Source organism: Cataglyphis hispanica, chromosome 11 (genome assembly GCF_021464435.1).
Source record: "Cataglyphis hispanica isolate Lineage 1 chromosome 11, ULB_Chis1_1.0, whole genome shotgun sequence".
Classification (NCBI taxonomy): domain Eukaryota; kingdom Metazoa; phylum Arthropoda; class Insecta; order Hymenoptera; family Formicidae; genus Cataglyphis; species Cataglyphis hispanica.
In genome coordinates this window covers 1,182,461-1,326,639 of record NC_065964.1, presented here as the reverse complement: position 1 = coordinate 1,326,639, position 144,179 = coordinate 1,182,461, and the positions used below count along the sequence as shown (strand labels likewise).

Genomic DNA, 144,179 nt, shown 5'->3' with positions numbered 1-144,179 from the left:
TTTGGGAGTCGACCGCGACGCGATCGCCGAATTTTTTAGATGTGAACGCTCAGAGATGAGCGAGAAGCGATGTGTAACGCGAATCCATAGATTCGCTGGAAGAGTTTGAAATGAATACTGTAGCGATGTGTAATTAATGATTATTTTATTTGTTAATAATAGGAGCGAGTGATGGCACGAGCTTCGCGAATTCGATCGAATATCCTAATAATGTTCTTTTTTTGATCTGCCTTTTTACGCGATGCGGAAATCTTGAAGAATTTTTTGTTAAAAATCCTCGCGAGAGCGGAAATCTTGCACGCGGCCGTCAGATAGATTTTGACGCGAGGCAGAGGACATTCGCGATGCAGAAAACGAGCGTTGCCTCTCGAACTTCACGAGTTATTATCACAAATCACAATTATAATGTGAATAATAATACGTAAGAATTGCGGAGTTTCTCACAATAAAATTTTACACTCGTTCGCACGCGAGAATGTCGATGGCGCCTACGGCACGAGCGCATTAACTTTTCGAGATTGAAAAAATTCGAAAGAATGCGTATAGAACACGAGCGAGATTGCGAACAGCAGTGCAAAAATGATACGTGAAAGGATCGACAAGCTCAGTTCATCGTCAAGAACCGATTGACTAACGACCGCGAAGACTCGCGATCAGCCGATTTCAACAAAGGGAGTTTTTCAGCACCGAATATGGAATCCAGGTGTTTGTCATACTTTTTTATTAGAGATCACGCGATTACATGGAAGCGGATGACTGCGACGCTGTTTGCCTTCGCTCGTGTTTCGATTTTGAGGATGATAGCTCGAATTTATCGGCGACGTTCGCCATTGAAATAATCGGTTAAATTTAATCTTTTGAATCGTTAAATTTTGAACATACTGCCCGCCTTGGTACAATAGTTCCGAAATAATTGATACAACAATTGCATTGAACGACAAGAGCGCATGCCATAATTAATATCATAATCGAGAATAACGACACAATATGGTTTGATCTACTGCCGCCCTCCTTGACGGAATGACGTTCGCATCTTAACAATTTTAATCTTAATTCTACTGAATTATAGGAAAATTAAACGCAACGCATTGAATGTGCCTAATTGCTCGTCGCCTTACTTTTGACCGATAATGCGCACAGTTTGACAATTGGTCTTTTAAATTCAGAGGTGATCGTTTTTACAGTGACGAAGCCCGTACGAAGCCATCGGACCCGGAATGACATTGCGGCCAGGTTCCCATTTGCAGGAAGGAAGGGTCGGATTTCGCAGGAGGACGAGTTGCCCGGTCTCGATTTGCGGCTTTACTTTTCGCCATTTTGCTCATTGTTGCAACGTATTGACATAATCGTTACTCCATAATTTCCATCATTCGGAGACGTGTCGAACGATTTGCCACCTTGAAAGACGATTTTCATTGAGATCGAGTAATGATTTACAGTAAGCGCGAATCCGATTGTGAAATGACCGGGAGTAAGACACTCGTAGAGTGTCGGAGAGAAGCGCAATCGGCCGAGAATTCAGACAGGCTTTTATTCTTTATTCACAGCAGAGTAGTGAAATCTTCAAATGTTAGCGTGTGATTGCCGAGAACGCGGCGCAAATGATTTTTGACGCTTCGAACCTCCGCCTCCCATAATCCGTCGAAATGTGGAACAGATGAGGGTTTGAAATTCCACGTAACATTATCGGAAGCTGTTGTATTTAGAAAATTCAGATCTTGTAAGGCTGACCGATAAGCGATTGATAATTCTCGGTCAGTTCCGACGAATGTTGTCCCGTTATCCGAGTACATAGATTGCGATAGGCCGCGACAAATGCAAAAGCGAGAATATGCGTTTAAGAAAGCTGCCGTGGAATAATCTACCACTAACTCTAAATGTATAGCTTTTGTCGCTAAGCAAATAAAGAGCGCGATGTACACCTTACACGATGTAATGCCTCACCCCTGCGGAGGCGTGAATTTGCACGGGTTCCGCGTAATCGAGACGGTAATGAGAAAAACAGCGAGTGCCCGCCGACACTCGTTGTTCGGGAAGATCCTCCATGATTTGTGAGAGAATAGCGGCTTGCTCGCGAACGCACGTAGCATATTTGTGAATAACAGATTTTGCAAGATTACGCACGCGAATTATCCAGAAATCACGGCGCAGAATATTTAGCGTGAGTTGCGGTCCGGCATGTAACGCTCTTAAATGAGCGTGATGCACGATCAATGTGACGAGAAGATGATAGGATAGAAGAATCGGATGTCGAACCGGTATTGGTAACGGAGTTTTGTTAAGTTGTCCACCCATGCGCAAAATTCCGTCCCGATCAAGGAACGGTCGAAGAGAGAGAATTGAGCTTCTCGTTGAGAGGCTCTGATTTTTCGATAGTGCGTTTATTTCCGAGGGAAATAATGTAGTTTATATAAATTATCTTAATCGAAAAGATTTTCGCGAAATTGCAATCTGATGCAGAGAGAGCAGCATTTTTTGATGCTAGAAAATGAGACGACACGGACAAAAACGAACAATGAACATGTGTCACGATGTGAGCGATTACGACAAATATTTATGAATTTGATTATATACGCGGTGACGCGAATCAATTTTGGCCACGATGAATATTTCGAAGTGAGATCCCACATAACGGATGCTTAAGAGCATTGAAGCGAACTGTCCTTTTCTTCGAGAGGAGCTTCCTTGGGAAGACATGCATTGATACATGGCTATTAATTAGAATCGAAGGGTAGCCACCCATGGAAGGCCATGCCACCATAATTCGCGATCGATGAGTTCATCACCATATATTTCGCGTGAAGCGCAATCCGCGGGGTTATTCTCCGTTGAAGCATTGCTCCGTTGCCGCCATTTGACGTCCAAAAGACGAATCTGAATGTCGTTAACGTGGTTGGTGATAAAAGAGATTCTCCAATCGAGAAGGAGATTAACATACCCAGACGAGCACGATCATAGAATCCGTCTAGCAATAGCACGGTATATCCTTATAACCGTTCGATCCGCGAACGAACTCGACAAGTCGAGCGAGTAATAATGCTGCGGATAATTCGAGCCGTGGTACGCTTAGCGATTTTAACGGCGCGACCTGTGATTTATCGACGAGCAAAGTTGTCGTAATTTTACCGGCCGACAAAATGATTTTGATATAAACGCATGCGGCATACGCATGTATAGACGCGTCCGCAAATCCGTGTATTTCGGCGTGATTTATATCCGATCCGATACCGATCCAGCGCGTTATTTGCGAATTACTGAGATGCGAGAGCCGCGATTAGATTTTTTTCCATTTTGAGATGTGTGGCTCAGAAATAACATTATCCCACTCTAATTTCATTCGCTAGAGTTGCTCAATAAAGATTTTCGCTGTAATCATAACCGTAGTGACCCACCCGAGTGGATCGTAGAATTTTGCTATCGCAGACAAGATCGTATCCGGAATGCTATTCACCAGTGACACACGAAATTCGAAAATTTCGTTTGCCGGATTCCACCAAATTCGAGAATTTTGATCTGTTCGTCTTCAGCGAAAGGTTTTTTCGTTGCTAAACCGTGATCTGCTTTGTCGATATCTTCGAAGAGACAAGGCGAATTGTTTGCCCATTTTCGTAATATGAATATCCGCCACGTTTTAATATAGAATTTAATTGATCGCGCACTGTTAGAAGTGATGTGTGAATATTATGCACTTTTGGGCGTGTGATGTGTGTCCGCCATTTCAAGCTATCTATACGTGTGTTAATTTTTCACACATAAATACGTGTTTGATTCTACTGGCGTGTATTATTTTTCACACGGTTAGAAGTGTATAACTTAGGTATGTATGTAACTTTTAATGCAGCTATAAATGCGTGAAAAAAGAATCACAGCTATGCTGTAGGAGTGGGAGAGGCTGTAATTGAAAAAGTAACAATCATATCAGTTTAATAACATGTACTTGACAATTTTCAGTACAAAATATAGATATATGGGCTATAGGAATAAAGAGAACATTGAAATATATGAAGTAAATAAAATAAATAAAATAAAAAACTTAACTTTAAAATAAAATAAAGATTTTTGGCATACAACAAAGTGTGGGATATCATTATAAACAAATAGGAAATGTTTAAGTAAAATAAATGTCCCCTATATTATCTTTGACTTGCACACAATAAAATGTATAATATTAAAATAAAAAAACATTATTTCTAAATAAAATTACATCAAAATTATCTAACAGAAGTAAAAAAGATTAAATCTCAGGTATTTCGAGAAAATACATCGGCGTCAAAATATAGAAAATCATTAAAAGTATATCAGATATTGCTGAAGAAAAATTTAGCACTTGTAACGGGCCGCTTCACGAGTGGTTTCGCGTGCGCGGATAGCGCAATCGGGATCAAGGTTCGTGAAGGGTTGAAACACAATTACGAGACGTTGGGTAAAATGTACGTCGTTTTATTTGCCACTCAATGGCAATGGTCAACTGTTACAATAATACGAGTCGATACAATAATATTCGCAATGTTGTGACGCCGGTCTAGACAGTGTTTTTGCGCGTCTCGTTAAAGAGCCCGGCTCGAGACGCACGGCGCGTGCGGTGAGACGGGCACGTGCTTGCCGATGCGTGCCTGTAGGCGCGAGGTGTGCGCGGTGCGTGTTGACAACGTATGTTAATGGCGCCAAGTTCTATGCGAGAGTATTCTCGATATCTCGCGGTGTGATAGCGTTACAGGTATGCGCGGTAAGGCGCGTACAATATGTAGCCGGGTGGTCGGCGCGAACTGCAGAGTAGCGACCTACAATTGATGTAAGCGTCGGTATCGGTGACGCGGCGCGTGTTCCCAGAAAAGGTTCGTGAGATGCGTCGTTGCGTGGAATTCGGACGGTCAGGTGTACGAATTGTAAGGCTCGAGAATACTCGAAGAGAGCGAACTCGTCCACTTTCGGTCCTTTACGGAGGTTTGGTGATAGGATTCGTCTCTGGAGCAGATAGTCAAGAAGTCTCGACGGAGGCTGCGAACACGTCAACCTCCGGTTTACTGTCTTTCGACGGTTTCGGAACGGTTTCTGGATGTGTCTCGGGCGTACAGCTCGAGCGAATTCAGTTGCCGGTCTGGTTTGGTCTGGTATAGATCTGTGATCTGTCGGGCTTTTTGTACCCTTTCGATTACGGAGCGGTTGCGACACCGCGCCATTTACGTCCCCCTCGGGATGGAGGAAACGACGCAGGGCCTCCGGCGTGGAGCGTTCGGCGTTCGCTGGCAACGCTCGGCGTCGTTCGGCTGTTTGCGACAGACACCGTTGGTGTTTGTTGTTATATTAAAAATAGGGCGCTAAGCGCCTCTGCCCCTGCCCGGCTGGTGTTCGCCGGGCGGCAGACTTCCGACGGGCGACGTGTCGGGAACAATGGAGGATGCATCGTTACACACTTGTTTTAAATTAAGTTTTTTAAGAAATGTGCAAAATTTAGTTGAAAGAGTCTTAGGTTTAGGAACACCCATAACTTCAAAATCAATTAAATGCAAAAAATTAATGTACGATTTAGGATACATGATATCACACACATAGTACATGCCCATGAGACAACGAATACATGACGTAACGGTTAGATCGTCCACAGCCATCTCCACTTCTTTGTCCGCAACAATGAATGCCTGAGATAGTCTGCAGCCATCTAAGAAAATGACCAGGCGAGGAGATTCATTTTCCTCAGTTTTGAAGACATCAGATGACTCGTAAATATGAAACAGAGATACAGCAATGTCGCCACATATCTAAGATCAGAGATTGAACTTGAATTTTATTTAATGTACAACGTATACAGAAATTTTACATACCTTACATGTAGTGATAGCTTTGCATGAGCTACAGGCCTTGTTAGGAGTCAATGCATTTTCAGCTTTCATTAACAAGGAAACTTTGTCTGATTCAGTAGTTGCATTCTCCATCTTGAAAAGTTTACTGAGTTTCTCCAGCAGAATATCAAGATTTTGGATAGCACTGCTTTTCCAGACTCCAAGTAAATCAAAATCGTTCAGTAGCTGTGAACATAATAAAACACAAAATTTAAATCTTAAGAAGACATCCTACTCTTTATTGAACTGTTCGACATGTACTGAGTCGTTATATATCCTGTTTTCACATACCAACTCAGAAGTCTTCAAGTAAGGAAACTGATCCAAAATAGTAAAACATCGAGTATTAAATGCCTTATTTACAATCCAATCTCTGCGTAGTTTTGTTGTTTTTGACATCAACATTTTCATGTGTTGCAGATTTGTTGTACAGGGTTTAATTTCTTTTAATTTTGACATAAGTTTCCAAGTCTGTTTTATCATTTCTGACCATATCTGAGTCAGACGAACTATAAACATTACATCTGTTATATTAATAAAATATATATATCTCTGTTGTCAAAGAATATTCTAAATTAAAATAAAATACATTATATCTGATTGATAAAGTGTCAGATGAAGAAGATAAAGCACACATCTGTACAGATGTTCTTTGAATTTTTCTTGCAGTATTAAATTTATCTAACGAGATTCTGTTTCGAATACAATTACTCAGCATTGTTTTGAATGATCCCTAAAAAAATTGTAAACATTATTTTAAAAAATTTTAAAAATTATTTTAAATTAATCTATGAGAAACTTAAATTCACATATACTTGTAAATCAAAATTTCAATATTTTTACAATTTAAAAATAAATAGTTTATTACTTACATAATATGTCACAGAATTTACGTCTTTTAAAATAGGATATTCTGAGCACATGGCCATACTTAATTTAGTATAGTCATTTGAAGTGGGTTTGCCATTGGTCAAACTCAGCAGATGAGTGGCACATATGCGTGCCAACTCATTGATGTGATTCAAAAGATTGCTGCATGATTTTAAATTTTCCGGTAGTACTGGGAGTGGTAATGCAATTGATGAATGTTTCTAGTTACAAAAAATTTAAGTCAATCTTTAAACAATTACTAATCAGATATAACACATATAGCAAAACGTTAATCTCAATCATAGTAATTACTTTGGTAATCTCAGAAAGCTTTGCTTTCGACGTTTCTGCAGTCACTTCTGGAAACTGTATAGTAGCAATATCTGCTTTGCTATTGCTTTCATTTACAGCTATTGTCGAAGGGTTATTAATATTTTTAGTAGCTTCACTGACATCAGAATAATCATCACCGATATCAGAATCCAGGATCCTCTCCTTTGACGCTTCAAACAAGTCAATAACCGGTAGGTGAAGGAATGCGACCGGGGTGAAAACAATAGTCACTATTGACTTATCTTCAATTATATCATCTTCTTCAATGTCGATAGATTGTGAACACAATTCTAGATCGATATGTTAAAAAACCAAGGTGCTGTTTTCCATTCTATTTTGTAAATCTTTGTCGTTTTTACTAGCGTTAAATAACGCAAACTAGATACATCGGATTTTCCTGATTGTGCTTCGAAAATCTTTTTCCTTCTACCGGCAAATTCACAAAAAATCACCTTTTTCATCTTTTTAATGACACAATATTTAATATAATAATTATTTGATCGAGATTCACAACGTATATACTGGCTTACTACTGCAGCAACTAACAAGTTAGAACATGTTTGGCGGGACTGCTGGACGTAGAACTAGCCCGCGCGCATGCGCGGCGGCGCGAGCATGCAACAGTTGGCGCGAGCAGCCATTCAATAGCGTATATATTTTTTCGAAATAAGTGGTATTGTTAACGCCTTTATAAAAAACATACAGGAAATGTTTGCAGGAAATTGGATAAAAGTTTTTATCAATAAAATAATACGAATTATAAATGCTATTAATATTTATTAAATGCGTCTGCAACTATTTAATATAAAAAAACTAAAATGCTTATATGAATCGCCAGAAGCGCCATGTTGTATATACAAGTCTGACAATAGTCACATGTTCAGCACGTTATGGGAATAACCGAATTGTAGGAAAAATCGGATGATATAAATGATCGAACGGAGTCCGAAAATCACCGTGAATTTAAACAACATTAATAATGAAAAAATCGCATTGGATATTCCTGAACCTCATCAAGATAAAAGGAATGATGAATCGGATGATATAAATGATCGGACGGAGTCCGATAGAGTCTTGTATAATTAAAACCCGGAAATTCTAAATTTATCCAAATAATAAATTGCGTTTTTTGATATTGTGATAAACAATAATATTATTTCGGCAGATCACTTTATTTAAATAAAATTTGGCCGAAGAATTATGCATATATAATATATTATAACTGTAACTGTTATACTACACCTAAAAAGATAGTCACTATTAGTGAGCACTATATATTGTTAATTCTTTCATATTTATCGATAATTCATGGATCTCACAAATTGTTCTATGTGTTATTTGCAAATTCCTGAATACGAGGTTACATCGCACGTGGCTCGCAATCACAAATTTGATCCCAATTTCATCGTTTATTGTAATCAACCAGGTTGTGGTGCCAGTTACAAGAAATGGTCTTCTTTTCAAAAGCATATTAAAAGAGTACATCAAGTGAATTTAAACAACATTAATAATGAAAAAATCGCATTGGATATTCCTGAACCTCATCAAGATAAAAGGAATGATGAATTAGGTAAAAATAATTAACTTTGCACTTTTTTTTAAGGGAATTCTAATTCGTAAAAAAAATCCATTTGTTTTACGGGTAATTTTTATCACAAATTTTTATATATATTGCATTGGCATAAGATTAAAAATTTTTATACAAAATTAAAATATATGCAGTAATATGTGACTTTAAGATGGATTTCATACGGATGAGACTGACAAAAATTAAAGAAATATAGATTTTTATTATTATTGTTTTACAATTTTTTAACCCAACATGTAACAATCGTTACATTGGACTAAACAGTAAAACAGTTTTTATTTTTTTATCGTTTCTGACATAAAATCTATTAACAAACACATATAAATGCATATATTTTAATTCTGTAAGAGAATTTTTAAATTATAAATGGAATATGTTCAAAAATTTGTAATAAAAATTATTGGTATTCTAGATGGTTTTAGAATTTTTTTAAATGTTGCTACTTCTTTTTATACACTTACAAAATCTCTATAAAACTAATTTATATTTTAATCATCTTACGTTATCATATATGTTGATTCAGATGATAACCCACTTATTTCAAGACAAGATTTACTTCAGTGGCATGCCTCTATGTTTGTGGTCAATCTTAAAGAATCATGTAGTATTTATCAAACTACAGTAGAAAAAGTTATTGCAGGTGCACAACAATTGATTAAAGAAATTATGAAAGTGAACTTGGAATCTTTTTACTGCAAGATGTTGCATGTATAAGAAATCTCTCACTGTATTTGGAGAATCCTACTTATTATTATTTTTTTTTTACTTTCTAGGCAATGATTTTAGATTCGATCAATGAAGAAACAAGAACTGTTTCCCGTGCTGACATATTACAAGTATTTGCCAACTGTAATGAGTTGGATCTGTTTCACGAAGTTAGCAGTGCTACAAGAATAAAATCATTTCTTGATAAATGTGGTATGGTGAGGCCAGAGAAGAGAGAAATTGGTTCATCAAAAATTTGGAAGGGAACTAAAACTTTTAAATCGTAAAGACTATGTATATATAGTTCCTTTTCTGAAAAATTTAGAATTTTATCTAAATAATGATGATGTCCTCTCATGCGTGGATAATCCAAAGCTTCATGATGGAACCATAAGGACTGTATTGGATGGTTCCTATTACCATTCCCATGAAGTATTCAAGCGTGACAAGAAAGCACTTTCTATTATTGTGTATTATGATGATGTGGAGTTTGCCAACCCATTGGGTGCTAAAACCAGAAAACTTTCAATGTTTTATTGGACACTAGGGAATATTTACCCAGAGTTAAGATCATCTCTCAGATCAATAAATCTGCTTGCAATTACTTCACATGCAAATTTAAAAAAACATGGTGCAGAAAAGGTGTTGAGTGATTTCTTGAGTAGTTTAGCACTGCTTGGAAGTGAGGAGGGCATCTCATTGAAATTAAAAGGTGTACAGAGAAAATTTACGGATTTACTCAATTTTGTCGCTGGAGATACTCCTGCATCTACATCTACTATCTTGGTGGGTTTAAAGAAGGAGTTGCTAATGCGTATAGACTATGTCGCACTTGTCTTGCAGATAAATCAGGTATCCAAGAAAGATTTTTTGAGGAACTTTTTGTAATGAGAAATATAAAAACTCATATTCAACATTGTGAGGATGTGAGTTCCCCTGGATTAACAAAACAAGCCAGAAATTTTTGGTCTGCATTTCATGGAGTTAACTTCAAAAGTGCATGTATGAATCTTGACAATACTAATGTCACTAAAATTTTTCCTCACGATTTTATGCACATTATGTTTGAAGGCGGAACTCTAGCAGTGAAAATTAAAAATTTTCTCACATACTGCATTGTTGAAAAAAAATATTCACTCTGCAAAACTTGAATGCCAGTATTGCTAATTTTGACTTTGGTCATCTTGTTAAAGACAAACCTTCATCAATTGAGCCATCTCACTTAGTAAATGGTTTGAAGCAAGGAGCAGCACAGATGTTGGCACTGGGAAATTTTTTACCTTTTTTAATTGGATAGTGGCTTACAGATGATGACAGAGATCATCTGTCAAATTATATTATTTTACTTCAAATAATTAATTTAGCTATGTCTTTCGAACTTGAGATCGAGGATGCATTTTTATTGAAAAGAATGATTGAGAATGATGAGAGTGTACTTTACCAATTTTACTGTACTTTACCCTAATGAAAACAAAACTCCTAAGATGCATTACCTCGTGTACCTCTATAGTCAAATTCTCTTGTTTGGACCAATTCGTCAACAATCATGTTTTCGTTTTGAAGGTGTCCATGCATATTTCAAATAATTGATATTCAAATTGAAAAATTATATTAATGTTCCTTATACTTTAGCTTCGCGATGCCAAGCTCAAATGGCATCACAATTAGCTTTTATACTAGGTACAGTCTCAAGAAAATTTTTGTATAGTGGAGATGTTATTAGGAGTGGAAAGAAAATGTATCTTAAAGATCATGATATGTGTGACGTTCTCACAGAACAATTGAAGGAAATAGAAAGAGATTCTATTATTATGCTTGCTCAGTTTTTGTGCATTCATGGTACTATGTATAGAAAGCACTCTATAATTCTTTTACAGATTGAAGAGGATGACTTTTCAAAATTTGGCCAGATTACGCAAATTGTAATCTATGCAAACAAAAAAATTTTATTGTATGCAGAACTAGAAACTTTGTCTTTTGAGAAAAATTTGAATGCCTACAAGGTACAAATAACGAGACCGACAGTGAATGGTGCTGTGAATCTTTCAAATATAATTTTTCCGCATTCCCTGTCACAGTATAAATATCAATCAGAATATTATGTTATCTTATTTAATTCAAGCAGATCAGAGTTTGGAGTATAAATAATGTATTAACTAATGTATCAATGTATTAATGTATTAATGTAATTTACTTAAAAGCTAATTGTTTGTTTTATGTAATATGCTTTTTCAAATTTTAGATATATAATTGATGTTAATTTTTTATTTTAATAAATATTAATAAATATTATTAAAATGTGATCTTTTAGAAAATTCCAACTTCCTGAAATATTCATTTTCATAGCATACAGCAATACATCAATTTTTAATTATATATATATATATATATATATATATATATTAAAAATTAAAATCTATATTAAAATTAAAAAATTTTCTATAAATATATATATGTATATATATATATATATATATATATATATATATATATATTTATAGAAAATTTTTAGATAGGACATATTAATTAATATGATGCAAATAATAGTCTATATAATTATAATAATAACTTATATATTAGATGCATAGTTGATTAGATGTGTGACTGATCAGTGTGTAACTAATAAGTGTTAGATGTATTCAGTATGTGACTTTTTTTTATGTGTTATATTAATATGTTTAAAAACATTACACATGTATGAATAATACGGTGCTATTCCATGCACTGCTATATGTTTAACTAAATTCACATCTTAAAATGAGTGCTTCTCACACATTTCTTATAGCACATTCACACGCATACTTTGATTTGCAAATGCGTAATGTTTGAAAAATTACACATGATATTTGAAAAATCAAGCATCATACATGTGTGGCGTATTAATGTTTACACATGTGTGACAGGTCTACTTCTAACAGTGCGTGCTTGCCGAATTCGAGTCGTATCGTCAGCTCTGAAAAGTAGGTCGTAGACATAAATATTATCGCTCAGAATAGGAACTGCTAACGGAAAATGTTGACCTTCATCGATGACTAATTGTTTCAACACCCGAAGGGCTAGAAACGGAGCACACGACATTCCATACGTAACTGTTAATAGTTTGTAACAAGCCGCTTCACGAGCGGTTTCGCATGCGCGGATAGCGCAATCGGGATCAAAGTTCGTGAAGGGTTGAAACACAATTACGAGACGTTGGGCAAAATGTACGTCGTTTTATTTGCCATTCGATGGCAATGGTTAGCTGTTACAATGATACGAGTCGATACAATAATATTCGCAATGTTGTGACGCCGGTCTAGACAGTGTTTTTGCGCGTCTCGTTAAAGAGCCCGGCTCGAGGCGCGGGGCGCGTGCGGTGAAACGGGCGCGTGCTTGCCGGTGCGTGCCTGTAGGCGCGAGGTGTGCGCGGTAAGGCGGGCGCGTGTTGACAACGTATGTTAATGGGCGCCAAGTTCTATGCGAGAGTATTCTCGATATCTCGCGGTGTGATAGCGTTACAGGTATGCGCGGTAAGGCGCGTACAATATGTAGCCGGGTGGTCGGCGCGAACTGCAGAGTAGCGACCTGCAGTTGATGTAAGCGTCGGTATCGGTGACGCGGCGCGTGTTCCCAGAAAAAGTTCGTGGGATGTGTCATTACGCGGAGTTCGGACGGTCAGGTGTACGGATCGTAAGGCTCGAGAATACTCGAGGAGAGCGGCGAACTCGTCCACTCTCGGTCCTTTACGGAGGTTTGGTGACAGGATTCGTCTCTGGAGCAGATAGTCGAGAAGTCTCGACGGAGACTGCGAACACGTCAACCTCCGGTTTATTGTCTTTCGACGGTTTCGGAACGGTTTTTGGATGTGTCTCGGGCGTACAGCTCGAGCGGATTCAGTTGCAGGTCTGGTCTGGTCTGATACAGATCTGTCGGGCTTTTTATACCCTTTCGGTTACAGAGCGATTGCGACACCCGCGCCGTTTACGTTCCCCTTGGGGTGGGGGAAACGACGCGGTGCCTCCGGTGTGGAGCGTTCGGCGTTCGCCGGGAACGCTCAGCGCCGCTCAGCGATCGGCTTTGCGTTGGTGTTTGTTGTTATTAAAAATAGGGCGCTAAGCGCCTCTGCCCCTGCCCGGCTGGTGTTCGCCGGGCGGCAGACTTCCGACGGGCGACGTGTCGGGAACGATGGGGGATGCATCGTTACAAGTTGATAATCGATGAACGATGATTTCCATAAAATTTGTTGATAATTTATGTCACGCGGATCGATACGAATCTGGCGATATATTTTCGCGATATCTGATGAATAGACATATCTATATCTATGCCATTGTAGGATAATGGACATGAGATCGATTTGTAATTTCGGCCCGGCGTTTAAATGATCATTTAGAAATGTGCCATTCGACGTAACGCTTGATGCATTAAAAACAACGCGAAGACGCGTGATAGAGCTACTTTCCCGTATGACTCCATGATGCGGGAGATAAACATGTTGATTGAATTTTGAGCTATCAGCGCGAGCCGCATAAGCCCCAGCCGTTGATAATCGGATAAGAATTCGCGATCTTCTTTTGCGAATTCCGGTTTGTCGTGAAATCTGCGGTAGTACTCTGCGGAGTAATGAATTTAACATTTTTTCCGCACGAAATCTTGAATTTCCGATGTCAATCGGAGGGCTCTTCTTGAACGGTAGCCGCACGACATATCGTCCGTCAGAGTCGCGAGAATGAGTTGAGCGAAAATGCTCTTCACACTGCTTTTCGTGCGGTGTGAGATGAGTTTGTCGTGGGAGTTCTTCGATCTCCCAAAAGCGACGAAGTTCCTCTTCAAGAGCCAACAATGAACTATGATGAATCGAAACGCGAGTGAGAGCGCAGTTTCCGGAAAGAATTATCGGCGAAGAATCATTAGTCGTTGATGACGTTATTGACGAATTATCCATCCGAGGATAGAATTCTGAGCGATGGGTTGTCTTCCCTTGCGAACATCGTCGAAAATTATGTCGTTATAGAAATCTGCTCCGATGATGAGATTGATAGGATTGAGACTCGTTGGATCCGCGTCTACTCGCGGCTAATCAGAGAGATAAGAAAATGACGAGAGATCTACGTTTTGTCTCGGAGTGTAAGAAGTTAACGATTTCATAATGAGTCCGGTGGTCAAAAACGACGGAGCGTGAGAGTCGCGAGGCGATATGAGAATATGCGTCGCGTTAAAAGGTCCTCGCGTGAATTCTGTCAATGGCGGAAACGGAGATTGGCATGCAAATATGTTTGGCGCGCAAGATTTGCGCTAAATTTTCAGAAATGAATGTGATTCAGAAATGAATATTTCAGCCCTGATCGAAAAGGGCTCAAACGACAATGTTATGACCGGACGGGCTGCGCACCGTGACCCTGATTGCCGCTAATAAGACGGGTAATCGCTTTCTCGTTGAACCGATCAAACGAATTGACTTCCGAAGTCGATTCGGAAGTTTGAGGCGCCGAGCAATTAGGCGGTGTATTTTTCGATGCACTTGAGCTGGAATCCGAGTCAACGAGTAGCATCGAATGATGTTTCTTGTGGCAAACGACATGAGTATTTGCTTTTGCATTCTTGTGCTGAATGCTTCAAACTTAAACAATTAAAACAACATTTCACTTGCTTCATGATATCTCGATGTTGACTCACATTTTTGCTCATGAACGGATGTTGTAGGATATACATTTATAAAATGTCGAGCTGGACATAATGAGCACTGAGATTGTGCGCTAGTGGATGCGGTGGCTGCGTTAATTCGCGAGTGACTGGTTTTACACCGTTTTTAGAAGCTGACGCGAGAGAACGCGTGGGAACATTACAAAATACCATTGTAAATAAAAATTATGTATATTTATTATAAATAAAAATTTAATGTAAATAAAATTTATATTTTTTTGTTAAGTACATTTGTTTGTACATTTATATTTAGACGTAGAATATTTTTAATATTATATGTATAAAATATCTTTAATTTTATTGTAAATATTTTTAAAATACATTATTTTTATGTATCCAAGAGTTGTGTGTTGTATCACAACCATTTCACATAAATTTCGTCGTCCTTTTTGTATATCACCCTTTCCACGAGATGTACGTCGGGATTAGCAACGCGATGTAACTCGTAAAATCCTCTGGCGACGGGATTTACGTGTGAATCTTTGAGAATATAAGTCACTGATTTAGTTTTCTGTACTTTGACAATCTTAAACACTTCGGTGATTCAATTTGGCGTTTAACCTTTGTCAAAGATGGTCTTGAATTTACTCACGCGTACTGAATTTTCTACTTTAAATCTTGCCGGAGCCGCAATCTTTACATTGTTATATACCGTATTTAAAAGTTTATTGGCGATCGCAGGAATTACATCGATAGACCTCATATTAATAGTGCGACGTTTTCGCGCATTGTACTCTCCTCATGTACTTATTGTACGAGCTGATAACGCAGCGATCCACTTGTAATTTCTATTAAGCGTAAACATTTTCCATATAGTGTTCTTTATTGTTCAGTTTAATCGTTCCACGACTGAGGCTTTCATAACAGAATACGTCGAATAATGATTAATATTATGTTTCTTCATAAATTTTTGCACATTTGTATTGTAAAATTCTTTTCCTCTGTCGGTTTGAAAATTTTTAGGGCCTCTTCCATCATCTCGAATTATTTTTGCGATCGTTTCCGACATTTCGTTTTCACTCTTATTTTTGAGCGGTACAGTCCACGCACATATTCTCAACACATCGATAATTGTGAGTATATAATTGTAGCCTTTGTTGAATCGTGCATATGGACGCATCTCGACCACATCCACCTGCCATAGATCGTCGTATCCATAGATCAGCGCACTATGACACGTCTTCATGGAAAATTTTTTTCTGCAGAAGCATGCAATTCTTCCACGAGTAGCTGTTTTTCAGATGTCTTCCGTAATGTATTTAATCAAAGCATAATTTATAATAATAATAATTCCACTACGTATAGTTATTTATGTATTTTTCGTTTCCTGCGTTGAATCACATGTAATCTGCGCGAGTGCAGTATACCTAAGCATTTTATCTATCATTACTCGTTGCGTCTGCACATTCGTTATTATTATTTTCTCAAATTCTTCTTGGCGATCTTCCAAAAATTTAATATTTATTTCCACGTATTGTTTGTTTGCGATTAGTATCATCTTCCGGTTGCGCTACGTGTCGTATCTTGCGCGACCTTGCGTCAAAGCCGGAGGCTATCTGACACAGAACATTATCGCGTACGTAATTTCTTAATAATGCATTCCATTGATAATATGAATTGCGTTGTTTAATTTATAGTATGACCAGCTTCGCAAAGTTCTTCGATAATTGACAATATTTCGCCGATGTGAAGTTAGCACCACATATTCAGAAATCGAAAGTTTTATAGAGAGTTCTATTTGCACTCCAAATAGTTCTATAGTTCCTGATAGGTTTTAGAAATAGTTCCGGCGAAAAACCTAAAAAAAATTGCATTTTAAAAATATGAGGTGCCAATTTTCCGTAGCACCACAAAATGCGAAAAATGCCATTTAAATCGTCGTATCTTATAGTTCTCGAAGAGTTCTACTGTTCCTGATAGGTTTTAGTAATAGTTCCGGCCTCTAAATATTTTTAAACAATTTTTGAATCTCAGAGCTGGCACCTCATCTTCCGCTAAAAGTGACCAGAACCTTGACGCTAAAAGTGACCTTTTTCATCTTTGGTTTCACAGATCCGGACATTAATACTCGATAGAACTTTTCGGGGTGCAAACGGAACTCTCCCCAGAACGCCAAAATTTCGAAAAAAATTTTACCCCCTCAGGACTTAGAAATTTTCTAAAAACTAGCACCACATCTTCTATAGAACTATGACGTGCTGGCTATTTTTGCGGTATTTTTAACAAGTCTCGACAGTTCTCGCATAGTTCCAACAGTTCTGATAGGTTTTAGTAATAGGCCTCTAAATATTTTTAAACAATTTTTGAATCAATTTTGATCAGTACACACTTCATATATGTAAAGTAGGTGCTGGAATTTTTAAAATTTTTTTTGTTTATTTTTATATATTTTTTTTATTTTTTACTTATTTTATTGAAATACGGAGGCAAAATTTATTTAATTTAAGTAATGTAAATAATTATCTTGATGCGTTATGTATTATTTGTATTGTTGTACATATTTATATGCTCACGCTCGCGCATGTTTTGTATCTGCGTGCGTGCGTGGGTGCGTGCGTGTGTGTGTGTGTGTGTGTGTGTGTGTGTGGTTTTTATTTTTATACTATCAGTAGATAGGATAGGCCGATTCTAACTCAGTTTGTTTTAAACGCGGTAAGAGTGAGAGTGACAGCCATATAAAAAAAGGGAGATAGAAAGATATCTCAGCAGGGAAGCGTCGGCACGGGGGAAAGCAGGGGGAGTAGGTAGGGTGAGACGGGTATGGGAGTGCGCGGGGTGGAGCGCGCTGGTAGGTTTGCCGCGCGGCTTCCCCTCGACCCGCACCTCCCTCGGAGGATCTGGGTTAGAACTCTCGTATTATTGGAGCTGAGAGGACGCGCGCGTGGAGGACGAGGTCGCGGTTTCGGTATCGGCGCGGCATAGTGCGCACGATCTATTAGAGGAAATGTTGTTTCCGGCGAGCGAGGAGCGCGCGATGTATTAATAGATGTCGCGGCGTCCGACGAGTTTTAAAGAACGGAGATAACGGTTCGTTTCGCGATTAGAGGAGCCGCGGAATTCGAGAGGAAATATTTTTTCCGGCGAGCGAAGAGCGTTCGGGGACTGAGATAGGGTATCCGACGCTGTTAACCGAGACGCGCTTCTTTTCGTCGTTATAAAGGGACGTCGCGATTCGTAGGTAATAGTTCGAGAGTATTTTTCCGGAATGTTGCGATGAAGCGCGTATGTAGTTATCTAGATTTTTACACGAGGGACGCGATAAAACGAGTTAGCGCTCTGACTAGATTAGCCGGAAGAGTGGTCAATTCTTGAATTAAGAGCGTCAAGAATATACGGGTATTAGAGATACCGATCTGTTTGAAGGAGGAATTGCGTAAGAGTTATATAGAGGATCGTTTGTATTACGCGCAGGAGATCGATTTCGAAGAGAAACTCGCGCGAGAGGCGAGCGACGCGCGATTCGACAAACCGTTTGCGGACGTCGGAGCGGATCGCTACGTGCTTTATCGCAACTGGAAGCCGCGTTGCGGCGTTCCGAATTTCGCGCGGGAGACGAATCACGTCGTGCATTGCTTTTATCGATTTGGTCGTTTACTCGATAACGGAAAGTATATTGACGACTTGGATAAATATTGCGCGGATTGCGCGAATCGACCGAGTTTTATCAGAGGCGCGTCTACGCACGTGACGAAAGTGGAGATTACCGAATTGGTACTGGGATGCGATCTTATCGACGATATCTTCGACGTATCGTGTCACTGGTGCAGCGGCTGCGAGACAAGAGCCTTGTTTTACATCGAAGAGTATAAGCGAGATACGTCGTATATTTTTAGACGGGATTTGCGTTCATTGAACGACGAATAACGAATCGAGGAATGAAGAAAGCGCGGTTCTTTTCGTCGTTGTAAGGGAATGTCGCGATTTCGAGGTATTAGTTGGAGAGTATTTTTTCCGAAGTGTTGCGATGAAGCGCGTACCTAGCGCTTTGACTAGATTAGCCGGAAGAGTCGTTAATACTCGACTTAAGAGTATCGAGGATATACGAACGTTGAGGATACCGATCTGTTTGAAAGAGGAACTGCGTAAGAGTTATATAGAGGATCGTTTGTATTGCGCGGAGAAGATCGATTTCGAGGATGAACTCGCGCGAGAGGCGAGCCGCGCGCGATTCGACGAACCGTTCGAGTATGTCGGGGCGGATCGCTATCTGCTTTATCGAAACTGGAAGCGGCGTTACGGCGTTCCGAAATTCGCGCGAGAGACGAATCACGTCGTGCATTGCTATTATCGATTCGGTTGTTTGTTCGACAACGGAAGATACGTCGAGGAGGAGGAGAGATATTGCGAGGATTGCGCGGGCCGTCCGAGCTACGTCAGAAGCGTATCGACGCACGTGAGCGAGGTAGCGATCAGCGAGGTGGTGCGGTCAAGCTGTCTTATCGACGAGATCTTCGACGTGTCGAGTCACTGGTGCAGCGGTTGCGATACGAGAGCCTTGTTTTACATCGAGGAGTACGACGAGGAGGATACGTGGTTTATTAACAAAAAGATTTTGCGCGCATTGAACGACGAATAACGAATCTAGAGATAACGGATCTAGAGATAACGGAGGAGCGCGAGATATTTTTAGAGACGAAATACGTATCGAGCGCTTTAACGAGACTAGCTGAAAGAGTGGTCGATGTTCGAATTAATAGTATCGAGGGTATATGGATGTTGAGAATACGCAATTTATTAATAAAAAGTTTTATGTATTGAGGAATGGAAGAAAAGGATATTCTCGATAGCGCGCGAAGCGTCGCAACGAGTATCTCGTGTGGTCGCGACGGTGCGATGAGCGTCTCAAGTCTCTGAGAGCGAGATGTCGAGAGGGACGTCGAGGAAGATCCACCGGGACGATCAATTCCCTGATCGTTCGAATCGTTCGATTGACGGGCGCGAGGGACGATCTGCGTCGGCGTTTCGAGCATTCGGGAGGCGGCGGCGAGAGACGCGAGGGATTCTCGTGGTCCGAGATCGAGACGGCTTTCGCTAGGCGCGTTTTAACCGGCGCCGTTGTTAATCTCGATTACATCGAACCCTCGCGGTTTCTCGAGGACGCCGGAGATACGGTGCTCGATCGAGTGCGCGACGTTATGGGCAGATGCGGCAGCGTCAAGGTCAATACCGCGTTCAATGGCGAGTTTGTCTTGGGCGACAAGGTCGCCGTTAAGACTGTCGCTACGAAGAATCGTCCGCTTCTACCCACGTCCGATTTACGAGAGTGGTACGAGAGTCACGTGATCGACGCGATTCTAGCTTCGCTGGAGGAGTTTCAGGAGCGCGATAGCGGATGGGCGCTGTCGCGAATACTGAATTTGACGGTGAACGTGAACAGATATAATCCTATGCGCGCGGGATGTTACGTCGAGATACCGCGAAAGATTAAACTGAAAAAAGCAGTAATTAATCTGAGATCTGTGGACGACGCGTGTTTCGCGTGGTCAGTGGTCGCCGCTCTGTACCCGGTCGAGAGGAACGCGGAGAGAAGTTCGCGGTACCCTCATTATACCACTGTGTTGAATCTGGAGGATGTCGAGTTTCCTATGAGTTTAAACGGAATTGCTAAGTTCGAGCGACTCAACGATATATCCAGTGTGTATATATCAACGTGTATACCGTTCGGGATAAGAGGGATAAGGGAGGAGACGTCGTTCCTCTGCGTCTCGCCGTTAGCAAGAGGGAGAGACACGTCAATCTGTTGTATCTTAGCGATACGACGCGACGAGATAACGCGACGCACTTCGCGTGGATCAAGAATCTGTCTCGTCTCGTTGGCTCCCAATTGAGCGCCCGAGGACACAAGGCGCATATATGCGATCGGTGAGTACTAGCTAGAAAAATTTGTTAATTCATTAATAATACGCTCTGTGTAATAATTAACATCGTTTCGTAGATGCATGCACTAGTTTCGAACGAGTGATAAGTTGTCGGCTCACAGCGAGGACTGCGAGAGAATGAACGAGTGCGCTATCGTTCTACCGACCGAGGAGGACAAGTCGTTAAATTTTAGCAATTACGAGAGAAAGGAGCGAGTTCCGTTCGTAGTGTACGCCGACTTAGAATGCGCGCTGGAGAGGGAAAAGGAGAGGAGAACGCCGAACACGTCGATCGTTCAGCGTCATAAGGCTCACAGCATGGGATATTACGCGCGGTGCGCGTTCGACGACGCTAAATATATGTACAGGGCGTATCGCGGCGAGAGTTGCGTATCGTGATTTGTTCGGGAATTGCGAGATTTAGCTTTTCGCGCGAGGGATATTCTGAACACGGTCGCGCCTATGGCGCCTCTCACGGCGGACGAGCGGGAGAGATTTCGCGACGCGACGAGCTGTCACGTGTGCGAGAGACCGTTCGAGTCGAAGGACGCTCGCAATCACTGTCATCTGACCGGGCGGTACAGAGGTCCGGCGCATTCTAGTTGCAATTTAAATTATAAGGAGACTTACGTCATTTCTGTATTCTTTCACAATTTATCGGGCTACGACGCGTATTTTATCGTTAGAGACGTAGCTAATGCTTTTCCCGGGAGCGTAGAGCTGTTACCTCTAACGAAGGAATCGTACGTTTCTTTTACGAAGAGCGTCGACGAAGCATCGGACGAGGGGGAAGACGCGTGAAACTGCGTTTCGTGGATTCTTTAAGTTTCTAAACGCGAGTCTCGAAAAATTGGCGTCTTATCTCGACAAAAACGAGTTAAAGATCGCGCGGTCGGAATTTCCCGATCTCGACGACGCCGATTTCGAACTTATCGCGAGAAAAGGCGTATTTCCGTACGAGTACGTCGACGATATCGATAAGTTGCGCGAGACTCGTCTGCCGCCGCGCGAGCCGTTCTACAGTTCGCTGACCGGCGATACCGTGTCCGATAGCGATTACGAGCGCGCGACGGAAATCTGGGAGCGAGTTCGTATCGAGATGCTAGGCGAATATAGCGATTTGTATTTAAAATCCAATGTTCTTTTATTAGCCGATGTCTTTGAAAATTTTCGCGACGCGTGTGTGAGAAGTTACGATTTGGATCCCGCACATTATTACACGTTACCCGGATACACGTGGGACGCTATGTTAAGGTACACGGGCGTTCGATTCGAGCTATTAACCGATATCGATATGGTGATGTTCGTGGAACGCGGAGTACGCGGCGGACTGAGTCAATGTTCCAATAGATACGCGCGAGCTAATAACAAATACGTACAATCGTATAATCCTTCGAAACCGTCGTCGTATCTTATGTACTTCGACGTGAATAATTTGTACGGATGGGCGATGTGTCAGTCGCTACCTTACGAGGATTTTCGATGGGTCGAGGACGTTACGAGTATCGATTTAATGTCCGTGATGCCAGATTCGCCTATCGGTTATATTGCAGAAGTCGACCTTGCGTATCCGCCCGGCCTTCACGACTCTCACGCCGACCTTCCATTTTACCCGATGCGCGATAAGCCGCCCGGAAAACGGCGGGACAAACTCCTCGCCACGCTGCGCGATAAGCGTCGTTACGTGACGCATTATCGCAACTTGCAACAATGCGTTAGACACGGATTACGCGTTACGAGGATACATAGAATATTATGATTCGCGCAGTCCCCGTGGTTACGCAGATACATCGAGCTGAACACGCGATTGCGCATTAAACGAGTTCGAGAAAAATCTGTACAAATTGATGAATAACCGTGTTCGGTAAAACTATGGAAAACGTGCGTAATCACTCGGACGTTCGACTAGTGACTCGATAGGACGGGCGATTCGGTGCGGAAACGATGATCGCTAAGCCTAATTTTCACAATAGGAGCGTTTTCGCGGAGGATCTAGTGGCCGTGGAATTGCGCAAACTCGAGATTAAATTTCGCAAGCCGATCTACGTAGGCATGTGTATTCTCTATATATCGAAGATTCGTTTGTACGAATTTCATTACGAATATATGTTACCGTTGTATCGAGACAAGTGTGGAATAATGTACACCGACACGGATAGTCTTATTTACCGTGTCGAGTGCGAGGATATTTACGAGGATATAAAGCGCGATATCGATAGATTCGATACGAGCGACTACACGGTGGACAATGCGTACGGTATACCTCTCGTTAATAAGAAAGTGCCGGGTTTAATGAAGGACGAAAACAATGGCTCGATTATGACGAAATTCATTAGACTTAGAGCGAAAATGTACGCGCTACGAGTAGACGGTAGGGGCAAGACGAAAAAGGTTAAAGGCGTGAAGAGGGCCGTCGTCGCTAGAACGATAACCTTCGACGATTACGCGCGCTGTCTGCGACGAGATATCGAGATGACGCGCGAACAGTCGTGTTTAAGATCCAAAATACATGAGGTGTACACGGTATTAGAATCGAGGATCGCGCTTAGTCCGTATGACGATAAGCGGTACATTATACCAGGAACGACGAATACTCTACCGTGGGGGTATTACGAAATACCGCTGTAATAATTTTTAGTCGATAAAATTTTATTAGATTATATTGTAAAAGTTTATAAAATAGTTTATAAAATATAAAATAGTTTATAAAATGCAATTTGTAAAATATAATTTATTCTATTAATAAATAAAATACAATTTATTTTATTAATACATCTTTAAAATAAATATATTTTTTTATCGTAACACGGCTGTTTTATTTATCCAGGAATTATGAGTCTCGTCCATTCCCAACCATTTCACGTAAACCTCGTCGCCCTTTCGGCGTAGCACCTTCTCCACGAGATAAACGTCGGGATCGGAGACGCGCAGCAACTCGTGTTCGTAGAATCCTCCGGCGATCGGCTCGTTGCGCGAATCCTTCAATAGATACGTTACGGGATTAGTCCGTTGCACTTTGGTTATTCGAAATATTTCGGTGGTCCAATTGAGCATGAAACCTTTCTCGAAGATCGTCTTAAATTTGTTGACGCGTACCGGATCGTCCAGTTTAAATTTCGCGGGAGCGGCTATCTTTATATTGCTGTATACCGTGTTTAAAAGTTTATCGGCGATCGCGGGGGTCACGTCGACGGGTCTCGCGCCGATAATGCGATGCTTTCGCGCGTTGTACTCTTTCACGAGGCGAGGTAGCGCGTCGATCCACTTGTACGTTCCGTTTAACGTGAAATACTTCCACATGGAGTTCTTAAGCATGCGATTGAATCTCTCGACGATCGACGCTTTCATCACCGAGTACGTCGAGTAATGATTCACCCCGCGCTTCTCCGCGAACTTTCGCACCTCGGCGTTGTAGAATTCTTTTCCTTTGTCGGTCTGCAGATTTTTCGGACACCGTTTACATTCTCGCGTTATCTTAGATAACGCTCGGGCGACCTCGCCGGCGCTCTTGCTTTTGAGCGGTACGGTCCACGCGTGCTTGCTCAACGCGTCGATAACGGTGAGTATGTAGTCGTGGCCTTTGTTGAGTCTCGCGTAAGGGCGCATCTCGACCACATCCGCCTGCCACAGGTCGTCGTACCCGCGCACCGCGACGCGGGAAGTTTCTTTTCGCGGGCGCGTGCAACTCCTCCACTAGTCTTCGTTTTTCGGCGCTCATCCTATCCTTATCGAAGTAACATCTTTTCTCACTTTTCAGTCGTTCTCCTCTCGTGTTTCGAGACGTTATCGAGCTCGCCTTATCGGAGGATCAGCTCGCGATTTTCTCCGAATCCTTTATACGTTCGTTCAACTCGTTCGATTTTTTCGCTAATCGCGACATCGATTCTTCCAACTTCTGTATCCTCTCTACGGAATGAGCCACGATCTGCGATCTCTCGTTCAGTTTCTGTAACGTTTTGTTAAGGGGATCCTTAAGTGACTGGCGAACTCCGATGGGTTAGCGCCCTCATTTAAACGTAACTAAAATTGCCGATAATACCGGCATTTGTAGTTCCGCTATTATCGATAGTATTCAATTAATTTAAACATGCATAATAGAAGATGCAATTTTTGCATTGTGTTCCATATATTCAAATGAGAATATTACAATATGTTTTTACTGCTTTATTTATCGTCTCGCATATGTATCCAAACATATCTAAATGTGTGATATTAAAATATATATGCGTGTCTTTATTGCATTGAACACAATTTGAATATTGCTTACATAATAACGTGTACTCTTCTATATATTTTTTAAGAGAAATACCATTTGGACATTTGTGTCCACATTTTTATATATACACGTTTATGTATACATATATATAATATATTATACACGTATATATAATATTTTATATATGTATAAAATATATATATATATATATATAGAATTGATATATATATATGTAAATGTTTATGTATTTGTAGTATAAATTTGCAAACATTTACAATACATTATATATTTATCTCAATCGCGATAAAATAATGAATTTACAATATTTTGAATATTGAATAATCGAATATTTTGAATATTGTAAATAAAGAGTAGGCCCATCCATCGCCTATTCTTGTGAGACACAACCATATATTCTTTTTGTCTCTGCAATAAAGATAATCCTCGCATTGAGATTTTCTCTTAATATTTTTTTGCATATCATAAGCTTTATGAATACGATAATAAATATTTATCATCGTTTTTATCATTTATTTTACACACATGCAAATTGCATCTTGTGTGAAATAATCAGCACACGAATTGATCGCCTCTGGCATATATTTTACACACATGCAAATTGCATCTTGTGTGAAATAACCAGCACACGAATTGATCGCCTCTGGCATATATTTTACACACATGCAAATTGCATCTTGTGTGAAATAACCAGCACACGAATTGATCGCCTCTGGCATTTATTATTTAATCAAAGCGCACATGCAAAACGCATTTGATATGAAAAAACAACCAGCTCACGAATTGATCGCCTCTGGCATTTATTTTTACACACATGCAAATTGCATCTTGTGTGAAAATAACCAGCACACGAATTGATCGCCTCTGGCATTTATTATTTAATCAAAGCGCACATGCAAAACGCATTTGATATGAAAAAACAACCAGCTCACGAATTGATCGCCTCTGGCATATATTTTACACACATGCAAATTGCATCTTTTGTGAAATAACCAGCACACGAATTGATCGCCTCTGGCATTTATTTTACACACATGCAAATTGCATCTTGTGTGAAATAACCAGCACACGAATTGATCGCCTCTGGCATTTATTATTTAATCAAAGCGCACATGCAAAACGCATTTGATATGAAAAAACAACCAGCTCACGAATTGATCGCCTCTGGCTAATTAACTACTGTACCTGTAACTAGTATTTTAAAATACTAATATAATAAAAGAGGCAAGCTTTTCTCATTATATTTGCGTCTCATTGCGTTCCCGCACATCATATATTAAAAATAGTACACAAAAAAAAAAATTTCAACGTGTAATAACGTGCTATAATAATACGCGATAATCTCTTGTTACGCGTATGAACAAGACACGCGACAAACTGAGACTGAGCCTGCCACGCACTGATACGATCGCGTGCGTCTGTCCGCATGTATGTGTGTGCGTACAGCTGACTTACTGCCTGATACATACATACTTACATACTAATTGCTATAGATATCGCGTAATGATGAAAATGAAAACTAATCTTTATAAATGTTTATCTTTATAAATTAATATTCTATGACCGAAACATTTATAATATAAAAACATTTTATATTATTAAATTAATTTCATAAAAACAAAAATATTATTTCTATTTTACGAAAAAAATTATATAAAATTAATTATTTATATGTATATTATGGATTATTCTGTATAATTAATAATAACTGTATTATCTTTGTATATTACACATATGTTATATAAGGTGTTCCCAAATTCAAATTTTGCAAAGGAATAATTCTGGAAATATTAAATAATAATAAAAATTGTTATCAATTTTTTAGCAGTATTTTCTAAAATTTAATAGCTTTTATTTTATAACTTACGATTTATATGATCGCCTTTGATTCATGCATCTAATAATTGATAATCGAGCATTTAAAGTTTCACTTATTCTATATGATAATTAACTGATAAACTATGAAGCTTTAATATCAATCTTGTTACTAATAAAATACTGATAAAATATAAATATATATAAAAATGATAATATATATATATATATATATATATATATATATATATATACTTTTATTTTTATATAAAGTTCCCAACTTATTATTATCAACTTTTAATATCAACATGCCAAAATTATTTTGTTACCTATAATATGCTGATAACGTGTGTGTATTTATATATATATTTGTGAATTTATATATAAAGATGGAAACATACGTATATGTATTTATTATCAGATAATAACTATAAGATCAATTCAATATTAAATTGATTAATTAATTATTATATTTATATTTTACATGTTGATATTAAACAATAACAAGTTGATAATAAAACTTGGGAACTTTATATAAAAATGAAAGTATATATATATTTTATTTTTATAGCTTATTAGTAACAAGATTGATATTAAAGTTTGATAATTTATCAATTAATTATTGTATGTAGAGTAAGTGAAACTTTAAATGCTCGGTTATCAATTATTAGACGCACGAATTACAGGCGATCATAAAATTGTAAGTTGTAAAGTAAAAACTACATTTAAGAAAATACTGCTAAAAGAAATTGAAAAGAATTTTTATTATTTAATAATTTAATAATTTAATAATTCCAGAATTATTGCATTACAAAATTTAAATTTCGAAATTTTGAGGGATACCTTGTATACAATATATAATGTCTAATATACAAAGATAATACAGTTATTATTAATTATACAGAATAATCTATATTAATATACATATAAATAGTTAATTTTATATAATTTTTTCGTAAAATAGAAATAATGTTTTTATGTATAAAATCAATTTAGCAATTATTTTATATTAAAGAAAACAAAATTGCAAAAGAATACCTCTGCGCATATTAGCGCGGGTACATATCCGGATGATGCGGCATCGGAGTTCTTTTTTATCTACAAAATATAAACATTTAAAAAACTTAAACTTGCATTTTATCAATATGAATATAAATATAATGGATTAATGACATTCTTGCGATAAAAATAATACTAAATACGATATAAATCGTATAATTTTTAATGAAATACGTAATCATAATTGATTAAAAATAATCCGATTTATGTCATGTTTGATATCATTTTAATCACAAGAATCTCATTAATCCATTATATTTATATTCGTACTGATAAAATGCAAAATGCAAGTTTTATTCTATAAAAGATTTATATTTTGTAGATAAGGAAAGATCCCGATGCTAAAAAGTCGACAAAAGAGAGAGCAAGAAAGAATGAAGGAGCAAGCGAGCTGACAAATTTAAAGAGTTCCGAAGTCTCGCTCACCAGGCCCTTTATCTGTAATCTTTGACGTATATATGTCACCTTACTAGAAAATAAAAATTCTATATATTGCATTTTATATATCTGAAAATAATTGTAATGGATTAATTACATTTTGGCGATTAAAATGACACTAAATATGATATAAATCGGATTATTTTTAATAAAATTGTAATTATAATTTTATTTACATAATTGATTAAAAATTATGCGACTTATATCGTGTTTAGTATTATTTTAATCGGTAAAATATCATTAATTCATTGTGATTATTTTCGAATCAATAAGTGCGAAAAACAAAAATTTTACAGTAATGATATATAACGCGAGAGATTATAGATAAAGCGACCTTTGCGAACGAGACTCCGAAACTGTTTCATGTTAGTTATCTCGCTTGCTCCTTTCTTTGCTTCTCTCTCTCTCTCTCTCTCTTTCTCGATATTGTTAACCATGTGGCAACAGCGCACGTGCTTGAAATCGGCTCGAATATCATTATTTGGCTTGAGACCATCTACCGTGCGCATCATCCGGATACATACATTTTATATTTATATTTATATTTAGTTATCACACGTGCAAACACACACACACACACACATACACACACACACACACACACAAAAACACGCACGCACACGCTCAAGCACATGCACACACATATAATGAAATAGAAATAAATTAGTTTTTTTTTAAATATCTATTTTAATTATATATTTAATTTTTCTTAATTCCTTATTTTCATCCTAACATTCTTATCCTTATTTTATACTATTGTCACCAAAATTATATATCACTTTTCGATTATTTGTTTATATGTTAGTCATACTGCTTTCTCTCTCTCTCTCTCTCTCTCTCTCTCTCTCTCTCTCTCTTTTTGTTCTCTTTCTCTTTCTCTCTCTTTCTCTCTTTTTTTCTCTGCTTATTCTTTCTTGTATTCATTGCCATTATTATATTCTTTTATTTGTTTTATTTTTATTGTTTGTATTTTTGTTTTCCTACATAATAATAAATTAATTTATTCATCTTTATTTTATAGAGCATAAATGAAACATTGTATATTTGTATAAATAAAAGTATTATACATGTGTGTGTTTTTGTATAAACATTTGTTGTATTTAACTTACGATATAAATCATATAATTTTTAATATATTTTGCAAAAGAATAATTCTGGAAATATTAAATAATAAAAATTTTTATCAATTTTTTAGCAGTATTTTCTAAAATTTAATAGCTTTTACTTTATAACTTACGATTTATATGATCGCCTGTGATTCGTGCATCTAATAATTGATAATAAAATAAAAAACTATAATAACTATATATAACAACTATAATAATAACTATAACTATAATAATAACTATAATAATAATTATAATAATAACTAAATAACTATAACTTAACTATAATAAAATAAAAAAGAAAATAACTTGTATTGTATATCTCATTTATGTTGTATAAAATAAAAATACATAAATTTATTTATTTATTTACGTGTAGAAAAATAATAAAATAGAAGAATAAATGTTGAACAAATATAAAAATATAATAATGGGAATGAAAGAATAATAAATGAACAAAAGAAGAGAGAGAGAGAGAGAGAGAGAGAGAGAGAGAGAGAGAGAGAGAGAGAGAGAGAAGCGTAAGTGAACGTATAAGTGAATATGCGAGAAGCATAAAACGATACGTAGTACATAGTGAGCGAGCGATTAGAAAGAGACAGAGTATGATTGAAAAAGAAAGATAAAGAAACTGCAGTAATGTTAGTATATACATACTCTGCAAACATGTATTTTGCTCTACACACATGAAAGAGACGAAGATAGTACGAATATGTCTGTCTTTGTCATATAAGATTGCAGCTCTGTCTATCGCGACATCACGCAACTAATCTACTGCTCTGTTTTACTCTTGAGCCTCGATCTCGCACACACACATATGCACGAAAATTTTAGATTGCATTATCTTTTTTACAAAGCTTCTAAACTCATTTCTCTAAGTTCACTGATACTCTTTGATGAAATGCCAAGTCGGATTGTTATTGATTAGGCACGTGCAGATTACAAATTTTTTGTATTAAATAAATGTTGACGGCAGAAGCCGATAACTAAACTGTAATTTTGTAATTTTTTTTCACTTTTTATATGAAATCATATCTACCCGAGTACGTTATTATATATACTTTAATTATGGAAAAGGATTTATCGATATTTATAATAAACAAAAAGATTATGCACTTTAACTTAATATTCGCGTTTTGATCGGTAAAACAGACCTTAAGGATCCCCTTAAGTTCTACGTTTTTCTTAGAGATACTCGATTCGATCCTCGAAATGACTCTCCACGCGGCGTCTATTCGTTTGTCAAGAAGGTTTTCGGCCGTAGCTATTTTCGAGAAATTTTGCGAGATTCGCTTGTTAAAATTTTCGCTCTGCTTATTCAGAGAGTCGGCGTTTGTCTTGATCTTCGAAACGGAGCTCTCCGCGACGTCTAATCGTTTGCTTAAAACGCTTTCGAGCTGAGCTAATCTCGTGAACAACAGCACGACGCTTTGTCCCGCTTCGTCCGCGTCCTTTCTCAATCGCGACGCGATCTTCTCGGCGTTCTCGCGGTGCTCGATCTCGTCCTTTCTAGCGGCGCGTAACGCGAGGTCGACGTAACTTTTGCTCGTCGCGTCGGTGTCCTCTTTCGGCGAGGCTAAGCGTCTTATCTTGCGCTCTTTAGCGTCGTACTCGTCGGCCGAACTCGCGCACAACGCGTTATCGCGCACGTAACTTCGCAGAGATTCGATAGCGGGGCGTAGTCTTCCGACGTCATCGTCGTGTTCTCTTAGAGATATGCCGAATTTGTTGACGGACATCGCGCATGTCTCGCGCGCGACTGCGACGATCGGCGACGCGACCGATCGATTTATAGGATCGCGCCCGCTTCGCGAAGCTCCTTGATTAAATCTCGTTGTCGTGAGCGTTGTTTCCGACTCGACGCGAAGCGTCTAGCAATCGCAGACGATCCACTAACTCGTTCGGATCGTCCCAATGCACGTATTCGACTCTATTTCCCGCGACTCGCATAGTCGACGGCGCGCGGCCCGCGCCCACCTTCGCGCCGGCGTACTGCAGAAGCGGAGCGATGACGTGCTTGTACTTGTACCCCTTATTTCCTAAAATGGGATTGCTAGCTTTTTTGTCGCGTCTGTGAGCGTTCGTCATTAGTAGTATATTCCTGTACGTTAATTTATCATTCTCGGTGTAAACGAGATCACAATGACAAATCCGCGCACACCATACATGAGTTCGCGCCAAACGTTCCGCCCGGATATAAAGTGTCGGAGATCCCTGCGCGAATCATTTACCTCCCGATCATCGCGCGGATCGTTACCGATATAACCGTGTGCGTCGTCGACCAGGACGGAAAGTCGATCGATTTTCGAGGGGAGGAGATAACGATTTGTCTGCACGTTCGACGAAGAAGATAGAGAGAGACGCGCGATGCTCGTCGTGAACGAGTCGAACGCGAGAAACGTCGTCGCCGTAGCGTCGCCCCTAGACGCAAAGAGAAGCAAGGAGAAGAGAGGCGGAAGATTAACCGTCGCTAACGCAACCTTTCTACGCTCCTTGGGTTTCGTCGTCCCGAGAGCGACTCTGTAGAATCGAAATGAGCGACATCTTGAGCATCGCCGGAGAACCGATCTTCGATGATCGCATCGTCAAGATCGAGACTCACACGTACAATCCTTACGCCAATACCACGTTTGGATATAGCGACGAGATACGAATTCCCATACAACAACAGGATTTGTACACATTACCGTGCGAAAGTTTCCTCTACGTCGAGGGTAGACTCGAGTCGAAGGGATCGTCGGATGCGGAGGGGGAGAGTTCGGCGAGACTAGTGAACAATTGCGTCGCGTTTATGTTCGAGGAGATTTGCTACGATGGAGTGGAGATCGATCGAAACAGAAACGTCGGAATAACGAGCACGATCAAAAATTACGCGTTGCTGACGGTCGAGAAAAGCAGGATATTGCAGAATGCTGGATGGGACTTCGCGGCGAAGAGTCGTTTGGTCGACGATTTTAACTTCTGCGTACCTCTTAGTGTGTTGCTAGGTTTCTGCGAAGATTACAAGCGCGTCGTGATTAACGCGCGACACGAACTCATCTTAATACAAGCGCGCAACGATCACAATTGTCTCGTATCGCTCGAATCGCACAAACCTAAGATTCTTCTACTAAAGATACAATGGCGAATGCCTCATGTAGTGTTAAACGATATTAATAAATTAGCGCTATTGCGTACATTAGATAGCGGAAGATACCTGAGCGTCGCTTTTCGCTCGTGGGATCTCTACGAGTTTCCGCTTTTGCAGAGCACGACCAAACACTCATGGGCGGTCAAAGTGGCGACGCAGCTCGAGAAACCGCGATACGTTATCTTCGCGCTGCAATCCGGAAGAAAGAACGTTCTGCCTCAGGATTCCTCTATATTCGACGATTGCAAACTGACGTCAAACTGTATCTTAATTCGGATTTTTATCCCTACGACGATATGAATCTGAATTTCGAGAAGAGTAAAATCGTCGTGCTATACGACATGTATTCGAAGTTTCAAAAAACGTACTACGGATGCGATAAAGACGAGGCGTTCTTTAATCTAGTCAAATTTAAAACGTTCGGTCCGATAGTAGTCCGATTGTTCTTGGCAGAACAAATCGATCAAGAGCGCCACCGTAGACGTTCGTATAAAGTTCGATTGCAAAGAAAACGTTCCCTCTAATACCACAGCCTACTGTCTTATCATTCACGATCGTGTGGTCGAATATAATCCGCTCACCAACGTCGTGCGCAGAATCGTGTAGAATAATCTAGTTATAGCTATAAATAAAAAATATAGAGGGAGAACGAAACGCTTAAAAAGAGGAAATCTAAAGAAGCGAACATTTTAACCTCGACTCGCGACGACGATGGACTCGCCGATCTTCGCCGACTTTCAAGGTTTTATCGTCGGCGAAAAATTCGTCGCAAAGGAGATAGCCGTGCTAAGAAACGGCACGGAATTAACGCACCACATTTTCCGCGCGCCGATGTCGTGGGACTTGTTAACGAAGGCGGAGAAGACGCGAGCTTGTTGGTTGACTGCCAATCACCATCAACTAAAGTGGAACGACGGACACGTCGATTACGGATCGGCGAGGAGACTCGTTCGAGACGCTATCTGCCGCGAGACTAGTCCCGATTTCGCGACTCGTATATATGTTAAGGGGCACGACAAGAAAAAGTGGCTCGCCGAGATTCTGGGAAACATCGCCGAGGATCGCGACGTCACCGTGGAGACCATCGACGCCGATTACAAGGATATCAGTCGACTGGAAACTCTGGACGTTTCGCGGGCTCTTCGCTGCGGATATCACGCGAAGAATTGCGCGTTGGAGAATGTGTGTAAATTGCGCGATTGGTGGTTGAAGCGACGCGATGATTTGAGCAATGTGTAATATATAATTATTAATATAATCATTTATACAATCATTTGTATTATTAGCCACATTTATATCGTATTATAAATCGCATTATAAATCGTACTATAAACTATATAATATATCGTATTATAAACTACATTTTATATATTGCGTTATATCGTATTATAAATCGTATTATAAACCACATTTTATATATTGCGTTATATCGTATTATAAACCACATTTTATATATTGCGTTACATCGTATTATAAATCGTATTATAAACTACATTTTATATATCGCGTCAAAATGTATTCGTTATATTTAAATATACGTATTAATGACATAATAACGATAATTTCCGTATCTCTTCTCCATTCTCACGTCGCTTCGCTCGAACGACTCGTCGCGAGACGGTTTTCCCGACGAAGAGAAGCGTGTACTTTATATCCTAAATATTTTACATCCTAAATATTTTATATATTAAATATCTTATATTCTTCGCGCATCGCGCGATAAAAATATATTCGTAAGAGGTACGATTTATTCGCGCCGTCGAGCGAACGAAGTCCCCTCGCTCTTATCGTGATCGCAACCTCGCGATAGGAGCGAGGCGCGAGAAAGGGACGGAGCGGATACTTTAAACGTGCCGTGTACTCTAAATACTTTAAACACTTCGCGAACGAATCCTCCTCGTTTATCGCGACCGCGATAACGGCGAGACCGATTAAGGAAGGATAGTCGTGGGAAGAGAAGAGGAGAGAGAATCGACGAGCTTTTAAACAAAGAACGATTTTACTTAACCGCGATAACGGCGAGACCGATTAAGAAAGGATAGCCGTGGGGAAAAAAGAGGAGAGAGAGAATCGACGAGTCTTTAAACAGCGAACGATTTTATTTAAAATATAAGCGTATAAAATATAAGCGTAAAGAATATATAGATGTACAAATTTTAAACAGCGAACGATTTTATTTAACTGCGATAACGGCGAGATCGATTAAGGAAGGATAGCCGTGGGGAAAGAAGAGGACAGAAAATCGACGAGTCTTTAAACAGCGAACGATTTTATTTAAAATATAAGCGTATAGAATATATAGATGTACAAAATATATAGATGCGCAAAATATATAGATGTACAAAATATACGAGCGTACGAATTACACTGCTCTACGCGTTCTCGTCGCCGCTTGACGATCCGGTCCTCTCGTCCCGCGATCGTTTCGACGGAGATCCGGTTCCCTCGTCCCGCGATCGTTTCGGCGCGGGTCCGTCGTCTTCGTGGCCGTGATCGCGGCAATCGTGCAGCGCCGTGCGAACCCTCGTGGCTTGCCCGGTTATCGTTCTCATCTTTTCGACGAGTTCGAAGAGCGCCTCTCGCGCGCTCTTCATACAGTCCTCTATCCTGTTTCTAAAAAATAATTAGAAATAATTAGAAATAAAAGATACGCGTTTTCGCGCGTCGAACACTCACATCGTCCTCGAGATCTCGTCGCTTCACTCTATTCGAAACTCGATCCGAAAGGAGTCGGGACTCTCCTTCAATATACCCTCCGCCTCCTCCTTTAGATCGGTCGCCACATCTTGCAAAACGCACGCCTTAAGAGCTATTAAATCGCCGTTAATCGTGACGTACTCGCACGATTTAATCATACGATTTACGAGATCCATCGTTTCGAGATCGATCATGACGTCGTGAGTATCGCGCTACCTCGCGAATCGAGACGCTTTGACGCTCTCAAAGGCAACCGCGCATCTTATAAGGAACGCGCGGATATCGCGGTACGACTCAAACCGCATCTTCTTTTTCTTATTAAGATAACGACATTAAAAATAAAACAGCGCGAAGATAAAGGGACAAAGAAGACTCGAGGATCCTCTAAAGATCCGTCGAATCGTCGCAGGAGGAAGTTTTAAAAGCGAACGATAAAAAAGATCGCACTCGATATAATTTTCAATTTTATTTATTTCGGATTCGATATACATCTCACTCGCATCGCGAAACGCGCTCGCTCGACGAGCGCGAGGATCCGCCTCTCTGAAAATCGAAAGACGATCGTTATTAGCGAATTAATCTTCGCGCGTATAAAATATAAGCGCGACTCGCGCGATACTCACGACGTCACTCCTCCTCGCCGCTCCTCGGCGATTCGCGGACCACTCCGTTCGCGCGTTCCGCTCGAGTCACCGCGATCCTCGTCTTTCTCATGAAGTCGGAGAACGTCGCCTTCGCGGATCTGAAGGACTCGTCGATCTCGGCGATCTCCCTCACCGCTTCCGCGTCGAGCGGTCCCCTCGCTCGCTTCTCCTCCAGCGAACGATTGTAATCCGACAGCAGTCTCTCGGCGTTATCCACGGCAACGTTCATCTCCACCAGTCTGTTCAACATATTAGCGTCGAACGATTCGTCGTCTCGTTCGCTCCTAAGCGAACGACAGTGCCTCACGAGCGCCTCCCGCGCGGCCTTCATGGACTCCTCGATCCTCCTCATCTGCTCGAGCAGATCCATATCGAGTATCTATTAACCTCGCGCGTGAAAACACTTCTCGACGTTCCTCGAAGCGATCGCGCTTCTTATAAAGATCGATGTCGCGGCCGCATCTTCCTTCCGTGACAATCGCTAACTGCGACCGTTCCTCGTTTAACCCTCAATATCCTCTTTCGCGGATAAAAATAGAAATCGCGAGGACGAAGAGACTCGAGGACGGAGAGACTCGAGGATCCCTCGAAAAAGGCGTATCCCGGATACCCCGACCTTCGCCGCCGTCGGAGGAAACTTCCCCCCCTCGAGCGAATCGTCGACGCATCCGCGTCCGTTCTTCTCTCCTTTCTCGCTCTAATATACCCCTTCCACCTCGTATCAAATTCGACGAGGACAAAGATAGACGTTTCCTCCGAGGCGCGAATCAATCGCGTCCGGTATCTCGCGTCCGGTATCTCGTGTCCGATATCGCGCGTCCGATACCTCGCGTCGATCGTCTCTCGCGCCTCTCTCGATCCGCGCGATGGCCGCGAAAACGGCTCTTCTCGTCCTAACGACGACGCTCGTCGCCGCGACGCCAGTCGACCCGGAGAAGACGGAGGCGCTCCGCTTTCTGCGAGTTTTTCTACGGTTTTCTGAGGGACGACGGGGGATCGCTGTCGTCCGCGAACGCAACGTCTCTGCTTCGCGCACTGTTGCTGTTTCAAGAATATTATCAATTACCTGGTAATGGAGCGTTAAACATCGATACGCTCAATCTCATGCGCAAACCGCGATGCGGTCTAGCGGACATACCCGATCGCGCGTACAGCCCGTTCGCGAGAAAGTGGCCGAAGACGCGCCTAACGTGGAATTTTCAAGTGGCTAGCGAGGAACTCTTACGAACGACTGAAGCGGCGTTCGCGCTATGGGCGACGATTTCATCGTTAAGGTTCGCGCGCGACTACGTCCCGATATATTGATATCGTATCGAACGGGCGCTCACACCTACGCGAATGTCGAAAACGGCGACGTCTGTCCGGCGGTCTTCGAAGGTCCAGGCAGGGCCCTCGCTCACGCGTTCCTCCTCACCGGAGCGACCGATTTCTCCTCGAAGGTGACGAGGAGCCGTGGCACGTGCGCCTGAACAAGAATCCCTCCGACAAGTATCATCTGCTGCTAACGCTAACTCACGAGATCGGCCACGCCTTAGGTCTGCAGCATAGCATGCGCAACGACTCGGTCATGTTTTCGTATATACCCGACAACGAGCTTCAATATCCGGTTAAGTTAAGCGTAGAGGACACCCTCGCTATACAAAATTTGTACGGATCTCACGACGACGGAGATCGCCTCGCGATTCCCGCGACCACCGCGGCGCCCGTCACCACCGTAGCGCCCGCGACGACCGACGTCGCGCCGATCGATCCGTCGCGCGACGATCTCTGCGCCTTGCGGCGCATAGACGCGGCCTTAATAATGAATCGACGTTTGTACATAGCCGATCGACGCAACGTATGGTCGATCGATCAAACCGAGAAACGCTACGGTAGGCCCATGACGATAACGGAATACGCGACGTTTCTCCCGAAAAACTTCACGCGTCTGTTCGCCGCCGTATCGAAGACCCTCGGGCGATCTCGCGCTATTCGCGGGCGATAAGATCTATCTCGCGGAATATCCCAGATTTAGATCAAAACCGGGTTGGCCTAAATCCCTTCACAGTATCGAATTTCCCCGAGACGCTAAGATCAACGCCGCGATAAACACGCACTCGGGACGAATCTACGCTATCTACGACGACGACAGAATAGCGGAGATCGACGAATGCCGCATGAATGGTCGTTAAGCACGTTCCGTTAAAAGACGTATTTCCCGGAATACCATTCGCGATAACGTCGGTCCTTTGATACACCGACGGTAATCTGTACTTCTTCGCTAAACGTCAATTCTACGCGTTCAACGAATTCTCGAACATTGTGACCTCGGCGGGTCTCTTCGACCTTCGCGTTCTCGGCGTCGAATGCCCCACGAACAGGTTACTGCGGCAATTGCGGGATTTTCTCAGCCGCGTCTATCGCCTCAACGTCGCGACCGATAGATCCGACGAGGACGACGATAGTGACTTCCCGCAAACTCTTTAAGAATAGAGTACAAAGGCGCGAAAAAGAAGGGGCGATTTCGACTTGAATATATAAAGGCCGTTCCGCCGTTAAGCGTCTCATTACCAACGACGAAGCTCGCGAACGAAACATTGAACGAAGATGTACGGGACGATGGGACCGCCGCCGCAGCAACACTTCGTCGAGGATCGATCGAGACTCGCCGACAAAACCGCGAGGATAACGCCGGATATTCTAAGAAAGCTCGAACAGATAACGGGTAAGGGTATCGAAAGTAACAACGCTCGAACTAACATCCTTTATCATTCTTATCACTTCCGTCCCTAATTATTCGCGTTTACTTTTTTAGGCTAGATCGCGATCGGTCACCGAAAAACTGCGCGAACGACGCGATCGCGCGATCTCTCAGAATCTTGGAAAGGCGCTACTCATTGACGAAAACAGGATATAAACATCTGGAAATCTGCATTAATGTCAGTCGACCCTCGTTCGTGGAAATCGTTCTCGGAGATAATCACGGCAAGGAGATCTCGCTAACGCCGAACACGTGGAAGGAGCTGCTCGATCTATGATCCACGCTCGCGTCGTACTTTCAATCCGACGAGCGAGACGAGACTCATTCCCCGGCGCCGATATACATCGGTCAATTGACGCTTCGATTCGGCAGATTGAACAATCTCCGAATTCTCCGTCTCGAGACGCCCAAGACTCGACTGGCTATGTCGAGAAACACCGTTCTATACATATTGCACCTAGAACATTGCGTCAACTGCCTCGTTACGTTCTTGAACTGTTTGACCGCCTACATCGACAACAAGCTGGCTCGTTTCCTCGACGTCGCGGCGAGCGTTCGCGACCCCGCGCTCGTTCCCGCGACGATACGCGACAGCGAGAGCTTCGACCGCGACGAACTGATAGACTGCGAGCTACAAGCTCTGTTCTTCGGAGAATCGTGATACGTCTATCCACGCGCTCGCACCTTCGTTACTAAATACGCCTTTATACCATTATTATATCGCAAAAATTTAATACGCCTTTGTACCATTATTATACCGCATAAACCAAACATGCCTCTGTATTGTTAACGCATCGCGAAGAAATAAAGACTCTCTTTACTCGATCTATCGTCTCTCGATCTCTCGATCTCTCTCGCCCTCGTCTACACGTCGTCCCGTTCCTCCGCCCGACCTTCTCTCCGAATCGCGCGCTCTAAGCCGCGCCGATAGCGAAACCGCGAGCTCGTCCTTGACGAGCCGCGTCGCTCACTCTAACCGCGAGCTCGTTCTCCCTCGTCTCCCCCAACTCCCCTGTCAACGCCCCGACGCCTCTCCAACCAACCTCCTCGCGAAACATATTCTCCTCATAACTCCCCAACCGCGACTCAACCGACGCCGCGGCGCCCGCCAACTCATCCCCCGCTCCCCGCTCGCCGAAAAAAAAACATTTCTTCTAATAGATCGCGCGCTCTAAGCCGCGTCGATACCGAAACCGCGACCTCGTCCTCCACGCGCGCGCCCTCTCAGCTCCAATAATACGAGAGTTCTAACCCAGATCCTCCGAGGAGGTGCGGGTCGAGGGGAAGCCGCGCGGCAAACCCACCAGCGCGCTCCACCCCGCGCACTCCCATACCCGTCTCACCCTACCTACTCCCCCTGCTTTCCCCCGTGCCGACGCTTCCCTGCTGAGATATCTTTCTATCTCCCTTTTTTATATGGCTGTCACTCTCACTCTTACTACCGCGTTTAAAACAAACTGAGTTAGAATCGGCCTATCCTATCTACTACTATCTGTATTTATTTTATGATATTATATGTTAATATTATATTTTTATTATATTATATATGGTATATTAGATTTTTTATATTTTGTAGGACATTTTGTAGTACATTTAACATTTAACATAAAATATTATATGTGGGCTAATATTTTCTGTAGAACTTACAGGTATACGTTTTTTTTTTCAAGTCATCATATTTGTACCAATACCTGCGTATGTAACACTTAATAGCGATTACATAAAATATTCTAATTCTTTAAAAGAATCCATCTGATAAGCTTGGCTAACGCAACGGAGATTGAATATTTGCACTAAAATTTTAATAAAATTTAATAAAATTCATTTAATAAAATTTAATGAAAATTTGCATTAAAATAAAATTTTGTCTTTGCCCTTCAAGCATTTCCATTTAGCTACCATATTAATCAGATGACGAATATTCAGTCTAATATGGCAAGTTGGAAGCATGCTGTTATTTCTAAAACTTCAGTATTATAGCATTTCTCTAAATAATCCCGAAGATCGATGCATTTTGTAAAAACGTCCGACACGGCAATCAAAATAGCCCATCCGAAATCGGTTACAACCGTACGTGGAATGGGGACATTTTTGGCTGTAATATTACGTAAAAAAAAAGAGATCATCACGGCTCTATGATCAGCCGAAATCATCTGAAATACCGGGCAGCTATCATCTTTGCTAACAAGTACGCATTGATATAAAAATATTGGAGAATCTTGCGATGATTCACGTTTTATTATGCTACCTGTGGCATCGATAATTAGGAAGGCTTCTGGATCGTTTTTATATCTTGTCATGTACATAAGTTGTTGTTCACGCGTCCAATACATACAATAAAAAGGTAATAACCCAAAAGGTAATAATTAATAACACAATGCTGATAATAGATCCTGCGTATTTGCCATACTTAGCATTATCTAATAAATTTAAAACAGGATTACTAAATATTAAACCATGTTGTTTTAACAATTTTTCCTCTTTCGTCTTGCGCAAAACCGCAGAGGAAGGAAGTATGGGAGGATTTTTGTCTCCGAAATCCTTTAATCGTTTTGCCTCTTCTCGTCGAAAAGTAATAGCGTCTTTACGTTGTTTGATCATAATATCAATTATTATCGCACGTAGATTACCTTTGAGTTGTCTTTTTTTAACATTCGTATGTTTCATATAATTTATATTTTTTGTTGTACATTTAATAATTACATCTGTATCATCGACTGGCATTTTAAACAATATACATTCGATATCTGCAGCACACTCAACGCAATTACTTCGAATATATACGAATATATATATATATATATATATATATATATATATATATATATATATATAATAACGCGCCTCATTACTGAGATGGGCATTGTGTTTTTTAAATCTAAAAACGCAATCAAGTTTTTGTTGTTGCCACAATATCTCGCTATAATGTCTGTCCAACCAGGTTGCATAACCCAATATACGCGGTTATTATATATTTTTTTAATAGGTTTCATCATTTGCCATTTTGCTGCGGCTATAACAATATTAAAATCTTTCTTTTCTAAAATTACAGAAGATGCAGATGTATTCATAACAGTATCATCTGAATAGGAAGTCTTATTGTTATGTCTCGCGGGGAGGCACTGGATTTTTTGGGGATTCACCACCAAAGCTGGGGAGCCGAGGATCGGGTAGGGAACCAGCAATTTGGGGAACAAGATGTTTTCCTTTTGAATAAACAATTTTTATTTCTTTATATAGAGTCGCTTCCTTTTACCTGTCGTTCCCCTTCACAGCTGTGCGTATCACAATATAGGGTTACGTCGGCTCGAGCCTGATATCACAATCGCGATATCATCTGTAGCTTTGCTCGAGTAACAATTCGTGTTAGGTTGATCGTGGTAACTTAATATTACTCGTTAATGATGACTGCCCGAAATGAATTGATAGTTACGACTGCCCGCTGCGTATTCGCGATGGTATCTTTTATTGCCTCCTGTTTGGTTGATTTTTTTGGAGAGGATCCCTTAGCGACATGACCATATATGGTTGTGTCGCTGGTTTTGAATTGTTAGGCCGAAATGCAAGTTAAGATCGTTCGATCGAAATTCCTTGCATTTCCGGTAGTTCTATCCTTTCGCAATCGCTTAGCCTCGGCGCGTGGCTCGCTTCGTCAGCGTTTCATACAGCGCTGGTAATCTTACACGCCTTTCGCAATATCTCGCTACTCGTGTTAAGAAATATCACTTTAAGCTATTTAATATGAATAATAATTTGGTTATAGCTATTTGGGCTATAACATCCGTCCCCCGTTGAAAAAAGAAAAACAGGGGTACAACGTTTTTCTTACAATTAGTTATACCCTTTCTTATTCTAATGATTACAATCATTTTCCGTTTATAATGTTTGATATAATCGTTTCTTATTATCTAAAATCGCGTACTTAGACTACGCTTTAATATCGGTCTTGGAAGTCCATAAGATATATGTGATTCTTCCTCGCATATCCTTACCGATAGTTGCTTTATTTTCTTCTTTTTGTTTTTTATAATTGTGTATGTTACAATTGCTATTATAATTATTGTTGTTAGTCCACTCGTTGCCATTGGGTAGACAAGTTGTTTTTAAGTAAAGAATTTTTGTTCGTTATCTTGTACATTATTGTTTAATTTTTCTAATTCAGCTTTTAATTTTATTAATTCCGCTCGCTGTTCTGTCACGTCTTTTAAAGTATCGTTGTCATGTGTCCTTTTTTCGTCTTGTAAGAGTGTAATATTTTATTTTGGTAAATAGGTTTCTATATTTATTTCGTATACGGTTTTTGTCGATTGAATCGTCATGTCTGGCGTTGTCAATTTACATTTTTCCTCTTAATAAAATTTTTCCTGTATTTTTAATAATTCTTTTGCGTTCGGTTTGCTTATCGCATTGTATATTTATTTGTTGGTCTGCGTTAGTTGCATGTAGCCAAGTATGTGGCTGTTGTAGTCTAGTCCAAATCGCGTTTATTTTTTTTGTTTTGCAATTATGTTGTTGTGACTGTGTGTACAGTTTTATCGCACGGCGCGTTCTGACTCGTGCGATAAATCGGTATCGCATTTTCGCATGTATACTTAGTGTTTAGTTTTATACAATTTTCTAAGTCGTTTTCCGTTACTTTAAAATAGGTTAGTTTTTCCTTATCTACGGCAATTATATTATTATTTATGTGTTACAATGAATGTATTATTATTATGTGTAGATACGGGAAGTGTAATTACTTTTATAATGTCGTAACTTGGTTGTGTAATTAACGGAAATTTTAGTATAGTATAAACATTTCCTTTATCGTAAAACGCGCTTTCATTGTGGTATTATCCTCTATTGCTAACCAATCTTCGGCGTGCATTTTAAAGGGGAAGTACAGTCCCTGTTGCAATTGTTGCGTCGCTTCTTTTAGACTTGTAATAATTGCTTCTATTGGCGTTAATTTCGGGTGCATTGTTCCTTTTCGTGTGTACGTTAGATATTCAATTATATTTTCCGCGTCGCGTGAGTTCTGTGATAATGAGTTCTGTAATAACTGCGGTAATTATTATGAAATGTTCATTTATTTCGGCGCGTTCCGTGTAGACTGTTACCCGTTGTTGCAGAAGTTTTTCGTTCCGATCTATTATATCTTCTGTCTTTTCAATGTGTGCTAAAGTATTATTTAATATTTTTATTTGATTTTTGGCTACGTGTTGTATTATTTGTTGCCTATTTTCTAATAGATCTAATTATTCATTGATACGTTTTTCGTCATTCGCGTCCATCGTTCCGAATAAAGATTCCGCTATCGAGCCTATTCCGTTTATCAGTCCTCTACGTCAGTTAATCGATGGTTTATAGATTGTTTGAATTTGTGTCATATTTATAAGATATCTGGCTTCCCTTTTCGCTATATATATCGAGTGCACTACATGCATCCCGATGGTAGTGATTTTGTAATCTCATGGTGTTGCACATTTTTTCGATTTCTTTTAAATAGTTAGATATTTGTTCATATCTTTTGTTTAATGTGATTAGGTCCAGTTTAATGACTAACTTCCATGTTTCCTTAATAAAATATAGTTCTCCGGTTTTTTCAAGGTATAGGCCCGGATTATCTTGAAATTCTTGGATTTCGCATGATGAATTTATTTCATCGGACTCCGTGAGACCCTTGGATTGTTGGCTATTTCAGCTGACAAGTATCCTGTAATATTATATTTATATATTATATTTCGCTACGGTGTGTCGCATTGTTATCGGTTAATTGCGCTTCTCCGGGATGGATTTCGTGTGCGCATTCCGACGGGTCGTCGCGTTTACGCTCAGTCTTCTCGTAGCGTTGGCTTCCTTAAGACGAGTTTGATTATTCAAATTAGAATCATGGTTTTTTTGTGTGTTCGTTGTTCGGAAGTTTTGGATAGCGCTGATTTGGTTATGTGTCGGGCTTGCGGGAGCGACCTTCTGGGTGGCCCATCGCTTTTGCTCGATTCGTTCGAGCTGGCCTGTGCGACCGTGTACCGGAGTGCGGAGCTTTACTCGCTTCGCATTTCCGTAGATTGCGTGACGGGTGCGCGTGAAGTTAGGGAGGTGATGCCACATCCACGGGGTGAATTGCCGCGTGTGCGCGTCTTGTTGCGGGCACAGAATATGTGTGATGCCCGGCAATTTATAGTGATGTTCAACGCGTGTGTGTCATCATCCTTCTGCTCCCTATCTTCTGATAGCCTTCGTTTTCGAGAGCACTAGGCCCTGTCCCGAAGAGATGTGCCCGTCAGTTTCCGGGGGCGTCGACGCCCGGTGAGGACTTGCGGCATCCCGCTCCAAGCGCCTGGCCGTTTCCGTTAATATTTAAGGTAAGTGTTTTAATTTTCAATGAATTATTTAAGTCTGTTCGTATGCATGCGCATGATTTTTCTCCCCTTTTTTATTGTATAATTTATATCTGAATTTTTCTCGATTATCGTGTATGGTCCGATCCATAGGGATTCGAGTTTCTTAGATCGTACGCGTCGGAGTGTTTCGTCGTGCTTTAATACGCCTTGTCGCCTACTTTAAATTTTATTTCTCTAGTATTTTTATCATACTGTTTTTTGGCTTTTATTTTTTCTTCTTTTATACATTCTTTTGCGAACTGATTCGTGGCTCGCAGCCTTTCTTTTAGTTCTTGCGCGTAATCATCGTAATTATATGTCAATTTCGACGGTCTCGTTAGTGACGTAGGTAACTCCGCTTGATGTCCGTAAACTAGTTCGAAGGGTATGTATTCCGTGGCTGTATGTGGCGTTGTATTGTATGTGAACATCGCGAATGGTATCCATTCGTCCCAGTCTGTCTGGTCTTCGTTTATATAATGTCGCAAATATTCGGCTAATGTTTCGATGCGATCTTTCGCGCTATTACTTTCCGGATGATAGGCGGTTGTTTTATTTATTTTTAATAATTTGCACGTATTTTTAAATATTTCGCTTAAAAAGTTTGTGCCTTGGTCAGTTAGGATTTTTTCCGGAATCCCGTGTTCTAATTCAATTTTTGTAATGAATTCTTTACTAACTGTGTTCGCTTCTTGATTATGGATCGGTATTGCTTTACTAAATTTTGTTAAATTATCTTGGAAGGTTAGTAAATATTTATTTCCATTTGTTTTGACGGTTAACGGTCCTACAATATCTAGGGCGCATTTTTCGAACGGTTTAGTAGGAGTATCTGTAATTATTAACGGTACTTTATTTTTTCGCGATAATTTGTTTTTTTGGCAATATTCTCATTTGGCTATGTATTTTTCAACATCCTTCGTTAATCCTGGCCAATTATGAATTAAGTGAATTCTTCGTATCGTTCGCTCGACTCCTTGATGTCCTCCTGTGGGTGTATCATGATATTTGTATATCTGTTTCTTTTCTTCCTTCGTATATGTTTTTTCTTCGTCGGAGTGTGTCTCTTCTTCTATCGCGAGGATTTCTCGCTCTTCCTCCTTTACCTTGTTCGTATCTCTCATTACGTTGTGGCTCAGTGCAACGGCGCTAGCATTCGCTTGCCTTGTGTATGATTTCATAATCATATTCTTCTAATTTAAATCTCCAGCGGATTAATCTTGATCCGGGATCATTGACATTAAAAAGCCATATTAATGGTTTATGATCGGTTACGATTTTAAATTTTGTGCCGTATACGTATGGCCTAAAATGTTTTACGGCCCATACGATTGCTAGCAATTCTTTCTCTGTCGTATTATAGCTTTGCTCCGCGCGAGATAGTACTCTGCTTGCGTAAGCAATCGACCGGTTATCGCCCACCTTTCCTTGTGACAACACTGCTCCGATTGCATAGTCGGATGCATCAGTGGTCACTATAAATTCTTGATTAAAATCTGGAAATCTTAGCACTGGCGCCGTCATTAGTTTTTCTTTTAGTATTTCAAAGGCGTTTTGTTGCTCCGTTATCCATTCAAATTTTTCGGTTTTCTTCGTTAGTTTTGTCAACGGTTTTGCTATTTTAGAAAAGTCTTCAATAAATTTTCTATAATATCCGGCTAAGCCTAAGAAAGATTGTACGTCTTTTACTTTTTTGGGCGTTGGAAATTCTTTTATCGCCGTTAGCTTGACGGGTCCGGAGATATTCCGTTCTCCGAAATAATATGACCTAAATAAATTACTTCTTTGGGCAAAAATTCGCATTTATCCGGTTGTAATTTCAAATTATTCTCTCGGAGTCTCTGCAATACTTCCTTGAGTCGCTTGTTGTGGTCCTCTAGGCTTGATCCGTAAATCACGATGTCGTCTAAATAAACCAGGCATTTAAGTCCTTGCATTCCTATTAGCACTGAATTCATCAGACGTTGGAATGTTGCTGTCGCATTTTTTAGTCCAAATGGCATTCTATTAAATTCATAATGTCCTTAGGGTGTTGAAAATGCAGTTTTATTTTTATCTTTTTCGGTCATCGGTATCTGGTGATAACCTGATGCCAAATATAGAGTAGTAAAATATTTAGCGTTTCCTAATTGGTTCAATATATCCGTAATGTTGGGCAGTGGAAATGAATCGCCTATTGTCAGGTCGTTCATCTTCCGGAAGTCTATTACTACTCGGAGCTTAGATTTTCTCGACGCATCTGCCTTTTTCGATACCACTAATAATGGTGCATTCCATTGGCTTGTGCTGGTCCGTATAATTTGATCCTTTAATATTTGTTGCACTTGTTTGTTTACTTCCGTCTTGTGCTTCTCCGGGAGGCGATACGGTCTCACGTTCACCGGCGAGGAATCGGCGCGCGTGTTTATCTAGTGTTCGACCGTCGCGGTGCAGATCAGTGGTTCTCCGTCCACATGAAATGTATCACAAAAATCTTCGCATATCCGTAAGAGTACCTGTTTTTCTTCGATATTTAGATGCTGGGTGCGCAACAATTGTCAGATATGTGCGCTTCGCGAGGTTTTAGGTTTTGAATTATTTTTCGTGTGTATCGTATACATTTCAGACGTCATGTCGCTCTCTATTTCTTCGAGTGCGATAAGTGGCGTTTGCATCTTGACTTCTCTGTCTGTGGTATTAATGACGCTAACGGGGCACGTGTAGTCCGCGGCGTTTACTATACAGTTCCCGATATATACTCCGGGTGCCTTTTCTTCTGCGCGAACGATTCTTATTCGGTTCTGATCCGTTTTCGCCTTTATTATCGTTTCATTGCGCGGCTTTAAAATTATTTTGTTAAATGGATGGAAATTTAGCAGGGCGATTCCTATTTTTAATTGATTGTATTTATAGACACAGGTTACGGAATGTTGACGAAGGAAATCGACTCCTAAAATTCCTTCATATTCGGTTGGAATATCATCTTTTACCACGTAAAATGCATGTTTTACTTTTTGATTATTTATTTTAATTGTTCCGTACATCTTTCCGATGGTGTACATTTTGTGTCCGGTTACTCCGGTGAGCGCAATTTTTTCCTCTTGAATGAGCTTTAATTTTATTAATGATATAGTAGAACCTGAATCATATAACATTTGTATTTTCTCATTTTTTATTTGTCGCATGGGAATGATTACTAAAAATAATTCGTTTTTTGCTCGATTACGCGGTGCTTCTTTTATGTGTGTAACCCGATATTCTGCTGCGGATCGCGTTTTCTTCTTAGAGTTATCCTTTTCTTCTCCGCTGCTGCTACCGTCGGATTTTGAATTTTGTTTAAATTGACGCGATAGTCTTTTTGACTATTTTGGGAATTTTTTCGTTTGATTTTTTATTATTTTCCTTTGATTTATCCGCGTGTGTTCTCGGTCGTCCGTTTAAGCTCCAACATTCTTCACGATTGTACCCGGATTTTTTGCAGTATTTACAATATTTATTTATTGTGTTTATTCGTGGGGATCTCTCCGGTTTTGGGAGCGCGTATCGGCTTCGACAGTCGCGTCCGTAATGGCCGTTTTTTCCTCATTTAAAGCATTGCGGGGCCGAACTTCAATTTTGTCGCGAATTAGTTGATTCGAATTTATTCTTATTATACAAGTAATTGGATTTTGTCGGTCCAAGTAATTTTTCTTCGGCGCTCGCACCCGTTATCGCCTCTTGGAGCGTCGTATATCTTTGGGCGCGTACGAGCACCTTGAGTTCGTCGCGAAGTCCGATTTGAAAATTTATTAATGCTTGTTTCTTAATTGTTTCGTGAATCGTGCGCTTTGAGTGTGTGAGGTGTTCTTCCCCTTCGATCATAGACTCGTATAATTTCATTACTAGTAGATCAACTCGTTGTCCAAAGGCTTGCGCGGTTTCATTTAATTTTTGCTTTAATGAATTAAATTCGATTTGTGGTACTTTGTTTAGTCTGGTAACAAGTCTCGAGTTGATGCTTTAATTCTTCGTACGTTTGTATATTTCGCGTCTCGAAATCCTGCATGGCTTTTCCTTTTAGTTTGATATGTAAAATTGCTCGCATTAACGATTCTTCGTCTGCGGGATTTATGTTTCGGACGGCGTACGTGCAGGCGTTCAAAAATTCTTGTAGTTTATGTCGCGACGTTCCGTCAAATTCGGGGATCATCGTCCTTGCTTCTTTTAGCGGTACGTAATGTGGTGCGATGCTTCTTCTGTTTCGAATGTCGCGATTAGTCCGTCCATATGTTTCATCAAACGCGTCGTTATCTCATTCTCTATCGCGATAATCTTGGCGGGGCATTTCTCTCGATGTGTTTTCCATCGGTCATTCGCTGGTTTAGAGAGTTCATTTTTGCGCGTAGGTCGTTTAGAACATCAAGTAAATGCGCGTATTCTATTCTTTCTTCGCGGTTTATGGGCGGGGTATTATCCGCCTCCGCTAAAGTTTGGCCCATCTGTCGGATGGATCGACGCATATTTTCGATTTCGACATCTACTGCGCCTTGCGGTACGTTCGCGGGAGTGTGATCTTGCGGGAATCGTGCTTCGGCCATATTAATTGCCTGAGCACTACAAATTTCTTCCGGATCAAATTGATCGCTTTCGTATGAGGTTAACGAAAATTCACGTCGTAAGGATACTCTACTCGGAGTCCTGCTAGGGTACGGTCTCGTGCGTCTAGTCTCGCGTTGAGTGTTGTCAGTGAGGTCAGTCGTGTTATTCGGGAATAGGCTTTTGTCGAAACTATTAAACGGAAATTCGCTTTTGGTGACGACGTTTTCCGGTAGTTCGGATTCGCTTTTGCTCGAGTATTGTGTTTCTAAATTTCTTCGCGCGCTATCTAAATTGTCTCGCGGCGATAAACATAAACTATTGTTCGTTGTACCGGTTTGCTAAGTAACCACGATCAGTTCGCAATTGGTCGTTTTAGTACGTTAGAGCCTTCCGACATTCACACAATTTTTCGGACTTACAGTAATAAGATGGCTCGCATGGTCGCTCGCAGGTACTGCTATCCTTCGCTCGGCGGCTGGCAAGACTGACGGCTTGGGGCTCGTTGTGCGGGAACGATGCGTTGTTTGTTGGGGTGTCGTGGATCTGCGCTGGTCCTTGGACGCTGGAGATCCTATTCGGGTTTCAGCTGCTTGGTTCTCATTTGACAGCTTATCGTCTGTCTATGTTGCATCTATTTTATGGTTTATTGACGTGCCTGTTTTAACCCTTTTGCTTTGGATTTTTTCAGGTCTTTCTCGACTGCTCTCGACGATCCTGTGGTGATCCCATCACTACCATCAAATGTTGTGCCTCGCGGGGAGGCACTGGATTTTTTGGGGATTCATCACCAAAGCTGGGGAGCCGAGAACCGGGTAGGGAGCCGGCAATTTGGGGAACAAGATGTTTTCCTTTTGTTTGAATAAACAATTTTTATTTCTTTATATAGAGTCGCTTCCTTTTGCCTGTCGTTCCCCTTCACAGCTGTGCGTATCACAATATAAGGTTATATCGGCTCGAGCCTGATATCACGGTTACGGTCGCAATATCAGCTGTAGCTTTGCTCGAGTAACAATTCGTGTTAGGTTGATCGCGGTAACTGCTTAATATTACTCGTTAATAATGACTGCTCGAAATGAATTGATAGTTACGACTGCCCGCCGCGTATTCGCGGTGGTATCTTTTATTGCCTCCTGTTTGGTTGATTTTTTGGAGGGGATCCCTTAGCGACATGACCATATATGGTTGTGTCGCTGGTTTTGAATTGTTAGGCCGAAATGCAAGTTAAGATCGTTCGATCGAAATTCCTTGCATTTCCGGTAGTTCTATCCTTTCGCAATCGCTTAGCCTCGGTGCGTGACTCGCTTCGTCAGCGTTTCATACAGCGCTGATAACCTTACACGCCTTTCGCAATATCTCGCTACTCGTGTTAAGAAATATCTCTTTAAGCTATTTAATATTAATAATAATTCGGTTATAGCTATTTGGGCTATAACATTATTGACTTCATTTATATCCATATCATGTGATGTGATGCCAAAATGATACTATAATTTATCTTTATAACCGTTGCGATTTTCGCGTACGATTACATATATATATGTTTTGGAGTGATATTGAAACCACGCAAAGAGTGTAAACAAGCGCAGAGGGTGGATATGGCTTGCCATCATCGTTAAGAGTACGACATTTATCTTGTAAGATTTCTAAAAGAATGGATTTGTCGTACATAATGTTTATAAGTGGTATCAAATACGCCGATATATGTTGCAGAACATTGCGAGAAAACTTGTTTTCGATGCTAACCAATATAGAATAGCCGAAATAAGTGTATGTCTCGGTGCTCTAAGCGCTGTGCTTATATAGTGTCTTATCGCCCCCACTATGCACCTCCACCTCTTAGCGGTTGAGCCGCCGCGCCGAGTGCCGCGGTCGAGCGAAAATTTATCTGAGAAAGGCGCGTTTGCAAATAAAATTGATATCTCGGATATGTCAATGAAAAACGATGACTCAGAAAATGTTTTAGTAAATGTTTCACATGTTGATACAGATTCTATTAAAGAAAGCTTGAATGAATCCAATGATAATCATATTTGGAATATTTGCGAAAATTGGCGCGGTTTAATAGGTTCAAGTAACATCATAAATGAACCCTCTCAAGAAGTTTCTAAACCTAAAAGTCGAACCAATCCATCATATCTCGATAAATGTCCAGAATAGGATTATTTAAAAAATATCAAATCACTTAATTTACCCTTGATTGTTAATGGTAGCAAGTGCAAGCCAATAAAACAAGGAAAATTGGTAATGACCGTACAGGAAACATGTGCTTTTGACTCACTTTTACAGCTTGTCATAAGTGGAATTGCTACGCATGAAATGTATCGAAATGAAATAGAGTCATCTTCTGATTGTATTTTCTAATTGGCTAAAGATATTTTAGAAAATGGAAAAATAATTTTGATACATTACAATAAACGAGTTTCTATTTTGCAAGACATACCTCTTTTTAGTGATGCCATTACCACCTACACATGTAATATTAAGCGCTTAAATGCCAACTGTAATGTTGCTCAATTAACGGAATACATCTTCAAAAATGAGCCTAGTTGCGTATTTAATAAATCTTGTTTGTGTGAACCTTTATATTCGCGTCAAACTATAACTTTCAATATAAATGTCGATATAATTTTGCAAGAAGGTTTGCAACACATACAACGTGCTATTGATGATGTGAAAAAAGTACGATCAAAATATCGTACATGTGGTGCAGACTATCAAGTTTCATATGGAAAACATGTTATTTTCAATTCTTCCATTCTCACCGATTATAGGTACGTTACACGATGCTTAGATGTTAAGCACGATCTAAATTCTATAACTAAAATTATTACATTTGTAACGATGCATTCCCCATCGTTCCCGACACGTCGCCCGTCGGAAGTCTGCCGCCCGGCGAACACCAGCCGGGCAAGGGCAGAGGCGCTTAGCGCCCTATTTTTAAAGCTAGTGTTTATGACAAACACTATTTTTCATAAAAAACCGAGCGCCGAACGGCACCGAACGTTTCCGGAGAATGCCGAACGCCGAACGCTCAACGCCGGAGCGATGACAACGCCGATGGAGGAAATACCGAAGGTCGGCGAGGACCGATTTACCAGCGCTAGCACCACGCCTGAACCTCCAGAAGGGAGCCCTTCCAAAGCGCTCAACCAGATTAGAAAATGGGGATGCCATTTTGATGGCAAGGACCCCCCTTGGCTTTCCTCGAACGGTTAGAGGAGTTAAGTACGTCATATGAGATAGAGGAAAGATACTTACTGTTAGGGCTACCCGAGCTTCTAAAAGGGGACGCCCTGCTATGGTATCCGAATAGCCCGGGTGATTGGACCACCTGGGCATAGTTTTGCCGGGATTTCAGAACGCATTATTTGCCACGCGGCTATCAGCTACGAATGCGGCAGGAGATCCATGGCCGCCGCCAGAAACCCGGAGAAACTTTCGATAAGTACGCGACGTCCGTGCTCACGATGATGCGACGCGCTGGGGGATACACTACCCAAGAGAAAGTAGACCAATTATATATCAACGCGTACTCGGAGATCCAGCTACATGTCCGTTACGAGGACGTCGTGAGCGTAAGCGATCTTTGCAGTCGTGCCGCTGTTTTTGAAGACATAGATCAAAAACGGGACCGTGGCCATCGGTCAACCGACACGATGACTTTGGCAGCCGCCACCTACGACCGCGCCACCTGTTGCTGGCGCTGCAAACAACGCGGACACACGCGCCTCGAGTGTAAACGACCCGCCAGGAAATTCTGCTCTCGCTGTGGGAAAGACGGAGTGTTGACCCGAGACTGCCACCCACAGTCGGGAAACGGCGAACGGGTCGGAAACGAGCCGGCCACCGATCGACCCGTCGCTTCGAGTTAATCTACACTCCCCGGCCACACGTGCAGATACACGCCTTGGAGCGGGCCCTCTGGGCTTTGCTTGATTCGGGATCCGAAGTGTCCTTCGTTAGCACTAACACAGCTGAGCTGGTTAGGAGAGCGGGCCAATCGCCCCAACCAACCGATGGACACATTCGCCTAGCCAACGGCATCCGAATATCGGTCACCGAGGAATTGGAGTTACCGTTTACCATTGAGGGGCGAACCGTGAAACACACTTTCCAGGTCCTGCCAGACCTCGGTAGCCCGGTTTTTATCGGCACCGATTTGTGGGCCGAATTACAGATCACGATGCCACCGCTACCCCGTGCCGCCGTATCTGGTAAACAGAACCAAACGGCCACCATAGAGTGCGAGATATCACAGGGAATTAATCCCCGATCGCCGGAAGACCAAAGTCTCCGGAAATTTTTGCGCCACGAACTGCAAAAGTTTGATGCGGTGCGCGGGCCGACCAATCGGATTACGCACCAGATCCGATTGAAACCGGGGAGCCCTATTAAGAAGAGGTATCGGCCGCGGAATCCCGCCATGCAGGCAGTGATCAACGCCGAGGTGGACCGTATGCTCGAAGCCGGAGTAATCGAGCCGTCCGCAAGTGCGTGGAGCTCCCCAGTGGTGTTAGTGAAAAAGAAAGACGGCACCTACCGGTTCTGCATAAATTACCGAAAGCTGAACCAGGCCCAGAGAAGGACACATATCCTCTGACCGCACATAATCGCCACCCTCGATAAACTGCGAGGAGCCCGGTACTTGTCTACATTGGATCTGAAGGAAGGTTACTGGCAAATACCACTTGACCCGGGGAGCCGCCCTGCCACTGCCTTCACCATACCGGGCAGGGGACTCTTACAATTTTGAGCCATGCCGTTCGGGCTCCATTCCGCTCCAGCCACTTTTTAGCGGCTACTAGATAGTATACTGGGGCCAGAATTAGAACCCCATGTATTGGTATACCTGGACGACATTAGCGTCAGCCGGACGTTCGAAGATCATCTCGCACACTTAAGAGAAGTGTTCCGCCGCTTACGAGGGGCCCGACTTCGCCTAAATACCCAGAAGTGCCACTTTTGCCAAGACCAGTTAAAATACCTCGGGCATATCGTGGACCGTGAGGGCATTCGGACCGATCCAGATAAGGTCAGCGCCGTCACTAGTTGGCCTGCGCCCACGAATGTTCGACAAATACGCCAGTTTGTGGGCATGGCTTCATGGTATGGACGTTTTGTACCAGATTTCTCGGCAGTTGCTGCCCCGTTAACGCGCTTGACCCGAAAGGGCGCCCGGTTCACTTGGTCGACGGAAGAGGAAAGATCGTTCCAACGGCTAAAGGAGGCGCTAACAACTGCGCCCATACTGGCCTGCCCCGATTTCAATAAGCCGTTCGTTCTGCAGACCGACGCCAGCTCGTACGGGTTGGGTGCCGTCCTTACTCAGGAATTCCCGGAGGGAGAGCGCGTGATTGCGTATGCCAGTCGGACGTTGAATAATGCGGAGCGGAATTACAGCGCCACAGAACTGGAATGCCTCGCCGTAGTCTGGGGAATCAGGCGGATGAGAGACTACCTTGAGGGCTATAAATTCACGGTCGTTACGGATCACCAATCTCTCCGATGGCTGCAGCAAATCGAGAATCCCACCGGCCGCCTTGGGCGGTGATTGTTTGAGCTTCAACAGTTCGACTTTGACGTACGGTATCGGAGGAGAGCTCTAAATAAGGTGGCGGATGCTCTATCCCGACAACCAGAGATCTGTGCCATCCGGGGAGGGAAAGAGTGCGCGTGGTACAATCGAGTCCGCCGAGCTTTGAAGGTTCGACCTACCGATTTCCCGGACTACCGGATGCAGGAAGGAAAGCTGTTCCGTCATGTCCTGCACAGTCTGGACTTTCAGGATCCCAGCCGAAAACCAGTGGAAGATTTGTGCCCCCACCCCGCAACGACTCGATATACTTCGTCGGTTACACGATGACCCAACGGCTGGGCATCTAGGCGTCGCGAAGATGATTGCTCGCGTAGCTCGCGTTTATTATTGGCCGGGGATGTTCAGGGATGTCGCTCGGTATGTCCGCGCTTGCGAAAATTGCTTAGCGCATAAGGCCTCCCAACAGCACCCTGCTGGTAGACTCCGCGCGACACACGTCTCGGCCCCGTGGCAACAGGTTGCGATCGATTTGGTCGGGCCACTGCCGCGTTCGACACAGGGAAACGCATGGCTCCTGACCATGCAGGACCGCTTCTCCAAGTGGGTGGAGATGGCCCCGTTGAGGCGCGCCACCGCCGTGGGTGTGACCCGCGAATTCACAAGACGCGTCATATACCGATACGGGTGTCCCGACCTCGTAATTTCCGACAACGGGACTCAGCTTACGTTGCATCAAATCGAAAACGCTTTCCGGTCGTTCGGGATCAAGCACCAAACCTCTCCAGCCTACACCCCCCAGTGTAATCCCGTCGAGCGTGCTAACCGAACGTTGAAAACAATGATCTCCCAGTAGGGAAGAAACACCGCCGGTGGGATGAGTATATTCCTCAACTCCAGTTCGCGTATAACACCACTACGACTTACGCAGACGCAATTGGCGTCCCAGGATAGGCGACCGCGTGTGGAAACGGGATCATCTGCTTTCTAACAAAGCCCAAGGCTTCAATGGCAAACTCGCGCCCAAGTACATCGGGCCTATGACCGTGAGACGCATTATCTCACCGGTCATAATAGACCTAAAAGACGAACGAGGCCGATGGCATCGACAGGTGCATGTACAGGACGTGAAGCCGGGACCGCAAATCGCCGACGACCCACCGAAAGAAGATGAAGGTGACTGACGATCGAGCTGGAAACTTCATCCAGCCTCACCCTTTTCTCTCTAAGAACGCCTGAGGAACGGCGAAGATCTCGAAAGACGTGTACGGGAGATTGCCCTCTGGGCTTTGACCCCGAGCAACGGCCGCAGGACCATACCGGTCAAAGAACGCCGCAACGTCCGCGGGCGTATTGCAGCAGGCTTCCGATCACCGAAGCCACCCGACACTCCACGGGAACATACCGGTCCTGGGATTGTTATGGCAGACGTATGAACGCGTCTGCAGGCACGGGGGATTCCCAAAGATTTCTTCCCGGGCCCCCCACCACGCAAGAACCACAGTATAAAGGGCCGGGTGGCCCGCCCGCTGGCCGATTATTGCGAAATGACCACCCCACGGGAAGCAATTTGCGAGCTCTTCGGGTCGGACTTATCCGACCTCGAGGAAGAAGGCCAGTCGAGAAGGATACGAGCGCAGCCACCACGCGTAGGGACCACCGTCCAGAGATCGGACCGGGAACAGTGTCGCAGGAGGGCAGTCATGCTGGAAACACCGCCGCCACCACCCCGGCGAAGTCGAGGGCCCCCGGGGACGCAGGCTCGCCGATGATCAGCTTCGGTAACCTCGACCATACTGCGAGGCACCGATCCTCGCCCGAGGCCGCTGCCATCCCGGCAAGATCGAGAGCCGCCAGGGCGCCCGTGACCATCTCCGGCGACTCCCACCGCCTCCTTTGACGGCGACCCGCACCAAGGCCAGTCGAGACCGGAACCAACGGCCGCGGCAGCATCACGAGGCGACATGGGGCCTGCCCTCCGTCCGCGTCACCCTGCCTAGCGGAGAAGTGGTCGAGGTACCGCACTTTGCCGCGCACATCTCGCGGCATTATAGAGTACCCTCCGGTAGATGGCTCGTCCGGTTCGATCACCAGGGGTGACCGCGCTCTAGCCGGCAGCTACCGGCACGAAATCCCCCGTGAAAGGAGAGGGTGATGTAACGACCTGTGTCGTTACTAAGAGCCTCGCGGACCGTCAACCCGTCCGCAGAAGAGGCCGGCGCTTAGCGCCCCACAAAACTTCACATAGCCGCGCCGTTGCGAAGCAGCGAGCCCATCGTATGAGCCGCCGCTGGGCGATGCGATCCCCCACTAGGGCGGCGCGAGTCTAAGTAAGGGAAGCCGGGTATATAAACCAGCTCGACACGGCTCTCGGCACTATTCCCTGGTCCCGATCCTCGGGACACTCGAAGCCTCAGAGCGCTCTCTGAGTTTCCAGTTGACCGATCCTTTTTCCGTTCCTTTAACCTGGTCTAGGAGACGAGTGCTCTCGTCTCCGGCCGAGTGCTCTCGGCGTCCAGTCTTGTCGGTGCGAGGGAGTGCTCTCCCTCACACCAACCACCTCCGGCCCGGAGGACGAGTGCTCTCGTACCCTGAAGAGTGCTTCCGACGACCGGCGTTGTCCGCGACGAAGAGTGCTCTCTTCGTCGCCTCCTCGCGATACCGGCGACTTCGCCCACCGTGCGACGACCACCGGTGGTCCGCGACCGGGAGCCTTAAGCTTCGTCCGATCGACATCGCGTCCGCGTCTCTTGCACATACCACGCGTAGTCCATAAGCCATTTATATTAAGTAGAGAGCCGGTGCCCGCTCGTGACGCCAGGAACAGAATCTCCGGCGCTCAATCCTTCTCAGGATAAGTCGCCAAGTGCGCCGGCGGGTCCCTAGTCCTTTTCAGGATAGACCGCCGAGCAGTGCAAATTCTCGGATCCGGACGTCACGTCCTGGCACGATTTTCCGTTAAGAGTACGGATTCGACGCGGTCGTCCCCGATTTTGTTAGCCGATCCCGTTCTCTTATTTTCTCGTATATCGATTCCTCTTATATCAATTTACCGCTTCTGTTATTATGGGCCGATCCCATTTGTTTGTTCCTTAAGTTAAATCCGCCATATTCTAGCGTTAGAAACCCGGGCTCCGTTCCCAAATTGTATTCGCGAGTCCTATGTGTGTCGACCAATTCTATTGTACCATATATTCGCACGAATAAATCTTTATTTGTTGGCCAAATCGAGTGTGTAATTTGCGAGCCCGAGGCTCTTCCTTCTCTCGAATCCTGGAACCGGCGAGCCGATCCGTGGCGTCGGGAAGGGTAGTTCGTTACAAATATAATATTAACATATAATATCATAAAATAAATACAGATAGTATAAAAATAAAAACCACACACACACACACACACACGCACGTACGCACGCACGCACATACAAAACATGCGCGAGCGTGAGTATATAAATATGTACAACAATACAAATAATACATAATACATCAAGATAATTATTTACATTACTTAAATTAAATAAATTTTGTCTCCGTATTTCGATAAAATAAGTAAAAAATATAAAAACAAACAAAAAAAATTAAAAAAATTCCAGCACCTACTTTACATATATGAGGTGTCTACGATCAGATTCAAAAATTGTTTAAAAATATTTAGAGTCCGGAACTATTACTAAAACCTATCAAGAACTGTAGAACTATTTGGAGTGCAAATAGAAAACTATAAAACTTTCGATTTCTGAATGTGCGATGCTAACTTCACACCGGCCAATATTTCATTATCATGAGCATTGTTGCCAGCTTGACGTGAATCTTCTAGTAATCGCAAGCGATCTATCAATTCGTTGAGATCATTCCAATGCACGTAATCGATCTTATTATCGTTTAGCATCATAGCGCGTGATATGTTTATATCTCTTCCAGCTTTTTTCCCGGAGATTAACGGTGCAATTGTGAATTTATACTTGTATCCCTTGTTACCTAATATTGGCATATACTTATTACCATCGCGTGTATGCGCATTTGTCAATAATATACTTTTGTATTTATATACAGTAAAACCTGTTTTTGTGCGGTCCTTTTTATGCGATTTTGTTTTTGTGCGATTGGTTTTGTGCGATTTTATTTTTGTGCGACTTTTTTGTGCGATTTATTTTTATGCGGTATATGAATCTTAACGGCGTTAGCACCAATTTAATGTTTCCTATCAATGTACATATACATGTTGTGGACGAACTCTGATTACGTGGTCTCCTTGACAACGGTGTATCTGGACTTCGCGATGCTCTGTTCATTTATTTTAAACAATCTCCTGACAAGGCAGAGTCAGTTACGTACACAGTATTGTCGCTCGACGCGCGAACAGCATACGCTTCGTATTCAGAGTTTTATCCACGATTCACGTGATTAAGGATTCATTTTATAGTGAGATTAAAGGTAAATAAATTAGTTACTTTTGTTTCTATTTATATGTAGTTTTTATGATTTTTATTTTAATTTTAGACATAAGCACTCCCTTACAATGAATAATTATAGCCAAAAGAAAGTAAAAAGACAGACAATTCCATTAGAAACAAAAATTCTAATATTAAATAGACTAGCAGATGGTGAAGGATCTACAGCTGTTGCTAATGAATTTAAATTAGGTGAATCCACGATCAGAGCTATACACAAACGTGCGAATAAAATATATGAATCTTTTAATAGTGCAACAAATGACAGTAGTAAAAGAGCATCGTATTCGAGAAATATTGTATTAGAGAAGACGGAAAAGGCTCTCGTGTTGTGGTTTAAAGATTTGACTAAAAACGAATCCCCGTTCACAAAGAATTAATTCAAGAAAAAGCTAGACATTATTTCAACCAACTGAAGGACTTAGAACCAAGTTCGTCATCCTGTTCACGAAACGTGACATTTTCTGCGAGCAACGGCTGGTTTGCTGGATTTGTACAACGGTACGCACTTCACAATGTGAAGATACAAGGCGAGGCAGCGTCCGCCGATGAAACGGCTGCTATGAATTATCGCAAAGTATTAGCGGAAATCATTGATGATGGTGGATATTGCCCAGACCAAATATTTAATGCTGATGAGACTGGGTTATTCTGGAAAAAGATGCCCAGTCGAACATTAATTGCGAAATCGGAGAAAACTGCAAGTGGTTTTAAAGCGGCAAAGGACCGAATCACACTTCTTCTTTGCAGTAATGCCTCTGGTGCAAAGATGTTAACACCACTTATTATAAATAAAGCATTACACCCACGTGCGCTAAAAGGCGTAAATTTATCTGAATATCCAGTACACTTCATGGCCAATAAAAAGCATGGGTCACATCAGCTGTATTTACAACATGGTTCAATGATTGTTTTGTACCAGAAGTTGAAAAATACATGGAAGAGATGGGTCTTCCGTTTAAAGTATTGCTAATTGTAGATAATGCACCCGGTCATCCCTGTATAGAACATCCTAATATACAAATGGTGTTTTACCACCAAATACGACCAGCCTTATACAACCACTGGATCAGGGCATAATCGCAAATTTTAAGAAACATTATATCAAATTAACTTTCAGCTACATTTTAAAAAGCTAGAGGACGATAACTTAAGCCTAACTGAGGTTTGGAAAAAATTCTCAATTTTAGACTGCATAAACCATATTATTGCAGCAATTGGACAAATCAAACAACACACATTAAATTCGTGCTGGAAAGTGATCTGGCCTGAATGTGTAATTAATCGAAACGTTACCGAAAACGCGTCAACGTTATTATCTGAAATTAGTGCGCTCGCACATAACATCGGCGGAGAAGGCTTTGACTCTTTCAACGATAATGACCTGGACGAGATGATTGAGGACCAAGCTGTCGATGATAGCGACATTATCAATAGTTTGATAGATTATGAAAATGGACAAGAAGAACCGGAATCTATTACTGCGGATAAAATATATGCAGGGATCCAGATTTCGAAAAAATTGGAAACGCATTTTCTTAAAATAGATACCAATGCCGAAAGACGCTTAAAATTCCAAAAAGAGCTGAGATCATGCATGTCTCACTATCGTGACGTTTACAAGCAATTGACCAGTCAACCGTCGTCACAAAAACTGATCACCGACTTTATGGTACAAAAAACAAACCAATTTAAATCCTATCTTCAAGCGACGAAAGCGATTTTCAACCGATTCATCACAAGAAGATGCGCGTTTTAGATTACGACGAGTAGCAGCAAACTATTTAACGTATAATTTGAAAACTTCTCCATATATATGTACAATGAAAAATTAAATTTTTTACAATTTCTTTAGGTCTAATTTAATTATTTTATTTAATTGAAAGCATTCTCTCATCTATTTCATAAGTCATTGATGTATTTTCTAAGTCCGACTTTTTTTATGCGGTCCCTATCCACCGCATAAAAAAAATTTTAGGCGGTATATCGTACAAAGTTGTTTATTATATGTAAGAATTTATAAAATTTTCGAATATTTTTTTTGTACGATTTCTTTTATGCGGTCCCTATCCACCGCACAAAAACAGGTTTTACTATATATCAGTTTCAGTGTATACGGCAGGTATATCGTCAGGCATTCTCATGAAAATCTGTCAAAGAGACCTGGTGTTCCAACATATTTTATTCCACCGATATATATATATATATATATACATATATATATATATATATATATGTATATATATATATATATATATATATATATATATATTGTGACGTTGCCGTCCCGCGCGCGTCCGCCGGATCCCTCTCCGATCGCTGAGCGCGGAAAACGCATCCGCGCCAGTCTCAAAACATTAGAGCCGTACCGAAATCTCCAGAGGGGCGTTATTTGTCGGATATATTTCATTTTTTAATTATGATATTATTTCCTTATTTTGATACGACACGGGAGCCTTACCAGAGAAGCGAACACTGCCGCAGCAAAAACAAGGATAACAACAACTTGGAAGAGGACCTTCGGGAGGACGAAAGAAAAACAGTAAAGGAATTATCAACCGAATTCAGCAGCGTGGCGAGAAGCGCGAGAGGACGAGAGGGGATCCTCGACGCAGGACCGTGCAAAGACGTATCCCGAAGGATCCCGAAGGAGCTTCACCGCCGCGAGACACGGCGGGAAACAGAGAAGGTGAGGGACACCGTTGCGTTCCTCGTTTCCGAGATCCCGGCGGAACTCGCCAAGGCCCTCTCCGAAGGGCCCCGTGGAAAATATATTGATCGCGATCTCGGGGTGCGCGCGCCCCCGGTACGATCATGAGCGTGCCGTCAGGCAGCGGCCTCGCGTGTTATCGCGTGATTGGCCGTGATAATACGCACCCCGGTAGCGCATCCCCGGCTGGCCCGGCGTTACCGATTCTAGATCGCGGTGCTCCCGGGTCAGACTGGCGCGAGCGTGAGAAGGCGATAGACGTGTTTTGGCGAGAACTACGATCGATAGCGAGTACGAGAAGCGTGAGCGAGAGAGCGAGGAGGGATCCCGGCCGAGAGATCAGTGGGTGCGAGGGAGAGCGGCAGGACCTCGAGAGACCGAATAGGGAGAAGCTGCCGAACCCCCGGATTCCCGAAAGAAGATCCTCGATACCGGTGAAGTTATCCCGCCATAAAGTAGCCACGCGCGATCGCGTTCGGAATCCTTCGTTCTGCCGTCGTGGCCGCGGTTTCGCGTTATTTGTGCGTTCGAGCTCGACTCGAAATTCTTGGTGTTTGTCGCGTTAGCATTAGCGAAATTGCGTTTGTGACACGGCCACGTCTGCAAGCGAAGCGAGCCCCGAAGCTTCTGGATTGTTGGTTTCGCGGATTCGATTTATATCGTCCGGTGAAATTAGCGTCAGTCGTCTCTCTGGAGGTCGCGGTTCGATAATACGGCGTAATCTGATAGGCGCGAAATCTGACGCCCGTCTAGCGTCTAAGTCCCGTATGTGTGAGTAGTCTGTCGTGCCGTGTGAGCGTGTTTCGCGATCATGTATGTCGTCGGTTAGTCGTCGAGGGTGAGTGTGTTTCGCGCGAAATTGATTCGGTTTATGGGTGTCGAATGCCTCGTTCGAAGTGGATTAGCAATTGAGTGAATTCACAATTAATGCGCAATAGTGTATGGAGCGTTTCGAGCGTCTGCGCGGTGCATGTTAGGGGTGCACCGGATGCATGTGGTGCTTGCGTAGCCTGTCCGAACAGCGAGCGGAATATTATCGATCCACGAGGGGTCCGATAATCGACCTGGTAGAATTGCGACCGATTATGACTTCACGGCGTCTTAGTCTCGATGGCGCTAAGTCGTTTCGAACACCCAGTCTCGCTTCGGCAAAATTATCGACATCGGGCATAACTCCGTTTATCTTTGTTCATCATTCGGACGCACCGTTTCCAAATTAATAAAGTTGTTATTTCTGTGTTACGCTTGACGAACTTAATTTCTTTTTCGCGTGTCTGTCGATCTATCCGTGCGGCCTCTTGCTTCCATATCGCGTAAATTCAACATCCGCCCTGCCCCTCTACCGTTAGGTGAGCTAGTCCGCCCGTGACGAAATCGACTTCTTTCTTCGCGTCTGTTTCGCACTTATCTCGCGTATTCGATGAAACTTGATACGTGCAAGAGCGTATCTGGCGCCCAATTGCAATTCTCGCGGGTATTAAAGCTTCGTCACGGCACGCACGGAACACCTTCCATCCCGTTCCTTCCCGGCGTGTAACCATTTCTCGATTTCCTTGTGTTTTTGACGACGATCGACCCTTTTCCCGTATCTCCCGACCGGCGAATCGTACTCCCGTTCGCCGGCGCCGCGAAACATCCGCGCGACGGAGAGATCGCGACGGCGGACGCGGTCCGAGCTCGCGAAGGGAAAAATCGTCGCAATATATATATATATATATATATATATATATATATATATATATATATTGAAAATTTCATCCACAGATAGCAACGATCTTTCGTGCAATATTTGACTTGGTTGGACTACATCTTTTATCGGAATAGAAGCAACAACATTCGATAATTGTTTCATTCGCTTACGTTTCGATTGATTCAAAGTACAAGTTATTAGCGAATCGTTAAATGATATATTTGATCGTGTTCGCTTTGTTCCCTACTACTGTGACTCTTTTTTTCTCGACTTTTCTTGAGGCATACTCATTGGTTCAATTTTCGCTTCATTAGATTTCATATTGATTGTATTTTCGACAAGCTGTTTTAAAGGTTTGGTAATTGGTTTAAAGTATCTCTCCAATGCGACATCTTTCTTCATTTGACCAGTTTTCAAAGAACGATATTTTTTGTGGATTGATTCGTTCGTTTTCGCAATCTCTCTCACAATCTCCTCGCGATCGTCACTGTCATGTTCAGATAAAAATTTTTGGACGTTGTTCGATCGATGTGTCAATAGTGACTAACCACTTTACGATATTGCAAAATCATTAAATCCTTTTCTATATTGCCCATTAGTCTGTAAACTGTCTTTGTCAATTACTACGAATCCATACTTGTATTGCCAACATTGTGACAGAAAGCGCGAAAATCATCGTAAGACATGTCAGTATTTACGTGATCGTTGTAAACATGCTTCAAGTTTGTATCATTGTTGTTTAAATAAAATTAATAAATTTACATTGTCGCGTATAAGATGCTTGGGTATCTTGGCATACATTTGAAAGATAGAAACAGTCGATGTTCGAGTGTCGACCCATTGCAAAGTATTCTCTTATTGTATGTCGCATGTCACGTCATCAAAAATAAAAGTGGAATTCGGAAACGCCTTGTTAGGCGCCGGACATAGAGTGACATCACTATTATTAGAGAATGTATAATAGCCAATTTTATCAATCGGTGATAACAAATTTTCTAAATATCGATATTTCGGTTATTGAAGCGATTTCGAGTATACACGTTCTCAAAACGTACATTGTGTGGACTTTTTGTCAAACTTATCAACATGTTAGTCTTACCGCAGTTCGAAGGACCGCAAATGATACTCCGTATAGTAATCGGTAGCATGTTTCCATGCTTGCGTATTTCTTTCTCGGACATTAGTCGTGTTTTATCGTCAAAATTTGTCACTTTGATTATCGTCACTTGTTGCATGAACCGCATGTTTGTTCCCGCGAAGCAGTTTTGGAAAATGTTGTTATGAAGGGCCCTATTTATAGAGATGCATCGAATCGAAGCCGCTCAGTATCGAAAATGTTTCTATCGATCAACATATTTTTGATCTTAGCCGAGCAGTTACAATTTATTCCAAAGATTATTTTATTATGAGATTTTAATAACTACGTGGAACAATTGTGGGAGCTTCCCGAACATATAAAGGCTGATTTAGAGATTCAATATCGTAGATGCATGCAACATTATAATCAATCGTGGAAACAAACGCATATCGACGATCCAGCATCGCTGATAAAAAATTGTGGCGAATGCCAGCGAAAACTATAAGAGGTAGCGATCTATTAAATCGTGCGATAAACGTACTTGCTATCGAATTATGTATTCCCGGCTATCAGTTTTGCGGACCGGAAACTGATTTAGAAACACGATTGGTTAGAGACGATCGAGATATCAATCCATTGGATGCCGTGTGTCGCGATCACGATAGCTTATTCTCGAAGCGACGATCACGACGACACGTTGCAGTAATACTCGCTGCGAAAGCGTATTACCGCAAGAGATTCGATGCTTCTGACGAAAGAACAGCCGCTACGGCTGTTTGGACGACTATGAAAGCAAAGACAAATTCGGTATGGGAATGAAAAGAAAAAAATCATCTATGAAAAGAAGACTATGAAAAAATGAATACTTCCTGTAGCGAAATGCGGTGGTATCTTGCCAATTTTATCATTATTGGGAGTTCTCGGTTCTTTGGTTGACGGTGCAGCGGGAATTATAAAAGCAGTAAATGATAGTAAGGCGGAGCAAGCTAGAAGAAATGCAACATCATAATCGCGCCATGGAAGGTCTTTATCTCGCTCCAAGCGTGGACGAGGATCTCAACAACGGATAAGAAAAAAATAGAAACGTCAAAAATACGGTAACACTGCCTGCCGATGTAACAACCAATGTGCAATTGCAACAACTTGCAAGACGTATGCGTATACCATTCTTTAGAGGTATTTTCATGTTCAATAATTTACTGATAAGCGATGTACGATAAAACGAGAGCGGTATCATTAATTTGGATGATGTTGCCGGTACTCATTGGGTAGCGTACGCAAAGAGGGTGTAACGGGCCGCTTCACGATTTCGCGGTTTCGCGTGCGCGGACAGCGCAATCGGGATCAGGATTCGTGAAGGGTTTGAAACACAATAGGACGTGAGTTGAAATGTACGTCGTTTATTTGCCATTCGATGGCAATGGTCAGCTGTTACAATGTTCTATGAGTCGATACAATAATATTCGCGATGTTGTGACGCCGGTCTAGACGGTGTTTTGCGCGTCTAATTAAATGGCCCGGTTCGTGGCGCGGGACGTGGGACGCGTGCGGTGAGACGGGCGCGTGTTGTCGGTTCGTGCTTGTAGGCGCGAGGTGCGCGCGGTAAGGCGGGCGCGTGTTGACAACGTATGTCAGTACTATCGATATCTCGCCGTGTGATAATCGTGATAGATACGCGCGGTAAGGCGCGCACAGTATGTGGCCGGATGTTCGGCGCGAACTGTAGGGTAGCGGCCTGCAGTTGGTATTATGCGTCGGTGTCGGTGACGCGGCGCGTGTTCCCAGATACTGGTGGGATGCGTCGTTGCTCGGAGTTCGGACGGTCAGGTGTACGGATCGTAAGGGCTCGAGAATACTCGAGGAAAGCGGCGAACTCGTCCACTCTGAGTCCTTTACGGAGGTGTTATGACGTAATTCGTCTCGAGAACAGATAGTCGAGAATTCTCGACGGAGGCTGCGAACACGTCAACCTCCGGTTCACTGTCTTTAAACGTTTGGAGCAGTTTCTGGTATATTGTCTCGAGCGTACTGCTCGAGCGGATTCAGTTGCCGGTCTGGTACGGTCTGGTGGTCGGTCGGGCTTTTTATACCCTTTCGGAGCGGTTGCGACATCCGCGCCGTTTACATCCTCCTCGGTGTGGGGAAAACGACGCGGGGCCTCTGGCGTCGAGCGTTCGGCGTTCGCCGGAAACGTTCGGCGCCGTTCGGCGATCGGTTGTTTATAACAAACACCAACGGTAATTGCTTTAAAAATAGGGCGCTAAGCGCCTCTGCCCCTGCCCGGCTGGTGTTCGCCGGGCGGCAGACTTCCGACGGGCGACGTGTCGGCCGATGGGGGGATGCATCGTTACAAGGGGAAATCGCGCTATATATTTTGATAGTTTTGGAAATGTTCGACCGCCCATAGAATTAGTATGATATTTTGGACAGAATGTGGCGAATACAGAATACAATCATACGTCTTATCAAAATTATAATCAAAGTATTTGTGGACAATTGTGTCTACAATTTTTTTAATCGATAGATTTGAATTTAAAGCCTGACAATTCACCATTACGGCTCAGTATTCGTTCAACACGTCATTGATACTTATATTGGCTGGCAAGAGTAGCGTTCTGTAAACTATTTTCCGGCTATAGATTTAAATGATGACGATTATAAGCTTGGTTTAACTTTGAAATTTATCATACGAATTCGTGACCGAACGTGAATTCTTGGAATAATAAATTTTACTTTGATAACGACAATAAGGAAATTACGATTCTCGAAGGATCGTACAAATTACATAAATGATTATCTCCTACGTAAAATTTTACAATATCGACGCACAGTTGATTCTAACTATATTATTAATGACGAAGATATTGTGCAGAATAAAAATAATATCGAAGTACATGGCAAATTATGTTTCGCGCTAATCATAATACGCTAAAGAACGAAATCAAATGTATCTATAGAATAAATTTTAGTAAACCAAAATACGTAGGATCATTGTTGGGATTCTCAGTGAATCGTATACTGCAACCTTGGAAAATAGTACGAATCGGATGTACCGATAAATATCATTAACGTAAATATTACTCGTATAGAATATAGTGTGACCACTGGCGCGTATAGCAATGACAAACGCATACACACGATACATGAATTTTCATCGAACGTGCCGTCAGGATATAAGATATCGGAAACGCCAACAGATCATTTATCTACCAATCGTCAAACGGAACATTACTGATTTAACGATACGTATTGTTGATCAAGAAGGACGATTACTCGATTTTCGAGAAGAAGAAATTACTGTAAGAATATACGGCGACGATAGAAATAATAGCGTGTGATAAATGAAATGTTCGTGTTGGACGAAAGCACAGAGGCAAATCGAGAGACAATATCTTTACGAGGGACGATACCTTTACGAGGGACAATATTTTTGCGAGAAGGCGAGTGACTGCGGTATCAGGTGACACTAATCAGATATCTACTAAAAAGTAGCTCAGCGTGTTGAATTGTGAATTTTTGAAATCATTGGGATTCGTTGTACGAAATACTTAATAATATGAGTGACATCTTGAATATCGGAAGCGAGCCGATCTTTGACGATCGCATCGTCAAGATTGAAATTCATATGTACAATCCGTACGTCAACGCAACGCTTCGATGAGATACAGATACCGATACAACATCAAGATTTGTACACGTTACCATGTGAAAACTTTCTATATGTTGAAGGAAAGTTGATGGTGCATAAAATGGATGAAGAGGCAAAAGTGGTAATGGAAAACAACTGTGTCGCATTTATGTTTGATGAACTTCGATATGAACTCGATGGTGTGGAGATTGATCGCAACAGAAACGTTGGAATAACTTCCGATAACGATTAAAAACTATGGCCCGTATTCTGAGCTTACATCTATCTTTAGATGTGCCTCTAAATGTGCCTGAGATGTGACGATAAATATGGTCATATTCTGAGTGCACATTTAGCAGCACATTTAGAGGCACGTCGCCATTTTTAGTTTAAACGCGCAACTTATAGTGAAAATCGTATTTTGAACCACATTTATAGCACATTTATCTCATTTTCGATAAATGTATCAATAAATGTGCCCGAGGGCACATTTATACGTACATTTATATGTAATAGCGACACGTTGTACTCTTGGTTCGCAAGTTCGATTCATTCTGTCACTGTTATATAATTAATTTCATTAATAAAATTATTATAAATCAAATTTTTATAAATAATAGTACTTGTTTTACATAATAATATTAATAATATTTCTTAAGGTCAATCCTAAATTTTTTTTTAAAGTATAGTTGTATAAAATGCAATAAAGTATACATATTATTCAACACTATTTTCAATTCAAATAATTAATTAGGACAAGAAATCTTGCACTTTGAAATGAAATTAGCCTAAAAGAGCACAATCAACTGCAATATTATGGATTTATTTGACAATATAGTTTACACCGATATACTTTAATACGTATTACTGATCACAATCATAACTATTTCTCTAAAGAATGGAACTGAACAACTGTGATTGAATGACATAGTATTTATTTTATATATTAAAATATGTCGATGTAAATTAGGTCATTGATAAAAAAAATTAAAGTTCGGGAAGCAAATGTAGTGTGTAATCATAACTTACAAGTATTTCAAAACAGAATAGTTGTTTTTGATGTTTATAATGATTGCGAGTTCTGACAAAAATATCGATTAATTAAAAAATACTGTTACAATTCCAATGAGCAAAATAATATTTCTAAAAATGTTTTTCAAACATTTTTGAAAACATTTTTAATAATATTGTTTGTTCATTGGGATTATATACGCGTTTGCATTTTGTGTTGCAGTGGCATCAAAAAAGAAATTGAAATGAAATTTGTTAATTTAACATCCCCTACAGCACGATATATTGATGGAATATTGTTTTGCAAGATTGGAATATTGCATGCAATATTTCTGAAAGCTTGCTACAATATAGATATGTCCGCTCTTAAATTGCTCTATATTGTGCAATATTTCTGCAATGATACTGATATATTTCAAATCGTATTATATATATATTTCTGCAACGTGAATACAAGATTTACAAAATATTGCAAAATATTTCTTATTTTCATAATACTAAATATTCCCAGATAGCACAAAAATGTCGAAAACATCTTTACGACATCTTTCGGATTTTTGTACTATCTGGGAATATTTAGTATTGTGTATAATAATTATTATTAGATAGCACAAAAGTTGTAACGACCTGTGTCGTTACTAGAGCCTCGCGGACCATCCACCCGTCCGCAAAAGAGGCCGGCGCTTAGCGCCCCACAAAATTTCACATAGCCGCGCCGTTGTGAGGCAGTGAGCCCATCGTATGAGCCGCCGCTGGGCGATGCGATCCCCCACTAGGGCGGCGCGAGTTTAAGTAAGGGAAGCCGGGTATATAAACCAGCTCGACACGGCTCTCGGCACTATTCCCTGGTCCCGATCCTCGGGACACTCGAAGTCTCAGAGCGCTCTCTGAGTCTCCAGTTGACCGATCCTTCTTCCGTTCCTTTAACCTGGTCTAGGAGACGAGTGCTCTCGGCGTCCAGTCTTGTCGATGCGAGGGAGTGCTCTCCCTCACACCAACCACCTCCAGCCCGCGGGACGAGTGCTCTCGTACCCTGCCGAGTGCTCTCGACGACCGGCGTTGTCCGCGACGAAGAGTGCTCTCTTCGTCGCCTCCTCGCGATACCGGCGACTTCGCCCACCGTGCGACGACCACCGGTGGTCCGCGACCGGGAGCCTTAAGCTCCGTCCGATCGACATCGCGTCCGCGTCTCTTGCACATACCACGCGTAGTCCATAAGCCATTTATATTAAATAGAGAGCCGGTGCCCGCTCGTGACGCCAGGAACAGCATCTCCGGCGCTCAGTCCTTCTCAGGATAAGTCGCAAAGCGCGCCGGCGGGTCCCTAGTCCTTTTCAGGATAGACCGCAGCAGTGCAAATCCTCGGATCCGGACGTCACGCCCTGGCACGGTTTTCCGTTAAGAGTACGAATCGGTCGTCCCCGATTTTGTTAGCCGATCCCGTTTTCTTATTTTCTCGTATACCGATTCCTCTTATATCAATTTGCCGCTTCTGTTATTATGGGCCGATCCCATTTGTTTGTTCCTTAAGTTAAGTCCGCCATATTCTAGCGTTAGAAACCCGGGCTTCGTTCCCAAATTGTATTCGCGAGTCCTATGTGTGTCGGCCAATTCTATTGTACCATATATTCGCATGAATAAATCTTTATTATTTGTTGGCCAAATCGAGTGTGTAATTTGCGAGCCCGAGTCTCTTCCTTCTCCCGAATCCTGGAACCGGCGAGCCGATCCGTGGCGACGGGAAGGGCAGCTCATTACAAAGTCTGAAGATATAACGTCATAAAGATGTCCAAAACATCTTTACGACATTATATCTTCAAACTTTTGTGCTATCTAATAATAATTATTATACACAATACACAAGATAAAAATATTTATATTTAATAGAAATTTTATATTTATTATTAAATTTATTATAAGAAAATACAGTATAATTATATATATAAATACTTATATTCATAATACATTCAATATACATACAGTAAAATATATACATTAAAAAAAATATATCATAAAAATATAAATTTTTGTTTTTCATATTTGTATAGATCTTAATCCTTAAGTATAAACTTTATTTAAAAAAAATGCGCTTTATTTTTTATATACAATAATTAAAAAATCTATAAAATTTATTAACATTTAAAAAAACCAATCAGTGTTCTACTACTTAGTTTACAGCTTGTCAAAAGTAATGTCATTACTATAAGTAATTTATACAAAAACAAAATTATTGTTTTAAAAATGTTTCAAAACACAAAAATCTAAACTGACCAATTATCACATAATGTGATTTTAATAAAGCAAAAATTGTAGTTCAAATAAGATAAGTGAATTTTCTTAGAAAAATAGATGAGAAACTTAAAGAAGTATTTATATCATTTATAAATCTCGTAAGATTACAATATAGACAGTACGGCTGACAAACAGCCTTTCCATATATTGCACTGATAATATCACATTTTTATCCTGTAATCCTGTTAGGTCTCTTCATTATATTTAAAACTTTTACGATTGTCGAAGCATACTGAAATTACATAATATTTCTTAATTCTTATTTTATAAATAAAGTAAATTTTGCGCGTTATAAGAGACAAATTGCTTGCCACATAGAACGTAAAATATTTTCATGAAGTATACCAGCAGTTTTTTAATATACTTAATTAGTGTGTGATTTTTATTAATATAGATTTTGTATAAAACATGTCTCTATATGTAGGTTTTACCCCAACCGTCTACTTACAGATTAAACAGTTATTTTCAGTTCTCAATATTATCTTCATTCTCACAATATTCACGATCTTCGGGAAAATTTTGTTCTTGTAAACATGTTCTAGCCTGAGCTCACTTCAGACGCGTTGGTGCTTGAGCAAGCCATGTCGAAACAACTTCTACTATTTGCGCATCAATACAATTTTTCTCATACATCATACAGTTTCTAAAATAAAAACACAAAACATATCATTATCTTTGTTTACATTCACACATTTTGGTATCAATAAATATAGAAATATATTCTTTAAATTATTTTATTCAGAAAATACATACTTATTAAAAATTTTGATATTTTAAGCTCACTAAAGACTTTTTTTCCTTTTCTTCCATGCCAGCTATATTTTGTGGCAAGTTTATTTGCAATTAATTTTCCAAGAATTGCATTTGTTGCTATATTTATTTGTTTCCTCCAATTATTTTCAAAGAGAAAATCTATAAAGCAAAATTATTGAACATATAAAAATATATTAAAAACTTTGGAAAAATAGTAATATTCAAAATGCATGCCTAAAAGTAGTTGTACTATTACTTTATTGTTTTTTTAGGAATAGTAGAAAATAGTTTATTAGAAAAATTAGTTTATTAGAAAATCTTCAAAAAAAAGAAAATATTATTTTTAATGCATATTTTTTATTTCGAGTTTATATCAAAATAGAAAAAATCTTGATTTGAACGTTAACAAGTTAAATATAATAACATTAATATACACATATGCAATATACTTTCTATGAAAACTTTAAATATTAAATAAGAATAATTGATTAAATATACTTAATATCTACCAATTAATATGATAATTTGTGATAATATTCCACTTCATAAATTGCTTTCCGATTGTAAGAATAGGCAACTGTTAAATAATCGATTAATTGCTATTATAATTAATTTTTATTTGATAACTTACCATTTTTTGAAAAACATGGGATTTTCTAATTTTTTTTCAAATTCAAATAATTGTTCTTCTGTTTGAAAAGGAAATGCAAACTCCTCTTCGTTATATTCTTCGATTTCTACTTGCTTTTCTTTAATTTCTATTTTGCTTATTCTGTCATCTAGACTTTTTGTCCTTCTTAATAATTACTATACCATACTTTTGATCATAAAGTTCCTAAAATCTAGGCAAAAAGTACTTGATCATTTTTTTATTAGAAAAATATTTGCAATGTGATTTTATAAAATAAATTTTACTATTAGGAAATAGATCATCAACATTACAGTCAGACAGTATTCCTTCTTTAGAAGAATTAAAGTTTCTAAAATGGTGCAATGTACAGGGAGATATAGATTTATTTGGCATATAAGGCAGAGTTTCGCTATCTACAATTAAAAATTTTTTTTAATCTTTTGCATCTTTACTTTAGCAACAATACAAATTTATTTTAACATTATTTTGTGCTTGATATATAGCTTTAAATGTCGTAGCTTCAGATAATTGCGATGATAAAGATATTACAGGCGGCTCGGGCAATAATGGCAATTGTGAAAGATATTGACTAAATGTTCTTTTTGAAACTTTATGATAATCTTTGGAAGCTTCTTCATCTTCTGAAGAATGGCTGCTATATTTAATTTTTTTAGCATTATCTCTCCTTTGTTTCTTTTTTCGTGATCTCCATTCTTTTTCTGAGAAATCATCAGAATCATACACTGTTGATGTACCTATTGCTTCTCCTAATTTTTCTTGAGCTCGTTCCCAAGTATCTTATCAAAGAAAAGTGTTAACATTTTTATAACTTCTAACAATAAATATATAATCTATTTTAGTATTAGAATGCATAAATTTTATAGATATTTAAAGTTAATAATCTTATAAAAATATGAAACACATAAGCTTACCTGCCGAGCCAAAGATCCTTCTTATTTTGCACGTATCCCATTTATTAGTTTCCACTGGAACTACTGCTTTTGTTAGTAATTTGTCCAAAGTCTGTCGAAATTTAACATAACTTGGCCAAATACTTTCATTGTTTTGTGTATTAATCCAACAAGATAGAATTATTTCTAAACCGTCAGGAAATTCTACAATGCTATACTTTTTTGATGGTTTTGACATTATTTTGAATACTTTACTTATTGCACTATATGGATTTGGAACGGAATCTCTAAACATAAATATTGTCCACATAATTGCTCAATGTTGATGCTTCGACTTTATCATACCAGCTTGTATGACACGCATCAACTTGTATCTGCTTACATCATTGTTCGTTAAACATGAACTGGTACTGAATTCACTGATGATCGCAAATACTCACGCATAAATGTTGCGTAATGCCGCGATTGATTAGACAGCATAGATCTTTTTCAGTTATATCGACTGCGATAGTGAGGGTAAGGTTAGGCTGAGGCCTGACCAATTACAGCCGCTTAGTGCAGTCCCAGTATGTACAACAAATGAAAAAAATAAACATAAATGATGCCAACTATGTTGCTACTCTGTCTTAATACACGTATTATTTCTTTGCAATATATAATTTGTTTTATTTATAAATTAGATATTTATAAATTCAAATATAGAAAATACATAAAATTTGTTATAAAAAAACAAAACTGTGTAAGACGACATTCAGTCACAAATATATCATTTTAATATTATTTTGCTATAAAATTACTATTGTAAAACATAACCTTCAAGTTCATTTACATTTGACTGTACTTATAAACGCATTCAAGTAAGTTTTCTTTTTAAATACGTAAGTAAAATATAATGCTTTTAAATTGTTCCTTATTATAATTCTATCGTAACATTTTAGATTTAAGAAATCATGGAAGATAATGAGTACAAAAGAAAAATTTTGAACAGTGTTCACGTAGACATCAAAGACGAATTATCCAGAAAGATATTGCAAAAATTAATCATTACTTACAATGTGGACGGCAATTAAATAATAATAGACTGGAAAATTCATTTAACACTTTCCATAATAGTACATTAAACAGCAGTTATGCGTATATTGATAATGAAGCAGAAGTAGTCCGTCTCACAAACAATGAATTATTGGCTAGAAGTTTAGAAAAGGATTTTGATGATAATCTCCAGATTTATTTTGAATTTGAAGATGAAAACAATATGCAATTATTTGACTTTTCATGTGACAAACTAGAAAAAAATAATGAGGAATATTGGAAAGAATTAATAAGTGATAATAATGAATATAATAACTATATTTTTAATGATGACTTACATGTAAATAAAATATTTGATGCAGATATACAATCTGATAATGAAAAGATGAAAAATTTTATTAATCCAGATTTGCGTGAATGGGCTCTATGTAATAATATCTCACACAAAGCAATAAATAAACTATTACATTAGCTTTTAAAATATATTCCAAATTGTTTCTTACCCAAAGATGCCAGAACTTTGTTACACACCCCTCGTACAACAAACTGCGTAAAAATTGCAGGTGGAGAATATTTACATTTTGGATTGTTAAATGTGAATTTATTAATGGAAAAATATATTGATGCTAAACTTGCTGTTGACAGCATAATTCTTTCTATTGTTACGTCCAGACCCTTTAGAGTCAGGGTCAGCGGGAGGGCGTAACCTATTTAACTCCGCTAGACAAACGCTAGACAACGAATGTCTCGGAGTCGAACGAATTGACCTGGGCCTGCGACAGGTCAACGACCGGAAGGGTCGCTTTTACTCGGTCAGTAGGCCGTTCGTTCGATGGTCCCCTTTTCGGTAAAGGAACTAAATCCTTATTACCCGGGACGGGACCTTGTGCGATCTCGGGATATGAGATAGGAAAAGGGTTAAGCAAAAAAAAATATTATTGTTTACATATCAAATTTTCACATTTATTGTGTAATAAAAGAAAAATGAGATCAAGGAACAAATTATTAGGTTTATCTAGTTAAACATTTAGCTTAGTATATATCGCTTATTAACTATTATTTTGTATTTTTATGTATTTGTATGTATATGTATGTGTGTGTGTGTTATGGGATATCTCCTCTAGGATACATGTAGAAGGGGGGAATTGCCTCCAGAAGACTTCTATAGGAACAGCGACAGGATAGTTACACCCCGGGACGAACCACGGGATCACGGTGTCTGGTAGGCCCTCCGTCAGTGCAGTCAGCAATTCCTCGCGGTTCACCGGGCCGGATCCTATGCAAATGGCTCCGTCCGGAAGTGGGTCGTAAATCAGGGGAAACTGGGCCAATATCCGGAAGCGGAAGTAGTCCTCGGAAAAGCTTGGCCGGTGGGGTGACGGCTCCCGTTCGGACCGAGACGAGTCTTTGGTCTCTGTGGATACTTCCTGTTCTTCGTAGTCAGTACCCCGTAGTTCGAGGAGGTCTTCCTGGTGAGGGGGGCGATGAGGGGAAGAATAGGGGGAGTCACCCAAAATAATGATCGAGGGGGTGGGCGACTCCGATCTTGAATGGGTAGAGAGGGGTGGAGGAGAAGTAACGGGAGTAGGGGAGCGAGAAGTGTCGATAGTGGATATGTTTATGTTGATATTAACGTTAACGTCGGTTGATGAATTAGTTTCCGCCTGAGCCCGAGCCAACCTCTTCCTAAGCCGCCTATTCCGACGGTTACGCGCACGCTTCACCGACGCACAGCAGGAACGTTTTCGATTTACTCCTTCCACTGAAGGAGGATATAATAATAAATAAAAATTAAAAAAAACGGTTTGGCTATATAAAGGAATCTGAAATAATTCTTGGGGTTTGCAACGAACTTGATAGTTGATAGAAAGGGAGAGTGAGAGAGTGAGAGAGTCACGGGTAGCTCCGCAAAATGCGAACGACCCTGGGTGACTGATAAAAGGAGTGAGAGAGTAAGAGAATCACGGGTAGCTCCGCAAAACGCGGACGACCCTGGGTGACTTATAAAGAGAGTGAAAGAATCACGGGTAGCTCCGCAAAATGCGAACGACCCTTGGTGATTGATAAAGAGAGTGAGAGAGTCAGAGAGAGTCAGAGAGAGAAAGGGAGAGTCACGGGTAGCTCCGCAAAATGCGAACGACCCTGGGTAACTTATAAAGAGAGTGAGAGAGTCAGAGAATCACGGGTAGCTCCGCAAAACGCGAACGACCCTTGGTGATTGATAAAGAGAATGAGTGAGAGAGTAAGAGAATCACGGGTAGCTCCGCAAAACGCGAACGACCCTTGGTGACTGATAAAGAATTTCGGAAGTATGGGAAGTAGAATAGAAATGTAATAATAATAATTTAATTTTAATAATAATTCTAAATTGTTAATGATCGATATAATAGGACCAAGAATTATTTTAGACTAATTAGTTGAAGAGTTTAAGCACTTACTATTTATTGAGTGCGATGATACTTGACTTGAGAAAAAAAACGTGATCGACCCTGTAGATCTTGGCTCTCGAGCTCGTCGGGTGGAGGTTGACTTCCTCAGTATTCACAATAAGGTTGTTGATTGGTTCGCACAGTCTTTATAACACTAAACGCACTATAAAATCTTAACTCGAAATACACTGAGGGTAGGAATCGGTTCACGATAAAGTCTTGGGTCCTTAAGATAATTATATGTCGCAAAGTCTTTTCGCGAGGACGCGGCACATTTTGCACTATAATCACGACCGAGTATATGAGGAGACTGGTAAAATTTTCTAAATTAAAAGAACGTAGAGTGTGTCGCGTGGTCCTGTCCGACGTTTATTAAGCCCTTTTGCTCCTCCTCTCCATTGGTTTGTTAATCTATTTTAACGAATAGTTGTTTCTAATCACGCCCTCTGATTTTTCCTAGGGCGTTACTCTAGATTCTTAGATCATAAGTATTGGTGAAGATCTTCGCTGAGTTTTGACCAATGGAGAGTAGTTGCTATCGGGTGAGGGTGAGGCTTTCATTTTACGGATTGAGTCATCTCCAGTTTGCTTTGATCTCCTAAGTTGACATTTCACTTGAAATTTATGATAAACAGATAACGTACAAGGGTGGTCTGGCAGGCAAGCATGTGGTGTCAAGTGACGCGAGTTTTCGACTCCGGATCGTCTATGCATTGTTCTGGACCTCGCTCTATTTTTGCTTAGAGTTCTTGGGTCTGATATTTGAGCTTGAGCTTGCATATCTCGCTGTCTGTTTGTCGTTCGCTTTCACATGGTTTTATATTTCTAACGCTTGAGCGTCTGTTATCTTTTGTTTAAAATTCTCGAACCTTCGGTGTTGTAATGTTAAATTTATAGATCCGCTCTTATATTTGACTTTCGACAGCGAGATTACACAGTCTTGCTTCCCAGACTTCGCCTGCTTATTTTTTCTGTCGGACGTAGACTATTCCTTAGAACGTAAATTTATGTCGCTAACGTACTTTCGATGAAAGAAAACAACCATGCGGTCTGCAGGACGCAATAATTTATATATTAGAGAAGAAAGAAAGAAAAGAAAAAAAAAAGAATATTCGTGAAGTCTACCAGACATAACACTATGAATGTTGATGATTTACCAATTTCAAGATCCTCACCTCATTGTCTTTGGCCAATTTTAATATCTGATAAAATTTTTAAATCTGTCCATATGAGGAGCATATTATGGATCAGGTAAACCAACATCGGCAAACGATTTCCTTGAACAATTCATTAATGAACTGAAGATACTTATAAAAGATGGATTTATGTATAGCACACGTCGTATAAATGTAACTTTTTCCACAATCGTTTGTGATGCCCCTGCGAAATCATTTGTCCTATATACAAAAAGTCATACTGAATTTTCGAGTTGTTCTAAATGCACTATTATGAGAAAAAGTGTGGGAAACAGTACTATATACTTCCCTTACACTAATGAGATTTATCTCAGAACTGATGAAGATTTTTTACAACAGACTGATAAAAAATACCATCAAGGAGAGATATTGTTACTACACATACCGAATATTGGCCTGGTAACAGCTGTTACATTAGATTATATGCATCTAGTTTGTTTAGGTGTTACAAGAAAGTTATTATTGTTATGGATGAAAGGACCATTGACAGTAAGGATTGGTAATACAAACATAAATCTAATTTCCCAACAATTTTGATTGCACTAAAAAGTTCAATACCAAAAGAGATTTCGAGAAAATCCAGAAGTCTGTCAGAAATTAAATATTGAAAGATCACTGAACTGGCAATTTTTGTTGTATATAGGGCCTATTGTTTTGAAGTCAATTTTAAAGCAAAAAATATATGAACATTTTTTAACGTTACATGTTGCTATCTCGATACTTATATCTCCAACATTAATTACAAACAACGAAAATATAAAATATGCTAAAGAATTGCTGATTCACTTTGTGAAAAGTTTTCAAGTTCTGTACAGCAAACAATTTGTCTCGCACAACGTGCATAATTTAATTCATTTAAGTAATGAAGTAAGAAGAAATGGAATATTAAATATAAGATAATAAGAATTGGATAATTTTAGTGCCTTCCAATTTGAAAATTTTTTGGGAAGTCTGAAGAAACTAATTAGAAAACCTGTACAACAATTGGCACGAAGATACGATGAACAGCAGTCTGTAATATTCCAAGAGCAACTAGTTTCTACATTTTAAGTAAAACATTATTACGGACCCCTTATACCTGAATTTTCACAAAAAATCGTAATACAATATAAGATATTGCAAAATAACGCATATTATTTTAATTGTGATGATGTCAGTAATAATGTTCTCATGTTAAACGATAAGACAATTATAAGAATTTTAAATATAGTGGAAAGACAAACTGATATTTATATTATAGGGCGAAAGTTTAACATTTTGTCAATAGCATATATGAAAGGCCATGTACCTCAGCCATGCTATCGATATTTATAGTCTCAGAAGATAATACATTATACTATTGGTCTGTAAAACAAATAATATGTAAAATGTGGATAATCAAAAAAATGAAAAATAAATGTATTGCCATACCATTACGACATGACAAAAATTAAAAACCAATTAAACTTTGGATTATTAATACATATCATTTTATAATTAGTTTTTTTTTCTGAAAGTTTTGTAAGCAGTCTTTGACATTTCGATTACTTCGACTATGTATAAATAAGCGTAAAATTGGAAATGAATCTTGCTATTATGTTATTAGCAACTATATTTTGTATTCATCTAAAAATATTTTTTATTAATAAATTGAGTTAACTGTTTTCCAAATTTGTTGTATTGCCTAACACATTATAAAATGTATACATGATATGTGATTCCATTATAATATAGCAGTAATATTTTGCAATGTCTTTAATAAAATATTAAATTTATAATATTTGTGCAATATATTATATATGTCGCAATATTGAAATATTCATATCTCCTACAGCACGAAATATTTTAGCAATATTTCGTGCTGTAGGAGATATGGCATGGATATAATGAACTATTTGAATCAATCACAATGCTATAGGCGCATAATAAGCATTATATGTAACACAAAGTCATAAATGTATCTCTAAGTTAGAGATGTGCTATAAATGTGCGCTGAGAATACAACCAACTTTAGTCGTGTTACTAGCACATTTATCTGCGCCTCTAAATGTGGCTCTTTAAATGTACCTCTAAATGTGAGCTCAGAAAATTTTCGAGAATGCAGCGTGGAATTTGTCACATAATGTTGTTAGTGCTAACTTTAACTTTTGCGTGCCGCTAAACATGCTATTGGGATTTTGCGAAGATTATAAGCAAATTGTGATTAACGCTCGTCATGAATTAATTTTGATACTTTTGCGCAACGGTAACAATTGCATATTTGGGCCTGCTTCGACAGAAGCTGAGATTGAATTATTTAAAATACAATGGCGTATGCCTCATGTAATATTGAATGCAGTCAATAAATTTTCCTTGCTACGAGCGTTGGAAAGTAGCCGATACTTGAAGATGAGTTTTCGCTCATGCGATCTATACGAATTTCCTTTGCTGCACAACACAACCAAGCATTCGTGGATCGTAAAAGCCGCACAGCTGCAGAAGCCGCGATACGTGATCTTTGCACTGCAGACTATCAGAAAAAATGTGTCAAAAGATATTGCCATATTTGACGACTGCAAATTGACCAACGTTAAACTTTATCTAAACTCGGAATTTTATCCTATGATGATTTAAAATTTTGATATAAATAAATTCGCCTTCTTGTTCGATATGTATTCGCATTTTCGCAAATCTTATTATGGATGCGATATTGATGATGTGTTATTACCCGCCACAAAATTCTTACATTACGGTCCTCTCGCGGTTATTGTTTGCTCGCGCCAAAACGAATCTGTTAAAAATTCCACCGTGGACGTGAGAATAGAGTTTAAGTGCAAGGAAGATATATCACCAAACTACCGTGTATTGTCTGATCCTGCACGATCGCGTTGTTGAATATTGACCAACGTGGTCCGTAAAAGTACCTAGATCAGTAAATAGCCCCTTCAAAATATAAAGATTGAGATTCTTGACGATCGATAGTAGTCGTACATCATTCTTGCAATCATATAGTAATATTTCTGTCACGGTCGCGTCGACGTTTGTGGATCTGTAAGGATTTATTACTGGAAGAAACTTTATCGTGAAAGAAGTAGTGATACCGAGAAATGAATATGTTCTCTCACACTATATTTTTGCAAGTCCCATCCCATGGCGTGTGCTTACAAAAGAGATCTCAAGCTTCATGGCTAATTGAACATCATCATGGACTTCAATGGGAAGATGGAAACGTTCCATACAGCATGGCTGAACGTTTAATTACGATTGCTGTGGTGGGTGCGACGGAAGATGAAGATTCCTCAATATATGTTAAAGGACGCGAAAAACGAGAATGGCTGACCAATATATGTGGCGTTGCAAGAAATATGATGTTATTATTGAAACTTTGGATGCAGACTATGAAGATATCGCTTCATTAAATAAATTAGATGTTACCAATATTGTGTTGTGAAAAATTTAAGAATTGCGCTTTACAAAATGTATTTATAAATATTCAATTAGTGTACAAATCATCATAAAAATTCACATAACATTATTTAGAATAAACTATTACTCAAATATATTTTTTGTTCTCTTTTATTTTCTCCTTTTCCTCTTTCTTATCCCAGTATGCAAGTATTAAATTTCAGTACGTGACAACAGCGTCAGTCGCCTTACCGGAATATAGATGTTACACTTCATGGGTGTAGATTTTAAATATTAATTTGAATGTTGTAAAAATAATTTGATTTTCCATGCATATAATTGATTGTAGATTAACAGTTGTTTATAACCATTTAAAGTGGTTCGATAGTCGTTCAAAGTGGTCTGATAGTCGTTCAATAGTCGTTCAATGTGGTTCGATTGTCGTTCAATAGTGGTTTAAAGTAATTCGATAGTCATTCAATAGTGGTTCGATAGTCATTCAATAGTCATTCGATAGCCGTTCAATAGTCATTCAAAGTGGTTCGATAATCGTTTTATAGTCATTCAAAGTGATTCAATAGTCATTCAAAGTGGTTCGATAGTCGTTCGATAATCGTTCAAAGTGATTCGATAGTCGTTCGATAGTCGTTCAATAGCAGTTCAAAGTGGTTCCGTTCTATAATGCTTTGCATTATATAATAATATATTATTTAAAAGACTTAAACTGCAGAGAGTTGTCTATGAAAACATAACTTTTATCTTCTTATCGTGCTGAAGGTAAGCGTTCTTTGTAAAGTGATACATCTTCTACTCTAAAATATTTAATCGAGACCATGTCTACCACGTTGTGGCTGTTATACTGTGACAACTTGTGTGAACGCGCGTCTAACAAGAAATAAAACAATGGCTACATTAAGAATGGTTATAAAAATTATTTATGGTTATAATAGAGTACGTAGTGTTGAATATTTTTATGGCGTATATATTGCGTGTATTTGTGATATTTATTAATTAAATATTATATTTTAGTTTGCTGTTATCGACTAATTAAATAGAGACTATATGCGGTGGAGGCGCGAAAACCTCCGCTGGGAACATGCGCGATTATGGGGAGATACGGAAGAAGATCGTGAAATGTGGAACGTACACCAACAAATTTTTAATAACATATTTTACTTGCACCAATTATATCAAATTGATGAATAAGAGAAAGAGGAGAATTGTCAGCCGGAGGGGGAGCTGGCGGCTCCAGCAGAATAATGTAAGTATCTTTTAATTTATATTAAATATTATTATTATTATTATTATTATTTAACTGATAAAATTTTGTTTTTTTCTGTTTCACATAGCTGGAGAGAGTGTAATTTTATTATTATTATTATTATTATTATTATTATTTTTATTATTATTATTTTTTTTACACACACACACTTTATATGTATTTTTACACATACATTAATTTTTGAATAAATATTATTATTATTATTATTAAAATTGTGTTAATTATTTCTGTGCTTACTTTTCCTTGCAAACACTATCTCTCTCTCTCTCTCTCTATTTCTTTGCGTGGCGATACTACTGCCAATCGCGTCGCTTGATACATATGCACGCACATACACATTGTTTCTCAAGGCGTATTCTGCACATCAAACCAATAATCATACGCGAGCGCTACAAACGCGCCTTGAGGGACAAAATCGCTTTGCGTGCGAGTGTACGTACGTGTGATCTGAAACTGACGAAAAATGTCACAATTCTCATATACGATCTTCATTTCTCGAAATTGACTGCACTAATCTTATTCGAACTGGTCGCAATCGAAAGCTTGTATCCACATTTTATAATAAAAGTACCGTTAGATTTTTTATTAACGGCTTTAGTTCTTAAATATTTTAATTGAAAGTTTATAAGACCTAAAATTCTGGATAAGCTACTTGGTAGCGCCGCGCCGCTGTACATAGGCAAACTATTTCACATGCTAGAAAGTATTTTTCTTATGTACTTGGCGTATATATATATATATATATATATATATAACAATATATATATTTTTAATAGAAATTATATTTATAAAATTCAGACTGGCTTTGTAAAAATCAGTATCTTTTTTTGAATACTAAAGATGAGAATGTTTCAAAGGAATTATGAGGATCTAAAATAAATTAGAATAAAATTAAGGCTTGAACAAATGTTTTTATTCAAAAAATTACAATATTATTGATTATTAAACGACTTATTAACTTAATATTTATTTACTTAATATACTTATCTCGAAGATAGCTATCTTTTTGAGACATTTTCTTTGCTTCATCGAATAATTTTATGTTAACATATAATTCTATTATATATTTACAAAGTTGGTTCCGATGATTATCAAATGTCTTTTTGCTCAAAATATATTCATTCATAATTTTATTGTTAAATGGATTGCCTATTTGACGAAATATCTTATTTACTAGGATTGTTTTAATATTTTTGCTCAACAATGTGTAGGAGTACTAACGGATTATTCTTTCTGATATTTTGCAAATTAATGAAACGTCTTTTGATGAAATAATGAAGGGACTCCTATTTTTCAATTCTGACAAAAGCGGCATACTTTCACCCAGTAATTGTTCTTTACATATTGAGCAATTTATGAGAGACATAAATTTGTACGATACAAACCACGAAATATAAAACACTATTTTTTCCACAAATGTTGATAATACAAAACAAGTAGAAATATAATCATGATCGAATTTTGCAGCATGTCGGAATTACCAATTGGGCATTTTAAGTTTTCTTTTTGAGGAAACGTTCAAAATCTCGATATTATTAAAAAGACAATTGCTATTTTAAAACTCTTTAAGTTCATGTCTTACTAGCAAACGTTTATAGGCTATTTGAATCTGCAAAGCGTTTGAATTGTTGTTAAAACCGCCGGCTTTTAATAACTGAGAAAAACGTTTTTAAATATTCTTGCGACAATTTATATGTAAGCAAATGTTAAGCCTAATGATTTAAATTTTTCAAAAAAAAGAAAAATATTTTTCAAAGATATGATCATACCTAGAAAGCCAGTCTTACGTTGCGTTTCCAAAATATTCCTTTGTTGTCAGTCAAATTAATGATATACTTTTCAAAATTTTCGACATGCATTTTCAATCTTGAGTAATTACTATCAATTAATGGGCAATTAAATTTTTGTTTTGAAAATCTATTTTTACAGTTAAGCATGTCCGTCATATTATTAAAATTTTGGCAGAATCGTGCAGTGGGAGCACAATCGGAAATTTTTTTTGAATTTCTTTATTTGGCAATTGACTTAAGAAAATTAAAGATTTACTTACGCTTTCACTAAGAGTTTACATCGCTAACTTCACATTCATTTTATTGTTCTCAAAGTGAACGTGTTTTTTTCGTTAATTTATTTGCTAAGACCTTCGTCGCATTGTAATTCATGTAATTGTTGAATAAAATACCAAAGAATTTTTTCTCTGTTTGCGGTCCCTAAAATTTTTAAATTTCCTAATGCGTTTCTAACTAATTTCATCATACGACATAAATCTAAAAACACATAACAAGGTTTCATTGTAATCGGGTTTGTGAAATATGGTTTAAAATTCGTTCCATATTTGAAATTTGCACCAAGTACTTCACACATTCCTAGATTAATACTTGCACCATCAAAAATTACAGAATACACGCTGCAATTATGTGCAAAGCTTCAAATTTTAATAAATTTGCATGTTCAACTATTTAATCCTTGAATAAGAAAATATCCAATCGAAACTTTCCAATTTTTATTTTGTGAAACTATAAAAACTAGTGCATTTGTGGTCATTATCGGGTAATTGTTTTTGCATAACCTTTTTCCCTCTTCGAAATTTCCTAAATTGACGCTACCATAATATTGCCCATTATATTTATTATATATAACTTCTTGCTGAATTGACATCTCATCGATAACAAGATTTAGTATAATTTTTTTTTTCGAAGCCCGATCAGCAATTATTTGCAACGCTTTTTTGTAAAACTAGGAGATCCAGCGACTATCTGGTACCATACTCTTATTGTTGACGGATGTGGAAGAATTCATTTTCCGCATACTTGTCTTATATTTAATTATATGCTTTTGGGGAATAAAAATGTAATGTTAATGCAAAACTACGAATGTCTTCGGAATATTTTCCTTGACGTCTCTGCAGTAACTTAATTAATAGTTCTTAGTTAATACATCTTTTGTTTTATCAGACATTATATTTTATGGGAATAAAAAGGAAAAGCTATTGGAATGTGATTGTAATAGAATGGAATTGTAAGTATTAGAAAATTATGGAATTATGTTACCGTTAAGCAATCTCCTGCTTCATGAGACATCAATCCTTTACTATTTAAATGTTTGATAATATCTTCTAAAGAAGCAATACGTTTCCTTTGACGTCTGTTGAAATCTTGCAAGTGTTTAATTTTCTTCAGCTTCTTTTGATCCTTGTCTTTTATAAATTTTAGAGTTTGTCGAGCTCTTTTTGGAATGGCAAAATCGGGTGATGCAATTTCCAAAATGTAGCGCAACTCATGAAATCGACGCTTCTTAGGAATATTGACGTAATTTTTATCAGAACCTAAGTAAAACAAACTTAATTAATTTTCAAATAATATATGATTCTGGATTGTTACATTTATTATAAATAATAAATAAATAACTTAAAATTATGATTGACTTGAAATTGGGTTTCAAATTGGGAGAAAGGCTCATAGTTAACTGTTATATAAAAATCAATATCAGCATCCATATGTTCTACATCTTGAGACGCACATTTTATAGATAAACAAGAGTCATTTCCTGATATATTTTTTTGACACTATCACTTGTTAACACAACTTGGGATGGAATCGGAATGGATATCGAAAGAATTGACCACACTTTAAAATTATTCTGGGGTTGCTAGAAACCATTATTATCTTCACATAATCACGGGCAAAATGATATGTAATAGAACAAATGTAAACATGTGTCACATTATCTATTTCGGTTAATCCACATGCTTCCATTTCTGACTGAGAATTGAATTCTTTGGAAAGTAGTATAGGGGCCACTATGGTGAGACAGGAATATCCCCCCTTTTCACACCTTGCGCCAGCCCCCCGCTGTGAGCCCGTCCCCCTTGCCTCCCCTGCGCATGTAGCTGAGAAAAAAAGAGTGGGGAGTCGTGGACGTCCACGAGGCAATTTTTTAATTTTTTATTTTTTACCGGGCTGGAAATACTCGAGCTTGAACCTAGGTCCTCTGCTTTTCTGGTCCGGGTCCTAGTGCGGTGAGCTAACTGAAATTACAAGAGTGAGAGTTAGATGGGGCATTTAAGCGAGGAGTAGGAATCTCTCCGGCCCAGGGATCGAGCGCTCCGATTGGTTTCCTATAGTGGTCGGCTGCTTAATTGGTTCCGACGAGCTGGAAAAACGAGAGAGAAAATAACGTGAGAGAGAAAGTCGACAAGATGTCCGACGTGCCAATAGCCGGTAAAATATCGACCGCCGAAGACAGCAGAGTTGTCCCATTGCATTCCCCTCCTCCTTCTCTCGCCCTGTGGAAAACCGAAAAATATCACGCGACATACGGTATCTCTCCCCTTCGACCGCCCTTACGGAAAAACCTCGTGCTGTACCGCGCGTGTCGCCCGCTCTCTCCTATTCTTCTTGCTGAAAAAAGAAAAATCGGCTGGTGTGGAATTATCAGATATCTAGGTATACAGATGAAATACGAAACGTTCATGTTCGGACATGACTGTCCCGCCGGTCGAGGCATGCAACGCAGGTAGACGCGACGTCATCTTTGGAGACAACACGCTAGCGGAGATTTAAAGAGCTATGACGTCGCAGAGTCTAGGAAGGAAAGAAAAGGAAAAAATTAAATGTTTTCACCTAATATTTAAAATTAATAACATTTTTATTTATGCTACAGAAATATAAATTATCTACTTACAAATTCTGTACAAATTATCTACTTACATTTATATATTTAATATAATATTTATAACATTTACAGAAATTATATTATACATTGTAAGTGGATTTTGCTTCTAACGAATTTCCTTATGTTTCGGCGAAGGCCTCTTCGAACACGATTAATAATTCCTCGTCGGAGATGTGCTCGAAGAAAATTCAAGGAGAAGGAGGAGGTGTATCCTCCAGAACTATTGTAATGCTTGAAGAGGGGGATGATGGAGGAGAATCATCCTGTATATATATACTGGGGAGTAACATGGCCGAGGAAAAGTCGGCGAAGGTAGTCGCTCGCTGTAATTGTTCATCTTTTTATAGTATCTGATGAAAATGACATCGGACTCGCTGATGGGCTGAATACCTTTTCTTCCCTTACGGCAGCATCGTTTGAGGGGGGTGGGAGTATAATAGTATTCCTTGCCCGATCTAGTTTTCACTGCGCAAAAAAGACAAAAATATTAATTAATAAATGTTATTAAAATAAAAGTAAAGTATTAAAACGAATAAAATTTATTATTAAACACTTTTATACTTAATGTCTTTTCGATAAATTTTTGCTTAATGTTTCCGGGAAATTTTCGCCGTGTAAAACGAGATGGTAGAGAATCCCGAACAGGTATAGTAGACGCTGATGTATTCACTGATAACTAAAATTTCTGTTCTGATTTTTTGGAAGGAATTCTTAAAAATTTTAACAAATTAGAATTGTATAAAGCATAAGTGGGGAACCAACGACTTTAGTGAATTAGAAAAGTAGACGTATGGCGACGCCAGGGTGGTAACAATAGTGGTGTCTTGAAAAATACATGTAGCGTGGTGGAGGAATATGGCGTCATATCGATAAGAAAAGCATGAAAAAATCAAACAATTTAAGTAAAAAATTCACATTTATTTTTATAATTATTTTACATATAATTAAAATATTACACAAGTGTATTTTTTATAACATTACAATTCGAATTACATTATTAATCTGGAGTGCGACAAGTAGTTGGAGTACTGTTGTTCCTACTGCCGTCGACAAAATTATTTTGCTTGAGTATCCAATATTTTAATTTGTTCGCGTTGCGTAATGCACAATAAAAGGTTCCGAATTTTCGAAATCCATGATAACCACAATATCGTCCGCGCTTTCCTCTCGACATTAGATTTTTTAATGCAGGGGAAATATCTTCCAAATTATATATATCTCTAGAAAGTAAATTTCTCAAGTAACTTGCTTTTTCACATCCTCTGACATAAATATATTGTACATGTCTTGTTATTTCGCGTAGATGTAATGTAAAATATTTCGGATTAGCTTCGCCATCGAACCATTCAATACCATGATAATTTCGCGTGAGCCAATTATTTTGTCGTCTTACATTTTCTGGTAATTCGCTAAACGAATGCGGAGGTATAATCCAATGTCCGAAAAATGGAGCGTCAACGGCGACAACGGCAACTTCTTTAAGGATAAATTTCGCGCAAGCATCTCGGAAATACCCTGTATGTCGACGATTATATCCATAATGCGAAAACCTGTGTGGTCTGGATAGCTAGTTTGAAACTCTTCGCGAAGCGGCGATACTCGTGTCTCGAATGAAACTGAAATCTTTTTTTGCCGCACTGCATATTTTTTGATACGTTGCACGTTGACGTTTTTATCGGTTGTGGTGGGGGAAAATTGTAAAAAAATTTTTTGAGTATTACATTATAGAGAACGACGTAAATCTAACCGGCAAAATCGACAATGACTTGATGAGATGAGTCAATTTCTATGACATTATCAAACTCTGTGTAAATAATACAAGTAACGGTCTCGGTGAGAGCCTTCTCAAATCGCACTTCTAATCGTAAACTACCATGTTTCATAAGATTCCAATGTCCTGTATAATTAGCCGATAAGTCGGGCGTAAGATCAAAAGTGAATAGCGTATAACTCTTTGAATAATCATCTCTGCTTATAGAATTTCCTTCGATCAAAAATTGAATACCTGTTCCCGTGAAGAGCGTTTGATAAGCTTCAACATAAAGCGATTCTTCTGTCGAGAAAACGGGTTGTAATGATCTACTAGGAATTTGCATGCCGTCGACGTACAGCGAGAAAAAATTTATTCCATAATTTTTGAAATTAAACGGATATAATTTTCTATCACCGTTAAATGTTTTATTATTGACAAAACCGACTATTATTCTTTTCGGAAGTTGTCCAAGTATTACATTATCTAACGATTCAGCGACAACACCGCTATGGATGGTGAATGATTTAACCTCAACCCTCGTGAGCGGATATTTGGCCGTAACTTTACTCAGCATTCTTGCATGTACGAGCAATAATCCGGCGCTTATTTTCGCTCTTCTCACTAACAGGTTCACATCCAGTATATTAATTTTCGATGACGTACCGTTACTATCCAAGACAGAACGAATCTTTCGAACGAACGAGCCTCAAACGTACTTTTACACCGTTAATTAAAAATTTGTCTTGATTGAAAACATCACAATGGAGATGACCTACAAGATTTAGCGCCCGTCCTCCTCGAATGTAATGAGCACGTCTCACGAGAGCGGAATTTGCCGTTTTTGATTCCACCGGTTCGTCCATTCGTCCGAGAGTATCCGCGTCCCATAGGCATGAGGTTAGATGGGAAGTTTTTGCAGGTAAAGAATAATTTAACAACGCCTCAATGTAAGCGCGGTACACGTAAGCGTTGTTTGGCGGCGATACGAGCTTTTGATTGAAATACACATCGATCTGATTGAAGATAGAATGAAGTAAATGATTTACGGGGCTTACATTGTCCGTCGATGCGCTGCCGCCTGCACCCGTGTCCTGTGGAATCGCCTGACGTTTCTACGCGTACGCGAAGACTCAGCATGGTGTGCGTGAGATCTAAATATTCTTCTCCGTGGCCGGGAATGACGAATTCTATCGGCGAGTCGTCCGAGAGCGAAGTCACGGGTTTGTAATGAATCCATTGTGAACTCTCGATACTAGTTTTCGTGGGCAGTAAGGAGAAGAGATCGAGTTCACTCTTTAAACACTCGCTCGAATGCGAATGAAGAAAGGACATGTTAGTAGGTAGACTAGGCCGCTTCTAGCCCACTTCACTCTTAAGAATCGCTGTAAGAGTAAGAGAGATGGGTATATGAAAAAATAAGATAGAATGATATCTCGGAGGTGAGGAGACGGCACGGCGGAAAAAGAGGCGGGGTACGTATGGCGAGGAAGGCGTGGGACGGGTGTCGCGCGCGTGCCGTCGTAGGCGAGGGGTGGAGGAGGGACGAGGGGGGTTTGTTATCGAGATTTTCTTATCGGCGCGGCTTAGAGCGCGACGCGTCTAATTAGAGGGCGATGCGTCGATAGCGGTTTCTTTTACGGGCGCCGCTTCGAGCGCGCGTGTACTCTCTTTTAGGATATGTTTATTATTTGATAATTTCTTATCGGTGCCGCTTTTGCGACGTATCGACGATGCGACTACGCGGATGGACGCGTTTATATTTATTCTTTTAGCGCGCGATATAACTCTTAGGAGCGAGGATAGCGGGACGCTCCGATTCGCGGTTTCTTTGTCGGCGTCGCTTCGAGCACGATGCGTCTAATTAGAGGGCGATGCGTCGATCGCGGTTTCTTTTACGGGCGCCGCTTCGAGCGCGCCGCTTATCGATAGGCGTCGCGGCGTCGGGCGAGTTTTAAGGAGCGAGGATGACGCGTCGCGATTATTCTTTTAGCGCAATGTAATTCTCGGGAGCGAGGATAGCGGGACGCTCTCGATAATCGCCTCGTTCGGTCTCTTTCATCGTTCGGCGATAAGGAGAGCGTCCGCTGACGAGTGGTTTTCTTGTCGGCACCGCTTTTGCGACGGTGATTAAGCGAATAGATGTGTTACTTAGAAAAATAATTCGCGCGTATACTTTCTTTTAAGATATATTTATTATTTGAATACTAATACATAATATATTTTTACATAATATATTTATTATTTTAATACTAATATATAGTATTTTAATACTAATATATATTATTTTAATACTAATATAGAATATAGAATATATTTTTATAAAATAGTATAAAAGCGCGAGTACATAAACGCGTTACGAATCTCCGAAGAACAGAGCCTGCAGCTCGTAATCGATCAGCTCGTTGCGATCGAAGTTCTCGTTATCGCGTATCGTCGCGGGATCTCGAACTCCCGCCGCTACGTCGAGAAAACGAACCAGTTTGTTATCGGTGTAAACGGTTAAACAGTTTAAGGACGTAATGAGGCAGTTGACGCAATGCTCCAGACGCAATACGTATAAGACGGTGTTTCTCGATATAGCCAGACGAGCGTTGGCCGTTTCGAGACGGAGGATTCGGAGATTGTTCAGTCTACCGAATCGAAGCGTCAATTGCCCGATGTATATCGGCGCCGGAGGACGCGTCTCCTCGCGCTCGTCGGGGAGAAAGTACGACCCGAGCACGGATCGTAGATCGAGCAGCTCCTTCCACTTATCTGGCGTTAGAGATCTCTCTGCCCTGATTATCTCCGAGAATGATTTCCACGAACGATGATCGACCGACGTTGATGCAGACTTCGAGATGCTTGTATCCCGTTTTCGTTAATGAGTAGCGTCTTCCCAAGATTCTGAGAGGCCGCGCGATCGCGTCGCTAGTGCCGCGTCTCGGCGTGCGGTCGCTGTCTCGTCTGAAAGAAGGCGGATGCGAATGATAGAAGAAGAGTCGTTGAGGCAGTGAGAGATATTCGTGGGGAAGATTCTCGATGTTCTTACCCGTTGTTCGTTCGAGGTTTCTTGGAATATCCCGCGTCGTCCTCTCGGGGAGTCTCGATTGATCCTCGAAGGAGCGTCGCTGTTGCGACTGTCCCGTCGTCGCGTACATTCTCGTTTCGTTCGCGAGTTTCAACGGTCGTCGTTGACAATGAAGCTCTTAAGAGCGGGATGGTCCTTATATATTCGCGTTGAAATTGCCCCCTTCTTCGCACGTTTGTATTCTATTTTTAAAGAGATTGCATTCTTGCAATCGGGGCGGGTCGTGGTCTCAATCGTCCTCGTCCACGCTCTCTGTCGCGTCGTCGAGGCGATAGATGCGACCGAGGAGATCGCGCAATTGGCGCAGGAGTCCGTCCGTGGGGCACTCGATGCCGAGAACGCGCGGGTCGAAGGGACCCGCCGAGGTTACGATATTTTTAAATTCATTGAACGCGTAAAATTGGCGCTTAGTGAAAAAATACAGATTACCGTCGACATACCGGAGAGCCGACGTTATCGCGGATGGTATTCCGGGAAATATATCTTTTAACGGAGCGTGTTTAATAATCAGTGAGCGACACTCGTCGATTTCCGCTACTTTGTCGTCGTCGTAAATAGCGTAGGTTCGTCCCGAGTGCGCGTTTATCACGGCGTTGATTCTAGCGTTTCGAGGAAATCCGATGCTGTGAAGGAATCTGGGCCAACCTGGTTTCAATTTAAGATTAGGATATTCCGCGAGATAGATTTTGTCATCAGCGAATAGCGCGAGATCGCCGGAGGGTCTTTGATACGCGGCGGATAGATGCACAAAGTTGCTTGGGAGAAACGTCGCGTATTCCGTTAGCGTCATAGGCTTGCCGTAACGTTTCTCGATTAGATCGATCGACCATAAGTTGCGTCGATTGGATATATATAAACGCCGATTCATTATTAAGGCTACGTCTAAGCGCCGTAAGGCGCAAAGATCCGCGTGCGACGGATCGGTCGGCGCGAGGTCGGTCGTCGCGGGTGCCGCAGTGGTAGCGGGCGTCGCGGGAATCGCGGGGTAATCCCCGTCGTCGTGAGATCCGTACAGATTCTGTATAGCGAGAATATCCTCCACGCTTAGCTTGACCGGATATTGAAGCTCGTTGTCGGGTATATACGGAAACATCACCGAGTCGTTGCGCATACTGTGTTGCAGACCTAAGGTGTGACCGACTTCATGAGTTAGCGTTAAAAGTAGATGATACTTGTTAGAAGGATTCTTGTTCAGGTACACGTGCCACAGTTCCTCGTCATCGACGTGCACCTCCGAGGTGAAATCGGCTGTTCCGGTGGGAAAGAACGCGTGAGCGAGGGCTCCTCCCGGACCTTCGAAAGCCGCTGGGCAAACGTCGCCGTTCTCGCGATTCGCATAAGTGTGAACGCCTGTTCGATATGATATTAATATATCGGGATGTAGCGAATCGCGTACACATTTTAACGACGAATTCGCCGCCCATAGCGCGAATGCTGCTTCGGTAGTTCGTAGGAGTTCCTCGCTAGCCACTTGAAAATTCCACGTGAGACTCGTTTTCGGCCATCTCTTCGCGAACGGACTGTACGCGCGATCGGGAATGTCCGCATCGCGGTTTGCGCATGAGATTGAGCGTATCGATATTTAGCACGCCGTTACCAGGTAATCGATAATATTCTTGAAACAGCGATAACGCGCGACGCAAAGACGTCGCGTTGTCGGAAGACAATGATCCTCCGCCGTCCCTCAGAAAACCGTAAGCTCGTAGGAAGCGGAACACTTCCGTCCTTTCCGGATCGACCGGCGTCGCGATCGTCGCGGCGACGAGCGTCGTCAATAGGACTAGAAGAGCTGTCTTCGCGGTCATCGCGCGAGTCGAGAGGGATGCGCGGGAAACGATCGATCGCGAGATACCGGACGCGATTGATTCGCGTTTCGGAGAATACGTCTATTTTTATCCTCTTCGAATTTGAGTACGAGATAAGAGGAGAGGGGATATTAGAGCGGGAAAAGAGATGGGAACGGAAGCGTCGATGATTCGTTCGAGGAAGGAGGATTTCCTCGACGGCGACAAAGGTCGATTGGATATTTGAGATACGCCTCTTCCGAGAAATCGTCGGGTCCTTTTGCCGTTTCTATTTTTATTATTTTATTTTTAAGAAAAAATATTAAAGATTTAAGAAAAAATATTAAAGAAAAATAGTCGTAATTAACGATTATTTCGGAAGAAAAATGTGGTATTGAGGTTTAAATGGGAATAGTCGTAGTTGACGATTATCTCGAAAGAAGAACGCGATAAGAAGCGCGTTTAATATGGATTTGCTCGAGCGGATGGCGAGGATTGACGAATCCGTAAAGGTCGCACGGGAGACGCTCGCGAAACGCTCCCGATTGTCTGGGGGTGAGCGGACCGGCGAACCGTTCGACGCTGACACGCTCGACGCGATGAGAGAGATCTGCGCCGCTGTGGATACGGCGAAGAGGAAATTAGCGGAATACAATCGTTCGTTGGAGAGAAAGAGAGCGAAGGGGCCACTCGACGCGAGAACGATGAGGGAGATCGATTCGATCTGCGAGTCTTTCGAAGCTACGGAGAAGACCTATCTCGAATTTTTGATGAAGGCGAGTAGAGAGGTCGGCGAATCGTCGAAGGACGAGAAGGAGTGACGTGGTGAGTATCTTGCGAGTTGCGACGCGTGGAGAGTAATTTTTAGATAATCATCGTTTTTTCAGAGACGCGGATTCTCGCACTCGTCGATCGCTCGCGTTTAATCGCGAGGAAAAATGTGTATCGATTTTAAATAAATACGATTGACACGTATATCTAGCGAAATCTTTTTTGTTAAATTTATCTTTCCTCTTCGCGACGATTTGAATATTTAGAAGACTCTCGAGTCTTTTTATCTTCGTAATTTTCTATTTTTATTACATTAAAGGAAAACGCAGTTTGAGTCATATCGCGATATCCGCTCGCTAGCCTTTATAAAATGCGCGATCATAGTTGAGAACATCGAGAGTGTTATTATTCGTGAAACTGTTAAGAAGCGCTCGATACGCGATGGATTTAATAGATCGTATAGTGAAATCGACCGAGTACGTGACGTTGAATGTAGATTTAATAGCGATCGAATCTAATTTTTGCAAGACATCGCGACCGATCTACGCGAGGAAGCGGAAGGGGTGTTGGGGGAGAGTTCTGATTTTTTTAAAATTGAATTTCGCGTGGAGAGACGCGATGAGATCCTGGAACAGATGTGAGTATCGAACGCTCGAGAAATCATCTTTTTATCATCTTTTTATTTTTCTATCTTTTTATTTTTTTATCATTTTTTTTATCATCTTTTTATTTTTTATCTTTTTTATCTATTCACTTTTTCCGTTTTTAGAAACAAGATAGAAAATTCGATGAAGATCGCGCGAGAGGCGCTTTTTGATTTAATCCCCAAATTGAGATTGATAGCGGTGCAGGCGAAGAGGATTCGCGGAACATTGCGCGATGAAGAGACTGAACCGCCGACGAGTCCCGTGGGGACCGAACTGTGGGTGAGCGGCGAGAACGTTGCGAGTGACGACGAGAATACAGCGAGTGTTCGCGCGATCTTGCGATTTGTAAAGTTTTTTTAAAAATTTATTCGCTAATAATTTGTTTATTTGCAGGAATGATCGATGAAGAATTTTTCGTACGCGTTCGCGTGTATTTTTATATACATTTATTGTATACATTTATTATATACATTTATTGTATACATTTATTATATACATTTATTGTATACATTTATTGTATACATTTATTGTATACATTTATTGTATACATTTATTGTATACATTTATTGTATACACTTATTGTATACACTTATTGTATACACTTATTTATTATATACATTTATTATATATTATATATTATATATTATATACATTTATTATACATTTATTATATATTATATACATTTATTATATACATTTATTATATACATTTATTATATACATTTATTATATACATTTATTGTATACACTTATTGTATACACTTATTTATTATATATTAATACTATAAATGATATTAAATTGCGACAAAATAAAATCATTTGTAATCGTAAACGATAAGATTTGATTCCTCGCGACTTCTCTTTCTTTTCTACACATAAGCTATCCTTTTTTAATTAGTCTCGCTTCTGTCTCGCGCTACGTCTCGTCTTTATCGCGGTCGCGATAAGCGAGGAATATTCGTCGACGATGCGTCCGTCTCTCTCGCTTCGTTTCTCGAGAATATCGCGATGGTACGCGTAATTTTATAAATTTTTTATTTTTTTAATTTTATAAATTTATTTTTTTAATTTTATAAATATATCTTTATCGCGCGATGCGCGAGAAATGTAAAACGCGGCGACCGCTCGCATCGTTCTTATCGCGGTCGCGATAAATATAAAAGATTCATTTTATGACATTTAAAGTATTTAAAAATATAATGTTTATAAATATAATATATTTAATTAATAATTTGATAATATATAAAATGTAGTTTCTAATATAGTTTATAATATGTTAAAATTAAACGCGTGATGATACGCGTAATTTTATAAATATATCTTTATCGCGCGATGCGCGAGAAATATAAAACGCGGCGACCGCTCGCATCGTTCTTATCGCGGTCGCGATAAATATAAAAGATTCATTTTATGACATTATGAATGAGTGTAATGGTAAGGAAAATATTTTTTATTTTTATTTTTATTTTTTATTTTTTATTCTATATAAAATATTTAAAGTACTTAAAAATATAATATTTATAAATATAATATATAATTAGTAATTTGATAATATATAATTAGTAATTTGATAATATGTAAAATATAGTTTATAATATAGTTTATAATTAGTAATTTGATAATATATAAAATATAGTTTATAATATATTAAAATTAAATATTATTTAAACCGTTATTTCGCTGCAACCACCAGTCGTGCAATTTGCAAACGTTTTCCAACGCGCAATTCTTCACGTGATATCTGCAGCGAAGGGCCCGCGAAGCGTTCAATATTTCTAGCCGACCGATGTCCTCGAAATCGGCGTCGATGGTCTCAATGACAATGTCGCGATCCTCGACGTTCTCCAAGATCTCGGCGAGCCACTTTTTCTTCTCGCATCCTTTGACGTATACGCGTATCGTGAAATCGGGGCTAGTTCCACGACAAATGGCTTCTCGAACGAGTCTTCTCATTGACCCGTAATTGACATGTCCGCTATTCCATTTCAATTGATGGTGATTGGTGACCAACCAACAAGCTTGCGTCTTCTCCGTTTTCGTTAACAGATCCCACGACATTGGAGCGCGGAAAATGTGATGCGTTATTTCTTTGCCGTCTCTCAATACGGCTATTTCCTTCGCAATAAATTTTTTGTTGACGATAAAACCTTGGAGGTCAGCGAAGATCGGTGTATCCATCATCGTCGCGAGTTGAAATTAGAATACGCGTTTCCCTAGATTCCTTCTCTTTAAACGCTTTATTCTCCCTCTATATTTTTAACGTTATACTAGATTATTCTCCCTCCATATTTTTTATCATTATACTAGATTATTCTTCCTCCATATTTTTTATCATTATACTAGATTATTCTACACGATTCTGCGCACGACATTAGTAAGCGGATTATATTCTACTACTCGATCGTGAATAATGAGACAATAAGCTGTAGTGTTAGAGGGAACGTTCTCTTTGCAATCGAACTCTATACGAACGTCCACGGTGGCGCTTTTGATTGATTCGTTCTGTCGAGAACAATCGATAACTACTATTGGACCGAGCGTTTTAAATTTAGCCAAATTAAAAAGCGCTTTGTCTTTGTCGCATCCGTAGTACGTTTTTCGAAATTTCGAATACATGTCATACAGTACCGCGATTTTATTTTTTTCGAAATTCAGATTCATATCGTCATAGGGATAAAAATCTGAATTAAGATAAAGTTTGACATTGGTTAGTTTACAATCGTCGAACATAGAAGGATCCTGAAGTAGAACGTTCTTCCTTCCGGATTGCAGCGCGAAGATAACGTATCGCGGTTTCTCGAGCTGTGTCGCCGCTTTGACCGTCCACGAATGTTTAGTCGTGCTCTGCAAAAGCGGAAACTCGTATAGATCCCATGAACGAAAAGCGATACTCAGATATCTTCCGCTATCCAATGTGCATAATAGCGCCAATTTATTAATATCATTTAACACTACATGAGGCATTCGCCATTGTATCTTCAATAGAATGATCTTAGGTTCGTACGATTCGCGTGATACCAGGCAATTGTTATCGTTGCGCGCTCGTATCAAGATGAGTTCATGTCGCGCGTTAATCACGACGCGCTTGTAATCCTCGCAGAAACCTAGTAACACGCTGAGAGGTACGCAAAAGTTAAAATCATCGACTAATTTACTCTTCGACACAAAGTCCCATCCGGCGTTTTGCAATATATTGCTTCTCTCGACCGTCAGCGACGCGTAATTCTTAATCGTGCTCGTTATTCCTACGTTTCTGCTTCGATCGATCTCCACTCCATCGAGCTCGTAGCGAATCTCCTCGAACATAAACGCCGCGCAATTGTTCACCAGTCTCGTCGAGCTTTCGCCCTCTGCGCTTTCCGCGCTCGATGGTTTCTTCGACTCGAGTCTGCCCTCGATATAGAGGAAACTCTCGCAAGGTAACGTGTACAGATCTTGTTGTTGTATAGGAATTCGTATCTCGTCGCTATTTCCAAATGTAGTATTAGCGTAAGGATTGTACGTGTGAGTTTCGATCTTGACGATGCGATCATCGAAGACCGGTTCTCCTGTGATACTCAAGATGTCACTCATTTCGCTCTTATACATAAGCCGTTTTCGGAACGATGAAACCCAAGGAGCGTAGGAAAGTCGCGTTAGCGACAGTTAATTTTCCGCTTCTCTTTCCCTTCCTTCTTTTCGCGTCTAGGGACGACACTACGGCGACGATGGACGCTCTTCTCGCGTTCGACTCGTTCACGACGAGCATCGCGCGCGTCTATCTATTTTCTTCGTCGCGCGTGCAGACGAATCGTTATCTCCTCGCCTCGAAAATCGATCGACTTTCCGTTTTGGTCCACAACGCGCACGGTTATGTCGGTTATGATTCGCGCGATGATCGGGAGGTAAATGATCCGCGTGGGAATTTCCGACAATTTATATCCGGGTGGAACATTCGGCGCAAACTCGTGTATGGTGTGCGCGGACTTGTCGTTGTGATACGCTCCTGTCGTGACGTTGCACTCTACACGAATAATGTTAACGCTCATAATATTTACCGGTTTATCGGAAGCGTACCATCTATTCGGTTGTAATATACGAGACGAAAAACCTAATAACAAACCGAGATTGTTAGGTTTAGTAAAATTTACACGATACGCGCACTTGATCTCGCTTTTCATTGTGTTATCGTTTCCGCGAAGTATTATGACGCGTTCGCTTTTCTCGCCGTTTTCATCGTCGAAGAGGTCCTCGTCGAAGAGGTCCTCGTCGCGATCGTCGACGCTGTATGCATAATCGTGGTCATCGTGTCTCGTCCTCGGCTTCCTCACGCCTTCGTCGCGCTTTCGCTCCTCCTTTTTCGTTGGCCGCTTGCGACGAATTGCGGCCTTTAGATACGCGTTTATAGCGTTTAACTCGTAAGATCCGACGGGAATCGCGATAACCTCGTCATTGTCGTCGAAGTAAAATTTATTGTTCGTAGAATTTACATTCGGTATCGTGTTGTAGGTCTCGAAATTAGTGAGATCTAATTCGTAATTTCCGTCGTTCAGATCTAGAGGTTGAAGATAACTCGCCGTGAGTTCGCTGCTTCGTCCGGATAGCGTGAGAGTCAACGACATAATCGTCGAGCGCGAACGAACTGCCCTCAATCGATAAAAGATCCGATGTTACAGCCGAAAATTTTTTCAATCGATTCCTCGAAGAAACTTCAGGCACAATTGTCCGCAGATATTTTGATCGCTCGTCTGTTGAGAATTACGATTGTATCAAATAGTCGTATTGCGTCCGAGATATCGCTCGAGTTCGCGCGGCGGACGAAGATTGCCGAAACTGTCGTAGTAAATCGCGTTGTCACTCTTCTTCGTGTACGCTACCCAATGAGTATCCGGCCTTGACGCGTCGTCTAAATTAACGATACCGCTCTCGTTATGACGCACTCGCATCGGAAGAGCGTCGCGCATGAACACGCCTCTGAAATGAGGTACGCGCGAGAGTATCGCGGCGCGATTCAGCTGTTCGTCCGTTGTTACACCAACGGATGGAAGAATCTCTAGCGTCTTCCGCGAAGTTTTTTTTAACGCTTGCTCTTTTTCTCGTCGAAGACGCACCGCTTCCACGTTTGTAAGGTGCGAGGTACAAACCGCGACCTTCCATCGCGCGATTGTGACGCTGCAGCTCTTCCAGTTGTCGTCGCGTTGCTTTGCCATCGTTCACCGCTTTCGCGATTCCCGCCGCTCCTACAGCCAAGGAACCGAGAATCCCCAGTAACGGTAACAGGGATAAGAAGCCGCCGCGTTTCGCCACGGGAAGCGTTCGTTTCCTCGTAGCGGTCATTCTCCTCCCGCTCTTCTTTCTTCTCGTTCTCGTGGGCGCGCCCATTCCGAACTTCGTCTTTGTCTTCATAACTGCCCATACGGCCGTCGCAGCGGCTCTCTCGCCTAAGGTCGAGTTGCTCGCCGTGATACGCTCGCGCGCTCTCTCGGCAAGCGCTCGATCAGCAACGTATCGATCGGCGAGATCGTCGCTTTGCGAGTACGCGATGTCGTGTTCGCGACAAGCCGCATCTAATGGATTGACGCCTCGATCTCCTCGCGCGAGTCTCTCCGCGAGACGAGTACCCGGCCCGCAGAATTGATAGCCCGGTATATGTAATTCAAAGGGCAGCGCGTTTATCGCTCTGTTCAATAAACCTGCGCCACCGATACTACTGGTTACGTCGTTCCGCTTCGAGAATTGCATTCGCCGCAATCTTTAATAAACGGCGCAGATCCGTCGATATGCGTTCGTTGCCAGGGACGATTGTAGTGTTCTAGGCATCGACGGTAGCGCCGCATCTCCGTATCCGCTTTTATGTATTCGGGCAATTTCTCCTACACTCGATCCACATAACGACTAAAATGTCGCAGCAGGATCGTCTTCGAGATAAACCGCAACTGCTCGGCGGTGAGCTCGAGTATATCGTCACCGTCTAGTAGTAGAATAAACATCTCTGTCGGCCGCTTACGATTCGCTACTGCGCGAACGACGATGATCGATTCGTATATAAATAGGAGTCTCGTTCCTCCTCGCGAGTGTATTGCGCACGCGCGATTATCGAGAGAGATGCGTTTCGTGCGGCAGTCGATCGCGATAAAAGTATCGAATCTAGACGGTAGGGCGCGATCGGATGACGCGGGATCGCGCAGACACGGTCGTCTTTTACCGAACGATATTCGTTGCGTCATTTGCGGTCCCTCTAATTGCGATAAGACGAATGCGCTGATAAGTCTGCTGGAGAGTCCGCATGGCTTACGTTTCGAAAACGTTTACGTTTACTCAAAATCGTTGCAACAACCAAAATATAAATATTTAGAAAACCTATTAGCACCGATGGAGGATATCGGTTATTTTACATTTTCCAACAACTCCGATGTTATTCCTCCTAACGAAGCGCTTCCGAATTCGATATTCGTGTTCGATGACGTAGCGTGCGACAAACAGAACACTGTTAGAGAGTATTTCGCTATGGGTCGACACTCGAACGTCGATTGCTTCTATCTGTGTCAAACGTACGCCAAAATACCGAAACACTTAATACGAGATAATGCGAATTTATTGGTTTTTTTTAAACAAGACAGCACTAATTTGCGACATGCGTACAACGACCACGTGAACACCGACATGTCGTACGAAGATTTTCACGTGCTGTGTTGCGAGTGTTGGCAACGCAAATACGGATTTCTAGTAATAGACAAAGATAGCGCGCTTCGCAACGGCAGATACAGGCGGGGGGTTAACGAATTCGCCGTACTGTAAAGCGATCAGTAGTCACGGGTACGTTGAACACGCGCGAGCAAGAAAAAATCGATTCGTTCGCGATGGCTACGAAGGATATCGATGAACAAGAGAGAACGACGAAGGAGTTAGCTAAGACGCGCGCTTCGATTCGCAAAAAACATAGAGCGTTAAAGACCGGCAAAATGGAGAGCGAGGTCGCTATGGAGACTCGTTTCAAACCAATTGTCGAGCCGCTGCGTCGCATCGCCGAACATGCCGAACGAGACGAGCGAGACGCGATTAAACGCGAGATAGTCGACGCCGAATCCGCGACGAGCGATGAGAGAAAATGGAAGAGAGAGGAGGAACCGCTAACTCCTATGCGGGAAAAGCTCGAAGCGAAACGGGTACAAGCGAGAAGACGATTGAAAACCGTCTCTACTTCATCAGACACATCTCCTGTCGAGAGAGATCCGCTCGCATTAGAGGAGATATCCGGGGATCTCGAATCGCCCTTAAAATTCAACACATTCGTAAAGCGAACTCTTCGAACTCCCCAGGGTCGCGAAACATTACACGGCCAGCTAGGACCGTTGGGACGAAAATACGTGGGAGCTCTTCTCAGCGGGGAAAAATCGAGCGAGATCGATTACGTTTACGGGGTATACATCGACGAGGACGGCGCGATGCTCGGGGATAAACGATTCGACGTAGACGCCGACGATTCTATAATTATAAATGGAATAAAATACGTCGGTACTCCCGGTTTGTACGAATTGATTTTCAAAAGAATGCCCGATGATCTCGTATACACCGAAAATGATAAAATAACGTATAAAAATATACTATTAATGACGAATGCCCACAGGCGCGACAAAAAAGCTAGTAACCCCATTTTAGGAAATAAGGGATACAAGTACAAGCACGTCATCGCTCCGCTATTGCAGCACGCAGGCGCGAAGACGGGCGCGGGTCGCGTACCGTCGATCATGCGAGTCACGGAAAATAGAGTCGATTACATTCACTGGCATGATCCAAACAAATTAGTGGATCGTTTACGATTATTGGACGCTTCGCGTCGAGCCGGAAACAACGCTCACGACAACGAGATTCTATCGATAATCGAGGAGCTCCGCGAAGCGGGCGCAATCCTATAAATCAATCGATCGCGTCGACGATCGTCGCAGTCACGCGAGACACGCGCGATGTCCGTGAACAAATTCGGCGTATCGTTAAAAAAACGCAGCGACGATGGAAGACTACGTCCGGCTATCGAATCCCTGCGAAATTACGTGCGCGATAACGCGCTATGTGCGAGTTCCGCCGACGAATACGACACAAGAGAGCGCAAGATAAGACGCTTAGCCTCGCCGAAGGAAGACAACGACGCGACGAGCAAGAACTACGTCGATCTCGCGTTACGCGCCGCGAGAAAGGACGAGATCGAGCACCGCGAGAACGTCGAGAAGATCACGTCGCAATTGAGAAAGGACGCGGACGAAGTGGGACAAGGCTTCGAGCTGTTATTCGCGAGACTAGCCATACTCGAACGTGAAATGGTTAAACGGTTAGACGCAGCGGAGAGCGCTATTTCGAGAATCGATAACGTAATTAAGTTTACTCTTCTTAAAAAAGTTTACTCTTCGTAAAAAAGTTTACTCTTCTTCCTTCTCCACCCTCCATGCTCCTTCGAGGAGAGAAAACGGAAGAGTCGACGAAAGAATCGAACGAGTCGGAGAAAATCGCGACACAGTTCTCTAATATAAAAGCAACGCAATTTTGATAAAAGGAAAAGGGATAGAATGAGCGCTGAAAAACGAAGACTGGTGGAGGAGTTGCACGCGCCCGCGAGAAGAAACTTCCCGCGTCGCCGCGTCGCGGTACGTGGATACGACGATCTGTGGCAGGCGGACGTGGTCGAGATGCGTCCTTACGCGAGACTCAACAAAGGCCACAACTACATACTCACCGTTATTGACGCGTTAAGCAAATACGCGTGGGCTGTACCGCTTAAAAGCAAAAGCGCCAACGAGGTCGCTCGAGCGTTATCTAAAATAACGCGAAATTCTAAACGGTGTCCGAAAAATCTGCAGACCGACAAAGGAAAAGAATTCTACAATACCGAAATACGAAAGTTCGCGAAGGAGCACGGGGTGAATCATTATTCGACGTACTCGGTGATGAAGGCATCAATCGTCGAGAGATTCAATCGCACGCTTAAGAATTCCATGTGGAAATACTTCACTTTAAACGGAACATACAAGTGGATCGACGCGCTGCCCTGTCTCATAAAAGAGTACAACGCGCGAAAACATCGTACTATCGGTGTGAGGCCCGTCGACGTAACTTCCGCGATCGCCGATAAACTTTTAAATACGGTTTACAGCAATGTAAAAATAGCCGCTCCCGCGAAATTTAAGCTGAACGATCCAGTACGCGTCAACAAATTTAAAACGATATTCGAAAAAGGTTTCACACCCAATTGGACCACCGAGATATTTCGAATAACCAAGGTGCAACGAATCCCGTGACGTATCTATTAAAAGATTCGCGAAACGAACCGATCGCCGGAGGATTCTACGAACACGAGTTGCTTCGCGTCTCCGACCCCGACGTGTATCTCGTGGAGAAGGTGCTACGTCGAAAAGGCGAAGTTTACGTGAAATGGTTGGGAATGGACGAGACGCATAATTCTTGGATAAATAAAACAGCTGTATTATAATATAATTGTATTTATTATATAATTGTATTCATTAATATAATTGTATTTATTAATATAATTGTATTTATTAATATAATTGTATTTATTAATATAATTGTATTTATTATATAATAAAATTTTATCGACTAAAAATTATTATAGCGGTATTTTATAATGTCCCCACGGTAGAGTGTTCGTCGTTCCGGGTATAATGTACCGCTTGTCGTCGTACGGACTAAGCGCGATCTTCGACTCCGATATCGTGTATACCTCGTGTAATTTCAATCTTAAGCACGACTGTTCGCGCGTCATTTCGATATCTCGCCGCAGACAACGCGTGTAATCGTCGAAAGTTATCGTTCTCGCGACGACGGCGCTCTTCACGCCTTTAATCTTTTTCGTTTCGTTTTTACCATCTACTCGCAACGCGTACATCTTTGCTCTAAGTCCGACAAATTCCGTCATAATTGCGCCATTATTCTCGTCTTTCATTAAACCCGGTACTCTCTTATTAACACGTTCCCTGCTAAGCCGTTTTTGCCCAACTTGTCGTACAGGCCATTTGAAGTTTTGTTTAAAGATTGGTATATTATCCCATAATATTTCATTATATCATAAGTCGATAAGTATTTAGCTTGTTTTGTTGCCACATCGTATACCATTTATGGTACACGTGGCGCTGGAGTCAGTTCGACTCTAAAGATCGAAACTTTTTGAAGAGTAAAAAGAACTTGCTGCATTCGAATTTGTTTAAAACAAAGTAAAAAACGAGAGAAATAAAGTATTTAACAAAAGAGGGAGTAAGTAAATATACGGAGACAGCATTTTGTGATTTTGTTTGTTTCTGTTCGAAAATAAGTTTTTATTCGTAACTTTCGTTAGTTTATTCTTGCATCTTATAGTTAATTTTTTTATTGATAAAGTGATCCAACTTTTAATTTTTATCCCCAATGATAGGCAATATGAAAGCACAAGACGTATATAGTTCCAGCTCTAGTTCTAGTGATACAGAACTCCCATTTACTATAAAGAGCTCGCGTAGATTTATATTATCATCCTCCGATGAGTCAAGCGACACCTCAATTGAGGTTACCGCGCGTCGTAGACCAAAATGCCGACGAATTGTGTATAGCTCGGACAGTGAGTGTGAAGCACAAAATATTCCGAATAATTTAGAAGACCAGTGGAGAGGAGTTTTATTTATTATTCATCACTGAAGAAATGTTCGAAGATATAGCAGAGCAAACAAATATCTACGCAACACAAACATTATCTCAGAAGCATTCATCTCGTCTGAACCAATGGATTCCCACGAACAGATTTGAAATAAAAAAACTATTCGGCCTTCTTATTTGGATGGGGTTAGTAAAATTACCCGAAATAAGTTTATATTGGTCAAAGGATCCAGTATTCGCCCAAAGCGTTCCTAAATTGGTGATGTCAAGAAACTGTTTTGAACTTCTATTACGAATGCTCCATTTCGTGAACAACGAAAATGCAAATATTGAAGACCGCTTGTATAAAATTAAACCAATTATTCAGAAACTGAAAGAAAATTATGCGAAATATTATAATCCGCCAGAAATGGTATGTATTGATGAGTCAATAATACCATTTCGTGGTCGTGTCGTTTTTAAGCAATATATAAAACAAAAACGGCGTAGAGGTGGCGGCACAGATATGGCGTAAAGGTGTTCAAGCTTTGCTTCAAACCGGGATATACCTATAATTTTGAAATTTATTGCGGTCACCAACATGGGAAAGAGAAAACTACACCGAAGACAGTTGCTGTGTCACTTTGTGAAAACATTTTTGATAAGGGGCATACCTTATGTGTTGATAATTGGTATACCAGCATTGACTTGGCCCAAGAGTTTCTTGCTAGAAATACTCACTAATAGGGACAATTAGATCAAATCGACGTAGAATATCCAAAGAAGTGGTTCAAAAGAAATTGCGACGAGGAGAAATATTTGCCAAAGAAAATAGAGATGGAATCACGTTAATGAAATGGAAGGACAAACGGGATGTCTTGATGTTATCTACGAAACACTCTATAGAGACGGTTACTGTTAGGAAAAACGGATCTGATAGGGTTAAACCGAAACTCGTATTTGATTATAATGATGCTAAGAGTTCCGTCGATATTTTGGACCAAATGACTGCGTACTCCATTACGTAAGACCTTAAAATGGTATAAAAAAGTAGCGCTTGAATTTTTCCTAAATACATCTGTTGTAAACGCTCGGATTTTATATAATACTCGGCATCACGAATCTGTATCAATACTAGAGTTTAGAAAAAAATTAGTAAATTATTTGTGTTATTGTGAAGATGATAACAACAATTTGACTCCTAAACTTACAACAAGATATAGAAAAAGACACGAAATACAAAAGAAAGCGGGCAGAGCGGAGACTGTTAGAAAGCGCTGCACTTCCTGTTACAAAGAAAATGTTAAAAAATTCGGCACTGAAGTTGCGCGACAGAAAACCAAAAGAGTAGTGACGTTCTGCAGTGATTGCCCGAACGAACCGTTTTTATGCAGCCCTTGCTTTAAAAAATTCAAACATTCTATGTAATTAATAGTTATTGTATATAACATGTATATAACAATTAAACAAATTTATCTGCTCTGTTCTATGCTGCATTTTTTACAGTGCTTCATCCTTTTGGTGGAAATATATTTTATAAAACCAAATTTGTCATAAAATGTACGTTTTTAGCGCTTTAAATGAATATGTCTGCGTGTACCATTTATGGTACACATGGCCTGATGGTCAAGTTTAGCGTGTACCATAAATGGTACACGTGGCATGGAACGTGTTAACAAGAGGCATACCGTACGCATTGTCCGTCGCGTAATCGCTCGTGTCGAATCTATCGATATCGCGCTTCATATCCTCATACACGTCTTCGCACTCGACGCGATAAATAAGACTGTCCGTGTCGGTGTACATTATTTTGTACTTGTCTCGATACAACGATAACATATACTCGTAATGAAATTCGTACAAACGAATTTTCGATATATCGAGGATACACATTCCTACGTAAATCGGTTTGTAAAATTTAACTTCCAGTTTGCGCAGTTCTACAGCCATTAAATTTTCCGCGAAAACGCTCCTACTATGAAAGTTGGGTTTAGCGATCATCGCTTCCGCGCCGTATCGCCCGTCCCACCGAGTCACTAGTCGAACGTCCGAGTGATTACGCACGTTCTCCATAGTTTTACCGAACACGGCATTGTTCATTAATTTGTACAGATTTTTCTCGAATTCATTTTTAGCGTTAATTCGCAATCGCGTGTTCAATTCGATGTAATCGCGCAACCACGGAGATTGCGCTAATTGCAATATTCTATGTATTCTCGTAACGCGTAATCCGTATTTAACGCATTGTTGCAAGTTACGATAATGCGTTACATAATGGTGCTTATCATACAGCGTGGCGAAAAGTTTATCCTGCCGTTTTCCGGGCAGCTTATCGCGCGTCGGGCAAAACGGCAAGTCAGCGTGAGAGTCGTGAAGATTGGACGGATACGCGAGATCGACTTCTATAATATAACCGGTAGGCGAATTCGGCATCACGGACATTAAATCGATACTCGAAACATTCTCGACCCATTGAAAATCCTCGTAAGGCAACGATTGACACATCGCCCATCCGTATAAATTGTTTACATCGAAGTACATAAGATACGACGATGGTTCCGAAGGATTATACGATTGTAAGTATTTGTTATTAGCGCGCGCGTATCTATTGGAACACTGACTTAGTCCGCCGCGTATTCCGCGTTCCACGAACATCACCATATCGATATCGGTTAAAAGTTCAAATCGAACACCCGTATACTTTAACATAGCGTCCCACGTATATCCGGGTAACGTGTAATAATGCGCGGGATCTAAACCATAGCTCTTCATACACGCGTCGCGAAAATTTTCAAAAATATCAGCTAACAGAAGAACGTCAGTTTTTAAATACAAATCGCTATATTCACCTAGCGTCCGAACGCGAAATCGCTCCCAAACTTTTATCGCGCGCTCGTAATCGCTGCCGGATACGATATCGCCGGTCAGCGAACTACGGAACGCCTCGCGCGGTGGTAAACGAGTCTCGCGCAATTTATCGATATCGTCGACGTACTCGTACGGAAATACGCCTTTTCGCGTAAGGAGCTCGAAATCGGCGTCGTCGAGGTTGGAAAATTCCGACCGCGCGATCTTCAATTCGCTCTTATCGAGATAAGAAGCTAATTTTTCGAGACTTGCGCTAACAAATTTAAAAGAATCCATGAAACGCAACTTTACGCGTCTCCCGTGCGCGTCGTCTGACGCTTCGTCGACGCTCTTGGAAAAGGAGACGTACGTTTCCTTAGTCAACGGCAACAGATCGACATTTCCGGGAAAGACGTTAGCCACGTCTCTAATGATAAAATGTGCGTCGTAGCCCGATAAATTGTGAAAGAATGGGAATGACGTAAGTTTCCTTGTAATTTAAATTGCAACTAAAATGCGCGGGACCTCTGTACCGTCCGGTCGAATGACAATGATCGCGAACGCGAGCGTCCTCCGACTCGAACGGTTTCTCGCACACGTGACAACTCGTCGCGCTAAGGAATCTCTCCTGTTCATTCGCCGTGAGAGGCGTCATAGGCGCGATGGTGTTCAGAAAGTCTCTCGCGCGAAGCGCTAGATCTCGCAATTCCCGAACGAACCATGATACGCAATCGTCGCCGCGATGCGATCTGTACATCGATCTAGCGTCATCGAACGCGCATCGCGCGTAATATCCCACGCTATAAGCCTTATGATGCTGAACGATGGACGTCTTCGGTGTTCTCCTCTCCTTCTTCCTCTCCTCCTTCCTCTCCAACGCGCATTCCAAATCAGCGTACACCACGAACGGAACTCGCTCCTTCCTCTTATAATTGTCGAAATTTAACCATTTGTCCTCTTCGGTCGGAAGAAGGATAGCGCACTCATTCATTCTTTCGCAAATCTCGCTGTGAGCCGATAACTTGTCGCTCGTTCGAAAATAGTGCATGCATATGCGAAACGATATTTATTATATAGAGCGCGTTATTAAATAATTGTTAGTTCGTACTCACCGATCGCATATATACGCCTTGTGTCGCCGAGCACTTAATTGTGAGCCGACGAGACGGGACAGATTCTTGATCCATGCGAAATGCGTCGCGTTATCTTGTCGCTTCGCGTCGTTAAGATACAACAAATTAACGTGTCTCTCCCTCTTGCGATCGGTGAGACGCAAAGGAACGATATCTCTCTTCTTATTCTTCTTATCTCTCTTCTTATCCTTTTTATCTCGAATAGTATATACGTTGATAGATATATCGTTGAGACGCTCGAATCTAGCGATTCCGTTTAAATTCATAGGAAATTCGACATTTTCCAGATTCAATACCGTTGTATAGTGAGAATACCGCGAACTTCTCTCCGCGTGCTTTTCGACCGGATATAGAGCGGCGACCACCAACCACGCGAAACACGCATTGTCCGTAGATTGCACGTTAATTACAGCTTTTTTTAACTTAATCTCTCGCGGAATTTCGACGTAACATCCGGCGCGCATAGAATTATATCTGTTCACGTTCACCGTTAGATTCAATATTCGCGATAACGCCCATCCACTATCGCGCTCTTGAAACTCTTCCAACGATGCTAGAATTACATCGACTACGCGCTTCTCGTACCACTCTCGCAAATTGGACGCGGGCAAAAGCGAATAATTCTTCGCGACGATAGTCTTAACAGCGATCTTGTCACCCGAAACGAACTCGCCGTTAAACGCGATATTGATCTTGATGCTGTTGTATTTATTCATAACGTCGCGTATTCGATCGAGCACCGTATCCCTGGCATCCTCGAGAAATCGCAATAGTTCGATGTAATCGAGATTGATAACGGCGCCGGTTAAAACGCGCCTAGCGAAAGCCGTCTCGATTTCCGACCACGAGAATCCCTCTTAGATAGTATATGACTTAATTTATTGAGTATATAATTATGTCGGGGCTAGAGTGTAAGATTTGCTCATACAAGGATTTTCCTCTTTTTTATTTAGAAAGCAGGAAATACATCCACCGTCACTTTTCGGCTGACTCGCGAGTGACCCAACTGGACTAAGAAGTCCCGCAGATTGTACGACCCACTGTAATTTTCGCCTTGTACGGTCAGTTTTACTAAGGCGGCTCCCCTTCGGATGGGCGGTACGATATTAATCCATCCTTTGTGTCCTTCAGCAAGGATCCAACACAGCTCATTAGTTTTGTCGGGCCACATCTGGGCGCGACCTTTCCCAACCCGGTGTAGGCCAAGCCGCAGGCAACAACCTGCCACGGTAATTCCTTGAATCTGTCCTCCAAGTAGTAGCTCTCACCCTTCGGACACCAAATCTCTCTGCCATAATCTCCTAGACAGATCTTGACCATGTTGCTGTCTGAATTTACACTGTCGATCCAGCCCCTTCGCCAGGTGTTATTCTCCTTTACTACTACGTCCTCATCTTCTTTGATATCCTCCGGCTAACAATGCAGGTATTTAGCCTTCCTACTCATGCGGAATTCCAACTCTTCTTCCAAATCTTCAAGATTCTTCTTACTGTTGTTGATATGTATCAAGAAGAGTAGGGGCGATATCATCTTTATTATGGTGACTTTGAGCCGAGAACGGGTTAACTGTGCCGTATCGATAGGTTTTACTTCCATTTTCTATAAAATAATTAGTTGGTTTTAATAATGAGGAATATTTGCTCATGTATATATTATTATCCTCTTTTAAAGGGGAGCGAAGAAAATGAAAAAGAGTGGAGAGAGCATAATCTTCCTTCTTTTTTTTCCCTCTTTTTCTCAACTCCTTTTATTCTCTGAGTTGCAATGTATAGGTGGTAGCTTCTTTAGTGGGAAGAGAAGGGTAAGTGCCTTCTGATTCTTTCCTTATTTCGGTATAAATCGCTTGATCTTGACATTTAGGAATAGGAGCTGTAGGCTCTAGAGTTGACGGCAGGAGTCTCTGCCTTAAATGCAATAATAATTGAGTAAGAGAATCCCATATGGCTCCCACTAAATATATGGACCACCCATATACTGTATGTAAGGCATAACCGTGCACTATGGTGTCCAGGATTAATTTAAAAATTCTTATACGTAATTTTATTCCCATTATTCCGGCGCTGACATTACCGAAAATCAGGAATTTATTCCAGAATTTTTGCCATGTAGATACAGCTATCTTTTCTATTGCGTTTTTATCTAAAAGATTTGAAATTGAGCCCTCTTGTAAAGATGTGGATCGTCCCATTACGCCTCTCGCTACCATGTTTAGTACGGCGGGTCTCTCAGCGGGGAACATTATATGATCCCTCAGTTCTTCCAGGTCAGTTTCTGTGTATATTCCACTAGTAGCCAGTGATCCAGGGCTAACATATTTCCATGTAGGTTTTGTTAAAGGTTTCATTATTGTCGGTGGTAAGGTATCTATTGGTTTTGGCATTAATTTATACCAGGAATCACCTAAAAGATACATCGAAAGAGCGAATGCATTGCATGCGGTTTGTGTCCCTTGCCGCAATAAAATATGAGTTTGAGGTGTTAAAAAGTTTGTTTTGTTTCCTCTTAATACCGGTAATTGATCGTAACACTCCTCTACGCGTGCGAGTCTCACTTCAACCGGTACGCATTTTACTATGTGAATTACTTCCCCTGCTCGTAATGTCATATATCCTGGTCCTTTCATTAAGTGATATGCAAAGATGTCTGGTGATTGAGTGGCTATAGCCAGTGCGTTTTGTAGCATTTGTTGCTCCAGATTACATTGTTGTAATAAAATATTCCGATATAATTGGTTTATTTGTGTGCGAATATGTTTTTCGACATTTACGAATTTAGAATTCATATAAGTGAAAATATCGAGATTGACTACGCGGGTTTGTTTATTAACCCATTTGCATCAAAGCGCGGAATAATCCGCGGGTCGCGACAGTCGACTATCACCATGCGCGGAATATTCCGCGGGTCGCGACTGTCAGCTATCACCAAGCGCGGAATAATCCGCGAGCCGCGACTGTCAGCTATCACCAAGCGCGGAATAATCTGCGAGCCGCGACTGTCAGCTATCACCAAGCGCGGAATAATCCGAGAGCCTACGTTGCTTGTTCTTACCAGTTGCAAAATATCCTTCAGTTGCATCAGACCACGTTCAACCACTTGTGTGAGCGTTTCAGTTCTTTGAGTTTAATATACATCAGTGTATTCTAAAAAAGTTTTACTTTTTCTGTGAAAACCTTTCAAACTGCCACTCTCAGTAAGTATTGCCAATCTATATTTAAATTCAAAATATCCAAGTTTGGAAAGCAATCTTATTTTATAATATAATCTAAAATTTATTATGCCCCAGTGGATATTGAGTATAATGATTCGGAATCAAGTAACGAGATAAGACGTCCTAGAAAACGTTGCCGGAGGATTTCATCAAGTTCTGATAGCGAAAATGAACAGTGCAATAGTTTAATAAATGAAGAGTACGTGTGGAAAGCCGAAAATCATACTCCGATTATACATCGTTTTACAAGTGAAGGTGGTGCAAATATAAATACACGGGGTTTGTCGAGAGGGGAGGTTTTTGAACTATTTTTTAACAATGAATTAATTACAAAAGTAATTACGGAAACAAATAAGTATGGTGCAAGCGACGCAGACTTTATACCTCTTAAAGTGGACGAATTAAAAGTATTTATTGCTATAAATATTTTAATGAGTCTAATTTCCAAGCCCACGGTTCAAAGCTATTGGTCAACAGATAAAAGTATAGAAACTCCGTATTTTAAAAATGTCATGAGCCGTAGGCGATTTATTTCTATCTCACAAAATTTACACTTTTCCAGTGCAAATAATCCTAATGACCCACTGTCTAAAATTCGGGAAGTTATTGAAATTGTAAAGAAAACTTTCATTCGCATGTATGTCCCAAATAAAAACATTTCCATTGATGAATCACTGATGGCATGTAGAAGTCGTTTACATTACATACAATTTATTCGAACAAAACGTGCGAGATTCGGTGTCAAATTTTATAAACTCTGTGATTCACAATCACGATACATACATAATTTCAATATATATATAGGAAAAGATAAAACTGCTACAGGATCTGCTGGCAGGAATGTTGTATTCAATTTGTTAAAAGAGAGTCAACTATTGCACAAGGGGTATTGCTTATTCATTGATAACTGGTACAGTTCACCAACATTATTCCGAGAATTATATAATATGAAAACAAATGTATGTGGAACAGTGAGAATAAATAGGAAAGAAATGCCTACAGAATTAAAATCACGCGTATTACAAAAGGGGAAGCTGTTATATTTAGTACAAAAAGAGATGGCGGCGATAAAGTGGAAGGACAAGAAAGATGTCGTTATGCTAACTACTATGCACGATTTAAGTTTTGTTGAAGCAGGAAAACCAAACCGATATACTGGAGAAAAGAGTTTAAAACCAACCGCAGTAGTAGATTATAATCAATATATGGGTGGAGTTGATGTTGGCGACCAGATGTTAAGCAAATTTCATACTATTCGACGATGTAAAAAAGCCTATAAAAAAATGTTTTTTTATTTTATTGACATGATGTTGCTGAACACTTATGTAATTTTTAAAAATCATAAGAAAGATCGAGCGTTTCATGTGTTTAAACAGTTATTAGCCGAAGAAATTATTGATAAATATTTACCTAACATAAATGTAAATAAGGCATCTGTCAATGATTCCATTACGAGATTTACAGGCAGACATTTTCCTGTACGGATACCTGCAACTGCAGCAAAGGGAAATAAAACTTCAAAACGATGCGTTCCATGCCTAAGTAAGTCAATTCGAAGGGAGACAGTCTTTAAATGCCATGTTTGTGATAAAGCATTATGTATTGACCATTTTAAAGAATTTCACGAACGTTAATTTATTTTAATTAAAATAAGTTTATTTTATTTATAAAAAATATTTGTTTTTCCTTTTGTGTAAAAAAATGTAATATAACACTGTGTATCAATCGTTTAAAAAGTACATTCTTAATAAATTCGATGAATTTTTATCATGAATTATCATCGATAATTTCGGTGCCCGTTACTACACATACGATCGACCGCGCGTGGTGATACGCGTCAGTCGTTTGTTGAACGTCGCTGATGTTTCGATGCGGAGGCTTAAGTAGAGCGATGATGCAAATGGGTTAAAGATGGCAGTACCAGGTGAAGTCTCAAAGATTATTAATTTTGGATGCTCTGTACGCGTAAGAGTGTATCCACAGGTTAAATATTTTCCTCTGCTATTTAACGCAAATATAGTATTTTGCGTGGTCAAAGAATAAACCACCTGAGCCTGTTGATTTATATTATCAATAATTTTGTCGGCATAGCCCTCGTAAAGTATCCCATAATTAGAGAACTTGCATGTATCTGCAGGTACGGGATCCCAGAAGATATCCCCTCCTTCGATGTCTGAACAATAAGTGGCACTGAGTTCACAGGCCACCCCGGATCTAAGTTGTACGCGGTTAATGTTTATTCTCACATCGGCCATATAATCTTGCAATGTGATTTTAATGCTACCTAATACAACAGCGTCAGCCCATGTTCCGTAAGGATCGGAATATGTTCCTCCAGAGCACGATCCGTCTGTATCTACGTGACCGGCAAGTGTTACGGGACGAGTTGTGGATTGGTTTGATTTAAGTCCGGTTATAAAGGTTTTGGCTAGTTGAAAGCTTCCGTAGGTATGCATGCGTCGGCATGCTTCGCGGGAAACTTCTTGCACATATGCATACTTTCCGTTAAATACATCCATGCTGTGAAAAAACATTCCACACTTTCGAATTAATCGATCGATTTCAACCTTGCATTGTATAACCTTTACAGATTCGAATTCGTTAATTTGCAATAGTTGTATGTAAGTTCTGGAGGAGTTCACATTTTGTTGAGGAATATCGCATTCCTCTATATTTAATAGCGATAAAGTAGTAAGATTAGCGGATGCTGAACCGCAGTCGTACCCTATTATTCCGTACGCTGAAGGCAAGCCCAATAGTAAGACTATTATAACTATTTTCCTGGCTTCTCGATCCATCTGAAATTTTTAGCTATGGATATTATTTAATGTATATATATTTATATATATAAAAAATTTTCTCCCCCACCTTTCTTTTTTTTTTCATTATTATTAGTTGCTATTTGTTTTAATGTGGGAAATTCGCAATCGATTGAGATGTACGATTCGATTATTTTTCATTATTTTGATTTTTACTTTGTTTTTATTTATTATCTTCAATATTTCATGGGGTCCCGTATAATGATCCCCGAACTTTCCTGGTTTTGGGCCTCTTAATAAGAATACATGATCTCCAGGCTTGAAGTTTTGAGGGTTGATTCTTTTATCATAATATTGTTTTGACTTGAATTTTGCATCTACCACATTTTTGTGAGCATTTCCTTGAATCGTATGAAGTTGAGTTACAAGATTTATTAAATAATCATCATAATTTGCCAATTTATCTTCCGAACCTAAAGCCTCGTTTGAAGGGATTCTTGCTATTTTCCGGAAAACTAATTCGTACGGTGTATGCTTCATGTACGCCAGTATTATAATTAAACGTTGCTAGACTGAGCCATCTACCCCATTGTTTTTGATTGCTTGCATACTGTTTCAAATATTCACCTAATGCGTGGTGTGATCAATCAAACGATCCGTTTGATTGAGGATGAAAAGCTGTTGTACAGAATTTGCGAATTTTAAATATTTTTGCGATTTTCCTCATTAGTTCACCAATGAAATTTCTTCCTTGGTCCGTTAATATTGCTTTCGGTGCTCCAAATACACAAATAAAACGATCTACGAAAGCTTCTGCAATAGTTTCCGAGGTTTGATTTTGTAATGGTATTCCCATGCAAAGTTAGTTAATTGATCCTGTAATGTTAAGATGTATTCGTTGTCTCTTTCAGTCTTAGGTAATGGACCTACAATATCCATAGCTACTTTATCAAAGGATGATCCTGGTGTATCAGTAATTATCATGGGTTGTTTTGTCTTAACTCGAACTAATTTTTTCAGTTGGCATTGCAGACATTGTTGTATGTACCTTTGAACATCTGATTTTAAGTTTTCCCAATAATAGTTATGCTTTATTCTGTTATATGTCTTTGTAACTCCGCGATGTCTTCCGGTTGGTAAACAATGCGTTTCACCAATTATAATAGGTCGTAAATCTTTTGGTAGATTTAATCTGTCCGTGGCAAACAATTAATTTAATCGAGGCATCGAATAATATTAGTTGTAGTTGTGATTTAATATTACTCCAGGGAACGTTGTTAATAAATTCGGTTTTTGCAATACTTATTGTTTCTAATTTTAAGTTTTCTGCAATATGTCGCAATTTCTTTAAGGCTTGATAAGACAATGATATGGTTAAGTGTTACTGTAGGACCCTCCCGTTGCGCTTCGCTGATGAATAAGGCCATGTGGTAGTAATTTTTGTATTTTATGGCTTTGGTGTCGCCTAACACGAGAGATCCCAAATTCGGGGAGTCCATTTCGTTCGAATAATTTTTGTGAACCAGAATCTAAAGGTTTTCCTTGGGTATCGACAAAATATGCTACGTTGTCTTTCCGCAAAAATAACATATCACGAGAATCTATTATATTACTTTTAATTGTTCTATTTTCAATTATTGTAGGTTTTACTTTTCTTGCCTTTAAATTTTGGTTTATAATGTTCTCTTCGTTTTCTTCCTCGTCTTCTGAAATTTTATCAGGTGGATCATTTTCTTCTATGATTTTCTGAATTTCTTCCCCGTTATCATGTGGTTCATCAACTATTTTATTTTGTTCCAAATTTTCTTGTTTTGACTTCGCGTTTGAATTTTATTAGGTTCGTAAGGATTATGAATTAAAGCTTTTTCGGTAATTGTTAAGTAATCTGGTTCATCTAATTCAGCTGATGTAAATGGAAGGGTGTCGTTATTCTTATTTAATAAATTGCTTTCTGATGCTTCTTCCTCGGCATCCTCGATATCTGAAAGATATAGATGAAAATCATCGTCTTCTTCTTCTTTTTCTTCTCCTTCTTCGCTATCAGATTTTTCTAACATTTTGGCAATTAATTGTGCATCCTCAGGATCATTTGGATCTAGGGTTTGTTTTTTTATTATTTTACAGTCGAATTCCTCGAGATTTATAGGATTTCTTGAAAGAGCGTTTGCATTTACATTAGTTTTTCCGTATTTATATACGACTTCGTAATCATATTCCGCTAATTTTAATCTCCAACGGAGTATTCGCATATTTGCGTCTTGGGCGTTTTTAAACCACATCAAGGGTTTATGATATGTAACAAGCGTAAATTTTCTCCCATACAGATACGGTCGAAAATGCTTAACGCAATATACTATTGCTAATGCTTCTTTTTCATATGTGTCGTATTTTAATTCGTTATCAGTTAAAGTTCGTGAAGCATATGCTACTGGTCGACCTTTGTTTATTTCTCCTTGAGATAATATTCCTCCTACTGCTATTCCGGAAACGTCAGTAGTTAAAATAAAAGGTTTTGAAAAATCTAGATATTGTAAACCAGGCTCTTCGCACAATTTTTGCTTTAAAAATTTGAACGAGTCTTCCTGTGCAGATGTCCACACAAAACGAGCATCGTTTTTTAATAAATTTGTTAGTGGTTTTGCTAATTTAGAAAAATTAGGTATGAATCGCCTATAATATCCGGCAAGCCCTAAAAATTGTTTAATATTTTTCGGTGTTTTTGGTCGTGGAAATTGTCATACTACTTCTAATTTTTTTGGGTCTGGTTTTACTCCGTCTCTGCCGATTACATGTCCCAGATATGTCACTTCGGTTTTTAAGAATTCACATTTATCAGGTTGTAATTTTAAATTAGCCTTACGGAGTCGCTCTATTAATGCATTATATTTTCTTTCATGTTCCTCTAATGAAGTGGCGTAAATAACAATATCGTCCATGTAAACGAATAATTCTTCTCCTTGTAATCCTGTAATACTAAGTCCATTAAATGTTGAAAAGTAGCTGGAGCGTTTTTTAGTCCGAAGGGCATTCGGTCGAATTCGTAATGTCCACACGGAATGGTAAAAGCAGTTTTATGACTGTCGACAGGTGCCATTTTTATTTGATGAAATCCGGATGCAAGATCGCATACTGAGAAATATTGCGCTCCACCTAATTGATCCAGTATATCTATAATATTTGGTAGCGGATACGCATCTCCGATAGTCTTATCATATAGCGCTCGAAAATCGAGAACCATTCTCCAACGTTTATTTCCTTTTGAATCTTCCTTTTTTAGCACGATCCATATGGGCGTATTGTATGGTGATTGTGAATGTTTTACAATGTCCCCTTCTAAAAGTTCTTCTACCTGCCTATTTATCTCTTCCTTATGTACTTGCGGAAATCTGTATTGGCGAGTATTAAGTGGTTGATCGTCTATAGTAGGTATTTGATGTTGTATTACGTGAGTCGCGGTTAATTTTTCTCCAGGAATGTGAAATCGGTCTTGACTGTTTGTTATTAAATTTAATATACTTCTTTGTTCCTTAGCACACAAATGTTCTAATCGTAATAATTCTATGATTTTTGTGAGTCGATTTTTTTTCGTTTCTTCGGAGATTGTTATAAGATTCAATGTTATTTTGTTGTTTTTCCTTATGCTTTGATCCATGTTTTCGCATAAATTTATCTATAATTTCTTGAGATTTATGCAATAGGGCAGTGAAAGTTTCAGAAGACGATTTATTTTTAATTTTTTGTTTATTTTTAGTAATTAAATTTTCGATGTTCAAATTATATTTTTGAACCCTTTTAAAGAGATTTTTTATTGTTATATGAGAGAATTCTTCATTATTTTTGTTAATTTTCGATGATAATCCAATCCTGGGGAACTTTATATTTGATAAAATTAAATGATTTTCCTCCTTCTTGGAATTAATTTGTGTCAAATTGCGTAGTGAGGTTTGATAACTTCCCTCCTCGCAATTGACGGGGCTAAAATTTTCTATAGGGGTTTGGAAACTTACCCCCGAAATTCTAGGAATACTTTCTTCTAGAGAGATTTGGTAACTTCTCTCTTTAAGGATCTTTGGCTTATATTCAGAAGAAACATGGTAATTATTTCCGCCTTGGATTTTTGAATTCTTCAAATTTTTACTTGAACAAGTTTTATCGTTCCTCTCATTTTTATCCTTTATTTTGTCTTTGGTATTATTTTGATAATCTTTGACTTTATCTTTGTTTTTAATTTCAGTTTGATTTTGATTTTTATTTGTCAATTTATTTTCTTTGGTTTTAATTATTTCCACCTTGCTTCCCTTTTGAATTTCTTGAGTGTTATAGCCCTTGTGATAATCTTCTTTTTCATTTTCATTTCCGATATTAATTTTAATTTCATTGTTATCTGTAGTGTTGTCTCGTATTTTTAATATTTGGTTCTTATAGTTGGTTTTCTCAATATCTGACTCATGATCGCTGAATAGTTCATCTAAGGTTTTCAGACGTAGTTAGTACGCGAACTTCTATTTCTTCGTCTAGCGTGCTTACGATGTTTAAATATGCTTTCCCAAAAGTATTCTTTACAATCGTATCTCGCAAATAAATTCCATGTTCTAACTTTAATCTTAGTATGTACCCCGTTTTTATTTCAGGGTTTTCTATTCTTATATAAAATAAAGATTCTGATCTTGGAGATACTATAATGGTTTCTGGAGAGAAAAAAGGTATATTAATTCCGGCGATATTTAGATGTCCTTGCGCGTAATCAATTTTTGAAGATATTTGTTTGAAGAAGTCGTTCCCCAATATACCAGATTGTGTAATCGGGAAATCATGAGATACTATGTGAAAAGATACAGGTATTTCGAAAAGATTCAATGTGACTTCTCCAAGAGTATATACCGGGTAATTATTTATTCCATTTAATTTTAATATGTTGATATAATTTATTCATATATTTTTCGGTATAAGATTTTCCTTAATTATGTTTGGACCAGATCCCATATCTAACATTAAAGTTATTTGGGTGGTTATCTCGTTAATTTTTACCCGAACGGTAGGTACTCGACTATGTTTGTCGAGGTTTACTGTTACTGGTCGTACTTCTATTGCATCACGCTCTACTTGTTTTCCCGAGACGGGTGCGCTACCTGCTCGGTCCCCCGTTGCACCCGATGTCGAGGGACCCGTGTAGTTTCCCTGATCTTTTTCTTTTCGTCGATTATTACTTGCGAGTCTTAATTGACAATCTTCAAGCAGGTGACCTTCCTCTTTACAATATCGACAAAATAAATTATCTTTCGATGCTGAATTTGAATTTGTCTTGGAGCTACAATCTTTAGCGACGTGTCCAATTTTGTCGCATATTTGACAAACAATCTTTTGTTTATTGTCAGAATTACGCTCTTCATTTTGTTTTTTCGAACTATTATTAGCCGAATGGCCGGATTTGTCGCACCACTGGCAGATTAGAGAAGTTTTGTTAATTGGATTGTGATTATTATTCTGTCGACATATTTTTGCGTTATGGTCCAATTTAGAACATAATTGACAAGTAATGTTTTTTTTTGCACCAGATTTACTAGTTGACGGGATTGAGGATCACGGAAACGATATTTATCGGCGCTATGACCCCGTTTTTTACAGATTTGACATATTAAAATCTGTTCCCAATCCCGGTTTATTATAATTTTGTAATTGGGGTTGTGTAAGTTTTCGACAATTATTCGCCGTATGTCCCTCGAACAGTATTGACACGTTTTTCGTGTTCTGGTGTACAGGTTATCTTTGCCTGAGTCGGTTCTCGGTCCCTGTCGTAAATCTGTCATCTCGCGAAGCTCTCTTTCTATTCTTAGAGCATCGGTGACGGTATTCTGTATATCTAAATTTCTCGCAATTCTTTGCTCGATCTCGGGTTTTAAACCACGTATGAAACATTTATTCATGTCCTTCTCTAGCAATGCTTTAATATTTTGATCGGGTCAGATACTTCCGGTGCCCTTATATTCTTCTAAAATTTATTTTCCGAGCATTTTAACTCGATTTGCGTACGTTACTACGTCTTCTCCATTTTTCTGATAGATGCAGCCTAATTCTCCTTGCAACTGGTAAACGTTTTTGAAAGGTCCATAAATTTGTTTTAAATAAGAAGTTAATTGTGACACACTGTCAAAATTTTCGTCTTGTATTGTCCGACGGGCCTCCCTAACGATTCTAATTCTTATAATTTTAGTGAATTGCGATTCGGCTTCTCTAGGTAACATAGATTTAGCTTCCTCTCATCCCTCGATAAAATAATTTAACGGAATGTTGTTCCCATCAAAGAAGGGAACTGCTTCCGCGTATTTTAAGGTCGCGAAAGGATTATTAGCCATTCTTTCAGGTTCGTCGGAATCGCTTTCCGATTTTTCGGTCGTAATGTTTTCTAACGAACAAACTTGTTTAGTGATGGTAGTGTTTTGCGAAATATCGGAATCTGGCTCGGGCGTATTGGCGATTAATGTTTTTTTTAGAGTTTCGTCCAAATCAAAGTCAATGTGTCTATCTGTGAATTTAGAGGGTAGTGTCGGTGTAAATGTGTGAGGTAAATTAGAAGTGAGAGATTTAATTTTTTGTTTAGTTTTAATTCCTTCTAACCCGAGCTTATAAAGGTTTTCAATCTCTTCTTTATCACCTTTTCCTCGCGTTCCGCAGCTTATTCCCGTTTTTTAAAGATCGCACATTTCAATCCCGGACGAGCCCCCAAAATTTACTTATGTTACGTCCAGACCCTTTAAAGTCAGAGTCAGCGGGAGGGCGTAACCTATTTAACTCCATTAGACAACGAGTGTCTCGGAGACGAACGAATTGACCGGGGCTTGAGACAGGTCAACGACCGGAAGGGTCGCTTTTAATCTGTCAGTAGGCCGTTCGTTCGGTGGTCCCCTTTTCGGTAAAGGAACTAAATCCTTATTACCCGAGACGGGACTTTGTGCGATCTCGGATATGAGATAGGGAACGGGTTAAACAAGAAAAAGAGAATTATTTATATTTTTAAATACATCAAATTTTCACTTTTATTTTATAATAAAAAGAAAAGTAAGAACAAAAAGAACAAATTATATGGATTATCTAGATTAACATTGTTACTTAGGTTATTACTTAGTATATACTGCTTATTAATTAATTCTTATTTATGTGTTTTTGTGTGTATGTGTGTGTGTGTTCTATGGAATTTCCTTTATAATGCATGTAGAAGGAGAAAATTGTTTCCAAAAGACTTTGATAGGAACGGCGACGGGATATCTACATCCCGGGACGAACCACGGGATTACGCTGTCGGGTAGGCCCTCCGTCAATGCGGTCCGCAACTTTTTGAGGTCCACCGGGCCGGGCCCTATGCGGACGATTCCGACTTCTGGAAGTGGGTCGTAGATCGGAGGAAACTGGTCCAATATCCAGAGGCGGAACTGGTCCTCAGACAACCTTTGTCGGTTGGGTTGCGGTTCCGGTTCGGACCGAGACGTGTCCTCGGTCTCTGAGGATACTTCCTCTGGGTTGAATTGGGAAGCTGGGGAGAGAGGTGATTCGCCTTCGTTGTTGGTATCCCATAGTTCCTCGAGGGGGTCTTCTTGGTAAAGGGGGCGATGAGGGAAAGAATAGGGGAAGTCGCTTAAGATGATAATAGAGGGGGTGGGCGACTCTGATCTTAAACGGGTAGAGGGAGGTGGAGGAGAAGTAGCTGGGGTTGGGGAGTGAGGAGTGTCAACTGTAGATATGTTAATGTTAATGTTAACGTTAATGTCGTTTGTAGTGTTAATTTCAGGTGGTTCCGCCTGAGCCCGAGCCAATTTCTTCCTAAGCCGTCTATTCCGACGGTTACGTGCGCGTTTCACCGACGCACGGGAGGATCGCTTTCGGGTTACTCCTTCCACTGAGGAAGGATATAATAATAATAAAAAAAAACGGTTTGGCGATATAAAGAAATCCGAAATAATTCTTGGGATTTGTTTAAAAAAGAGTAAATAATTTTAACTTTTTTATTTTCTTGCATAGTATTATTCATTATTTTAATCGTTAGATTTTAGAATAAATACTTGATCTTATATTTCTTCTGATAGATTTTTATTCGATATTAATATTAATTTAATAATATTAATTTATATTAATTTAATATATATATATATATGTATTTGGGTTTTATATGAATAATTACGTGAGTTAGAACTCGCTAGGAGATTAATTTAAATTGGGGATTGCACTTGGGGAATGAGAACGAACTTGATAATTGATAGAAAGAGTGAGTGAGAGAGTCACGGGTAGCTCCGCAAAATACGAACGACCCTTGGTGACTGATAAAGAGAGTGAGAGAGTGAGAGAGAGTCATGGGTAGCTCCGCAAAATGCGAACGACCCTTGGTGACTGATAAAGAGAGAGTGAGATAATGAGAGTCACGGGTAGCTCCGCAAAATGCGAACGACCCTTGGTGACTGATAAAGAGAGAATGAGATAATGAGAGTCACGGGTAGCTCCGCAAAATGCGAACGACCCTTGGTGACTGATAAAGAGAGAGTGAGGTAATGAGAGAGTCACGGGTAGCTCCGCAAAATGCGAACGACCCTTGGTGACTGATAAAGAGAGAGTGAGATAATGAGAGAGTCACGGGTAGCTCCGCAAAATGCGAACGACCCTTGATGACTGATAAAGAGAGTTTCGGAAGTGTGGGAAGTAGAAGAGAAATGTAATAATAATAATTTAATTTTAATAATAATTCTAAATTGTTAATAATCGTAGTATTTCGAAAGTATTCAGTAAAAATTTAGTTAAATGATTAAAGTCAAGAATTACTTTGGACTAATTAGTTGAAGAATTTAAGCACTTACTACTTATCGAGTGCGATGATATTTGGTTTGTAAAATGTAATCTGGTAGACCTTGGCTCGCGAGCTCGTCGGATGGAGGTTGATTCTCTCAGCACTGTAAAGTTCTTAGTTGGTTCGCAAAGTCTTTATAACACAAGATGCACTATAATAAAATTTTGAATCGAGAGACGGGTCACTATAAAGTTCTCAGGTCCTTAAGATAATTCTGCGGCGCAAAGTCTTTACACAAGCACACGATGCACTTCGACAAAATTTTGACCAAATATATCTCGGAGTGAGATGCAGTTAAGAGACTAGTAAACTTTTATGAAGAAAAAGAACGTTAGAGAGTGTGTCGCGTGGTCTTGTCCGACGTTTATTAAGCCCTTTTGCTCCTCTTCTCCATTGGTTTGTTAATCTATTCTAACGAATAGTTGTTTTTAATCACGCCCTCCGATTTTTCCTAGGGCATTGCTCTAAGTTTTTAAATCATAGGTATTGGTGAAGACCTTTGCTGAGTTTTGACCAATGGAGAGTAGTTGCTATCGAGTAAGGGTGAGGCTTTCGTTTTACAGATTGAAGCGGGAAGCACACACTTTTGCATAAGCGCATAACCATAAACATAAAGAAATTGATTGGTCCACAAATATATGCATAAGGAAATGAACCAATCAATTTCTTTATGTTTATGGTTATGCGCTTATGCAAAAGTGTGCTCCCCGCTTGAGTCATGCCCAGTTTGCTTTAATCACCTAAGTCGACATTTTACTTGAAATTTATGATAAACAGATAACATAAGAGGATGGTCTGGCAGGCAAGCATGTCAAATGTCGCGAGTTTCAACTCCGGATCATCTGTGAATTGTTCTGGACCTCGCTCTCCTTTTTTGCTTAGAGTTCTTGGGTCTGATACTCGAACTTGAGTTTGAATTTCTCGCTGTCTGTTTGTCATTCGCTTCCACATGGTTTTAGATTTCTAACGTTTGACTGTCTGTTATCTTTTGTTTAAAATTCTCGAACCTTCAGAGTTGTAACGTTTAAATTTATAGATCTGTTTTTATATTCGACTTTCGACAGCGAGATTACACAGTCTTGCTTCCCAGACTTCGCCTGCTTATTTTTTCTGTCGGACGTAGACTATTTCTTAGAACGTAAATTTATGTCACTAACGGATTTTCGATTAAAGAAAACAACCATGCAGTCTGCTGGACGCAATAATTTATATATTAGAGAGAAAAAAAAATATTCGTGAAGTCTACCGGATGTAACAAGGCATAACTTTAAATTATAAAATCTCACAGCTTGTTAATTTCAATAGTATTAGGGATTTATTATTAGCTAAAAAGACAGAAAATGAGGAGAACGACGAAAAAGCTGAAACTTCGATAAATGTACGATTTAGAGCAATTCGACGTACCGCGTTTCACGAGTTAGTAACGCGGAATGAAACCAAAGTATATGAGCCTGTTATTAAAACGTAGATTTATTAATAATCGTTGTTCGCTACCATACGGAGATATATAATAGATAAATAATTTCTCATATTCGATTTTTCTCGACTCTTTCACTTTTATCGCTGTATATAATAAATTACGAATTCCCATATTTTCCGTCCATTAAGAGTTAACATCTTTTTGTAAATGTTATAAGTATTATATTTAAATGTAAGTAATTTCTACAGAACATTATATTTCTGTAACATAAATAAAAATGTTATTAATTTTAAATATTAGCTGAAAACATTTAATTTTTCCTTTTCTCTCCTTCCTTCTTTCCTTCTTAGACTTTGCGACGTCATAGCTCTTTAAATCTCCGCTAGCGTATCCGCTAGCGTTTCCAAAGATGACGTCGCGTCTACCTGCGTTGCATGCTTCAACCAGCGGGACAGTCATGTCCGTACATGAACGCTTCATATTTCGTCTGTATATCTAGATATCTGATAATTCCACACTAGCCGATTTTTCTTTTTTCAGCAAGAAGGATAGGAGAGAGCGGGCGACACGCGCGGTGCAGCACAAGGTTTTTCCGTAAGGGCGGTCGAAGGGGAGAGATACCGTATGTCGCGTGATATTTTTCGGTTTTCCACAGGGCGAGAGAAGGAGGAAGGGAATGCAATGGGACAACTCTGCTGTCTTCGGCGGTTGATATTTTACCGGCTGTTGGCACGTCGGACATCTTGTTGACGTTCTCTCTCACGCTATTTTCTCTCTCTTTTTCCAGCTCATCGGAACCAATCAAGCAGTCAGCCACTATAGGAAACCAATCGGAGCGCTCGGTCCCTGGGCTGGAGAGATCTACTCCTCGCTTAAATGTCCCATCTAACTCTCACTCTTGTAAGATTTTAGTTAGCCCACCGCACTAGGACCCGGACCAGAAAAGCAGAGAACCCAGGTTCAAGCCCCAATATTTTCAGCCCGGTAAAAAATAAAAAATAAAAAAATTTTTAAATTAAAAAATTGCCTCGTGGACGTCCACGACTCCCCACTCTTAAAAAAAAATTTTTAATTAAAAAATTTCTTCGTGGACGTCCACGAGTCCCCATTCTTTTTTTCTCAGCTACATGCGCAGAGGGAGCAAGAGGGACGAGCTCACAGCGGGGAACTGGCGCCAGGGGAGAAAAGAGGAGACATTTCTGTCTCACCATAGTGGCCCCTATACTACTACTTTGGAAATCTGTAAAAGAACGTAAAACAATATGTAAAAAATTACGATTTTATGATGAAGAATTTTAATTTTCATAATTTATGAGACTTACCTGTGTAAAGAAATATATCTGTCCTTTAACGGTCGCACAAATAATAATTTTTAGACATTTTCAATAATAATTGCAATATACATGTTACCGTGAATGACCGAAATTGGAGAATGTCGACTTTCACCGGTGAATGTCAACAGATACCAAATACGTCGGTGAAAGATCGAATATTTCATTACATTGTTGTACATTCGGACTCTCTCCGGTGTGTGTCGACAATCACAGATATGCTCTGGTGGAGGTCCAAAACAGAAGAGTCAAAAAACAAGTGACTGGCTCTCTCCCGCCAAATCCTTTGTTCTGCTCGGAGTCAATCAGCTTTGTCAGTCTTATGCAAGCTTTGATAACGCGAGCAACGTTTTCTTAATTTTTTTCCGATACCCTAATTTATACTAAATGGATACTGCAGTAAATCGTGATCTTTTTCTTGAAAAGTTAAATGCATTAATTGCGGGTAAACGAGAAGACAATTGTTTTTATTTTTCTCAAGAAAAGTATTCTAAAATACTTTCTGAAGTGGTTTCTGCTAAAATTAAATGCAACACACCTTTGGATTACAGACGATTAAAACGTTTTGATGTTTTAAAAATTAATGATGAAGAGAAGTTAATTGTACCATTAAAACCAGGGGAAACGAACATACAGTATTATGTTACCAATGAAGAATTGTACAGTATACTATATGAAACTCACACCAGAATAGGCCACGGAGGAAGAACACGTATGCTTAAAGAGTTGCAAGTTAAATACAAAAATATTACATATGAAGTTGTAATGTTGTATTTAAATTTATGCAAACAGTGTCAAATGAAACACAGTGCACCTAAGAAAGGTATTGTTGTGAAGCCAATGGTTAGTTCTGAATTAAACTCAAGATGTCAAGTTGATCTGATAGATCTGCAGTCAAACAGAGATGGCGAATATAAGTTCATAATGGTGTATCAAGATCATTTAACTAAGTTTGTCCAGCTACGACCTTTGAAAACTAAAAGAGCTGAAGAAGTAGCGCATCACGTTCTTTCAATATTTTTAACATTTGGTGCACCAGCAATATTGCAATCAGATAATGGTAGAGAATTTAGTAATCAAGTCATATCCGAAATATGCGCTATGTGGAAAGATGTTAAAATAGTTCATGGAAAGCCTCGTCACAGTCAAACACAAGGCTCAGTTGAAAGGGCCAATCAGGATATACAGAATATGCTAACTGCATGGATGAACGATAACGATACAAATAAATGGTCAGATGGTTTATCCTTTGTTCAATTTGCCAAGAACACTACATACCACGAAGGAATACGCCAAAGTCCTTATGAAGCCATGTTTGGCGTTAAAGCAAAAAGAGGCATAGCATCGTCTTTTTTGCCTGGCGAACAAATCGCAAATATTGAAACTGAAGAACAACTCGAAGAAATTGCCAATACTTCTGAAACCGAAGAACAGCTTGAAGAAACTGTTAATGCTTACAAAAAAAATTTGAGCGGTGGTCATACCGAAAACCATATTCCAAAGAAAAATATTGAAGAGGACCTACAACCTACAACGTCTTCACATCAAATTCTGACTGAAAAACACGAGTTGATTTCTACAAAAAGAGCGGCCGCGAAAGAAAATCTTCTACTGCAAGCAACAAAAATGTTACGAACCTCACAAAAACAATTTCCTCCTGCTCAAATTGGTGATAATGTACGAATACAAGTCCCTGATGTCGACCGTGGTCGTACAGATAGCCGAAATGTGTTAGCGGTTGTTGTTGGAATAGAAGACTCCGACTTCTATAAACTGGCAAATAAAAATGGTACCCTCAAGCAGCTTTACACACGTAATCAGTTCGTAATTTGTAAAGAAAAGTTACTTTCCATAGATGAGATTTCTTTTCAAGAAATGTCGCTGAGAGAAGCAGCTGCAGCTAATTCGAGAAGCGGGGGACAAGGCTATACACGCTGTCATTGCAAAAGGAAGTGTTCCACAAATAAATGCAGTTGTAAAAGCAAGGGACTCTTGTGCAATTCAAAGTGTCATAATAGTTTAAGTTGTTGCAATAAATAAGATTTGAATCACATAAGTAATTTTTTTATTACTATTATTTTCTTTTCTCATGTAGAATGTACTGTATTTTAAATTCTTGGTCATTCCTTTCAGAAAGAGAGGCGAAAAAGTTACGTCACCCTTGTGACGTTTTATAGCGACTGAATTACGGAGAAGAAAATATAAATCTCCATGTTCAACATTCACCATTAGTGCATGGTGAATGTCAACATTTACCGGTGTAAGTCAGAAATAAGGGTATTTAGCAAATATTTCGGACATACACCAAGCGACTATGTGAATGTTGACATTCACCGGTGAAAGTCGACATTCTCCAGATTTCGGTGTTTCACTGTAACATACATATAATATTTTTTTACACGTAGGTTTTAGATTAACTAAATAATCTCAACATTTTTAAAAATGCATTGACAGATGTCAATGATAGAATAAGTTTCTGCGCATCCCTACTCTCGGTTTTAGCGCATGCGCATAACGCACAATTCGTCTACTCTAAAATGAAATACAAATATCGTCTACACCATATTGTTTTCGATCATTTTCGAGCTCTGTTAGCTATATAGGAGTATTACATATACATAGAGCTTTTACTAATGGAGAGGCCATGGCGCGCACAAGGAGGATCGACAAAGAAAGATATATTTTTTTGTCTGAACTGTGGCCATAGCATATATACACAGTTCGCGCTTATGTGCGTTATCCCCTCCACTGCCGGAGCCGGTGTGTTGGTGAGTTGAGTCCTCGTTCATTGGTCACGGAGTCACAGTTGAGACAGAAAATATCCATCTCTCTGTCGATCCTCCTCGCGCGGACTAGCCTATGCTTTGTATATAGGCAGGGCTCCTCCATTAATATAAGCTCTATGTACATATATGACACATACACAATACAAGAAAGACAAAAACGGCGCGATCAATTTGTTTCCCCATGAACTGTTTCTTGTATATAGCTCTAGTGATATCCGTTTTTTTTTGTATTTAGCCTTGAAAAATCATATTTCTTCCTCTAACTTTTTTTGCTACATTTTTTACAAAGCTTAGATTGGCACTAAAGAGCCAGATTTTGCATTTTGGCTTTTAAAAAATTTATAATAAATAAAATCCAGCTCTTGGCCAACTGCACCTAACCCGCCATGAGCTGAACCACAGATTAAGGCAGGAGAAACAGTAGAGATCTCTCGCGGGTAACCGTGAATTATGGATTCGCTTTTCCCATATTACGGCCAAAAAATAAAGAAAATCACATTAAAATTATGATATTTGTAATTAGTAGAATCATCTGCAATCCGGTACAGAGCTATTTTTTGGAAAAAATGATTAAAATAATATTTTATAAGTAAACAAACAGGTACAGCTCATTTGGCGGATTTGGTGCAGTTGGCCAGAAGTTGCATTTTATTTATTATAAATTTTTAAAAACCAAAATGCAAAATCCGGCTCTGTACAGGACAGCGTAATTATATAGAATATTTTTTATAAAGAATATTTTTTATAGAATATTTTTTATAAACAATATTTTTTTTAAAATTTTATAACTTAACATAACTTCGAAGCGAAATATGATATATGCGAATCTCACTAGATCTATATCTAAGGAGCAGCTTATACGGAAATTTCCGTAATAACATACTGACCGTTTGCCAAAGAGAGATGATCGCGCCATCTTTGTCTCTCTCTTGTATCGCGTATGTGTGCAGTATCTGTGTGACACACACCTAGTGCATTGAGCACACGGATACAACCACTGATCGCTTGACAAAGAAAAATGATTACATCATCTTTGTCTCTTTCAGTATATCTCTCTCGCGTATATGTGTAGCGTCCGTGAAGGCATAAACTCCAATACATTGAGCACACGGATGCGTTTGTGGGAGATAATATCAGATAAGAAGCGACAATCGAGTGCTATCCTTGTTCCTCTAGTATCGCTTTATGGCCAAAAAAGGGACTGAAAACGCTTTTTGAACTCTGAGTCTCTTGTGGAAGAAAGCAGTAATGCAATAAGACTAATGGGCACCCATTCTTTGAGTACTTTATATTTGCATATATACATATGTACTGTATATGTTTAAGTTATAATTAAAATTATACGTGCAATTAAATATTGTATGATATAATTAAAAATAATAATAGAATAATAGATCATAGAGTGAACAAATACACACAATATGTAAGATACAGGTACCTGATAGACTTGATATTTTTTTGCTTTGATATCGATATAGGTCTCTAATCAACGGAATAAAGAAATAACACGATTCAATCCTTGTTTGGCATTACCTTTTAACAATCGTAATCGCAGTTTCATATATTATATTTTTCAATTATACCGATATCGCATAAAGCACATAATACTGGTAGCATGAATACTGGTAGAATACTGGTAGAAATTCGCATAAAAGCCTATTTGAAGCGAAATGCAAGATGTCACATAGTAGACTCAAGTTTACTCCCACATCAGTTTCAACAAAACTTTTTATATGTTTTATTATATAAACGTTATTATATTTTGTGTGAAAATTATATTTATATTTAAAACAATTGTTAAAATTTCGAAAATATGTTAATATATGCAATATATTTAAGATAATTATTAAATTTTCTCTCCTAGCTATTATTGATTTATTACAAGATATTATTAATATACATAAAATAAATTTTTTATACATGTATGTATAATATATGTGAATAGTTACCAAATAGCTAACATATTTTCAAAATTTTAACAATTGTTCTAAATATATTTCTCACACAAAATGTAATAATATTTATATAACAAAATATATAAAAAAATTTTGTTGAGATGCTTGTGGAATTGAATCGAGTCTACTGCGTGATAGACTTACTTTAAATAAAGCTTTATTAATATTGATTATGTATACATATACAATAAATGTTAAAAACATTGAAATGACACGTCTTTTGTTGTGTATTAATTGAAGTTCCTGCCTCACAGATTCAACCTTCAGCTTCTTATCATACAATATAGATAATTATACGCCTTCGCTTTGCTAAATTACATGCGTATTTTCTTTTATAATTTGCTTGTTATACAGAAAAAAAGTTTTAATAAAAACCTACTTATATTCTGATGTTGTCTTAATTGCTCAACCTATTTCTTAAATTAAATAATTTAATATATTAATACGTTAATAAATAAAAAAATTAATAATCTACTATTTACATTCTACGTCAGGTTCAAGATTTTCATACGCTAATTCATGTAACCATTTCTTTGGTCTAGTTTGGTCTAGTTTATCAAGGCACATTGTTTCTTTAAAAATCAATTCCATTTTTTATTTGCTCAGAGTAGAATCTTGAGCCAATTTCGTTGATATAATATTGAATCAAACTTACGCTTGCATCTTCGTGCATAATTTTGATCTTTTTGTATCTGTCTATATTTAAAATTAGTCGTAAACATTTATTTTGATATGATTGCAACATTTTAATATTAGTAGGCGCTGCTGAACACCATACCGGAGCCATGTATTACAATATTGGTCTCAAAATTACTACGTATATGAGTCTTTTGTTTGTAATACTTAACTTAGAATTTTTGCTCATTAATGAATATAATTGTCTCATAACTCTATATCTCTTTTGAATTGATTTGCTTATGTGTACTTTGTATGTTAATCTATAGTCTAAATACATGCCAAGATATTTCACTGTGTTTTTAATTTTTATTGGTTGTTTGTACAATGTGATAGGTGTGAAAATTTTTGTGCCTTTATATTTTCTTGTAAACATAGCTTCTGTTTTATCTGTATTGAGAGATATTTTCCATAATTTGTAGTAGTGTTTAAGTATGTTTATATGTATTTATATTTGTTTAATTGCAACTATTGCATTAAAAGAGTGCGCATATATTGTCGTCGACAAACATTTGGTTTTAGGAAATTCTGATAAATCATTTAAAAATATATTAAATAATACCGGGCCAAAGACTGAGTCTTATGGTATACCTGCTCTAATTATTTTCGTTTTGGATTTACTGTTATTTACATTGTTACTTGGAATTTTCTGTTATTTACATATGAATGTATTAGTTTAATCATATGAAACGGGTATTTTTATTCCAACATTTTATACAACAAACCATCCATCCAAACGTTATCGAAAGTCTTTTCTATATCTAAAAGTAACAGCACTGTTACATTATCTTTGTTATAATTTACTCGTATGTCATTTACAATTCTTACAATTTGTTGAACTGTGTTTCGTTTTTTCCTAAAACCAAATTGATGCTCTTTTGTAAGTTTGTTAGTTTCCGCATGCTTTTGTAATCTATTAAGTATTATTTTTCCTGCTACTTTGCTTAATGTGGCTAAAAGGTTTATTGGTTTATAATTGATTGGCAACGTTTTATTTTTATCTGGTTTATGTATTGGTATAATGTATGCAGTTTTCCATTTTTGTGGAAAATAAGCTAGTTTAAAAATTGCATTTATTATATATGTTAACTGAACAATTACTTTTCTCGACAGATTTTTTAAAATTATATTTTGTATTTTGTCTGGGACAGGAGCTTTATGTGTGTTCAAATATTTAATTTGTTCCCATATTTCCCTAGGAGATGTTAAACATTTAGACCATTGATTGTCCATGATCTTCTGTGCTCTTATGTAAGTTTTTCTTTTTTCTGTTATTATGTCTTGATTACTGTCGTTGTCTGTTCCATGCGTGTGTATTTGTTCATAATGTTCTGCTAGCATGTTAGCTTTTTGTACTTCTATTAATGCCGTTATGTTGTTGTTAGTTAAGATAGATATGGATTTATAAACTTTTTTAAATGTTTTGTCATTTTCCAGATAGAATTATTTTTTGTACTTAATTTTTGTAATTTGTTATTCCAAATTTTATTTCTATGTTTTATTATATTTTCTCTAATTTTACGTGATAATTTATTAAGTAAAATTCTATAATTATTTATTCTTTGCCATCTTTTCTTGATTTTATTTTTATATTTTATTTGAGTTAAAATAACGCCCGGTAGTTTAGTTGTGTGGAATGTTCTTGTTATTGTTTTCATTGTTAATTGTTGCGCTTTTTATATTACTTCTGTTAATGCAGTTACTTCAGTGTCTAACTCCGTTTGTTTATTTACTTTATTATTGATATTTATATGTTTATCTAGAATAAATCTAAATTTGGACCAATCAGTATTTTTAAAATCAAATGTTTTATGCTTCATTTCTGTTTTGTTTTAAAAGTGTAAAACATATCGAATTGTGATCTGAATTCAGTTCATGGAGTGCATTTATGTCAGTATAATTATTAACTTGTTTATCACAATATCTATTGTGGTGGGAGTACCACCATTATTTGGCATGTGTGTAGGTTCGTTTGTATACATAATCGTTACATTGTTTTGCTGTATATAATTATTTAGTGTGATACCATTTCTATTATTTCTATAACATCTCCATTTTATATTTCTGGCATTCAGATCACCAACCAACAATACCTTATTAATCACACTAAACAATACATTTAAGTCCCTATTTAGCGGTCTATTGTATGCATCAATAATGTGAATGTTATTTTCTAGTCTAATATATGTTTTCTATTGCGACCTCTGATTTTAAATTAATTTTCTGATGATATGTTTTTTCTTACAAGAACTGCTACTCCTTCTGCTATATTCTGTCTCTCTTTCCTAATACAACTATAGCCCTTGATTTTTAGTCTATCATTTTCATTTAATTTAGTTTCATTAATTAGCATAATTCCTATATTTAATCTATTTAAAAATTCTATTAAACTTGCAATCCTATCACGGATGCCATTTGCGTTCCAACTACAAATTGTGATTTTATCCATGTTTTTGTTCTAATTCTACGATAAAATTATAATATACTTCGAATTTCTCTACATATGATTTACATTTTGAAAGTTTGTTATTTAAATTTCTAATGTCATTAAGCATTTCTTTCACATTTATAAAATTGTTTTTTTTAATTCATTTGTTAATAATATAAAATCTGTACGTGTTTGATCATTCGTGGCTTCTGTTCCATGTATTGATGTTCTTGCCTTATCCTATGTGCTTTAACCCATGGATTATCTGCTCCCATTTTCTTGAGCGGCATGTCACTTCTAAGTCTGGAAACTTGTTTTCGTCCGCGATGTCAATAATGATGTTTCCTTTAGTTGATGTTTATTTGTCCTTATCGTCTTTGTAATCTACTTTAATTTTTCTATGTATTTTTGCAGATAATGGCATTTGCTGGATGGCCCTTGCCACAATTTGCACATTTTACTGGAATGGTTGCTCGTTTTTTGCATTCTTTTGTTAAATGATCTTCTGCGCACTTAAGGCATTTGGATATGACATGACAGTTAGATGTTGCATGCCCCCACTCTTGGCATTTATGACATTGCGTGATACGCTTTTTATTGAGATATCTCTCTCATGTAATTTTAGTGACTTAAATGTTTAACTTTATGCGCTAATATTTTTATATTAATGCTACCAAGGATTGTAATCATATATAATAGATTATGCGTACCTCTCATTTCGTTACAATTATTTACTTGAACATCAAATTCTTTAAGTTCATTTTTTATGTCCTGCGTATCTATGTTTTTGGAAGTCCTCATATAATGCGCCAAATGCCTTGGATTTCCTGTTCTTCGGTGTGAACGTATGATATTCTCAGTCAGCCACGTCTGTTCTAACAGATTTTGCCAAGCGCTTGCTACAAAATATTGTCAGCAAAAAGGCTACAAATTATTGTCAGCAAAAAGGCTACAAATTTTTTACAAAATTTGTTATTACCGATTAAACTGGCAGATTGCCGGCAAAACCCGAGCAAAACTTGCTGACATAACCAGACAGCAAATTAGTTGCAAAAACAGAGAAAAACTTGCTGATGTGCTTGACGTCAAATTAGTAGCACAAATCGAGCAGGATCTGCGCGCGCGCAATCTGATGCAGATTGGTGGCAGAAATCGAGCAAGATCTGCACGGAGCAGTCTGACAGCAGATTATCAACAAAAACCAAAAGATTTTGTTGTTTTACAGCCAGACTTTGTTGTTTTAAAGCCATTTAAATTTAACGTACATCATTTGACTTTTGTATTTATTAATAAACTTTTTCTGTTTATACCTTTTTCTTGAAATAACTGACATACACAGATGATATATGTAATTTTATTTTTGTTGAATTTCTTGCAGAAGCTTGGATGTGAAAAAGAAGGACCAAATAATGAACGATTCGCACGTTTTAGTATAAACGCAAAGAAACTTTTATTATAACTCGAACGTATCTCCGATTTTTCGGTTACAACTGCCGATCGTTGTGTTGACTTGTTGCGAAGAAGAATGGCGTACATTCCTGGAAACGCTCGAAGTGCCACGATACGAGCCTACGATTAAACTATCGCAGTATTTCAAACTACTTCAACAATTTTATTAATACAAATTTTTATTAATTTTAATATGTTGTAATATATATATATATATATATATATATATATATATATATATATATATATAAGAAATGTAATTTTATTTTATTAATACAATACGTTTTTATTAATACAAATTTTATTAATATAACTTTGAAATGTTTAATATAAATTATCAATATCTATATTATTAATTACTAATATAAATTTTACGTTACGATTAAACTAAATAATAATAAAACTAAATATATACAAAGAATAAAGCAAAACATAAAATAAACATATAATAAAATAATATATATAATAAATACAATGTATGTTACAAAAATATAATAAATTTTGTTATATAAAACGGAATTAAGAAGTTGCAAGAAAATATTAAATTGTCGCGCAATTTCTTGGTTCCTTCGTGCATCACAGTATTTATAAATAATTAGATTAGAAGTCAATACAATATTAGAATATAAGCACAAATTTTAACATTGCTCATCTATCAGATAACATACAATAAAATATTTATAATAATTATTTAAATGTTTTATTTTTTACTATCTCAGACAGTACACAAAATATTTATAAAATATGTACCAAATTTATAATAATTATTTGGATATTTTAAAATATTTATCAAAATATTCTTCTGATTTTAAATTTAACAAATAAAAATTTATCATATATAAATATCATAAAAAATAAAAATTTTAAGAAATATTTACAAAATATTATTATATTTATTTTTATTTACCATAAATATTATATAAAATATTTAGTCTATATTTTAATAATATATCGAATAAATTTTTATGATTTCTTTTCTTAATATATTAAAATATTTGATATATTAATATATCAAATAAAATAATAATTAATAATTAAATAAATTAAATAATAATAAATGATTAAATAAATAAACTAATTAATATATTAAAAATAAATATAATAATATTTTGTAAATATTTCTATAATAATTTTCTGTAATATTTTTATAATACTTTTTATAATATTTATATATGATAAATTTTTATTTGTTAAATTTAAAATCACAAATCAAAAATGTTTATAAAATAATATTTTGATAAATATTTATATACTACATTTATGTTTATATACAAAATATGTATAAATATGTATAAAATATGTATAAAATATTATTTATATAATATTTCCAAAAATAAATAGTAAAAAATATTTATGAGAATTTATCATATTATAAATATTGTGTGCTGTCTGGGATCTTGAAATGAAATGAATGTATTCTCTCATTGAAGAAAAAAAAATGAAAAAGAGAGAAAAATTATATAAAAGTGTATCATAATTCGCGCCACAAAGAATAATTTTGGTGGTATAATATCGTGCCATACATTTTCGTTCCCGCCAAGATGAAAATGACGTGATATTATACCGCCAAAACGATATTCTCGGGTAGACTGCGCCATGATGCTCGAGTTCGTGATTGGTCGTAATCTTACGGTTATAGTGCACACGTGCACAGGCCGCGATTCTCGATCATTCTCAGTTCGAGCGTTGCAGTGATTAGTGGTACAGTAAACGATAATAAACGAAGAATATTGAGAAAATTGTGAAATTGCAGGAAGAGTGTGATATTGCAGGATATTGAGCAGAGACTGGAGAGATTACGTCGCTTGCAGTAATATCATTGAGAAAACACGTAAATATGAAAACAACAAAGTTAAAATCTACTATGTCGCGAAAATTTTTGTACAGTTTATCCACAAGACAACGAAGTAGAATCATATACGAAATTAGACAAAATTTACGTTTGTAATATCGTTTAAAATGCAAATTAAAGAATCGAATAATAATCGTGATATTGAAGATGCTTCTGGTCCATCAATTACTGAATGAAGCTCTTTTTCAAATATTATAAATGATACTAATTACAGGCATGATATTAATATAGAAAAGGATGGAGTTTTTTCTTCTGTTTCTGATGCCAGTGATATAGTTTCATCAAAATTATTTCCATGGCATCTTTCCGCGAACGTTTAGCGTCTTGCTTTGTAAATAATAATCTAATGCATATGCAAGGTAATAGCATATGCAAGGTAATAGCATATTATCTCTTCTTCGAACACATCCCTGTTTTAATAAATTACCGAGAGATGTTAGAACGTTTCTCGATACACCACGTACATGTGCTGTCGTGTCTAATGTAGAACCAGCAGAATATATCCATTTTGATGTAGAAGCAGGTATTACTAAATATCTTTCACATATTTCATCAATTGGAATTAGATTTCAATATTGACGGATGTAGTTTAAATAAATCAAATAGCATTCAATTCTAGCCAATCTAATATAGAGTTGCAAATATACAACATGCAAGGCCAATAGTAGTTGGAATTTATAAAGGTACGCATAAGCCAATTGATTCCAATATTTGCCTGGAAAAATTCATTGCGGATATTAAAAAAATCATGTATAGTGGAGGTATTAATTTTCATGGTAATAAGATACCAATACGATTAAAATGTTTCATAGCTGACACACCTGCTCGAGCTTTTATTTTGAATCATCGTAGTCAAGTTTTGTGCCAGCCTTGTTCCAAGTATAAAGTCTCTGGAATACGTCATGAAGGTCGTTATGTTTTCAATGGCATTAATCATCCTCTTTGCACATATGAAGAATATATCAGATGTTTAGATGAGGATCATCATAAAGAGAATAGAAGACCATTATCAATGCTTCCAATAGGTATGGTTTCACAAGTTCCTTTTGAGTACATGCACCTTGCTTGAGGGTAATGAAAAAACTCTTGTCTGCATGGATGTACGGAAAATATTCACGTCTGTTGAAGTTATCAGGAAGATTCATATTATGTCTACAAGACTAAATAATCTTAAAGAATATTGTCCATCCGATTTTACAAGACGTCCCAGATCTCTCGATATGCAGGGTGTCCTGCAAAGATTGTGCCAACGCTCGTGAGCGGGTAGAGTAACAGTAAACTGAACAGAAAAATCCTTTACCATTTTTTTATCTGAGCTTTCTTTTCATTGTTATACGATGTTAAAGTTAGCTAATCAGCTCCTGTCTACAACGAAAAACAAAGGAGGGATGTCGGGGGTCGGAGTAACGAGACGGCTTTCTGTTGTATAGGCACAATCTTTGCAGGACACCCTGTATGTTCCAAATATAAAGCGACAGAATTTTGCCAATTTCTTCTTTATACAGGCCCAGTTGTAACGTATGGGGTATTAAAGGAACGATTATATAAGCATTTTTTATTCTTACACGCAGCAATAAGAATCATGATCTGTAATTCATCGACTAGACAACAACCTCCCGCACCCACCCCGCCAGAAGACTGGGTGGACCTCGCTTTACAACTTACAAAGTACATGTTACAGTGTCCGATCGGACCTGTGTCCGATCGGGGCGATGTCCGATCGGGTCTGTGACTGATCGAGCTTGTGTCCAATTACAACCATATGTGTCCGATCGGGCCTGTGTCCGATCGGGCCTGTGTCCGATCGGGCCTGTGTCCGATCGGGCCTGTGTCCGATCGGGCCTGTGTCCGATCGGGCCGGTGTCCGATCGAGCCTGTGTCCGATTGGGTCTGTGTCCGATTGGAAAATTTTGTCGTGTCTGATCGGAAATGTGCGCAATCGAGACTCACCCGATCCACGCACGCGGCCAATCAATCGCGAAAGAAGAATTAACTTATGGAATGATGAGGAGCCGGAAGAAAATGCTATTGAGCAAGAACCCACGAGATTCGATGAAGATTGAAAAATACTTTGCACTTTATTTATACAGGTTTGTTAATAGATATTATTTAAATGATATCGTATGAGTATGTTACCGGAAATAAGTTAGCGCTGGAAGTTCATATTTTTTAATAATTAATAGTTCAAACGATTGCTCCCTAATTGCTCCGTCAGAATCCACAATTGCTCCAATTTTAAAATTAATATTTTTTTAAATATTTACAAAAAACGTAAAATAAGATATTTTTACTTAACAATATATTTTCAATAGTTTTTTGCAACTATATCCAGCATAAAACGATTGCTTCTTAATTGCTCCATATTACTTCATCATTATTTTCATGATTTATTGCATTTTTTATCAAAAATTAACAAATTAATCATTTCCCAAGCAACGCCGCCGCTACCTATCGGCTGTCTATCTCAATTACATGGCTCAGCAGCTAACGGCGAGAATATTCAAACATCTTAAAAAATTTAATCAACATTTCTTATTTTTTTTTGATAAAATAATTGCTCCTTTCTTGCTCTATTATGAAATTCAAGATCACTCCACTTGTATAATTAATTTTTTATAATATTTTAATCATTTTTACTCAAAAACATATTTTCAATAACTTTTTGCAACTTTATCCAGCATAAAACGATTGCTTAATTGTTTCATATTGCTCCATTATTATTTTTATGCCAATTCTTATTTCTTACTGCCAAATATATAATATATCAATGCTTTAAACGCGATCTCTTTAAAATGTTTTTGAATAATTAATTCAAGAATAAAATTTCAATTCTTGATTATTACATTTACGATTTAATAATCTTAAAATATTATTAAATTATATTTGATAGATCATTATAGTTGTACATGGTACAACTACGAGTCTTGAATCTTCAGAGCCGTAAAAAATACTCTCCAAAAATTTGATATAGATTTTACAAAATGTTCGGCAATAGTAACTGATGATGCCAAAGCAATGACTGGTTCACAAAATGGATTTCTCGATCTGATCAGACAGCAAAATTAAAAATTTCCTATTATATATTGCATTATTTATCAAGAAGCGTTATGCGGGAAAGCTGTTAAACTGTGTACCGCAATGCAGACCATCACAAAAATTATTAATTTTTATTAAAGATGATAATAAATTTCTTTCTCATCGAAAGTTTTCTCAAAGAGCATAACGCAGTTTATACCGATGTTTCTTTATTGTGAAGTTCGCTGGCTTAGTGCCGGAAAATGTTTAGAAAAGTTCTTTGTAATAAGAAAAGAAATCTTCCTTTCCTTGCATTATTTATTGCAAAATGCGACGAATATAAATTTTGTCTGGAAGACTTAGAATTTTTTTGCGAACTTGCTTTTATTACTGATTTAACTAATCATTTAAACATCTTTGTGCGCGAATGTGATGTGGACGCGCGAGCGAGCGTGCCGCGGAAAGTTAGGCGCGAAGTGAGACGGACAACAGACAGACACACCCGCGAGTATCGCAACGCGATTGAGTCTAGAATGATGCACACTATGCATGTACTAGTCACACGACAGATCACGCGTGTCACACGATCGTAATTCGCACGCGGCGGAACAGCGATAAATCGTCTGTCTCGAAATAACTCCGGTAGTCACACAACGGCACTGAAATATATGAATATTTCTCCACGAGACCGAATTTCTGTTATCACTAGGATAGCATGCACGCGTCGATTGTTCTTAGCGGACTGCCTGGATTGCGGCCGCCGGCTCACTTTTACAAGATCGCCGCCTTCTCGAAGGATCTAGAAGGCTCCCGAAATTTGCTCATTTCCACCGACCGTTTTTATGCGACTTGTTTGTCACAATTTCATCTTAGATCCTTCGAGAAGGGCGACGGTGTTTATTGATGCCGCGCGTTTTCGCTCGGTCGCAAAAATGTCACCTCACATCGCGCGCGCGGCGATGACGCGGTCGCGCGGCAACTACATGCTGAGTTTGAGAATGACAATCTCGAACAATCTTAAATTTGAAGTTGCAAAGAGGCAATCAAATTATTTCTTAATTATTTAGTACCATTAATTCTTTCCGTAGACAATTATTATTATTTAAAAATCATATAGAGATAGGTACTTTATATTTTTTCCCATCTTGTCAGATTCTTTCCGAAGAACATGGCACAAATTGCAATTTTCAGAAGCATCTCTACTTAATTGATTCACTTATAACACAATTTAATACGCGGTTTAGTGATTTTAAGATGCTTAAGAATAATCTAATTCTTCTCGAGAATCCTCTTACTGTGCAAATCGAAGCACAAAATATAGAACTGTAACAGGAACTTTGTGATTTGCAATGTGATCTTTCCTTAAAAACGCGATGAGAAAAGGGAATAGAACTCTTTAAAATTTTAGATGTAGCAATTTATCCAAAGCTTAGAAATTTCAGTCTTCGATATTTTTCAATGTTTGGATCCACTTATTGTGAATGTTCACTTGTGAATGTGAACTTAGTGCGAATGTTCTTTCTTCAAAATGAAATACATTAAAATAAAATAC

General features: G+C 39.3%; 6 protein-coding genes across 6 annotated transcripts; 2 read left to right on the top strand and 4 right to left on the bottom strand.

The window, feature by feature from the left end:
• Positions 1-37,103: 37,103 nt before the first annotated feature.
• Positions 37,104-37,983, top strand: LOC126852936 (stromelysin-2-like). The gene is made up of 2 exons (XM_050598234.1): positions 37,104-37,273; positions 37,377-37,983. Exons 1-2 carry the CDS (start codon positions 37,104-37,106, stop codon positions 37,981-37,983), a joined length of 777 nt encoding a protein of 258 aa, XP_050454191.1.
• A 21,726-nt stretch (positions 37,984-59,709) lies between these two features.
• Positions 59,710-60,721, top strand: LOC126852928 (tigger transposable element-derived protein 1-like). The gene is made up of 3 exons (XM_050598223.1): positions 59,710-59,833; positions 60,016-60,402; positions 60,510-60,721. The coding sequence occupies exons 1-3, from the start codon at positions 59,710-59,712 to the stop codon at positions 60,719-60,721; spliced, it is 723 nt and encodes a 240-aa protein (XP_050454180.1).
• Positions 60,722-93,373: 32,652 nt separating this feature from the next.
• LOC126852927 (stromelysin-2-like) lies at positions 93,374-94,949 on the bottom strand. Its single transcript, XM_050598222.1, has 2 exons — positions 94,742-94,949; positions 93,374-94,494 (listed from the first exon to the last, which is right to left on the bottom strand). The coding sequence occupies exons 1-2, from the start codon at positions 94,947-94,949 to the stop codon at positions 93,374-93,376; spliced, it is 1,329 nt and encodes a 442-aa protein (XP_050454179.1).
• A 3,746-nt stretch (positions 94,950-98,695) lies between these two features.
• LOC126852926 (uncharacterized) lies at positions 98,696-99,919 on the bottom strand. Its single transcript, XM_050598221.1, has one exon. The coding sequence runs from the start codon at positions 99,917-99,919 to the stop codon at positions 98,696-98,698; it is 1,224 nt and encodes a 407-aa protein (XP_050454178.1).
• Positions 99,920-108,571: 8,652 nt separating this feature from the next.
• Positions 108,572-110,083, bottom strand: LOC126852925 (uncharacterized). Its single transcript, XM_050598220.1, has one exon. The coding sequence runs from the start codon at positions 110,081-110,083 to the stop codon at positions 108,572-108,574; it is 1,512 nt and encodes a 503-aa protein (XP_050454177.1).
• A 130-nt stretch (positions 110,084-110,213) lies between these two features.
• Positions 110,214-110,834, bottom strand: LOC126853010 (uncharacterized). Its single transcript, XM_050598383.1, has one exon. The coding sequence runs from the start codon at positions 110,832-110,834 to the stop codon at positions 110,214-110,216; it is 621 nt and encodes a 206-aa protein (XP_050454340.1).
• Positions 110,835-144,179: the final 33,345 nt, after the last annotated feature.

Bases quoted from the DNA above. Each gene is read 5' to 3' on its own strand.
- LOC126852936 (XM_050598234.1), top strand. From the start codon at position 37,104: ATGCGCAAACCGCGATGCGGTCTAGCGGACATACCCGATCGCGCGTAC. The intron at 37,274-37,376 runs GTTCGCGCGCGA...CGGTCTTCGAAG, and splicing joins GCGACGATTTCATCGTTAAG to GTCCAGGCAGGGCCCTCGCT.
- LOC126852928 (XM_050598223.1), top strand. From the start codon at position 59,710: ATGAATAATTATAGCCAAAAGAAAGTAAAAAGACAGACAATTCCATTA. The intron at 59,834-60,015 runs GTGAATCCACGA...CCGTTCACAAAG, and splicing joins TGCTAATGAATTTAAATTAG to AATTAATTCAAGAAAAAGCT. The intron at 60,403-60,509 runs GTGCAAAGATGT...GCCAATAAAAAG, and splicing joins TCTTTGCAGTAATGCCTCTG to CATGGGTCACATCAGCTGTA.
- LOC126852927 (XM_050598222.1), bottom strand. From the start codon at position 94,949: ATGACCGCGAAGACAGCTCTTCTAGTCCTATTGACGACGCTCGTCGCC. The intron at 94,495-94,741 runs GTAACGGCGTGC...CATATCGAACAG, and splicing joins AGAATATTATCGATTACCTG to GCGTTCACACTTATGCGAAT.
- LOC126852926 (XM_050598221.1), bottom strand. From the start codon at position 99,919: ATGAGTGACATCTTGAGTATCACAGGAGAACCGGTCTTCGATGATCGC.
- LOC126852925 (XM_050598220.1), bottom strand. From the start codon at position 110,083: ATGGATTCTTTTAAATTTGTTAGCGCAAGTCTCGAAAAATTAGCTTCT.
- LOC126853010 (XM_050598383.1), bottom strand. From the start codon at position 110,834: ATGCACTATTTTCGAACGAGCGACAAGTTATCGGCTCACAGCGAGATT.